The sequence below is a fragment of the Corvus moneduloides genome, chromosome 1 (assembly GCF_009650955.1).
Source record: "Corvus moneduloides isolate bCorMon1 chromosome 1, bCorMon1.pri, whole genome shotgun sequence".
NCBI classification, from domain to species: domain Eukaryota; kingdom Metazoa; phylum Chordata; class Aves; order Passeriformes; family Corvidae; genus Corvus; species Corvus moneduloides.
The window spans coordinates 159,239,741-159,383,919 of NC_045476.1; the positions used below are offsets into that span (position 1 = coordinate 159,239,741).

General features: G+C 42.2%; 1 long non-coding RNA gene across 2 annotated transcripts; it reads right to left on the reverse strand.

The window, feature by feature from the left end:
* Nucleotides 1-7,563: 7,563 nt before the first annotated feature.
* Nucleotides 7,564-67,879, reverse strand: LOC116455746. Of its 2 annotated transcripts, none has more exons than XR_004244464.1 (6): nt 67,380-67,879; nt 49,799-50,148; nt 49,359-49,528; nt 18,914-20,211; nt 13,783-17,518; nt 7,564-11,694 (listed from the first exon to the last, which is right to left on the reverse strand). It is a non-coding gene; the product is annotated as an uncharacterized LOC116455746 (long non-coding RNA). The 2 variants fall into 2 exon arrangements; XR_004244463.1 differs by having other exon boundaries at nt 18,682-20,211.
* Between the last annotated feature and the right edge of the window lie 76,300 nt (nt 67,880-144,179).

Here is a 144,179-nt window from a genome sequence, read left to right on the forward strand (position 1 = left end):
GGGAGCCCTTGAGCATATTCCAAATTGGGAAATTTTCAACTCTAATGATTTTTAAAAATTATTTTTAAAAGTCAGCATATCTATGTCTTAGCAAAAGAGCTCATAAACTTTCTGGGAATGCCTGCAAAGGATCAGGCAGTACAGAAAGGGGTCCTGAAGCTTGGAGGAGCCGGGGATGCTCATGCCAGGAATGTTCATAGAAACAATGTCCTGGAGGATTCAGAAGTTTGACCACCTGGCACACGGGTTTGGATGTGGTGCCCATCTTGCTGACAGGTGGTTTTCTTCCTGAGCATTAGCTCTGTCAGCAGAAACCCATTAATCAGTTTTAAATAAATGTCACTGTAAGTACAGAACCTGGCCTGACTCCGACAAAGTGCTGAGAACCTCCATCCCTTTTTCCATGAAGCTGGAGTAGCAGGTGGTCTGTCCTTTCAAGAATTTGCTGCTGTTTGTGAAGAAGTAGAAAGAAAGTGTAAAAGGTTGTAAAAAGGCCCATGTATTCCCTAAAGAATATCTGATCTCATGAAAGAAAAGGTACAGTTTCTCTTCTCTTTTTTATCAGTGTTATAAAAGTGGTATTTAAATAGTATTTCCCCCCTCACAATTTGGGGGAAATAGCAAAACTTAAATGGCGCATATAAAAGAACCCCCATTTTCTCATAACCTCTGCTTCTCTGAAAAATCCCCAAACAAACTAACTGGATGAAAAACACAAACTAAGAAAACCAGGGCTGGTGGCTCATTGAATTAACAGTAAAAAAAATCAGACATACCAAGAAATTTCTTGTTATTTTCAGTGCTGCTCCATATGTCATTTTTGTGGGGCACTATGTTCTGGTGATGCCCTGCTGATGTGGTAACAGGAATGATCTATAAGTCCTGCCATTATAAACCTCATTTTTATAACCTGGATGTGCACATTTGCTGTTACTTGGTATCTGTTATAAAAAAATTCAATTTTCTTTTTAATGACTTGATAATTTTTCAAGTAGAAAAATATGAAAGGTTCCAAAAAGCAAAAAAGAGGCAGTTTTAAAAAAGAGAGGAGAATCAACAAATGATAGGTTTATTAATTATTTTTAGTAGTAATAGCTGTAAGTTGTATTTGTATTGCAGTGGTGCCTGTATACTCTGTAGAATTAGGTGCTGTACAAACACTTGGGGTTTTTTTAATGGATCAAGTGGTGGCAGAAAACATTGTACTGAAAGCCTTATGAATTCTTATTTATTGTTTTTTTGTCTTTGATAGTGCCCTAGTATCAGTCTGAGATTTGTCGTTTATTGTGATAGATGCTGTACATGTACTCAATTATCTCTGTGGTGAGAAGCACTTTAATGCATGCTCACTTTTAAGAGGGAGCTGAAACACCCTCTGTGGAAAAGAGCATATCTGTGGGGCAGGGAACAAGCCTCGTCACATAAAGCACATAAAGCACATATTTCTTGCAAAGCTGCACTGTAGAGGTGCAAGAGAGGTATCTCAGCAGCCTCTGCTGAATGTGCTGCTCTGTTTACATGGTGCTGAAGACCTGGGCTGTTGGCTTGGGTGCTGGAATTAGGGAGGCTGTGTTGGTGCAAAGGTCTTTCCACGCTAATCCATAGGTATTCTATGGAACCACCTTGCTTGACCTCCAAACTGGTGAAACCACAGAGCTGCCAGGGCCCACCTCAGTGAGGCCCTGAATGTCTCTGTCTCTCACAGGGAGGATGTACTCCTCTCTGTAACTACTTGAGAGGAGGCTGTGGAGAGGTCGAGGGTTGCTCTCTTCTCCCAAGTCACAAGTGATAGGACGAGAGGAAGTGACCAGGGTGGTGTGAGGACTTAAAGAAGGCAGTTACATGTCTCAAAATACTGTGCCCATAAGATAAACCACCACAATGGAACCTGAGATGAGCACAGATGGCACAGAAGGAAGGAGCTAATTCTGAGCCTAACAGAGGTAGAGGTTTGGTTAGCATCCAGACAAAAATTCCCACCGTGGCAAACTGTGGGAAAGGAAGCAAGTGCTTATTCAGATGCCATCTCAAGTAATGGGAATGGCATCTACACCCTGTGAATACCCAGGAATTGGACGGTATAAAAGTGGTCTCTCCAGAAGAAGGACTCTGGGACCTCTACCACCAAAGATGAGGGTGAAGAAGGACCACTGGGATGCTGCGGGGATCCACATGGTGGTGATATCTTTTGCTTAACCTCTCTGTCTCTCTCTCTCTCTTGTCATCCCCTTCCTATTATTTCTATCTCTCTACCTTAAATTTACTGTTAAATAAAATCCGTGCTATTGACTTGGCATATGGTCTCATTTTCACCTTAACTCAGGCAGAGGCATCTCTTATAATTGAATCATAACAGGTGGTTTAGATTAAATATTAGGAAAAATTTTTTCACTGAAAGGGTGGTTCAGGCTCTGAAGCAGGCTACAGAGGGAAGTGATGGAATCACCATCCCTGGAAAGTGTCTGAAAGGCACGTGGATGTGGCACTTGGGGATATTTAGCCTTGAACACGGTGGTGCTGTGTTAAGGGATGGACTCAATGATCCTAGAGGTCTTTTCCAACCTTAATGATTTTATGAATTCCTAAGTATTGGGCTGCTACACCTGTGCAAAGCCCTCATGGAATTTACCATCTCTGTGCTGCCTAATGGAGGAGCAGGTGCCCAACTGATCACCCAAAAAAAGGCAGAAGGAAAAGGTAAAGAGCACTTTGCTCTCTATTTTTTGGAGACCATAATTTGGGTATTGGTACCCCGCTAAGTGAAATGCCCAGAATCACAGAGGGTTATGGGACACAGACACAGCTGGATCCCAGGATCATACAGACAACCATGTTTCTGACACAGTTAGCAGATGATCCCAGACTCCTTCCTTTGTAATCCAGTGTCTTGCACAGGATTTGATTTGCCCAGAATCCCCCTTGGATGGGTGGCTTAATGCAGTGTAATTGCTTTTTCCTGCTCTCAACTAGGCTTGTCAGAAGAGTCAGCCTAGGTTGTGGTTGAACACAAAAGCAAAGGAATTGAGGCACTTCTAATTTTGGTAATTACAGTTTATCCCCTTCTCACTATCTAGTCTTGAGCACCATGATCTCAACTTTGCTTTAGTTTTTACTTCAGTTTTCTTAGATTAACCATTATGTTTCAGACCACATTTAATCAGACACATACTAACTTTTTGGTTGGGTGCAGAATGCCCAGACATAGCATATTGCACTCCTTTCTCATGGCAAGTCACATACACTGCTCAGGAAGATTCACATTTAAGCCTCCCTGTCTCATGATGCATTGTGCTGCCTCCAAAGACTAAGTGAGCAGTAACTTTCATTAAAAAAAAATCATAAATATATTTTACTGCTTGGACTTAGTGCAAATGCACAACTGACTCATTGGCTCGATAGATGTAATTGCTCTCAAGGAGCCTTTATGGTCTATTGTTTCAATTATAAGTGAATTACATAGTCCCCAAGTACTTACTCACTCTGCTTTCAAGGAGAGTGAAAAGACCAAGTCAAAGCAGGAAATTAGACAAAAAGGACATAATTTTATGGAAACTTTTCACGTTCTGAGTGAGGAAGGCAAACGCATCAAGCACAGTCCAAGCCATTCCTGAATGACATATTTTATCTGCCTGAAACCATTACAAGCCCTAAATTGTATAAATTCAGATGCCGAGAGAGGAAGGCAAAAATCGAAGGTAATATACGCATGGAAAAGACAAAGTTCATGAGGGATGAGACAAGGACTAGAATGAAACAGTCTTCCTTCCAGTGATAAGTGATCAGGTAAAGGGAAAAGGAACAAAAAAAGAAGGATTGGAATTAGGTCTCTGAAAAGCTGAACTGTACTTTGAAGGACATCCTACCCTTTTTCCTGAGTAGAAAACACTTCTGGGATCTGCAACTTCCAGTATCGCATGCTCGCCATTGGAAATCACAACATTCTTCAAGAAACTATGGAAAATGCTAAAATCAGGCAGGAGAATCACAGAACTGATAGTACTTTGTAAAATAAGACCTTTAGGTAACAGTCCTCACAAAAAAAAGGGCAACATATGGCAATGCTTTAGTGACAACGTGGAATGAATTTATCATAAATAAGGGAATGGAAATAGACTACAGGACCAGAACAATGCATGAGGAATAAGCAAAGATATTCTGCATATTTTCTCTATGAAGACTCTGAGAAGGGACAGCATTATAGTTGTTCCACAGTATTTCTACACAAAAAAAATTATTGATGTTTTAACCTATATTTCATCAAGAACGTTTATAAGCAGGAATGCGAATGCTTAGGTGAATCCCTTAGGATTTTGGATGAAAAGATCTTCTCATGTTTCATTTTCTAGGAGAGTGTCATGTACAAAACCCTCTGAGAAACATTAGATTCAGCTGGGATTGAGAAGATAATGACAGTGGAACCAGTGTTCAAATATGGCAGAGCTGTGTAACAGTATCCGACAACCAATAAACAGAAAAAAATATCAGGGTGATTTGGGGTGTTAATGAAAGGACATCCATAACTCCTGGAAAGGGGAAGGAAGTATTGGTTTTCCTGTAATTTGGTTGTGATTTGTGTCTGGATGCTTGAGATGTGGACATGATTCTTGAGGAAGTTCCTGGCAGAGGTTTTCTTTGCCCAGAGAGAGGACTGAGAGAACTCATGAAAAACATGACTGAAAAGCAAGTGGAGAAAACACTAGGTCCAGAGATGGATTCAAGATTCTACAGACAACTCAGAGATTGCAGACTTCTGCTGAACAGTAGAGTCAGGAGTGCAGAGGTGCTCTGGATGACCAGCTACACAAGCTTGAAGTTCAGTCAGACACACCCAAGCAGGAAAACATGGATAGACAAACAGGCTTGGAACAGGCTTGGTGCCTGACATGTTGAAAAGAAGGAAATTGAACGGCAAGGAAGCACACCGTGCCCTGCAAAAAAAGAAATAATATAATCTTTAATCAGACACTGAGACCTAGATTGGGACAGAAGGAATTTGGAATTCGGAATTCGGAATTCGGAATTCGGAATTTGGAATTCGGAAGGAAGGAAGGAAGGGAGGGAGGGAGGGAGGGAGGAAGGAAGGAAGGGAGAAAGGAAGGAAGGAAGGGAGAAAGGAAGGAAGGAATTCGGAAGGAATTCGGAAGGAATTCGGAAGGAAGGAATTCGGAAGGAAGGAATTCGGAAGGAAGGAAGGAATTCGGAAGGAATTCGGAAGGAAGGAAGGAAGGAAGGAAGGAAGGAAGGAAGGAAGGAAGGAAGGAAGGAAGGAAGGAAGGAAGGAATTCGGAAGGAAGGAAGGAAGGAAGGAAGGAATTCGGAAGGAATTCGGAAGGAAGGAAGGAAGGAAGGAAGGAAGGAAGGAAGGAAGGAAGGAAGGAAGGAAGGGAGGGAGGGAGGGAGGAGGGAGGAAGGGAGGGAAGGAGGGAGGAAGGGAGGGAAGGAGAGAGGAAGGGAGGGAGGGAGGGAGAGCTACTGATCAGGCAACCATAAAATTATCCTACTGAGTTTGCTTTTGCTCACGACTGGTCAGCAGGAGAATGCTTAGGATAGGACAAGGCTTGCAAGGAAGCATCTTGATGGAGCTGGGTGCCACAGGGGTGGCCTTTCTCCTGTTTTTGAGGTCCCTTCTCTGTCACCCAGAGAATATGCAGGCAAGAGATCCTCTGGCAACACGTACTGGATTGCATCTGAGAGAAAATAGGTGAAAGAGGAATGTGTTCTTCTGGAAGGATGCTCTGCTAAACCATACTGGGTCTGCGGAAGTTTTTGGCAGTATGGTAGTGTCACTGCAGCCTCCTGAAGTTTGGTAAAGTCAAACGGCAACCCTACCCAGCAGATTTAGTCATATTTGGCACCTGGTTGTAACTCAGCAGGACTACTGGGAACCACACTATTCATTTCTCCAGCTGCTGGGTCACTGCCTGGGACTTTCTCATGCATAATGGCCAGCTGAGACTCTCTTTGCTAGCACCATACCGCAACCTAGAGGTGATACTTCCAGAGTTACAGTGCCATGGGGACTTCGGGCTACGTCTTGTGAAACCAACGCTGCTTGCAATCATCAGCACCTAGAACCCAGAGTGGTGCTGAGCTTTGCCTTTGCCTGTCTCTCTCCATGAATCCTTAAATCCCAAGGGACTTTGTTAGTGAGGTGCACCTTTGGTTTCTTGCTGGTCAAAACGCCTGCATATTACATTTATTTATCTCTGGGGCTGTACAGAAATTTAAAAGTACTAAATACAACTCTGAGTTTGAGTCTTCTTGTTTTCTTTATAGCTGTATTAGTAATTATTATTCAATCCCATTCTTTGCTACCCATGGGATTAACAACGATGGAAACTAGATTTGATATATTTAAACCACACACGGTGCTAAAATTCAGATTCAGAGACTTGTGGTGTGCAGGACTTGGCCATGTCAGTTATACCTTGTTTAACAAACTGACTCAGTGTGCAAGGTCACCTCTTATCTGTAACATCTTCTGGTAGAATTAATTTAGGGAATTATCTAGGACCATGGATTGTTTCCTCTAGTCAATAGAAATCTGTGTTGCTGGGGACCTATGCTTGCTGCAATACCAACACAGGCTCTTTGACCCGACTCTGCGGCAAGTGGCATCCCTCAAAGCCTTTGTTCATTGCTTTTCATTTGCCACTTCTGTGTCAGGTTTTTTTGTCTTCTTTGAGCACTACATGATCTTTTTTCCTTTCAAAAGTTTTCTCTGGCCATAGCAGTACCCATTCCTTCCCTCCCAGCTGGTGTATCCATAGTCCAGATCTGGACTCTATGCAGGTTTTATGACAAGCTGTGCTGCCTGTGGAGGGATGGGGTCATTACTTCATCCCAGGAGAAAGAGCAATACTTCCTAAATGAAGGTATTTCTGTTTAATTATGGGAGGCATACTAAGGCACAGCACTTTCTATTTTATTTCCTGGTGATTTGGACAGGTATTTGTCTTACCCATGTATTAACACGCTCGAGCTCCTTTCTCTGGTGTCCAACAGCCCCGTTTGGACCCTTCTCTCATGGCCCAGCCAGGCAACGATTATGAGGCACTAGAAAGCCTTTCCATGGCCTGTGTCTCAGGGCATCCTTAAACACATCCCATCTTCCTAATGGGATGAGAAACAGGCATACAACATCCTCCCAGCCCACCACCCCTCCTGCCTTGCCCAGATGAAAATGCTGCTACAAGGTCTCTCCCCAGCCCTGACACAACCCCAGTTTCAGCCCAGACCCTGGCTGGTGCCCATGCAGCCACAACATCCCACTCCTTTCCTCTAGTCCGAGGCTAATTTGGGGATTTTGGTGGTGGCGTATTTTTTGTCAGACACCAACTATTTTACTACAACAAATAGGTGCACGTAGGCCAGTGTCAGTAGATTTCAGATGACTGCTTGGATATATGCAAAATATACATGAAAATAAAAGCAGATCCAAGCAAGGACAAAGAATAATTCTTTGAAACAATACAATTATAATAATAACATAATTTAGAGCATGAATTATTCTAAACGAAATTATTATTCTAAATACAGTTTTCAATAAGTGTCTTAAAGAATTCTACATAAAATGACGAGTGAGACAATGTGCTTTGTAGCCAGCATAGCTGAAAGCACTTTTTCAGAATGATTTTGAATAAATAAAGGGGATTAGAATAAAGAATTCACTTCTATCTGACCCGAGAATAATTTCCCACTTTCACATTTCCCTGACTTTTTGATAAAATACATTAAATTGCCCAGATCAATAGATCCCTAAGTGGTGGTTTATTCCTTCACAAGCCACTGGGCTGTGCTATTACTCTACATTTTAAGGTTTCATCTCTCATAGAACAGCTTCCAACGCATTGTTCAGAAGAATGACTACTGCTTGTGGCAGACGTAAATTGTTCAGAAACTGAAGAATCTGGTCAATAATTAATGCCACAATAGCAAATAATGAGCTGAATTTTAGCTCAGTCACAATTTTTGTTTTCTTTGTGTACCTGTAAATGTGTACAATAAACCAATTGCTCTTGGATCAAAATAGTTTCCAGGCACATTAGAAGTATCTAGTGATGCAGATTAGTTGTAATTGAATGCTGCAGTCCAGCTACCAGCTTCTTTGCAACCAGATGCTCTGTTCTAGATTGGCAAATGGAAAATTTAATCCAAAGTAAGGAAAAAAAAAAAGAATAAAAGGGAAGGCTTAGCTTCAGTGCAGATTTTTGTCTATTTTTACAGTGCTGTCTCTTGCAGTTGATCTCAACCAGCCATCATCCAGCTTCATCTCTGTATTGCACAGCTTGGTTTTTAAAGGTGTTGCTCCAGAAAAGTAAGAAGGAGTCAATATACTAAAATATTAATAATATTTTAGCCAGAGCAAAGATATCAAGCAGGTGGAAGTATCCCACTCTTCTTTGGCAGCCTGCTTGGTCCTTTTGATGCTCAAGGTTGCACTGTGTATTGCTTTTTCCTTTTTTTTTTTTCCCATTTTTTAAAATTTTATTTTTAGCCATCAAACTGCAGCTCAAGGTGATAAAGATTCACTGTGTGCACTCACTGGGCTGTAACCTTTTTCAGCCACTCAGCCCTCAAATTCTGTCCCAGGATAAATTCCTGGAAATGCTATCTGTGATTTACATTAAAGTATGCTTTATTTATCAATATACTTTTTCTCTTTCTCAGGTTACCCACAATTTTAAAATACTCATGAAAACTTCTTATTAGACCTATGTAACACACCAAATCTGCTTGACTGTGGGAGCATTAAATCAGGAAACAAATTTCACACTCCTGAAATACAGCTTTGAGGACCAGAATGCCCATGCTGTTATTCTGTGTGTTTTATATTGTGGCAAGGCTAATCATGGACTGAGATCCCATCATGCACAAACTGTAAAACACAAAGCCAGACAGCAACGGCCAAAACCTGCCAATATCTAAGTAGCTTACCCAGGCAATTTGTGTTGTGGTTAGTACATCTTCTATATGGTCTTCAGGTCAAGGAATTCAAGGAATGACCCATCCTAGGCAGCATTTCTATCTAGTCCCTCCATGACATTCAAATAATGCTTGAAAACTTGTGTTTTGCACTGATCAAGCCGCTTGAGGTTCCAAGACTGTTCAATCTAACATCTCTTGGGAACATTACATTTGCTGTAATATCTTGCAAATGGCTTTAATTTTAATGCACAGCTTGATCTATAATTAGTTAAGAAGTCTCTCTTGAGCCAGCTATGACAATTGTTACTAATTTTTAGCAGCATATTTATAGAACTGGTCACTAAGATATATGCAGTCCCTCATCCTTTTACTGCTGTCCTGGAGCATGTAGTTATTTCATTGGCTCTAGGGACATAGCTGAAAATAACTCTCTAAATGCATTATTAATAACACAGTCACCACTTAAATAAATTTTAAAAATAACTCATTTACCTTTTTTCCATGAGGAACTTTTATTCAGTTTATATTACACAAGCTCTGAAGAGTGGAGTGTGATATTTGGAGCTTTCTTTATAGTTGCTTTCATATTTGGGTTCTCCAGGAATATTACATTCATGCTGCAAACACACTTTTTTAGAAGCAGACAAATGACTGCTCTCACTATGCTTTGGACTTTTCCCTGATATTGCTTAAGATTTTTACATAGGCCCGATTTTGATCCTTGGTGCCAAATGTGGCTGATAAAGTAATGATTTGATGTCTTTTAGACACACGTGTTTTGACACATCTTTGGAGTTCTGGAAGAGAGAAGTTGCCTCTGGGAGCAGGTGAGGGGGACACAGTGGAGCATCTTTCTCCTGAGGGTGGAAGAATCCTAGTGCAAGACAGTTTGTGAAACATCTCTCCCTGCAGGGCCAGCTCCCTGCCCTCTGAAGGAGGCTTTAGTATCCTTCACTCACAGACATTCGCTTTCACACTCTTAACAGGATTTTCAGAGGGTCAGCCACACTTGCCAAGGGTGTTGTCCCGAGGGACAGGGCTCTTGGAAGTACATCACCCCAAGCTGCCGACAGGAAAGCAGCTTATTATCAAACTGCCTCTCTCTCCCAGAAAAGCAAAAAGCCTGATTTCTTGCTTTTAATCCCTTTTTCACCCTTTCCTGAAAATAAATTAGATATTTCAGTTGCCACAGGGTCTTCCATCAAGCACTGATCCTGCCACCAGAAGGACACTATCTACTTCTAGTCTTTGTTCCCCTTCCTTTCTGAACCAGGACACACACCCAGATGTGGCCTTGTCCTCCAGAAGGCATCTGTTCCCTCTATGATACCACATGGTGACATCCCAAATATCTCAGGCAATTGACATTCCAGGTGATTACTAATTTCCTGGGAATAAATATCCTGGTCAATGGTGTAGCAGATGATCAAATAAACTTCTCTCGGATGCTGATTTCATGGATGACCTGAAAGATGTTGCAGTGAGAGGCAAGAAAGGAGTTTCCAGGAACTTTTTTATGCAACACAGTCAGAGGTGTGCTACTTGCCTGCAACTTTTATCTCCAGAAGTGCTTTCCAATGCCCTTGCCCAAGTGGAAACTTCTCCCCTCCTCATCTATCCACCTCCTCATAAAACATGAATTCTGACTTGGAAACAAGCTTGAGTAACTCTCATAAACAGAGCCTGTGACAGTGTATTTTGTGAAGAATACACAGTGTGAGTCAGACAAAGCTGGGAAAACAGGGGGTTTGCAGGAGGACCAAGTACGGGCATAGATGTTGGATGCTTGAAAGAGGACATCACTGTCAGAGATTCTCCACTTTAGAGTGCAGTTATCATCTGGAAAGTGTAAAAGTGACATCCTTGTATGCCACATTTATTCCTCCTCCGCAATTTCTATTCCAAATTCACTCAGTCTTCAAGTCAATACCATGTTTTTTGCTCTGACTGCCAGCACAGCTAGCTCAGCCTGTTACCTGAGAATCAAGCTGTGCTCTTTCTGCTTATTAAAACATTGCCAACTGCAAAGCTTCTGGAATCAGACATTAGCTGGCACTGCAGTGGGAGAGGCAGGACATCCAAGCACAAGATGATTAGCAAATCCCAGCTACAGGAATGAGAGAGGGAGAAAAAACCCAATCGATCCTTAAACTCGGGACACATGCCTCAGGAGGCCCACAGAAAACACCTACTTACAGCACCTAGGTGCCATTTTTATGCAATTACTCGTCTGACTATCACTACATTTCATGGTGGAGCAGCTAAACAGGGAGCCAAATAGCCCCTTACTCGAGTGCCAGCTGTGCCGGATTTCCAAAGGATTCACTATAGAGAAAAAAGGTGAAAAAAACATGTGGCCAGGATTTATTTACTATTGACTTGTCATCTCTAAACTGCCACACCTCCTGCAGCATGTAAACCTGGCCAAGGTGTGCTCACTCCTTTTTGTACATGGTTTAGTTGCCAAGAGATTTAAACAGTCTCTTAACAAAGGAATGAAGATTTATTTAAAAGGAGGAAATGAGAAATGACAAGTGAACAAAAGCCTTAAATAGCTCAGAACTTGTGCTGGATTCAGAAGTGCATCACTAAGTCCACGTGCTTATCTGGAGCTCAGCTGACATCTATGAAGTCCCAGGTCTGCAAAGCAGGCAGGAGCTCTCAGGAGGGCTCTCCAGCACCAGTGCTGCTCCTCCCATCTGGAAACACTGCAGGCTGGAGTCGTCACTGCTTTGCACCCTGTGCAACCACTTATCTCTGCAAAGACTGAAAGCAGAGAAGGTGCAAAATGCTGGAGGATTACAACATGTCAGCACCTTCTTTCACACACAGGCACAGAAATGGGTAATGAACTGTTGAGAGCTGCTCAGCCTGGTCCTCATCCCAGAAGCTTTACGGATGTCTAGAAAACACCTGCTTTCCTCAGGGGCAATATGGCTGCTGAAGGCAGCAGATGAGCTGCCTGAGAAAACTTCCTTGGGTTAAGCTTAAAATACATTGGACTAGTGAGTCTTTCGGGATCTTAATTTCTCCCAGCTGAAGACTGCTCAGTTAAAACAGGTCCAGTGCCTGAAAGATTGTAGTCTGATGATCCAATAGCTGTAAATTACCTGCTCTTCTGGTGGTCTCCAAGGGAAGGTCAGTTTGCACACAGAGGATGTGATCTCTGGCTGCTCATTGAGAGCCCATGAGCTGTGGCATCACACAGACTTTATCAGTCAGTTACTGGGGTGGCTGGTGCCTGAATCACAGACTCACAGAAGGGCTGAGCCTGCACAGGACCTCTGGAGGTTGTATGGTCCGACTCCTGAGCTCAAGCAGAGCCACTCAGAGCCACTTGCCCAAGACCATGACCAGGTGGCTTTTGAATATCTCCAAGGTTAGAGACTCCACAACCTCCCTGGGTAACCTGTGCCAGTTCTCAGTCTCAGTAAAAAGTGTTTCCTGATGTTCAGAGGGAGCCTGATGCATTTCATTTTGTGCCCAGTGCCTCTGGTCCTGTCAATTAAAGAGACTGCATGTAGCAGCCTGCAGTGAACCAAGCAGAAGGGAACTAATTCCTGAATTTCATTCTAGGGTCCAGCTGAATATGTAGCACAGGACAGTCTCTGGCTAAATTCTCTGGTATGTTTCAGGGAAAGAAAGATGTGAGCCTTGCAGTTCATGCTGATCTGTGCTCAGCACCATAAGCCACTTGTGGATGCATCATTTTGCACTGGACATGTCTTTAATTCTAAAAGTGTGAAATGTTGCCTTCAGTCAACTTGACAAGCATTTTTCAAGAATTTAGTCTTCAAACCCACAAATCTCAGCAGCAATTCTTTACACTTGGGCAGTGAGTAGGACTTGCTGCTTTTATTTTTTTTTTTTAACATTTTCCAAGGTCCTGTTTTTTAAATAGCTGCTGCAGCTACCTAATTTTCCACTGCAATATTGCCAGAGGTTGTTTATCTATTTTAATTAATTTATTTATGTATTTTTATTATTTAAGTGTTTCTTCTCAGCTGAATGGTGGATGATAATAGCCATGTCACAGTGATGCAGTGCTAATTCCAGACACCAGCCCTGGTGATGTGTCACAGCAGGCGGAACATTGTCAATGGCCATCTCCCAGGGTGTGTTGGTGATGGCCCCAGCCTATACCCTGTTTTGTTCTTACAGTTGCCTTCAATCTTACAGGGAGCTGGGAGCCCCCTCCAGCCATGGCAAACCCACACATGTTTTTTCTCCAGGTAGACAGCCCTGGTGATGTGTCAGAGCAGGCAGAACATTGGCAGTGGCCATCTCTGGTGGTGGCCTTCATTACAGTGGGGTTGGTGACATGGTTGGGCTCAGACATTTTCTGTCCATCAGGGAGACATGGGTTGGACAGCCTTGACCTGAGGCTGGGAGAGCCCCAGTCATGGAGGCAGGGGCTGCTGGGGGTTGCTGCATTCTTTGATGTTCCTGTCTTTGACAGCTAAATCCCTGGACAGGAGCATGGCTGGTGCAAGGCACACACCCACCCTTTCCTTCCTCTACCACCCAGAGAATATGAAACTTTCTACAAGGAACTTCCTACAAGAACACTGACCTAAAGATAAGGAAACACACTTGTCCCTGGTCTGTACCCCAGAATGGTCCTACAGGCTTCTGGAAGCTGTCTACAGCTGTGAACATAGGGAACTCCACGCCACCCACTGCCCCATCATGATCCTACAGGCAGCTGGAAGCTCTTCATAGCCATGGGCGAAGGGATCTCCACACTACCCACCATCCTTGTACCCCATCATGGTCCTACAGGCAGAGGGACACTCCCCATAGCCATGGAGAAAGGGAGCTCTGCACCACCCACCATCTCTGTGTTAGACTTACCTCAAAATAAATGATGAGATTGATGAACTCATTGGCTGGTTCTTCTGGTTTGTGCTGTCATTTTAGGGAAATATTTGGGGACCCTTCCTTTTGCACAAGTGAACTTCTTTTCCAGACAGACCACCTCTCTGACAGCAAGGACTCTGTTGTAGCTCTTGGCACATGTCCCCTTTCATTTTTTGGAAATACACTCCAATCTTTCACCCTTGTTCCAATCCTCCTTTTGGGTAGCAGCTTTTGTTACCTCATAGCAAAACTGCTTTTCCGCACATAAGGCCAGCGTCCCTGCCCTGCCTTTCCAACTAAACAAAATCATGACACAAAAGGGAATGGTAAAAGAGCATTACAGAAGCCCCATCTCTCCGTCTCCCCCAACTCCTTCCCCTTCAGCTGCAGAAGGACAACAGAGCATGTTGTTCTGCACCAGAAATGCTGGGAAAAAAGGCAGGCTGGTTTGCCTGTGATGAAAAGAGCAACCTTGAAATCCCAAATAGCCAGTGGGGATGAGATATGCTTTTGAGGACACTCTGGCAGCTCAGCATGGAGGCTTTGAGTGTGCTGTTCCATCCCAGGCACTCGGGGCATACAGCACACTCCTGTTTGCACAAATCTCTCACTACTGTAGTTTTCTCAAAAATTCATAAAAAATACAGAGAAAAAGCAACACAGCAGCAAGACCCTTTGGGAGAGCAGCCTCTTGGATTTGCTCTGTGTGGTTAGACCCAGGTATGAGGCAGTTTGGTGCAGGAGGGCCATCAGTAAGCAGGTAGGCTGAGGCACTCAGCAGTTTTGGGCTGCTTTGGACACAGCAGCCACCTGACTGTGGCAATGTGCTTGTTTGTCCCATGGTGTGCTGCATTCCTGGCCAGAAAGCCCCTAGGCCCATCCTCTTCCTATAATCTTTGAGAAGTCTGCCTGGAAACAGAAAGTGAGCAGGCTGTTTTGTTCTTCTTGCACAAATGCAGACCAGAAATTACTTTCTTGCATGAGCAAGCTCTGGAGTGGAACTGGAGCAACATATCCAGGGGACAACTGTTCACTGCTACCAGCTTGCAGAATTTCCAAAGGCAGCAAATTCCCACTTTCCACCACACTGGGCTAGATGGTGCATCTCAATGCACAGGAGGTCAAGAAGTATTTGTCTCCTAAACGAGTCAGGAAAGGAGAAAATGAATGGAAAAATAATTGCAGGGCTCAGTTACTCGTTGAATAGGTCAGGAGTAAAAGATGCAGAAGCAAACACGAGCAAACAGAAGGACAAGGCTCGAGACACGGATGTCCTGGTGTGGATCACAGCAGAATCAGCCTCTGGGGATGACTGGAAGTGGTGTGTGGAAATTTAAGTACTGCCTGTACTTCCCAGGCTCTTCACAGGATGGAATGCCACACAAGGAGGACTCTGAGCATCCAAGCAGCCCTTTCCAGAACCCAGCCTTTCCACTGAAGGCTTAACAAAAAGGACTCAAACAGACAGAATAACACAGCACAAAATGCTGGCACCATCCCAACTTCTGTTACACTCCCTTGCAATGTAGGTGACGGAGCACGATATTCACACCAAATCTGCATATCAGGGTCCTCTGTCCCCAAAGCCATGCCCCTGAGCACCTAACCCAAATCCAAGTGCTGCCCCGGAGAAGCAGAGTCACTAGGAGAAAGCAGGCCTTGATGGGCCTGCTGAGTAAGGAGGGCTTGAAGAGTAAGGCCCTTCTGACTCTCCACAAAATGGTAAATTATGCAAAGTTTGGTGTTGTGGTTATGCAGGTGTTGAGGACCCCAGTGGATCCTTCCCAGCCCTGGCACTGTTGGTGTTTGCAAAGGAGGACCAGTGAGATGGAAAGAGGTAGAGAAGTACATTTGATGATTGAAATGGTGTTGCTCTGGTACAGTTGAGGGTCTGGCCTAACCCTTGTAATGAACAGAGTTACTTGAAAATCAAATTCTTTACTTTGTGGTCTTTTTTTTATCCTCTGTTTCAGGCGCTCCATATATAAAGGTATCTGTCTTCCCATGAAAGAAAGTGAAAAGATTAATTTGTTAAGTCAAATATTCATGACTCCCAGAGATAGGAGAAGAAGTCACCTGAAGATCATTTATTATGGGTAAGTAGCTGAGGTTCCTCTGGAGGAAGGTATAACTGCAAATCTGTGACACAGAGGATTTTTGACAAGGGATGAGTCATCTCCCGTCCTCCCTGTCACACACCTGGAATTAAGATCATGGACAGGTGACAACCCTGTCACACAAAGGTTCATTTTCCATTGATTTCAATGGCTGCTGTCACAAATCTTGGAGTCAGATTATCCAGAGAAAATCCCAGAGCGTCCTTATAATGTCTGTGATAAGGCATTGTGATAAGATAGGTGATTAAATGACCTCATGTCCTTCTGGGGAAACCCAGGCAACTTTGCAAAGTCAAAAGGACTTTGCTGATCCACACTGGCCCAACAGCCACCTTAAGAGTGCTGTACAGGGGGATTTTCCATTTGGCTTAAACTGGAAAAGTAAACTAATTACGTGAATGAATGTTTCCGGCTGCGACGGTATCAACCATCGGAATGCGTGTGGCCAGTGAACTATTAAGTACAGTATATTTTAGCATCCCAGGGGACACTAACTTACCTTGCATGGCAGCTAATCATTGCTACCTCAGCTCTGCCCGCTCAGTCCCTTTGAGTGGAGCTCCAGACACTCATAATCAGGCCATTCATGCTCAGTCACGCATGCAGCCTTCTCCAAACAGACACAGTGCCTCTAATCACCACCTCTGCTCTCATTTAGGCTGCCATGTGGAGTATGATGCAATACTAAAATGGATCTCGGCAATACAAGGAGCCTGTCTCATACTGCCTCTCATTTAACGTGGCAGTCCCCTGCTCTGATCATTCATCTGGGGCAGAGTGACCCTGTCACTGCACGTGCTGTTCGCTGTGGCCTGGGCTGGCTGCTGTGCAGCTGCACAGGACCACTCTGGAAAAATACGAAGCACAGAGGGTGTAGGGTTTTGCAGGCATTGAAGTGTCTTGTGAAAGCAGGTTCCACATGTAGAAATAGACAGTTTTCAAAGATTCACCTTGAATTCTGATTTTCATAGGTGACACTTCGGGATTGTCTGGCAGATTGGCTCTTGGCTCAGAGCTGGTCCTGCAGAGCCAGGGCTGATGCCAAGGGAAGTCACCTGTATGCCTCCACATCCCAGATGTTTGAGCTTCAGCCTGCTGCATGGTATTCCCTGTACCAGTGCCTGAAACAGCTGTGATACTTCCAGGGCAAAGAAGACCAGGCCACCTTCAACAGCATTTTACCAATATCGTTTGTGCCTCCTGGCTCAGGAGGGAGGAACAATGCGGATATTGTCACCAGAGCTTTAAATAAAATTTCCTTCTTCTTTCACATATTCAGGAACCTCTCTTCTTCCCTCTCCACAGCCCATAGCCTGAGTCCTGTTTTTATTTTGAGGGCTAGGAGGCATTTTCTTAACTTTTCATCTTTTATTTTAGGCTGGAATAGAGTTTTTGTGCAGGACTGGCCATCCTGTCTCTAAAGAGCAACTGTAGCTCAGCACCAAGGATGTTTTTGTCAGTTCTTGGACCTTGATGGTGTTACCTGCAATTCCCAAATCTTGTTGGTGACAAGGATAGTAATGTCCCGGAGGGGCTAGCGCAATATTTTGATTTTTCTCAAAGTTTCTCTTAGGTGTTTCTATTTCAGTGGTCTTCATTTTCCTTGGGCATGTCTATATAGGGAAAATCAGGAAAGTTGATTTAAATTAACTAAAAGCAGGAGTTTAAAGTGAATTAAGTAAATTGCATTAAACGTCTCGTTTCACAAGTAAAGTGGCTTTAATATGACTTAGCCTTGGAAGAGAAGTAAACCAAATCAAATCAAAGACACTTTAATTCTGACAGTTCCCACAAAGGGCTTTAATTAATGCAGTTTTACTAATCCACTTAAAAATTCAGATCAACTTTTCTGAGCAGGTTCGTGTAAACAAGCTCTTACAACTGCTCTGCCTGAAATGATTTAGCTTGGTTGGATAATTTTCCCCTCAGAAAGTGAATCCATGCAAGACTGACTCTGGTGGAAGTCCCACTACAGGGGCTTGCACTTGGGTAACTCCATCAACTGGAAAAGTTGGATAAATATAAATCCAGGGTAGCTTAGCTCTTTGTAATGCCTAGAAAGTCCAAGGTACTGTGCTTCCCTATCATTACACACACACAGAAATGAGGCTGCCTCCTCAGTTTAGGAAAGAGAAGATGACGGCACACGGCTCCACGTCTCCTCCTTGGTTAGCATGGGGGTTGGAACATTGGCACAGATCACACTGAGCTCCAACAAATCCTTACACTGCAGCCAGGCAGGCTGCAACCCAGCTGGGATTTCTTTTTGGTGCATTGAGACCTACATTAGCACAAAACTCATTTCCTTTCATGGGCCTTAGAATGGTAGAAATTAGGGCATGTAGTGATTCTTTTTTTTTTTTTAAACTTTTTTAAGCACACCTTTTATTTGGCCAGGTTTGGTTCTGGCTGGGTCACAGCAAGAGGCATGACTTACAAACAACAAAAATCCCAGATAGCATTGGCCAAGGGGAAAAGAAAAAAGGGCTATTTCAGCCAAAACAGACATTTAGTCAATTTGAAGTATATCTCATCAGTGTGCACATCAATCTACCCCATTAAATACTGCATCCTTTAATTCCCTCCTTTAATTCCTTCTGCCTTTATGAACAATTCCCTTTGTAGCTGAAATGCCCGATGAAGGTAGTGCAGCCTCTTTTTCAGCAGGAATATGTATGTTTGACTTTCTCAATTAGCTGAAAGTCCTTCAGCAGGGGGTTCCCTGAGGCACATAGCATTCCTTGGCTGGTGACCCTCATTCCCTGTGCTGCTTTACCTTGGCAGGAAGAGCAAAGCGCAGACTTTCCACCAGGGTTTCTTCACTTTTCCCAAAACTTGCCAATCTGACAGCTTGAAACATCATCTGCTTTTTTTGGGGGGAATAATCTGGATATTCCAAAGTGCTGTTCTCACTGCACAGAGCCCCAGACCAGTCTGTGCTGTGCCCCCCCCCCACGACTCTCCTGGATTGTGTTTGATGGTCCCTGCATGCTGACAAGCTGCAATACCTTGGTCTGGACCAGGGCAGACACCCTGACTGCAGTTACCAGAGCTCTCACTTTTCATCATATTTATTAGGCTGCATCTTTATGAAAGAGTTCCTCCAAAATAACTCAGGCAACTGCGGTGCTCCAGCAGCACTGTACACAAAATATTCACTGTGAAAAAAGTGTCAGCATCACCTTCACTGGATCAAAAGTCATGTCAGAGAACATATCAAAGCATGAAAATCTGCTTGCATAAAAGAGCCAAAAGCCTGAAGCCATCCCAAGCACCTTCAAACGATCCGGGAGTTGCACACAGAGCTGCTGCGCAGTGCGGATGGATCAAGGGGGAGCACAGTTTCCAGCCAAACTCCTTCAGCTGCTGCCATCTTCTCCTGGAGTTATTTTCAAACTGTGCAAACTTTAACTTTTTTTTGGGAGAAAGCCATTGCACAGTATTGGAAATCCTGCTTGATTCAAAGTCTCAGTGCCTGTCAGGTGTACGTTCCTTTATAGCAGCAAATCAGGAGTCATTCATCCCATCTGAGTCAGAGATAAAATCTATGAGGAAACTTTTTTGCACAGATTTTACAGGTGTGGGAGCAGCTGGCTCTGGGGATGGGTAATGGGGACACAGGCCTCCAGCTCAACATTGTAGCTCAGCTGACACCTGGGCAGGAGGAACCTGCAAGTCACTCAGTCTGATGGGGCTCTCATTTATTCACAGAAACACCTGCCACACACTAAACCCTGAAAAAGCAGGGTTTTTCTCATTTTTCCCCCTAAAGAATATGTGGTCTAACAGACAAGTTGCACTTCAGGTTTCTTTAAAAAAACAACTTTCCCATGGAACCAATTTGATTCACTTCATGTGACATAGCACTGAAGGCCAGTGAGTCCAGCAGTGAGACAGCCTCTCTCACCCTTCCTCCTGGAGTCTCTGCCCTCATGGACTAGACCTGAAGGGCTGTGGATGAAGTGAGAACCAGTTTGCTACACAGTCCTGCACATAATGACCAGCTTGAAAAAAAAAAAGTCAATAAAACAAAATTCTGCTGTTTGCATTTTTGCAGTTGAATATTTGCATTCTGTCATTTTTCTTCCTTGGATATTAATGCAGGAGGATAATTTGTAGGAAAACTCAGGGGATCCTGATCACACAGTCACTCCAGATGTTTTGTGCACAGAGCACAGTGCCTGTGCAGAAGTCTTCCAGCAGCTGGAGCAAAAAGCATCTTCTGCTGCTCCATAATAAGGAGAACATCCTGTGTCTCCTCCTTGCTCTGTTTATCTGGTCCCTGTAGGACTGTGAAGTAGCAGCCCTGTGCAAACACAAAGACAGAGAGAGGGGAGACAACTAACTCGTGCCACTTATGAGGGAGACAGCTGTCACCAGTCCTGCCCATCTGTTATTCCCACTAAATCTTCTTCACCCACTAAGGCATTGAATGTGTTTCACTCCAAGAAAACCCCAGTGTTTCCAGTTCCGGAGATTAAGAACGAAAAAGCTAAATCTAATATTTCTACAAATTTGATTCTTCAATGCTGCTGGAAGGCGAATTCATCACTGATATTTCATATGATTCATGTTGGTGCATCATTTCTTGGGGATGTAGGTGCCTCCATCACTGTCATGCACTATTTCAGTCCCTTCCTATTGCCCTCTGCACCTCCACAAACCTTGACAGCTGCTTCTCTCACTTTTGCAAAGTACACAGATAAAGTAGCTTATGTGCTTCTGAAATGGGGACTCAGCGTGTTTTTTCACAGTTTATCTTGGAGCCTGAAGGGCTCTGTCTCTTTGCACTTGCTGTTGGTTTTCCTGCCCCACTCTGCCTTTGGTATCTCTCTGATACCTTTTGTATCTCTCCAAGCTTATCTGTCTGTGCTGAGATCTCCATTCTCTATTGTATCAGTTTATTTCCCTCTGTGTAAGCATTCATTATAGTCTAATTTCCTCTTATTACTTTAAATTGCCCATCTCTCTGTACCATGTTTTCAACATATTTTCTCTGCAGTATCAATCTACTACCATTCCTGTTGTCATACATGAAATCCCTATTTGTGCTTGGTCTTTGCATATTAAGTGCTTTAATTAATTAATTTTGAGTTAAATATTTTTAAATTGAATCTTAAAATTAAACCATCAGCCCAGGTACAAAAATCAAGTTCCATTATCAGTGTTTTCAATTGTTCAAAGTAGTTTATTAAGAGAGTTGCACCCTTCCCAGTTAAAAATTCCCCAGTTAAAAATCACCAACTTGCTCCCTTTTCAAACTTCAAACCACCTATACACCATAAGGGTTATCTTTCCTGTGTTTACTGTATACTTTTACAAGTGTTTTAAGATGTGTTGGATGTATTTTAATACTTTTTTTAGGTGTTTTTACTCTCTTTCTCTCTCTCTCTCTCTCTGCAAGCTAGCTGTGGTGGACGCCAGTGGTGGGCATTAAAAGCCTTACGGCTTTCAAGGAGCCTTTAGTAATTTTGTTTGCTTTTGGACCAGCCAAAAGCCAGCCCAGCACTGCAAGTTCTTTTTCTCTACCTGAGGTCCAGTGCTGTCTCAGCCAGAAGATCTCAGATCCCTGCGCTCCTGGGGCATACCATCTACTGAGCCATAGGATCCCAAATTTTGATATTTTTCTAATTTCTGTGATTTTTCAATTTTTCCGCTTTAATAAATTAATTTTTTTCAGAGTTGTCTCATTTCTCACACTGTTATACCTGAGACCCTCTGAAAATTTCTTCAAATTTGTAAACTGAGGTTTTGCTTAGCTCTGCCATCATTTTGCAATAGGGTTTTCTTAAAAAAGAAACCAAGCTGATAAGTCATAATGTTATATTTGATAAATCTCATCTAAAAGAATGTGGTTTTCTATGTGCCAATAATAGGAACAGTATGCCTGATAATCCCACTGCTGATATCCTATCTCCTATCCAGCATTGCTAGTCAACAGGCAAAGATGAACTGCTGAGAAGAGTCACACTGTTGGAAAGCCTAATTTTGGATTTCAGACCCTGAAGTCTAAATTCTATTTGATATTATTTATGAGATCTTATTATGTGCCTTACAAATATACAGATTATGGCTGGTCATTAAAGAAAACCAAACCTTTACTTAATCCATGGGTAGTTGGCTGAATGGTGATATCTGGATTTTGGGGCATTTAATATTTATTATTTTTCCATATGAATAAAGATGTTCCAGCAGGCCAATCTCAGACTGAGAACAGCATAAAATAACGCTGTCATGAATAAAGCAAATATAAGCAGTTCCCAAACAGCCTTGAATTTGGGCTTACTCACTGAAAATTTTTGATAAGTGTGATTATGTTCAGAAATTTTTATGTCTGAACATATGCACTTTCACAATTCATGCATACACATTTAACTTACTATTGTTTTTTAAAAGAACTTAATAAAAACATTTTCAGTGAGTAATCCTAAAAAAAACCCCCTCCTTATGGAAGTCTATGTAGAGAAAAAAAAAATGAATTGAATAAAAATTTGGGAAGATGGGGCGAAGTCATGTTTGCACAATCAGAAATCGTACTGTCTGGTTCCAGAGCGTAGGTATTGTGGGGAAAAATCTTGACAGGATCTTTGTATTGACCTGATTAGGCAGCGTATTTTGGGCCAACCTAAAATAAGCTGTTATCTTCTTTCTGTGTTTTCAAAAGCTTTCATTTAGATTTGAATGGGTGTTTTGTTCAACCTGAAACAGATCATTTTGCTTGGAGGCCTTTTTTTTTTAAAGAAAAAAGAAACCTAGAGCTATAAAAGCATGAAGGTAGGAACAGCCTACACTTGAGGTGATCTGAGACAGCTGCCTTCAGATCTCTGCTTGATCAGAGAAATTTAAAACCAGCTCCAAATGTGGATTATGGAGGACATAATGCGAGTCAACTCACTTTGGTGAGTGGCTTCCGCATTGGGTAAAGTTTCACCTGCTGGCTGTCTTGCAGTGGGTACTGAAGTCAGGACCTGAGATGCAGAGAGCTGCAGCCAGGTGTGAGGGAGTCCTCTGGGAGTGGGAAAATGGGGATGCAGAGCTCTGTTCTGGCTGAGGTCAGGAGGTCAGACAGATAGAGGGGAGAGCATCAATGATCCCACAGCAACTTGCACTGATTTTGCATAGTCTGTTGTGGGGAAAGTCAAAATACTCAGGAAATCTGAAATAAAATATCACTACTCCAGGTGAAACTCCCTCAGCTTTTGGCTTGCTGTTTTGGCTTGCTCACTGTATTAAACTAAAATTTCTAAATGCTTTTGCATCAAATCAGAACCTGCAGAATCTGAAAATGCACATCCACCTTCGAACTTGTCTTTGCCACTCCTGATCCCTCTCCCTCCATTCTGTGGTTATGTCTGGCTGTTTCCATGTTCTGTTTTGGCACTGTCCTATCGATATTTTTTTCAGCAACCTCAAAAGAAAAAGGAGATAAAGATGGAGCCCAGTGGAGACGCCCACTCTAATCCATGGCCAAGGCAGGGCTTCCTGTGTGTAGCCCAGCCAAATGGCTGAGTTACCATATCTTTGTGAGCCTCAATCAGACCCCATCCTCCCCTAGACGGCAGGATGTGAACAAAAGGCTTGGATGCTGCTCAAGCAAGTGGGAGAGGATATTTCCTTCCAATTCTCCAAACTGTGGGACAACTGGGAGCCAGGAGCCTGAGCCTTGTGCTCTAAAACACAAGCACCACAGGCATACTGGAACTCTATAACACAACACCTGGGGGTGGCAGCTGCTCCACGGGCAGCACCTGCTGTGCTTCAGAGAAGGAGGTGGGAGATCAGTACCAGCCACCTGCAAGGGCAGTGCCTATTTCTTCTTCCCTTGAGTCCAGTCAAATATTGTCCCCATGTCCCTTGGCTTTAGTCAGTCTAAAGGGAGAGCCCCGATCCTCCTGGTGGGTGATTTGCCACCGCCCCTTCCCACATCTATTTGAAGAATGATAGGAGGGGGATCACTCTGCACCTCAAGTTGAGTCTCTGCAGGCCGGTAGAGTGGGTGTGAAATTCTGTGAGGAGTTTTTTTTTTTCCCCTTCAGTTCCCTCAGATCTGGGTAACTCTGCATAATGAATGCAGCATTTACAAGCTGGTGGAATTAAGCAGCATTCAGCTTAATTAGGGGGTTGATTATTCAGGGAAGAAATCAGCATGTCAATCAGGTATGTGGTCCAAAGTGTTCTGTGGGAGAAGGTGGGCAAAGGCCTACCTGCAGACAGCAAGGCAAGTATCCATGTGCCTCTTTAGGCAGCCTGACCTGCCCACAGCCAGGCAGAGCTTTCCCCTGTGCTTTCATACACCTCTGAAGTGGCTTTTTACAGCAACGTTTATCAGCATTCAGGAGCTTCTTGCTTGGTCCCAAGTTAAGATTTACTATTCATATTACAAGATCACTTAAGCATCCTGCACTGGCTGAGCTGGGAGTCCGCTGGGCCATAAAATTATCCCGGAGTAAACTTAGTAAAGTAAACTGAAAAGGTTAGGGTGAGTTTATCTCTTTCTTGTGTGCATTAAGGAAACGAGGCTGTGGTATTTATCATCTTCCAGCTGAGCAGTTGTGACCTGGGAGGCATTTCAGGTTGACAGGAACAGGAAAATTCCATTTCCTGCATGAGTCTGAACGGCAAGAAAAGCCCCAAAAGCTTACTGCCAAACACATATAGATTTTTTCCATATTTATGGATATTCAGGTCTTATTTCCTAGTGATTGAGTGTGTGATAAGGCCTTAGGTAAGTTCTTTCTCTTTCCTGCACCTTACTTCTCTAGAAGGTAAATTGCTGATAATAATGGAATTCGTAGAATGATTAATCAGCTACAGACGAATGGAAATATTAAGTATGAAAATCTGAGGTGTAAGCTTTTGGGGAGGTAGAGGCTCAGCTTCTCTGTGTTAAACACCTGTATGATGGGATCCTGAGGCAGGACTAAATACTGGAGTATTTGAAATTAAGGTTCATATTCCCAGACTTCACCTCGCATTTTTCCTTTCAGGATTTTACTGTTTTTCTCAACATCACAAGTTCTCTTTTGTCCTCCTCAAGCTCTTGTGCCTTTTGATTTTCCTTAATGGTTTTCTATGAGCTTTCAGCTTGCTACCAATCTGTTGTTTTTAGCCTCAGCGGTCAGTTTTTAGTCACTGGCACATGCTTAAATTTTTGAATATTTAAACCTTATGAGAGCAGCACCAGTGCCACTGGTAGAAATACTCAAGTCCCCAAGTAAGGCATAAATTTAAGAGCCTTGTTGAATAGATTTAAATCTGGTATAATGCTACAAAAGTAGGACAAGTTGTCTGGATTGATACCAGGTATTTGGAAGCAGAATCATGACTTATTTTATTTCAGTAGAAGCACCTCTAACACCTTAATAGACAGATGCTCTATTGCATAAATGCGGTTAATGAGGATTATCTGAAATGTTCTATATACTGTATTTTTGAAGGTTTGCTGTCAGATATTGCAGTTGTAGCAGGAATAGCAGAAAACACCATGTCCCCATGGTACATTACATGCAGCACTTCCCAGTGGCAGTAAATGTTCTGGCTTAATCAAAAAGATCACATTTCTTTCTATTACTACCTGCCCAGAGAAGCTAGAATAACTTTTGGCCAAGGAATACATTAGTTTAAATCTTAGATTCCAAAATGAAATTACACGAAGTCTTGCAGATATGATTCATATGTCCCCCATTATTTCCAATCTTCTCCTTTTTCTCTTCTAACTTGAATTTGTGTGAGAACTGCAGTGCTGTCGGTAGTCGGTGGCACTGGCCGGGGGCTCGGCAGGGGCAGGCACGACATCCAGGCATCCCTCCTCCCGACCCACCCCTCTTCCCCTCACAGATCGTTTAGCTCAACCATTCCTGTGAATTGTCTGCTCGGCCAGAGCTACTCTCGCACTTCCTGCAAATCATCCTCAAGCAGCCACAACTTTCGATGTAAATCACAAGGCTCTGCTCTTTGCAAGGCTCGTGGAGAGAGTTCTGTGGGCAGTTCAGGCTCTCCCCAGCCCAGTGGCTGCAGGAGGATCTTTTGTCAGTTTTGCCTCTCCCTGCTGGGATGTGTGAGTGTCCCAGTTTGGAGAAGTGGGAAAACACTGGCACCCACCCACTGCACGTGCCTGTCATGAAGATTTATGAAGTGATATTTTCAAGGAGTAAAGCATTATTTAAGCCAGGTGCTGTGATCTATTGATAACAAATGGGATGAACATTGGGTAGTTAAATATTTAAAGCACAGTCTTTGGAATTGGGACATCTGTGACCTTTTCCAGCTCTGCTAACGGCTTCTTGCCTGTCCCTGGACAAGACACATCCCCACTGCTGCCACTCCTCTTCCCCCAGATTTTATATAATGCATCTATTTATCTGTGAACTCTTCTGGTGAACAGTGCTCTGACAGGTGCTGGCAGAAAGGCAGGTGCAGCAGGTTCTGGGTGCTCATGAGACCCTCAGGATCCTCTTTGGATGGAAGATTTTATACCAGTCTGAAGCTAGGGATGGGAAAGTTGCTCTTCCACCAGCCACCTTCAATTTTATTTCAACTTTAAGCTTTCTTGTTGTTATCTGCTCCCAGCATCACATCCTCTGTGTAGCTTGGGTGCCAGAGGGGTTTAGGGTGTCACTGTGTCACGGCTCTAGGAAACGTCTGACTACAGGCAGTGGAAGTTGTGTAAGTGCAGTGGCCTGAGACAGAAGATGGCTGGGAATAGATAATTTATGCATCCCTTCTGCTTTTAAACTCTGTTTTGATGATCAGAAACAAACACACATTCCTGTAGCTTTGTTGATAAAACTTTTCACTTTTTAAGAGAAACCTGATGTTCACTTTTCTTCCTGTTCGGCACATTTCACCTTATTTCAGAGCTGAAGCATACATATAAATATAGCAAGGTTCCTGACCCTTTTGTATCATAACAAAATATTCATAGAACAAAATTGCTGCAGATGTACCCCAGAATGGTTTATCCAACAGAGTAGTGTACATGGATCCAGTCAAACTGGGCAGTATCCCCAACATCAACTATGAGAGTTCACGACTGACTCTCATGGTTTATATGATTTCTGGTTATAGATCTTGGTATCTGTCACATCTTTAGTGCAACCTCCTATTTGTCCATGTAAAATGTCCTCTTTCAGTTATTTGCTCATGGAAGTATTTCCATTGTCCTGAGAGTACATCTTAGTCTGGTGTGCACTTATTTGGCTGTGATCCAGTGGAATACTCAGCACAGACATCTTTTATGAATCACATCCAATGTACTCCCATGTATTCTTTGAAGGACCACAACACTGAGTACACTTTGTCCCTGGATTCTTGGTACCAGCTTCTGACTCAACTGCAATGTGCATACTTTGTGACGGAGGACCTTTTTCTGCAGTACTTTATGTTCAGTGAAAGTTTAATCAAGAAACATGAGTAATTGGCATTAACATTCACTTCTGAGCAGGAGAACAGCTTTGATAGCATCTATACTCATTAGACATTTCGTTCCAAACACTGTTCATTACAGTCAGCTCTTTTTGTATTGGCTTCTACTTTGTAAATACAGCACAGATTCTGCTCAGCACAGAAGCAGGCCTTGAACAAACACTCTGTGGTTACACAGAAGGAAGAAGTTTTAACTGTCAAAAAGAAACAAGTGGAACAATACAGTTACTTTAAGAAAATTTCTAAGCAGTGTGCGACACAACAGAAAGATCTGCAATGACAGAACACAAGGTTTATTCACCGGCTGCCTAAATGGGATGAGTAGGATTGATTTTGCTCACATTCTAAAATGAACCCCTGGAAAAGCTCGAGCTTCAACTTGGGAGGCCTGGTGAAAGTTTGTTGGGTTGCACTTATGGGACCAGAACCGCTGTATGCAGTGAAGGGGCATGAGCCATGCCAGGAGTGAGATGGGAGGGAGCCACACAGGTCCCTGTGCTTTGCACTTCTGTCTGCTTATGTAAAAATCTTGAACAGAAAATGGATACTGATCCCAAAAATGGCTATACCAGCATGTCTGCACCACACCCCTTGTCCTGCTGCCACTAGAATTAGTACAGGTGAGAGACATTTAAGCACCTTACAGCCTCTGTTTCCTTTTTAAGTGCATCTTAAATACAGAAATATCAATAAGCATTCATGAGTAAGATTTCCTGTGTCCACTGTGGAAATGAAGAACACAGACTGTTACGGTTACAATGCCAGGGGGTGGAGTTTTGGTGTTGAATATTCTATACCATACACTTCCACGCTGGGGGATGTGGTTTCAGCAGGAAAGACTTGGGGTTGGAAGTGAGAAAGGGGCCATCCTGCCTGGCTCTCTTAGGAAATAAGACATTGGGAGCAGCCAAGCTCAGTTTCCCTGTTGGTTGTCAAAACCAGCACAACAGAGTAATGCTGACTTTCAGGTAGCTTATAAAATAACAATGTTGTGTTACCGCGGTATCTAAATGGCCCTAAGGCAGCAGTTAGGAAATGTGTTCTGTGTCGATTCACCCCTACACTCTGATTAAATTTGCACCCAAATCAAGTAGTACAAAGTCTCAAATTGTTTAATGAGTTGACTTGACAAATAGATGATCTTGGTTTTTAGCAGTTACCCTGAAAATGTGAGGCAGCAGGAGCCCTGACTTTTGTAGGTCAGTAGAAACAGTCTGGGGATCTTGTACTACTGTTCTATGATACTTTACACTTTCACAGCTTTAAAGCACTTCTGAGAGAATGTGCCACCTATTATTTCAAGTAATGCTAACTAAGCTCATGTTGAATGAAGCACAAAAACATCAATTTCTTTATGCCAGTGTTTGAGAATTATGTGCCAATGCAAGGACTCTTGGATCCCAGTTGCCTGCTGTGACCATCTGACCTGAATTTTTACTCAGTGCTGCATCCTGCAGGGTGATCTGCAGTAGCCAAATCATTTCATAGAGCTTTAGGCCCATGGGTATGGTATAGCCAAGAGCTAGAAAATACTAGCAACCACTGCCCATTTAAGGAACCTCCATTTGAGAACTGCCACCCTAGATATTATCTAACACTAACTAGTCCTATCATACTGCTCTGGTTAGGCTTGTTCATCTGGCACATAGCACTGCAATCCATGAAACTTGGCTTTGCTTGGTTTTCGCCAAAATCTTGTTGCTCTGGGCTAAACATAAAATTTGTCAGGATGAGGAATATAGTAGTTGAGTGCCCTGGGACAACAGATTCCCAGTCATCTTTCCCTAGATAGAATGTTTTTGTTCTAAAAGGCCTGACATTCTACATGCTTGTATCCCAGTAAAATCAATCCATCTTTCTCCTTGTGTGGGCTCAAGGCTGCTCTGGGAGCCTGGCTCAGCCTGAGAGAGCCCTTCCCTCTGCCACCTACAGATGAATGTGCTGGTAAATCTCACCTCTGACTCTTGTTTTCTGCCATCTCATACCACCTCGGGTGCCATAAGGCATTTGTGGGATAACACTGGCAGTACAGACCCTCTTGATGCTGTTTTCCTGTTGCCCAGTAGCAGCCCTGAAGGAATTACAGTCCATTGACAGGGACTTATAGATGTTGGTGGCCACCGTCTCCTTTCCTTTGACATGTTCCAAACATCACTTTTCTTCTTAAAAAGTAGTAAGAGCTTAGCACTGTTACTACTGTTGCTGTCACTTCCTAGTAGCAACAACAAAACATGGTTTGTTCCAGCCACTCAACTTCCATTTCTCATCTCCTCTTTCCTTCATTTTCTCTATTACTCCTGTGCTTGGTTTTCTTCTTTCTTAGAGTTCAGTGGGAACTTACGCTGGAGTAACAAGTGCTCCTCAGATGTACTCCAAGACTGTAGATCTGGTTCTTGCAGAACATGGAGGGAGAAGTCTGTCAAGGAGATAGAAAGTGAGGGAATTGAGCAATAACAGGAGGGTGATACAGCCCTGATGGACCAGAAGAAAGAATGAGCTCAAGGAAAGAGTGTGAAGGCAGAACAAGGGGGAAACAATAGAGATAAGAGCATAAATATGGGCAGGAAGAAGCAACACAAGGCCTTAAAGACAGAATAGAGATAAAATGAAAAGAGTTAAGGACTGTCAGTAAATAGATACACAATCTGAATGGTAATGGATCAGGAGCCTTAGCTGAAGCACTGGGAATGTTAAGGAGAGAAGGAAAACAGGCAGCAGAGAGTTTGCATCAATCCAGTTAGCCAGAAGGGACCTTGACTCAGCTTTTTTGACCTCAGAAGCTCACAGGAACAAGGTGGGATGATCATGAGAACAGGCTTTCTTGGGGAATTCATGAGATTTTCCAGATGGAAATAGCATAGACAAACCTTTGCACAGCAGATTTATGTCACTGCTGGCTTTGCTTCTAGCTGGAAATGCAAGGCAGAGTGAAAGCAAGTATTTATTTTCCTTCAGCAATCCTCAATCATTGAAATATTGAGTGAGTCTGTGAGTTTGGTTTAATCAATGCTGCTCTGGTCAAACTTGTCACTTATAGACAAAAATGCAAGTATGCCAAAGAGAAAACAAGACCACAAAAAAATAACATTATTGACAATGACCTTTGAGCAAAAGTGGATTTTGTTTCTGTTACACTTGTATCTCTTAAATCTCCTATACCCAAGTTCACAGCAGCAGAGTTCACAGTAAGGAGTTTGAATACATGACTTGATTTGTCAGAATTTCAGAGCACTGACTTCCAATGAAAGCAGTGGAAACATCAATAATCAAGTTTCTTCCAAGACAAGTTAATTAGCTGTAACACTTTTTCTGATCCCATGTCTTTGACATGTCTCCTGTGACATCTTGGACCTTTTGGCTTGGTTTCCTGGTAGAGAAACAGTCGGTGAACACAAGTCTGGTGTGCCCCAAGTGTTTTGTCATAGGATCTGGGAAAAAAATGGCTCAAAACCATGCAGGATTTTCTTCTTTTTATATGCTGAGGGGAATAACCTTAAGAAAAAATAAATCCTCTGTTTATTCATGGAGATTATTCTAAACAGAAAAAGCAGTGCAGAATATCTGGTGTAGCTGAAACTAATTACAATACAGTGCATCTTTCCAAGATTAAACAGTGGCTCATACTAAAAAAAAGATAGTCTTGAATATTTTGTGAAACCATACTGTCTGCTGATACTTTCCCTGAGTTCCATGGTGGATATTGAACTCTGGGCATGTGACTGTGACAAAGCCAGAACAGGCTTTTTTGTTGTTGCTGTTGATGGTGGTTTTTTTATGTTGAATAGCTCCATTTTGGCTAAAAGAACCAAATTTGAGATGGGGAAATACTGCTTACCAGCACGATAACCTTGTGTGGCAGCAGACTCATGATAAATACGCTATAGATCTAGAAGTTCAGTCTGATACATAGTCTGGACCAAAGGGTTCTCTCACAGTGTGATGATCTATTGTATTGCCCAGCCAACTGGAGTGGCATTAAAATGAATTATACCAAGTGCCTGGTTTGGGAATTGTCTAGTCCATTATGTTTTAAGTACAGGCTTCTTAAAGGGCAGGAGGAACCTTGGAGAGAAAAAATGAGTTGAAAACAAATTGTAACCATGACATTCTGCCTCCTCTCCTCTCCTCTCCTCTCCTCTCCTCTCCTCTCCTCTCCTCTCCTCTCCTCTCCTCTCCTCTCCTCTCCTCTCCTCTCCTCTCCTCTCCTCTCCTCTCCTCTCCTCTCCTCTCCTCTCCTCTCCTCTCCTCTCCTCTCCTCTCCTCTCCTCTCCTCTCCTCTCCTCTCCTCTCCTCTCCTCTCCTCTCCTCTCCTCTCCTCTCCTCTCCTCTCCTCTCCTCTCCTCTCCTTGCCATTTTTGGCAACTAGGGCATTATTTCCTCTTTCCTGTCACATACTGGTAGGGTTCAAAAAAGGCTTTTCAGTCATTTACCTTGTTGTGATTTGCAGAAAGAGAATAAAAGAGTTGTTTATCCTTTCATGCCTTCACAGCTGTGTCTGTGCTTCCTTTTTCCTGATACACGTCCTTTGCTTGTTTTCTGATGAGGTTTCATAAAGTCAGCATCAGAGATGCACCAGTGGGTTGCCTGGGCTCAATCCTTGGTATTTTACAACTCTTTCATGATGCCACCAACCACAACGTGCTGCATTGTTCAACCAGGCTCTATGTTCACACATTTCTCTTTATTCATAATGATCACATTTCTGCATGTTCTTGTTCTTCCAACTGACTCATGTGAGAAGGTCTCCAAGTTGTCAAATTCATTCTCAGGCTACTAGGCAAAGTAATTTTCTTTTATTTTCTCTTATTTTCTTTTAATCTATGCTAATTCTAAATACCCTATTGATTATCTTGTGCACTGTCAATTATGTAGCTACCACAGCTTCTGTATTTCTGCTGCAACTAGAAAAGTTTTCAGCCCCAGCATAAACATTCAAGGTGCATCTCTGGTAATAGCTCATGCTTTCATGATAGGATGACTCCTAGAAAGACAGACTGATTTTTGCTATCCAAGATAACCACTAAGACAAGGAAATTTTGATCCCTTGCAGCCTATATAACTCTGCAAACCCTGATCATTCAGACACAGAGCACACGTACAGGTCTGCATGGCACCGTGTGAGTTCAGCAATTCACAGCATTGTGTGGTTGCCATCAGTCTCCTCATCTGCCCCTCACCTTCATTTGGGAACTGAACTCTTACGAGCACTTACTTTGCATTTTGATCTCTCTGGCCTTCAGTAAAGTGTGCAATGCAGTCTGATACCCAGATAGATCATGTGCTAGTCAAGGGTGAGTCACCCTCAATCTTGGATGTGCAAAATTGCTTATTAAGTCTAAAGGTGGAGGAGAATCACATCTGTTTCACCTGAATTCCTATACAGCTGGCTTTGGATGCACTAATAAGATATCCAGGAAGGATGCTGAGGTCACCATGGCTATGATTTTGCACGAAGTCCTTAAAACTGCATTCCTAATTTTGGATTGTGATGGCTTAGTCACCTGCAAAAATTAGATTTTATATGATCATAGCTTGGTTGCTTATTTTGACAGATGCCAAAAATATTGGTACAAGTACCCTTTTCTAATAGCTCATATTGCAGTTTGCACCCTTGGCTCTGGTTCTCACATGCTTTATGTAAACTTTTCAGTGTGCAATCCCTATGAAGAGATGATCAATTTGTGTAATTTAATAATTACAAATAAAACCGTACTTCAGATTTTTCCAGTGTCATGAGCAGCTGCTGATGGATGTAAAAGCATAGAGTATCTGTCCATGCCCTCCCAAGGCTCTCTTGGAACTGCTCAGTGATGTTAAGCACTTAAACAGCAGGGATTTTTTGGGAACAGTCCAGCTTGCTCCGGTATTAGGGACCATTTAACAAATGGTGATAACTAATTTAATTAGGATCAGACGCTGATGCCATTTGCGGAGATGATGCCGTATGGACACAACCCACTGTTCTTTGGCTCTGAAGCATCCTTCTCTGATTTTTGGACTGCTATGAGATACAAACACTAACACGCTGACAGCAATGCACAGTAAATGGTTGGAGTATTGGGATATTTGTCATTCAACCAAGGTATTTTATCTACTCAGTTGTCAGATGCCATCAAGAGCAGCAGTTTTATATTTCTTGAAAGAATTCATTCCTCAAATGACTGTCTCAAAGTAATCAATGTTCTGAAATTCTTGTCACTTACTGTGCAATTTACACGTTGTGTCTAATTTACACACTGAGAGCTCAGAAGATTGGTCTTCAGTGATAGTATGTCTACTTCTTGTCAGTCAACAGAGGGGTTCTGACTAATTGCTGGTGTTTTTCTGCTGTTGTGGATTATGCCTACATGTTCTATGGAGCATGACTTCCATCTTCTGTCAGTTCAGGAAAAATATCCTCACTCAAAAAGTTGCTTTACAGGTCAAGAAAATCCTGTTTGTATTTCTTACCTCCTACAATTTGCACAGTTTCCAGCTAAGCTGTGGAACTCCCTGCCACGGGATAATGCAGACAGTAAATTTTCTGTGGTCTTTAGAAGACATTATACAAGTTCCTGGGATCTATTATATTACCTTGTCTCCATCTAGCAATGGTGCTGATGACAGAGGCCTGATACAGATTGTTGTACTTATTTTTGTCAGTCCTGGCTGAAGACATTTTGGATCACGGACTAAATCCAAAGTATGCATATGACCATATTTCTATCACTTCCACACATCATGGCTTGTGTTGAAGCACCAGTTGAATCAGTAGTTGTTAAGTTTACTGCCAGTGACTCACATTTGACCACAATCAAAACTGACCATTCTGTGTGGTGGCATATAGAGAGAAGTAACAGGAATGCTGCTGACACCTCTAGGTAGACTCCTAATGTCCCCTATTGATAATGACAACAGGATGAAGATTAACTATAACCCTACTATTTTTCTCACATGTTTTTTTCTCTGGTCAGATTCATTCTTAGTGACCTGGGTGTTTTTCCTCTTACATTTTGCTTGTGGACGTAGCACCTGTATTTACATTTATCACACAGCTGGATGATGATTTCTTGTTTGACAGCTGAGGGGCCTTCAGCATTTGCAGATATTATTGTCAGTGCTGGTCCTGATAAGAGGCCTTTTATAGATAACTAACAGCTTGCACATCTAGGCACATCTTTAGCTGTGATATTAGATATTTAGCAGGATTTGTGGATTCATAGAATCTGACAGGGATAACAATGCAAGCATTTCTGCTGGTGTCCTGTTATATATGAATATCTGTGAGGAATATTCCATTTTCTATTCTCTACATGGCTGCTACAGATAACTCTAGAGTGAGAAAAGGGGCAGAGTTCTAAATTTTGCCTTGTCGCTGCACCTCTGCTTTACAATATTCTTGTTGATATACTGTAAATTTGAAATCCCATGAAGTCTTGTCATCTCTGTTTGCAATGGAGGAAGAACTAAGAGAATCTGTGCATAAGACTGAAACAGATCTGACTCCCTGCAAATAGTTTTTTAACCAAGAATTCTTTCTTATTTTATTAACCAACTGAGAGTATATCTATTGTGTGACTGAGTCAATGCCCCGTTATTTCAAATTTGTAAATGCCTCACTCTGGTCCTCCACGGAATTCCCCAGCAAAGTTATGAGAGACAGTTTCACAAGCTCTACTTCCATGGCACATTTTTTCCAATGTTTTCCTCCTCAAGAAGCAAAAGAAAGAGAACAAAAATACCTTTAATCTGCTGATCTCTCAAACATTCCCCCACAGTTCTGTGAATACAGAGGGAGAAATCCTTCTAGAGGTGCAGGAGTTGAAGCAGTTCATCATGCTTCTCAGGACAGTTGCTTTTTTAATTGTTATGCACACACACACACAGAGCACTCATAGTCTCTAAGTCTTGGGCAGAGACTCCTCATTATTTTGTTTCTGAGATCCTTGAGAAGAGGGGACAGGTTTCTGCCATATGTCACTTGCTGCTGAAGAACTGATGGAAGCTGATGGCATTTAGCTCTGGCTCTGAGATTTTGCTAGATGGGTTTTACTCTCTGAACAGGAACTCTCCCTCCACATTTAAATGTTTATTTGAGGAAGGTATGCTATTATAAAATCGGTACACTGCAAGTATGATCAAGATCCAAAAAACAAAGCAGCTTAGACAAGAGCCATCAATGAGCAGAAATCCATCTTCATTCACAGAACATGTAAATACTGTGAGAGCATAACATGGCCCAAATGGATTGAGGAGAAACTGAGGCAATAAAGTATTAGATAAGAGTAGGGGTCTACAAAACATATTCCATAAAATCCCATATCCCCATTTCTAGAATCATTCTCCTTTTTCCAATCAAGAGTTTCCAGGCTCACTAATATTCTCAACATGTGGTTTAACAACAAAGCCCAGTGTTATCTGTATTTTGGGGTTTTTTTTTGCTTTTGTTTGGTTGGTTGGTTGTGGTTTTTTTTTGGTTTTTGTTTGTTTTATTTGTTTGTTTGTTTTTAATTCGGTTTGTTTTTTAATAAGCAACCTGCAAGGGTTTTTTTAATAATAAAACCAGTGCTTAGCCTCAGTCAGAGAGCAAAGCTCTCACTGTGTGGCAAGTTGCTCAAATCTACAGGAAAGTGAACTCCTGCCCGAAGCAGCAGAAGGGGGAAGGGTTGGTTGCAGGGCAGGAGCAAATGATGTGAAGACAGCAAAGGGATGCTTTGATTTTTAAAATAAATCTGGGATTAAGTTTTTTCAGGTGAATAGCACTACCCCAGTATAATGAAGCAGAAAAGTGCAGTGCTTAGCCCTGGAAGATGAGAGATGTACAAACCAAACCTGTAATGTCCACAGCAAGCAAGAAATGGCAATAAGTTCCTAGCTACGAGTCTAGGATGCTGCTGTCAAAAGCACTGATGACATTTGATGCAGCAAATGAGACTGGAAGGAAAATTCAGAGTCAACATTTGCCCTGGGGTTTCTGACAAGTAGATGTAAACGGATGGCCATCAGGATCCTCTGCCAGTGGAAGAACATGTCTTAGGACATGTTGAAATCGAGTTATCATTGGCTAAATTGAATTGCAAGAAATCTGTTTGTGTGCAGTCCTTTGAACTGAAAGAGCAGATACTCTGCAGCAGAGAGGAATGAAAACCTGTGGTGTGTTTCTGGGCAGGCAGTGCCTGGTGTTTGGGAACTGAGACCTATGATTTTCCTTACCAAACTGAAGAGCTAAAAAAAAAACCAAAACCATGATCTAGTGAAAAAAGCAAAACATGATCTAGTGAACACAGAGAGACATGAATACTCAAGTAAATTTCTGAGTGCTGTGAATAGAAGCCTTAGGAAGGAACTGCCTCAACTTGCCCAAGTATTTGTTCCTGCTCCAAAACAGAGTTCCTGTAAGAATTCCTGTGAATTAGAATAACAGGCAGCTGTGGCACTTCTCTTACAGAGCAGCCACTCAAAGTTCTTCGGACTCCAAACTGTACAAACTATTTTATTTCTATTTCTAAAAAAGCGTATTTAATCTTTGTTTTTATAAAGCTTTCAAATCTGGTTTTGGAGCTTTGTTAAACTGGGATTTCTTGGTGATACAACATCAGGAAACTTGCAAAGCTCATTTATTTTTCTGAGCAACTGTTTAAGGGTAAAAGGAAAGTATCATTATTTTTTACAAAAAAATATTTACTTGAAAAGGCAAGTATCATTATTTTTGTGTCACTGTCTGTACATGAAATAGAAATTCTGGTCAGATTTTGATCCCATATATATATATACACACGCATATATTTATATATTTATTTATTTAAAATTTATATTTATATCATGTGAAGACCTCTTCCTCTACCTGATGAATGTTGCATTTACAGAAATAGATTTGGAACTGAATGAAAAAATATTACCTTGATTTTTCTGTTCATTTAGAGGAACACAACTGATTTCAGTAGAGGTTGCCTCTGATTAAAGCTAGTGAGTGTACCAGAACAGCCTTTATATATTAGGGTATAGAACAGCAAGCTGAAATCACTCAAACAAGTTTACTGTTCAAGCTAGGATTTAAAAGTCCTGAAAATCCTGTTTATGTAATTTTTATTTCCCTTTAACCCCTTGGCAATATCTGGTAGGACTCCTGCCATAAGCACTAATGAATTTTGCATTGAATTCTGACTCTTGGCATTTAGGGCTTAATAAAATCTTCTTTTCCTTTATCTGGAAGATTCCTTTTCTGCTAATTGGTGTCAACATCAATCAAGATCAGAAGTGTAAAAACAATAGTTTAAAGGCCTTTTGCTCATCTGCTTTATACCCCAAGTAATATGGAGCTGTAGTCAGCTTACAAATAAAAGTGGCAATAAATGTTCTTTCACTGTAAAATGCACAAAATTCTTGGAAACTTTGAAAAATGGTCCTGTTGCTGTAAATTAAAAGCTTTTTTCAGAGCTCTGTCAGTTACTCAAATGGCATTTTGAGTGAGTGAGGCTGTGCTAAATGCTTTGTGTAGCCTTAGAAGAGCTTCCTCCAGACCTCCAAAACTGTGGATGACACTGTGGAGATTTCCTTTAGAGGAAGATCCTCTGGAAGATGAGGGCTGGGTCACAGATTCATGAATGTGCATGCCTAATATCATAAGCATCTTTCATTGTTTATGTGGGTTGAACACATCATTAAAACCTGTGGCCAGGGTAGGGATGGAAGTATGGTTGCTGATGGGCAGCACCTTGTTTCCATGAGAGGGGACTGCCCCTTGCTCTATGCAAGGCTGGAGACCTTGGGTCCTACTGAATTTGGGGTTTGCCCAGGTCAGAAGCAAGATCCAGGCAATCAAGGACTCAGTATAAGGCCCTGGAGAGGGTGTTTGGTGATGCACAAAATGTTGTGTATGCTGGTGAGACAGTGGCTGCTGGGACAGTCATCTCCCCCCATCCCTGCAGGAATGGTAGAAGGGTGCAGCAGCCCATCAAATTCAGTCCTAGGGTTGCAATGACTTCTCCTCCTGTCTGTTGAGAGATTTGGAATACTGTTATTTGTATAGACAAGCCATGAAAGGATGATGTCTGAGATAAAACCAGCACACGGCAGGGCTGCCCATTACACAGACTCCTCCCTGAGCTCTGATCCTGTCCTGTCTGTCCTGCAACAAGCAACACAGAATCTAATCCTTACAGTGGCAAGGGACCACAGCCTCTATCCCCAATAGTAACAAGGGGTAGATATGTGTGAGCACAAAGACCAAGCCAAGGACTGGAGGAATGCCTGGGGAAGGTGGTTTGTGAGGAATGGCCTTTAGTAATGACCAAAACTTGTCTGGCAATCCCAGCTCAGGGTTCCCCACCTCCATCACTCTTAGTGAGAATATGGAGTTGAGATGTCATGTGGACATCCCAGTGCCTCTGTAGGGCCAGCACAGAAAGCTCCATTGATGAGTCAGGTTCTGTCCTCTGAGAGACAATGTATTTATTAGTAAAATGTAAGTGAATAAAAAGATTTTTCTACACCGAGAATCAAAGCCACACAGTAAAAAGTGTAGTTATTTTCCTCAAAGCAAAGGTAAATGACATGCAGGATATTTCCTGCCTTTCCATGGCTGAGCTGGGGAAAAGTACTTTTACACACAGAAGCAGTATGAGACTGAAGTCATTGCTGACAGAGGATCAGGGACAACAAACAGCAATTTCCAATCCTCCCATGATACCTTGTGGCTCACACTGCTGCACAGCTCGTTGAGCTGCAACATTAGGGTAGCTTCATCTTGTTGCCCAGTGAAGCCTAAAATAAAACCTGGGGAGGTTCATGGTACTTTCTTTGTTAGGTGCTACAGTGCCCATAAAGGAAGAATACACAAGGGAAGGACAAGCATGTACATGGAATCATAGGATCATTTATGCTGGAAAAGATCCTTAAGGTCATTGAGTCCAGCTGTTAAGCCAGCACTGCCAAGTCCACCACTAAATCCTGCCCCCAAGTGCCACATCGATACATATTTTAAGTATCTCCAGGGATGGTGACTCCAGGCCTTCCCTGAGTAGCCTATTCAAGTGCTTGATGACCTATGGTGAAGAAATGTTTCCTAATATACAATCTAAACTACCCATGGCACAACTTGAGGCCATTTCCTTCTGGCCTGTCATTTCTTACTTGGTGAAAAAAGAGGCTGATCCCACCTGGCCACTCTCCTGTCAGGGAGTTGTAGAGAGTGATAAGGTCTCCCTGAAGCATCCTTTTCTTCAGGCTAAACAGCCCCAACTCCCTCCACTGACCCTCATAAGTCTTGTGCTCCAGACCCTTCCCCAGCTTCATTGTCCTTCTTTGGACCTGCTCCAGCCCCTCAATGTCCTTCCTGAGCTGAGGGTCCCAAAACTGGACATAGCACTTGAGGTGTGGCCTCACCAGTGCCCAGCACAGAGGGACAATCACTGCCTTGGTCCTGCTGGCCACACTATTGCTGGCCATGATGCCGTGGGGCTTCTTGGCCCTCTTGCCCCACCTGGGCACATGCTGGCTCATGTTCGGCGACAGTCTGCCAGCACCCCCAGGGCCTTTCCTGCTGGGCATCTTTCCAGCCACTCTGCCCCCAGCCTGGAGCACTGCAGGGCCTTGTTGGGACACAAGGGCAGGACCCAGCACTTGGCCTTATTGAACCTCATACAATTGGTCTCGTTCCATCAATTCAATGTCTCCAGAACCCTCTGCAGAGCCCTCAGCCTCTAGCAGATCGACATTCCCACCCAATTTGCTGTTGTCTGCAAATTTACAGAGAGTACACTTGTTTCCATCACCTAGATCATCAATGAAGATATTGAACAGGACTGGGCCCACTACTGATCCCTGGGGGACACCAATGACCAGCTGGATGCAGCACCATCACTCTCTGGGCCCAGCCATCCAGGCAGTTCTTGCCTCAGCAAAGAGTGCACCTGTCCAAGCTGTGGCTTTCTGACTTTTCCAGGAGAATGGCCTGGAATGCTATTTTGACACTACTTCATCACACAGTGCAGTACAAGGCTGTGTCTGGTCAATAGAGCAATGGCAAATCTCTTGGTGTCCCGCAGGCCATTGTGCATTTTGAGTAATAGCTGCCTGGGGAGCAGGTTAATGCCAGGCACAGGCTCTGTTTGCTGTAACTCACGTGAATAGCTATGAACAGAAAGGCTGAACGTTGCGATGACAACACATCAATAAGCAAAGCCACTTTCTGCACCTTTTGACATGAATTACCTGTCTTGGATACTGCACTATAATCAGCACTTGCATCACCAGGAGGAAAATAAAGGCCAGTATGACCTTCTGGAGCAATAGGACCTGTTTTCCTGGACTGATGAGAGAGTCATTAGTCTGAAAAGTTACTTGGACTGTCAGTAACCTTCTCACTGTGTGATGCAGTGCCTTAGCTGAGCCACACCTCCGTGTTTAATTTACCCTTCTGCACAGGGTGAGTTCTTTAGGGACTGTTAGAGTAAATGTTTCTGCAGGCATGATGGCTGGGCAGCCTGCAGCACTACAAGGACAGCACATGGACTTTGTGCAGAATCAAACATGAGCCCTTTGGGGTGGATCACTGGGGTACAGAAGGAGAGAATTGGGAGGAGTAGTTTTGCTGGGATTTCCAGCAACATTCCTGACCCACGTGGCTGTGTGTGCCCCTGGTACCGGGGAAGGAAGCAGCTACAAAAGCAGTGGGACTGATTGTGCATTAGAGGGGCTTTCCTATCAACAACAAAACAGACTGTTTTGTCTCCATTCACCTTCTAGGCAGATCAGGGCAGTCCTTAATGCTGGTCTTAGCTATTTCTCTCTTCGTTTCACACATATTTCAAGCAAACAGGGATGACAAAAGCATGCAATTTATTGCAACACACAGTGCTGGTAATTTTGCAGGCTCTGAGGCCAGCTGAACAATATGCTGCTGACCTTAAATTGCTCATTCTCCTCAGCTGTTAAGTAAAAGAATAAATCAATGGGTAATTCCTTTCTCTCACCATACCTCCTCTCCCTCCTCCATTTTTAAAGTCAGACATCAGTCCTTTTTATTTAGCCATGACAATGCAACCAGTGCAAAGAAAATCTTAGTACCCAACCGATATGTTTAGTTTATTTTATAGTGTTAATTAGGTGTGCTTAGTGCCTTTCCGAGGAAGACAGGATGCTAACCTTAGAAACTCAGATAATCCTATTGTCAAATACATTTGTTTATTAAAATAGGTTTGTTTCCTTTTTCTTAGGAGGACTTAGCTTAGAGGATTTTGCTTCTCCTCTAAAACCCAGACTAACCAGGGGATTGCTGGATGCTGGGGGATGTTGCAGGCCAATGACTGCAGAATTACCTGCTGCTGTATCTTGTCTGAGCAATGTGTGCAGCTGCAGCATAGCACAGCTGTTTGAGGAGCTGGGAGAGATGTAAAACTGTTTTAATCCTTTGTAGTTCTTACCTGAATTTATTGAATAGCATTTTATTAGCACAAAATGGGGAAGGCTCTTTTTTAACACTTGCAAAATATGAACAAGGTGCTCCTGCTGCTGTTGAACACGTTCTTTGGTAAGAGCAACTTAATTTAGATTTGGACGTAGCTCAGAGCAACTAGATCCTTGTTTCATTTATACACATATAGTTTCTGAATTGGAGAGTCTGGATTGAAGTACACCTTCAGTGCTTCAAAGAAGTGAAATGGCACACAGGGAGAGGGACTGGCTAACAGCAAAAGGCCGCATCATATAAGTCTGAAGTTTCCCATGAGCTAACGGATGCAATATTCTTTGTGACTATGTGTAGGCATGTCTATTTAGATATGCTTTTTTTTTACAGCATCATGACCACACTGAGCCTGGCAGCACCTGTGAAGTGGGAGCCTGAAGTGTGTTTGTTTCCTTCCCTCTCCTGCCCACGGTAGTGAGGCTGTTCTGTGTCCTGCCCGACTTGCTGTGCACAGGAAGGAGCATAGGCAGGCAGGAACTTTGTCTGAGCTGTCCATATGGGAGCAGAATTAGGATTTCCTACCAGCACAGAAAACCATTCTAATAGTAAGAAATAAGCCATGATATAAATCATAAATATATATGCTGCCCTTAGGGGATATCAGTTTGTATCACAGGGTATCAATAACCATTCCCTTTTGTGCTGTTGGGCAGGGGAGGCCAGTTAAGCTGCTCTGTGGCAAATGAACTGTTAATATCTGAAGCACCCTCTAAGAGAAAGAGGCATGAGGGCACTATGTCAATTTCTTGTACTGAGATGAAATATGAACTGCGGCAAAAATAGGAAAAAAAATCTGTTTCAATGAACAATCACATTTTGGAATTTTCTTTTCTCCATGGTAGAAATTTAATAAAACAACTGGAAGTAATCAGGAAATAAATTATTTTCTGACCAAGGAAAAAGTTTTTAGGCTTGTTCAGAAAAGGTGAGTATCATTCTCATCTCTGTTTCAGATGAGCCATGTCACAGAGGCCAGCCATGATTTGGTTTCTCAACAGGCTGTTTCCTTCAGGGCTTGTTAGGCCTTTGATTTCACTCGATATGGAAGTACCTGTGGTCTTCCGAGCCTGTTATCTTGCAAGATGAACAATCAACAATAAAAATGAATAAAAAACCAAATATGTGCCAACAGACCAGTTTTGTGAATCACAGAGCCACAAGGTCATTTGTCCTTGATAGACAGTTGGCTATGAATTACCACTGCTAATTAATGCAAAGCTGGGACAATGTTTTCTGTCCCAGAATCATAGAATGACTTGGGTTAGAAGGTACTTTAAAGATCAGCTGATTCCAATGCCTCTGCCATGGACAGGGACAACCTTTCATTTGGCCAGGTTACTCAAAGCCTCATCCAGCTTGGCCTTGAACTTCCAGGGGTAGGGAGTTCACAACTTCCTTGGGCAACCTGTGCCAGTGCCCCAGCCACCTTCACAGGAAAGAATTTCTGCCTAATATCTGTCACTTCATTCTCCTACATGATGTTCTGCAGAAATTAATTTTACAGAACCAACATCCAGCATTTTATTTGTTTTACATTTATCTGCCATGAAGTTCCCCTTCACTCCTCTCTTTAGCGGTTTCCCCCTCCTACTAAGAGACAGAGTGAGTAATAAAAAAACATTCAGCTTTTGCTGGTTTAAGATTTGTCATCCTGTGCTTTATGACTTAGAATTGGTCTTGCTAGGAAAAGAAGCCACTGGGAACAGAGACTTATTCTCTGTTCAGACTGACAGCAGGATAGACAGGTGTCATCTCATGATGACATTTAAAGGTGGACGAGCCCCGTGAGGGAGGGTGTTCAGTCTGGTGTAATCAGTGTCAACCCTTATGAAGACTATTTTTGTCAACTTTATTTATTCCTTTGAGACATTGCTTTATAATAACAGGAAGACTGTAATTTAAATGGTTATGTGGTGTGGGTGGTTGAATTATTCATTCTTTACGAAAGGCAGACTCTCCATCGAAATCCTAAAGTGGCTGACCTGCAATATCCTCTCTCTTCCCTTCCCACCTGCTGTGCCCTGAAACACGAAAAGAATACTATGGCTCCTTCAATTAATCTGCAGGGATGGAAAATTAGCATATTTCCCTTTTATTTAAGGAAGATGCTTCACCCCTGAGACTTTCGCAGAGACACCTTAATTGGTCATCTTTCCAAGCTTTCATTTTATTAAGAAACAATGAGCAGCATTTTGCAGCTAGCCTATGTAAAAAATGCTGAAGTTTATTGTAACGTGGATCTCTGAACCACTGAAATAAAGACTAGTGTGGGCAATTTGCAATAGCTTCCACTATTTAAATGCAAATGTGCATACAGAGCTTTGTTCTAGGTATCAGTCATTTGATATACCTTGGGTTTTGTCCCTGCCCTTAAATACCTGAGATTCTTTCTGAGATGCACATTCTTAAAAAAACCCAAACAAAAACAAAACAACAAAAAACCACCAAAAGCAACAAAAACCATGACTGAAAAACCCCAAGAACCAATCCACCAACCTGCTCCCCAGGTTGCAGGCTGTATATCTAATGTCAATATTCCCTGTGCAGCATCTGTAAAAATGTGTTTCATCCAGGCTTGTTGAGCTTTTGATGGGGTACCCTTCCTTCTCAGACGAGGGTAAGAGAGCAGAGGAGGCTGCTGTTCTGCTAAGTTCTTTATTTCATAGTCTCATAGCTTTCTTGAAGGCAGAGTTCGAAGGGGGTTCATGATAAAGGCAAGCAGCAACAGCAACAGCAACAGCAGGCAAAACCAGCTTCTTCTTCTTCTATATGCTCTATATGCTCCATAAACTTTTTCTTACAGAAGTGTGGATTATATTTGTTAATTGACCAATAAGATTAACACACGATTCTAGTTTTTCTTTTCTTAACCTATCCTGGTCTATTTCTAACAATCATAAATCTCACACAAGTGTTACATAGGTATTACACAGATTTACATGTACAGTTTCTATCAGCTCTTATTGTTTATGTGAACACTCTGTCTAAAAAATGTGAACAGTATAATTCTATCTATATTTTGTCTAAAGTAAAGAATTCTGTGAAAAGGTAACACTACTGTAGCAACAACTGTGTTTAAGGTCTCTGCTACAGCTTTTTAATGTTTAAGGCACTTAGCATATATTTCTACTAAAAGTTAAAAAATCTATATTTCTATTTCACTTTAGTGTGGCTTCATGTATCTCAGCTTGTACAAAGGTTTTAATTCAACCCCTGTGCTTTGGTTTCCCTCTGGGCCTGAGTCCAGAGGAGCTTTCACTCCAGCAGTCCCTCACCTTATCCAAATGGCCCTTAGGCCACCAGCTGCTGCTGGAGCAGAGAGGAACATATAGGAGGGTATACTGGCCATGGCATGCCAAATGCATTTGCCACAGCAGCAGCCCTCTTTATTTCTCTGTCTCTTCCTCTAGAAATCTTGAATATGTTTAAATATTAAAGCTGGACACATCTCAGTACATCTCCTGTGGAGTCTTTCATTGAAAATATCCAAAATCCAATAAAATCAGCTGGTCCTTTTGATGTTTGTAAAGTGGTTGCTCACTGAGGTGGCTGGGCTGGGAGTCTCATATCAGACTCCCACAAAGATATCTACAGAGTATTTCCAATAGTGCTCATAATTGTACTCTGCTTCCTGGGTATTCCATTCTGCTCACTAGCATATCCTTTATTAAAAAAAAAAAAAAAAAAGGATATTTAGGAGGATTTGTCTGCTTTATTTCTACCTCAATGTAGCATTGATTTTCTTTGTGTCTTAGAGAAATCCTTTAACCAAAAAATACCTTGAGGTTACAGAAATCTATTCATTTCCTAGGAAAAACTGTTGATAGTACTGTCTAAATCAGAATTGTTTCATCTGTACTAAGAAGGGAAAGTGGCTGCTGCGTCAACTGAGGGTGAAAACTCAGTAATTCTAGCATTTAGGGGGTTTTTGCCTTAATAATGATGCTCCACTTGTATCCCCCTATAAAAACAAATGGAAAAGGGCAACAGACTTCCAGGTACTTTTCATGATCACAGACCCAGCACAGCTGGGAATAACAGCAACTTCCAAGCCCTTTAGGATTAAGTTACCATGCAAAATAAGCTTATGTGCTTTCCTTTACAAAGCAAACCCTTTCCATGCTCTCAAATCAAGACTGGTGAAATACGAGGACAAACGCCCAGCTCCCGCAGAAGTATTTATACTTCCATTTAATTTTCACATCAGACACCAATACTATTCACGAAGATTAAAAATGGGAGTCTGAAGACAATAGAGGTTCTCAGCCAAATTAGTATTGTCTGTCAGAAAGAACAGACTCTTTCAGCAGCTGCCACATTAACCATTGGCCTCAGTCAGTTTTCCATTGAGTAGCAGGCGCTTATCCAATTTTCTAATACATACTATTGCCTTGGCAAGGGGTAAGTGGGATCTTGTGCCAGGACACTTGTATCTAGAGCATACTTTGACTCCTTGCTGTGTTTGCAGAAATTCCAGGTACACATCATTAATCACAAAGCCTGTCCGATTCTTGAATTATTTAATACAATATTGGAGAACTTTTGAATTATTTAAAGCAATATGCAAAAGGTTCTCTGTGATATACATGCAGAGATTATTAAGAACCTTGCTAAACAGACTTAAATTGCCAGAACCTAATATCAGCTCCCCATGTTCCATAGCCCTAACTCGAGGAGGGAAAGAAACAAAATACTGCTGCCCAATACCCTCCTGCTTTACCCTAAAATTTACTGCAACTGTTATAAATAAGTGCAATGGTTTTAATCTACCTCATTTGAAACTGCTCAAAACACGACAGGGAAAAATGGCCAGCACATTGTAATTTGGTATTAGTGGAGCATGGGAAAGCCAGGAAGTTTATCTGATCCTCCTGATCCTGTGAACAGGCAGATATAACAGGGAAACAGGTTGTCTTCCAAAGTGCCTTGATCTTTCTTTTTTTTTTTTCCTGGAGAGACCAGGAATGAAAGAGCAACTTCTATAATGAATCTGGTAGTTCTTCAAGATGCATTAAGAGTGAAAAACATTACTTGGGTCTACTTGAGAAGTTCATTCAGCTCCTTAGTCACACCCAGAACAAGTGGACCACAGCCAGATCAGTACAAAAGGTGCCCCAGGAACCAAACAGCAGAGCTGGACATCAAAATGCAACTTCAGCTTAGCCTCATAAGCAGTTTAGCCCACATTTAAACACAGGATTTGCAGCCATGAGCTTGTTTTGGAGTTATGGTTATGCTTTCCCACTGAAATGGTCCTCACACTCATTATAAAGATAGGCTGGGAGAAACATCCTGAACCCTAAAGAAGGGAGAAGTGGCAGCTGAGTAATTCTCATTGTCAAGAGAATCAGTTCCTGCATCCTTCCTCCTCCTCTTCTTCTCTTACATAGCCATTTGCTAGGGAAGATGGGGACCAGCTCCTTAAAGTCCCTTGAGGACAGATGGTGATAGAATTAGGACCCTACAGAAGTGAACATGCCAGGTGACCCTAATCTGAGCTGCTGTCTCAGTCTGACTATGCCTGCAGGCACATTAGCAGATACACTCTGGTTATTTCCTTGAAACTTTTCATCCCAGCCAAGCAGGTGAACTGAAATTTCCTACACAGTTTTTTCCCTTTAGCTTGACACAGAGAAGCTGAGATTCTCCTCCAGTCACACCACTGCAGAGCTGCAGCTCTTTGTGCAAGTGTGCCCATACATCCTTTAACTTGGCCCATGGACATTAGGGAGTCATTTTCAATAGAATATTATTTTCTCTCTGTTTCTAAGTAATTTATCTCTGAAAAAAAGCCCAGTCAGTTTTCCCTGAAAAGTACATAGCATTTTCCCATTTTTAACCTTAAAATACTGCAATTAAATGGTGAAGAAGGGCAGAAGAAGAATTACTGACATGTATTTTTTTAGCCAAGTAATCACAATGGAAGCATTCACTTTTCCACTTATTTTGAGATGGCCATGAACTTATTATATAGCCAACTCTAACACACCAGGATAATATATGACAGTGAATCATCCTGGTTTATCCATTCAGCTTGCCCTGTGAGTTTACAAGGGCTGAAAATCTATTTGCTTTTCACCTTGTTTAGCCTTGATTTAAAGGTATGACAGGAAATGAGTGGATGCCATACTTCAGTGTCTCTCTATGGGGAGTAAAGCCTGTCACACATTGTTGCTGATGCTTCTGCCGAGGTATGGACATGGGGGTATGACCCCCTGTGCATAAGGGACAAATACACAGCTCTGCCCTGACAACAAGCCAGGCACAAAACATCCAGGGTTTTTCCCACTCCTTATCCAGTGGTTTGATTATTGGAGAGAAGAAAGGCAGTCCCATTGCACCTCCACACCGAGCGCTCCTGGGACTGTGCAAGGCATCAGGAGGCCCTGACTCACCAGGAACTCGAATTTCCACATCTGTGAAAGGTATAGAATTATTCTGGGAGAGATCTGGGGGGCAGCTCTTCTGCCTGGTGTATCACGCTTCCACTGGTGTAAAGCATGCCTAGTTTTGTGATTTGTTTCATAATGTCATGTAGAGTAAGGTGCTCTCTTTCCCTTCCCTCCCCACAACTCCTGAGACTTTGCTGACACTGTACCAGGTGGATTTTGCCCTTTTTTGTACACTTTTTGGTCATTCATTCAGCACCACATTCTCTTTACTTCATGTACATCCAAAACTACAACATAAAAGTTGACCAACCAGTGCCTTGTCTATCCTGAAGGCAATATAATCACACCACAGGTACAGCTGGCTTCTATTTCTTTCTTTCCTTTTTCAGCTTTTCCCATAATCTTTAGTTTAAGCAATTTTAAAACCAGGTAGCAAGTCCAGTTGTTGTCACTCTATGTCATGACTGGTGAAAAAGGCCTTTATGAATACATTATTTTTGTTTCATGGACATCCATTCTCATCACTTGATTCCTTTGAAATCAATTTTGTGTTTGTAGAATTTAAGAGCTGTGTACTTAATCTCAACATCCTTACAAAGATTTTCAATCAGACATTTATGGTAATCCAGAGCCTACAATATACACCATAAAATTGTTTTAAGCGTAATGTAGACTTTCAAAGGCAAAATATTTTTAGTTCATATTTTCCTTAACTTCTGGATAATTTTAATTGTCTGCTTTGTTGAAAGAAAAGTGTTTGGTTTTTTATGCAACATTATTTTTCCCACTGAGCATTCTTTGATGTACACAAAACCAATAATACAGAGATAACCATCTTGTGCCATTATCGTGGCACTTCAAGACTTCTTTGAATTACTTGTGGTGCTGTAAGGATTAGAAGACTCTCAGATTGTATATGAGCATCTTTCATTTGATTCAGACAGAACTAGTTCTGTTTATTAAGCACTTTCAATAGGAGGGCACCATCACAAAGAAGCAAAAGGCTTCTCAGATTTTATTGTAACTGGAAATTTTACATCCTGCTGCAGCTCGGGGAGTGTTTTCTTCTGCAGCATGGCTTCCTTTGTAAAGTGAAATATTTAGGGTAAAATTCTGACATCTTATTCACATTCTGCAATAACAACTCCTCCCACTGAAATCAATAAGACTACTCAAAGGATGAAGACTTACATAATATGTTAAAGGTGGATAGAATCTGAACCCTCAGAATTTAGCTGCATTTCTTTTCCTTTTAGCCTGCTTGACCAAGCTGGATGAGAACAGCCATAAACCAGCGCTTCGGCCCATGTGAAAATGCTGCTGGTACCCAGAGAGCAGGACTCAAAACCAAACTACAGCTCCTGTAAAGTGAAAGATGGAGAAATAGAAAGGGAAATAATTACAGTAAAAAGCCAATTTAGTTATCAAAAATCTGCAAAATCCAAATGAAGCAATTATTTGTTGAAAAGCAAGGAAGCAAATTGCACTGCAATCAATTGCACAGTGTCATTGAAAATGGAAAAAAGTTAGGGTGAGAAGTCTGAAAAAGTTATGGTGACCTGCAGCTTTTACTTGATTGTTTATTAATAATAGAAGTATTTTAGGATAGATATGTTAACAGGCACACTTACCTGCCTCAACTGATGAGTTACTATTATGGTTTTGCCCAAAGCAAATGTGCTGAGAAAAGAGACTACACACTGAACTTGTAGAGATCCTGGCAGTGCTGATGTCCCTCAGGGATCTTTCTTTAACTTTTACAACTTTTTTCTCTGCTCTTATGCCTGAATGATTTTCTCAAAAAAATCACAGCACTTCCTCCACAAGGTATTGTATCCTGAATCCAGTCAGCCTCGCAGACCACGTCCCAGAGACCAGAAATCCACAGCAGAGTGGCAGATTTCCCACAGGCCACTTCCAGTGTATCAGTTCACAGACAATTGCAGGAATGTTTCATCCTCCTGTTCTTTTCTCAGATGAGCTGGAAGGATGAAAAAAGTGGTTAAGACACCTGAACAGAAAGGAGGTAGTGACAGACCAGCCTGGGGAGCCAGGGATTCTGTTCACTTGAAGATGTGCTGAAAGAAATAAGCCATGGCTCCCTTCATTTAAATTTATTTATTTATATTTTTATTATTATTTAATGGGGACATGTCACATTATTAATGCAGTGGGAGAGAAAATTTGCAAGCTCCAGCAGACAACTGGGTATAGGGTTGCATGGTATTGTTCTTGGTTTTGCAAGATGGATGTGACAGATGGAAGAGCCACTGTAGTCCTCGTGTGTATTCCTTTGGTAGAAAGAACAGGAATGCTTGAAACATTCGTAGGCACATAACATTTAGCCATCTCTCCTAACGTTAATCACGCTGGGTTTAGTCTGCAGGAGGGGATTGGAGGAGTTCTGATCCCTTTTGACCAGGCTGATTGCCCTGATAAACTCATACTTCCCACTTAACTGCCTGTTTATCTCAGTGGTCTCATCTTAACACCTGGATTTAGAAGTTTTGTTTTCTGGTAGTAAAGCCCCTGATACAGCTGTGGTTGATGACTTTGTCTGTTAAGCCAGGTTACAATATAAATAAATAATGCTGAGCTATAAAATTGTGGCTGACACCAAGAAAGCTGACAAAATGGGAATATTTTTGTCTTTAGGAATTAACATAAGAAAGTTGGGGATGTGCATCAAGCTGATGTTGCTAAACTTCCACAAACATCTTGAGTTCCATGTGGCAGGATCCTGAGGATTGTAATTAAGATCAATGACTTGTCATTTTAATGAATATGGATCCAAATCATACTGGGAAATTTAGCTTGTTGTGTGTCAGTGCTCCAGTTTCCTTTAAAGAAAGCAGGGAAGGTAAAACTTCCTTTTTCCTATTCTTTGTTTCTTCTTTTGCAGTGAGCATGTCAGGCAGGAGTGTGTTTGTTCAGGACCTACATCAGTAATGACCTGGACTCAGACCTGGATACAGAGTTTAGATGAAGTTGCAAAGAGAGTCTTGACAACAGACTTGCTTTTCAGTTTCTTGGTAAAGTATTGGTACAAATTTAATACAACCCAGCTGTGCTATAGAAGTGGGGCTTCTGGTTTAGATCAGAATCCAGAAACACAGAGTTGTGATAAGAAGTTAATAACAAAGGACAGATTAATTGTACTGTAGAAATGTTTTGACTAGCACTTGTTCAGATTCTGAGCAAGTGTTTTGTCAGTACTTTCTTAACCTGGACTAATTCATCCATCCCTTTCTGGAAAATTCAATGTATTGTGTCATTCAGCATAAGGTAACAGAAGTGTTTTCCATGATTCATGTAATAACCATCCACGTTTTCACCAGATTATTTTGCCTTTCACACAGCAAAAATGTGCATTCCCAAGGTGCCAGATGTTTACACCACCGAGTAGGTGAAATGTAGTAGAAAAGGATGTCATTTTGATGACTCTCTTTATAGCATATTCCTACCAGTGCTCATTTGAGAATCTGGGATGACAGAAGTAAATAATGCTTAGTACTCCTATAGCACAGAACATGTTCAAAATTAAATTTTAGTAGGAGTACGTTTAGAGATCTCTGAAAAAGTAAACATGTACCAAAGGGAGAAAGTTAAACCTTGAGTATGACAAAACCATGTCAAACCAAGAAGTGTTCCCTGGGGAGTGACTCTTTCTCATCTAGAAAAAAAACCAAAAAATGTTTCCGTGCGTAGGTAAAATTAGATGCCTAAATGGACTCCAGGGAAATTATTGTGAGGGAAAAGGTAATTGTTTAATTTCTCACTACAGATCAAACTTAACTTCTAACTTGGGTAAGTATTGAAATTCAAGAGAGACCTTGGAAAAATTTAATAGTTATTATACTTATCTGTGAAAACTAAGGTACTTGCAATCCAACCTGACATTACAGAGATGTTGAGATACTACAGAGATACTACTGTGGAAGTAGTTATTTCCTCCTGATATTTCAGAACAGACTGAGATTTCAGATTAGAGGTAGCTTGGTCTGAAGGCCAGATTCGTAAGAGCTCTAGCATTGTAGTTTTGAGGAAATACAGACAGTATTTGAGCCAAAGTTGTGTGTCACTTGAAGTAAAAATTCAAGAAAAAAACCCATGCCATCAATATTTTGGCTGTTTAAATGTGTTAATATTGTACCACAGTAAAGTTAATTTACTTGTGTTCCCCAACCTACTCTTCCTGGCATAAGATATTGGATGCCAGACACAAAGCTTTTGTCCCCACGCCATGCAGAGCAAAACTCCAGTGTATGACCTACCAACATAGAGAAAAATGAGTTGTAAACGAGTGGAATTAAACACAACCTGTTAAATATACATTTTGGAACATAAGGGATGAAAAGATAAATATTAGAAGTCATCCCAATAATAGCAATACATAAAATATCTGATGATTCTCTGAGTATTTTTAGAAAGCAGTGCATTGCTGCGGTATGCAACTGAAATATCACCCAGTGAGACTTCAGCATAATTAAGCAATGATTAATCAATACTTAACTAAAGAAATTAAGCTCAGGAGAAACAATTAATTGAAGTTAAGTGAACTCTGAGAGCTCATATTAAACTAAGGCTCTAATTAACAAAAGCATTGTGCATCCTCTAAATGGAGGGATGAGCAGGCTTCAGGTGCTAAGGATGGGGTGAGTGTTACTGTGCAGATTTCTCGATGATGAGGAGTCACTGATGGAGAGCTTCATTTCAAGGCTTTGAAAAGCGAAGGTGACTTTTCTTTGGGTGCCCACAATGCTGCTTGGTGACTTGACTCTGTTCTGGCAGTTCAGGTGGCTCTCTGGAGGAACAAATGTAGTCTCCTGCTAGGGTTTGCAGTGTAGCCCCATGTCCTTCTTATAATTTAAGACCAAGCTGCTGGACGAGGTGGGGGGGAACTGCTGTAATGTCTGTGACATTGCCAAACTCCACAGAGCCATGGGGCTTTGGCCCTTCACATCACTTGGAGCTCCACAGCACAATTTCCTGCAGGAGCTGTGGCTGTGGAAAACCGCAGCAGGAGCAGCTGTCCCCAAAGGGCTGCAGCCCAGGGAAGGGCTGGGACAGGGAGATGGGGGAGGAACAGTTTGGGGGACCTGGGAGAGCCCAACTGTGACAGAATTTTCTCCTTCTCATGTCTCTCTCCTCTCTGTCCTTGTGTTTTTATATTCCCCCCCAAAGTAACTTTCACTTCTAGTGTTGGTGAATGCCATCATCTACGGACACATTTTATAAACTCTTGTGCATGTGAGAGTGTCTCAGTATCTTTTCTGCAAAGCTTTCTCATGAAACCACAGAGTCAGGATATCTGATCTAATGCTTTTGAAAAGATTGATTTATTACCTGGAGAACAAGCCTGGTGGAGGGAAGGAGAAGAATACAGGGAAGAGGTCTAAATTACCATTGTTGGCTCTCAGGAAAGGAAATGGACACTGGTTCTATTTACAGTAGCCAAGCCATGTCCAATAAACCCAGACTGATGATGAGTAAGGGTCAAGAATGGGGGTTAGAGCCTAATCTCAGCCCCAGCCCACCTGAGGGAACTATCCCTCTAGAGAGCAGGGCCTTTCCTTGCTTGTTTTTAGAGGCACTGGAGAATGGCACAAGTATGAGATGAGGGGGGAAAAAAAGAGATATGATTGGATAGTGGCTTAATTGCTCTGTTAATTGCTTTTCCTCTGGTGCTCCCATCCCTGCAGAGAAAGTGCCTGAGGGTTATCTCAGCTGTGTGAGTTCCCCTCAGTGATGAGCAATTATCTCCCAGGCAGAGACTACCAAATGTGGCTGTCACAAGATAGCTCCATTCAAAATGATGGATGGGCACCAACGAAGACAAACTTCATTCCCAGAACTCAAATCAGGAGCTGGCATAGCCTCATCTGTGTGGGTTTGGCCTGACTTTGCAACAGCATGAATGTCAAGACACACCTCACCAAAGGTTCAGGTCCTGAGTCCAACTCCACAGCTGGAGCCCATCTGAAAACCCTTGTTGGACATTTACAGGTCTGATTTTCCTTTTGTTGAGGCCTCTAAAGGATTGGTGTGGCCATGGAAGTGTTCTGGGTGCTCTGTGTGGAGGAGGCAGCATTGACCAAACCTGAGCTAATCTGATCCAGTGAGTCCCATGCTCCAGGGGGATGAAGGAGCATTTGGAGTCAGGATACACAGGGCTGATGGAGGTAAGGTAGTGTTCTGCTGCTTTGAAGCCACAAAGGTGAAAGAGCAAGCTGAGAACTTGCACTGGTTCTTCTCTTTAAGCAGCTCTACAGCAATACCACAGAGCTCCAGGTGTGCCACAGTCCCCATTTGTGGGGGGACCTGTGCTGTGGAGGAAGGAAGAGATTTACTCTGCAGGAAATTCCAAATCCCAATGGGACAGAGAAAGAAAGCAAAGAAAAACAACACACATCCCCAAAAATGCAAAAGCAAAGTGACCTGCCTGTGGCCACTCAGTAAGGCAGTAGCAGTGTGAGGCAGTACAGCCTGTGCTGTTCCCATTAAAGCCTTTCCAGTAAGAGTGCCTGACCTGGCACTCGTGTGGGTGAGTGTTCCCAAGCAGCTCTATAAATGTGCATTATTGCTGTGTTCCTGCCTGCCATATTTCCTCTTCTTTATTCACCAAGTGGTGGGAGCTGTCTCTGGCTCATCAATTAAACCCAAGAGTGATGATTTCCAAAGGTATTGCTACTTAGCGAAAGAAATTCATCCTTAGGCTAAAGGACAAAGTGCAAGGCCTAAGTGTTATTTAAATGGCCCATAAAATACGTGCTGGCTCTTTAGCTGGAATGAAAATCACCCTTAGCTAACATAGGAAATATCCTGCTTTCCTCTGCCTTCCCCAGTCTTTTCATGATGATGAATCTCTTTCCTCTTGCTCCCCATTATTTCTGTAAATGAGAATATGCTGTAACATTGCTGAGGTTGGGCTAATTAAATCATCTCTTTCTTATCTCATTGATCTGCATTTTAAAGCTGAGCTGATTAAGGATGAGAGACTATATTTGATTAGAAATATGTTTTTGCCAGTTAGTTACATCAAAGGGTAGATTAGAGGAGAGCAGAGGAGCTGAACTCACATGGCTACTGTTTCTCCTGGATGTTGAAAGGAAAGAGAAATAACATGAAATAAAAAACAAACCCCAAGATGCATTTCTTACCCATATTTTTTTTCCACAGCAAATGATAATACCTTTGTTTTATTGTCTGGAAAAAAATTAATAATAGATAAGTGAAATTATGATACAGAGAAAATATTTCTATAAGCTGTGCAATGCTACGGATGGTGCCTTACCAAACATCCAGCAGAAATCTCGCTAAAACTGCAATCCCCTCCTGATTTTATGGTGGCATCAGCAGAGTCATTCAGCACCCAGGACCAAATGCTTACCTGGGCTGGCAGCCAGAGCAAAGGCTCAGAGCAGGGCCCCTGGTTGGTCCTCTGCCTGGGCAAACTGCACAGCTCCTGTGCAGTTTTTGTGGCATCCCCAACCACCCTGTCTGTATATATTATTAAAGAAAATATGTGTGGTGTGGCTACTAGACAAAGTCTGTTTTTAGGTCCTTCAGTAAGCAAAAATTTTTGATGGCTCCAAGGATGCCTCATCCTCAGAAAGGGCTTTCTCAGGGAAGGGGGAGTTAGGAAAAAGGATAGGAGGCAGAAGTTTAATTTTCCTTTCTCTTTGAATTTTCCAAGAAGACTCAGTGCCATATTTAGCACCACAAATTTGAAGATGGCAAGGAAACCAGCTCATGTGGCCTCCTCTATTGGGCCACCATGCAGCCATCAGAACAGCTTCTAATTTCCCCTCAGTCGGGTTGGGACTGACACAGTGACTTTATTCTTGTGTGCCACTGCTGAACCATACAAGGAAATGCAGCAGAGCCTCTTCGACCTCCCTCCTCCAGAGGACTCCAGATGGGGCTGTGCTGCTCTTCTCAGGGTGATTGCAGGGAGGATGCTCCTCTCTGTCACCTTGGTGCCTGTACAGAGTCACCCACACTGCTCAGCTGCTCCTCTTCACTCCTTCATCCCAGGCTTCCCCCATGGTCCCAGCCTGAACTGCAAAGGTAACCAGTGCAAGCACTTTGCTGCATTCATTGCCCACAGCCATCCTGCTGATGGCCCACGCTGTCAGGGGCTTAAACAGCTCCTGTGGAAGAGCCTGCTGTAAGTGGGTGTCAGGCCACAACATTCATCACTTGGCTCTGGGGTCAAGCAATCAGAACAGGAGTTAGAGACAGCAGAGAGAATCCCAGAGATCTGGCACGTTCACTTGGAAAGGCAGCACAGCTGCAACAAAGCATGGGCTAGGAGAAGGGAAACAGGAGTTTTACCCCTGGAGTGACACTGTGCAATATTATGCTTTATTAGTGACATGTAAGAGATAGGTAGGAAGGAGCAGAAGATGAAAGAAAATTTTAATTTCCTTTTCTTAAAGAAAGAGTGCATAGTTAGTAATAAGACACAGACAACAACCGTTACCATTGTCCCTATATCAGCCCAGTGGACTTTTCTGAATACCAGCACCACCAGAAATGAGTTCCTCTCTCTAGCTGCACTCCTTTCCTCTGCCTTTTTGCTTGAAATGCTCTTTTGAGGGGATTGCATGTAGGAACTCAAGCAAATTTCATACTTTCTACTCAAATGCAGTAATAGGTGAGGATGACAGGCTACTTGCAGGAAGATATTTATTAAAAAACACATCCCAGACATCAAGACCTGAATGTACAGAAACAGCTTTAGATCTCGTCCTTAAAATGTGATCAGAAGCCATCAAAAATTAATCTGTACATAAATTTAACAACCAAACAAAAATACAGAGTGAGAAGAATGGTCAGCTCATCTAGCATGGGATTTCTGAAATGTCTGAACTGTAGAGGAACAAAACTAACTGTTATCAATTCATGGCTTATTTTTAATTTGTGTCACAAGTGAGGTGGTGCAAAAGCTTATTTATTTATTATGAAGAAATACAGATATTTATCCTTAAATGAGAATTAAGGAAACTTCCTGCAAAAGATTAATCACAGCATGCCACAATGAGATTTAATAAACATGAGATGCATGTAGGAATTATTTTTCTATTTTTGTAGTGGCTGTATTTGCTTGTATTACTGCTCAGAGAGATAATAGCAGCTCTAGTGGCATTACTATTGAAATCCATGAAATTTCCCTTGAATTAAAAGAATCCTTTAAGGAACAGCAAGGATGAGGAAGGTGACTCCAAAGCTAGTGAGTCTTCTTCCAGAAGATTGATTACTGTAAATGGGAGTTTAAGTTAAAAGGGACTGAATATGCCTAGTCCTTCAAACAGTTGGACTTCATGCATTTCATTTTAGTTTTATGCGTTAGGCAATGGGATTTACAAGGAAAGTGGTCAGGATGCAGGTTTCAGAATTTACCCTTAAATGTGAATTTACCTGCTTCATGTGCAGTGACCAAGACTGCATTTCTGGAGAGCCATCCACCACTGGAGGTTCATCAGTTAAAGTATTTATTAAAATCCCAATTCATATTTGAATACAATTTCCGGTCACCTTGTTATGTGCCAATTCCCCACAAAATTTAATTGATAATTAAATAATTATTCACTCCCATTACTATGTGACAGCAGAATTGATCCCGTTTAATATCTCCATAAATTTCTCTTAAATAGATGAATGCAGAAGCCCAAAACAATGGCCTCCATTAAACCCAAATTAAAGGCTTATTTATGAGATTCAGTTTTTCTATTTTTCCAAACAGGAACTTAATTTCTAGTACCTTCTGAGCTAATGTTTCTTTTAAAAGATCTGTTTCAAGAACATTCATACTTCAATTCATTACTTTCCTCTATGAGGCAATAAGAAGATGCCTGTGTAAGAGACACTGCAATGATAAAAATAACAATGTCTGAGTAATACTGGGGGTGGTGTTGCCAGTGTGTATAGAGGAGGCATTTGAATAAAACTGTGTTGCCAAGTTTGCAGGTTTTTTATTACAGTGATTAATAGAAATAGTTGTTCTCCTGAATTCAATGTTGTTATTTTGTCTAGGTTTACAAAGCCTGTTCAACAGGAGCTGTGTACACATATTTGTGTGTAAGTGAGGAGGCTACTGGCTGATTCCTGTTCTTAAATGTGACTGAACAAAGTGTAGAATTTCTAAGGAACTTTTGTTTTTTTCTATCTCATCTATAAGAAAGCTCAAAAGTATCCATTGTTTTAAAAATATCAAGCAATTGTATTAGAGAGGCCAATACTGTCCTTCTGTGTGTAATATGGGATTCCTGTCCCAAGTCTCCCCTCTAGCTAGATGACAGGCAGAAACAGTATGGGAAACTCGCAACAGATTGAGCCCTTTTCAGCCCAAAACTGTCTACAGAATAGTGCTCAGCAGCAGCAATTTGTTTATTTGAAGGCAGGTCCCTTGCAGAAGCATGGGCTCGAGCAGAGTGGAATTTTTTCTCTTAGAGCCTTTCCTTGGGTCTTGGTTTCACCACATCATGCAATCCAGAGGGGTGATTGTGTCTTTGACAAGGTCTGTGCAGAGACAAGTATTTCACAGAGAAGCTGAGACTTCATACCATCCCTGGCTGCTGGGCAGACACGTCCATGTGCCCACACGTCTGTGTTTGCAGCAAATTTCACCTGGATGAATGCAATCATCTTCAGGATGGAGATGTCAGTCAAAAGCTTGGGAAATGGAGGCAACGCTGCCCTGGCTCCAAAAGTCTCACTGATCAATGTGAAAGGGATCTAACTTGAGGAACTTGTAATCTTTGCCTTGAATAAGGCTCTTGTTAGAAGAATTGCTCATACTTGGGTGAGCTGATTGAGCTGGTCTGAGACAGAAAGTAAAGAGTGATATCTCAGAGCCTCCCTCAAGGCTACAGAATGAACGAGCTGTGGTAGCCAGCAAAGAAGAAACTGTCACGCATGTTCCCCTAATCTGAAACCCCTCCTGAATGTTCACCTCAGGGAAAACATCTGTAAGGAACAGCTGGTAGTGGCAAAGGGTTATGGGAAGCTGGAACTTGCAGTTCAATCCTTTAGCATATCTAACTGTTAAATTGATTTCAAAAGAGAAGGAATGTTTAATATGTCTAATTGAAGCAGGAGAAGGTGTTTTCAGTTTAGAAGAGCTTTCTTAAAGGGTTCATGAAGTCTAAAATTAATACTCATCTTTTTAAATGTATGGTCTCATTACTACCAACTCTTCCATAGCTGAAAAATCATACATTTTATGTTTTCTGGGATAACATACAGCACAACATTTTGTGGCTGCTTTAACTAGCTTAGAAACTCATATTGCAAAAAAAACCCCAAAACAAACCTTGTCTGCAGACCGGATAAAATAAGCCATAAATCCAGAGTGAAAACATTTAAATGGCAGGCAAAGCCCACTGTAAAAAACCTCCATGGGAATAAAAGAAAAGTCTTTGAACTCCTGTGAGTGATAACAGGTTTAAAATCTTAATGCCAATACCCTGCCTAGTAGAGCAACAGACTTTGAAAGCATAGGTCAGTGTTCCAGCTGTCTGACATTGTGTGTCCAGCCAATTCTTGTCCTTTATTTCCCTGGTGCTGTAAAGATGATGAGGGACAGAAGCTGATTGAAGACTGTAGCGCCCAATTTTTCAAAGACCAAGTGTTATTTAATGTTTAGCTGGAAATCTGTATGTGGATTTAAGTCTGGGCCAACACTTTAATTATTACTCTGGCTGTTATGTTTCTCCAGAAAGAAGTCAATCCAAGGGTTGTGTTAGACTCTGAAGGCACTTAGGGTAGCTTCAGAACAGATTTAGTTTATCATTGTAGTTATAACAAGTGGTTTTGGGTTTTTTCCCCCACTCTGTTGGGCTATCTAAAGTGTGACAAGGGATATTACTTAACAACAGCTGGAGGCCTTTGAGGAAGCAAAGACTGACTGATTAGGCTTAACTTGTCATTTTCTGATGAATTCTTTTGAACAAAAAGTAACTCAGGCATGTGGTTAATGATAGTTTTGAAGGACACAAAGAGAAACTATGAGTAAAGTTAGAAATTTATTAGCATTATAGATTAAAAAAATAGGAGATTGGAAATCAGCTGGAAAAGTAAGTAGAGGGTGCTTTAAAAATAATGCAAATGCCATAAAATAAACCATAGTTGCTTTGCTTTTTATAAGGCATCTTTAGATGTACTGTTGTGAAAAAACCTGCTTCAGCTTGTTTAGAAAGTAGTAAAATCAGGTGTGAAATGAGTTTTGTAGTCTATGAAAATCTGAGGTTCCAACAATTGACCTTTGCTAAGACAAAATTAGCAAAGTGTAAAATTTCAAACAAAAAATACAGGGGAAAAAACCAGACCAAAATAGAATTTCCATCTGACTTAGGAAGTCTAGGTTACAAATACCAGCTTTATTTTTAGGAGAAGGACTGGGACTCCCCAGATCAGAGCAATTACTTCTACTATATTCTTGAATGAAACCTGAATGTTGCCATCACAGGCTTTTGTTTTTGACTAATTGTCATTTTCCAGTGAAACACAGTTTTGGCTGTTGCCTGTGTTGAGTCTGAGGGTGGCAGGGGGTGTGAGTGATGGTGACACTCCATGCCCACAGTAACCCCCATGAGGATGCTGCCAGAGGGTTGTACTGTCGTGGTTTGAACCTACTACATGTACAAACTAACTAACATCTGGTCACACAGGGGTGGCAGGTGTGATCAGTTCAAAGGAGGTGGAAATACCACACAGAGAAATCTAAATGACCGTAAGTGTTGGAGAAGCAGCAGTGGGATGAAGTTCAACCATTCAAAATGTAAACTCACCTAATAAGGAATTCTGCAATGGCTGGGGACATGACTTGATGGGAGAAAGAGGACATAGACAGGGCAGCTGATGACAGAAAAATCATGAATCAAACATAAGCCTGTATTGTGTCAGGGAAGACATTGTCATTAGGGGAGAGTGAAGAATTTAATAGCCCAATACTAGACACTTTGAAAACTCACCTGGAATACTGACTGCCATGCTAGTTAAAGTTCTGCAAGAGTAATGCACTCAGACTGGGGGAGATTCAGTAAAAATCTATTAGTTATGATAAGGAAAGCCATAAAGAATCAGACTAAAGGCATTTGCAGTGCAATAGAGTGTTTCTGATGGTGACCAAGAGTTAAAGTTAACAAAGAGTGCAAGATAGTATAAGCATGTGTAATAGTTCCTCAAGACACTGTCAGTCTTCAGCAAATTTCAATTTAAAAGCTTCCTGAGCAAGAGGCATTATCTTTGCTTTTACTTTCTTCCAACAACTCTTTCCTCTGCTGCATTTCCTCCCATACCTTCTTCTACCCACTTTGCTTTCAGCTTGCTTTCAGCATGTCTGCAGCAGCAGGGGATTTCTGCAGACACAAGATGTAAGAGAAACATCAGCTTTTGCTTCTTTGGAAACAGATCCTTTTTAATTCCTCTAACATTGCTAATTCTTATTTTTAAGAAGACAATAAGCAATCATTTCTTGTTCACTGCTTTCTCCCTAAAAGTGATCTGGGAAATGGAAGTGCCTGTCTTACACCAAGACAGCTTGGCTTATTAATTTTAACACAATTAAGGATGAGGGAGCACGACTGAGATCCATAAACGGGCACTGGGCTACACAGCAGTGAAGAGCAAGAGCAGTTTCAGCTTAAGAAAAATTTTGTCCAAAGAACAAAAGAATATTGGGAATGAATAAATTCAAGTTGAAAAGTAGAAGAAAGGTTTTAGCCATGAAGATAGTGAGACTCTGGGATAGTCTACTGGTCATGGGTTGGCTTTGACTGAGCTATATTTGTACAAATAGATCTATTAATTTAAAAGAAAACACCTTCATTTTTTCCTTGAAGCTTAGGAGATCAGTTGCATCAGGCATGTTGAATTTTCACAAATGGAAATGGTTTGGTTAGCATCACTTCAGGTTGCCTTTGAGTCTCTTGTCTGAATAGTCGTGACCCATTTAGAGAAGGATGAAGCATGGCCTTCTAGTCATGTTTGCAGAGGTACTTGCATGAATGACCCAGATGCTTTAATCACTCAGACATCTCCCTTCTTGGAGGGGATGGAGAGAATCCTGAGTGATTTAAAGATAGAGCATACATTTAATTAATGAAAAATGTCATATAGCACGATGGCAGAGGAGCCCACCTGATGAGTTGGGAAGGCTTTTCCCATTTTCTGCCCTAATTTTGGGAATGAATAGTTTTAAGAACCTGCTCAACTCTTGTCACTGCAGGACCATAACACTACACCTCCCTTCATAATGTTTTATCCCCTCCAAAACCTCCTCTGATAGAGCTTTGTTCCAACACTTCCCCCAGAGGACTTTGCTCTCCTGTCTAATGAATTTCACAGTTAGGAAGCTTTCTCTGATGCTTTGTCCCTCACAGCCAGATAAGAATGGATAAAGAGCTGCCTTCAGACGTCAGAGATGAAGAGTTCTTATGTGCACGGGAACAGTCCCAAAAGGAGTGAGACGAAGGACTACTGCAAATATCAGCAGTGTGGTTACCTTTGCTCACCTTATATAGCAGGGATCTAGCAGGAAATGCAAAGGTGTGAATTTCAGCACTTGTGAAAATGCCAGATTTACAGCCTTAAATAGCAAAGTCTTCTGCCTCTCCACAAAACAAATATAGCAGGATGTCCACTGTGAGAGTTTTCTCACAAGTAGGCATCAGCCCAAGGGTGAGAAATGGTAAATAGGCACCCAAGGTGGGGAAGAAGTGGTCTTTCGTCCTCTGAGTGACAGAAATTGAAGCAGGGCCACCGGTTTTTGCACTGTTGACGTTTGACACGGATCAAATGAAAACACTTGCTTGTTATGAATATGGGTTCATTTTAACTTGGCAACGGAAGATTTCTTTTCCAACAACCAGCCACTGAAATCGCCCTGTGACCTGCCAGTGGATTTAAAAACAATGTCATGGAAGGTGATTTGGGCTGAGATGTCATCTATAAAATATTTATTATAATGAGATATATGGGTTTCAGTCACCTAGTACATCCTGCAGTAGCTGCTAGATGGGTTAAAGACCAAATTACTCAATCTTAATGTCATACACAGCTCTTGCACAGTATTTTTATTGCTAATTACTTGGTGGCATTATATTCACATAAAATAAGACCAATACGGACATGGCTGTTTGGGCAGCCAGGTTGGACCTTTCCTGTGTAGCTCTTTACCTTGTCAGTGGAGGTGAATCACTAGTTGAAGCAAGATCCAAAATGAAGCTGGAGTGCTTAATTACCCTTGAAAAATAGAAAGGTCAAAATAGGACAGGAACGACAAAGCCAATTGAGCATCTGGACAGCGTCCAAGCTTCAGTCCTCACTGTCATCTCCTTGTTCCTTTTTTTTGGAGGAGTCTACATTTAAGTGAAGTTGTAAAAAGATATTTATGCTGTATTCTCTATCTCTTTCTCTCTTTGTCTCCTTTTTCCCCTTTCTTTTCCTTCTCCCCCTCTTCCTGCTTTCTTCTGCCTTCTCCCTCTTCTCCTTCCTCCCCTCTCTTGCTGTCTTCTTTCTTACATGGGGGATAAGGATCAGGCCCAGTGAGGGGATCCAGGATGACACACAGCCTGAGATATCCACGGGCTAGCACTGAGCTGGTCCCTGGACCCGGCAGCCAGACCCCCAGTGTGTTGGGGCTCTTGTGGCCCTGGCACATATTCCTCACACAGATTTTATCTATGGACACACACACGTAGGATCTGTACATCAAAACACTTTGCATATGCGCATCTGGTGCATAAATATGCAGACAGAGGCACACTGATAGAATCAATTAAAAGCTCTCTCTGCAGCACTCAAGTTTTGCTGATCGTTAATCACAGATGTCTGCTATCTTTTTATCTCAAGTCAAAGATTCTCTGTCTCCTTTACAGCGATCAATACACTGGGGTCGCCTCACAAAGTCCACGGATTTTTGTTTGAAAGACCTGACAGGACAATAACCATATGATCCTGACCCATGTAAGAGGCTTTGGGTGACGCACATGTAAGACTGCTTGTATTATATCTATAATTCATTTGCAGCTCGGTCTCTTGGGGGAGCGGGGGAATCATGGCAGCTGTTTAACAACCCACAGTCACAACTGAAAGTCAGAGAAGCCACAATTCAGCCGAAACATTATGTAAAGATTGTGCTCACTGGGCCAGGGAACCTGAACTAACATGTCTATTTGTGTGAGGAGTTTTGGGGGATTTCTTAATGACTGTAAGATCCTTGATTTTATGGCTCAGTCAGAAGTACAGTAGCCATAATTACATATTGTAGTGATAGTATTCTTACAACTACAAAGTTTTAAGGATGTGTGAAATGAAAAGTTACTGTAAAGAAGTAATACCATTTATTAGACCAACAGAGAGTGAGTGTCCATGCACATAGTCCTTTCTACATTTCTCAAGCAGAAAAAATAGATGAGAAACTAGGTAGGGCAAGGTGTAACTGCTCTCAGTTTAGCAGCATCACATTAATTGTTTCAGACAAAATGGCTGATGAAAATGAGGCCCCATGGGACAGAGACGGATGGATTATTACTGCCCCAGTAATCATGTGGGAAGCAGGATAAAGTACACATGGAAAATGACCAGTGCTGGACCAAGTCTAGCACGTCACAGCATCACGGAATGGTTTGTGTTGGAAGGGACCTTAAAGATTGTTCCAAGCCCTCTGATATGGGCAGGGACACCTTCCACTAGACCAGGTTGTTTCGACCCCATCCAACCTGGCCTTGAGCAATTCAAGGGATGTGGCAGCCACAGCTTCTCTGGGCAGTCAATGGGCATAGCTGACCGTGCCTGGACTGCAAAGTAAACTGCTTTGGCAGTGGTATAAACTTCTGCATTTCACCTTTTTGTTGGTCTGGTTCTGCACTTAGCTGATGCACCAAAACCCACTGAAAACCTGCAAAACAGATTAAATGCCTCTATTCAAAGAGAGAGAAAATGAAACACTAAAGCTCAGCCCCCTGTAGCAGCCATGAAGATGTGGGAAAGAACAGAGAGCAACACAGAGCACATTTCTAAGTAGCTGCAGAAGTACCACAAGCTCGCAGATCTCAGATGCTGTATTTGGATTTTTTTATTCTCACAGAGGAAGTAGTAAACCTAAAAAATATAACACATGTGAATTAAGTTGTGAAAGAGCTTTCATAGGGGAAGAGATGACCCAGGCCATCAATCACCATCTTGGGAAAGAGGTGTTTGCAGGGGTGGTGAGAGAGAAGATGAATGGGGATGGGTGGGCTAGATGGACCTCTGACCTTGGGCACCAGGGCTGTTTGGATGGTCTTACTGACCACACTGAACACTGCTCTACTCTGGTTCTTTCTGGTTCATAGCCATGAACCCCAGAGCAGAATCAGGGCAACTTTGCTTCCTGGTACTTGTCTGAGCTCTGCCTTGAGTCCTTTATGAGTTTTCCACCTGCCTTTGCTCGACTCCAGGGAAACCAATTGCTCTCTGCCAGCTTTTGTCAACAGCATGTGCAAGGACAATGGTTGCAAGACAAAATAACTGGTGTTAAGATTTCTCTGTAAAGAAGAAGAGGTTGCTTTATTAAAAGGTCAGTTCTGCATCTAAGAGGTTAATAAGTATTTGCTGAGACTCATCAATGTCAAGACTAAAACCAAACAGGAAAATGGCAATCTCTTTCTCTTTTGTAAAGGAACTTGTTGAAATAACTGCCTAAGTCTGCCCTCTGTTTACTAAAACAGCTTTGGAAATCTCTAAATCCATCTATCCTGAGGATTATCATCATCTGGTTTCCAGACAACATTCTTATTTCCTCCAGTGAGGTTTTCTGATACCTTAGGCCATTAGCTGTGGTATTGATCTTTCCTTAATACGTGAGAATTCCTACAGCAAAGGCAGCTCTGCATCTAAAAAACCCCAAGCCAAACCTGTTTTTATCTGAATAGCCAGAACAACATTTTGTGAGAGACAAAATTTAACATTCTGTAGCTTTTGTTTATAATAAATGTATCAGGGCAGGCACTAACTACATCCTTCACAGAATAGACTGAGCCTGTTATCAGCCACTTGGGGAAATTCAGTTCCAGAAACAAAAGCCTGTTACATGCCAGTCCTTCAGCTCCTAGTCCTATGGCTCAGCCCTGGGGAAAGAGGTAACAGGCAGTGCTTGGGAGTGCAGCCTCTGAGATTTTGCCTGGCTCTTCCTACCCCCAAATCCACCCCCCCCCCCGACAAATCCTATGCATCATTCCATAGAAAAGTAGTAACCAAGACCCTTATTACTCATCCTAAATCATCTGACAGGGATTGTCAGGATGGTGCCTCTGTAATAGAAATGGAGGGAAGAAACCTTAAGCAAAAGTCTGATAAAAGAAATCACCACACCTTTACTTATTTTTTTCCTGCTTTAGAGGCCTGTTTCCCTCTTTGTCTCCCACTTACTAGGCAATGTTGGAATCTGACAGTTACTCCTCTATTTAAGGAAGACAATCCAGTAACCTTGGGAAGAGGGAGATGAAGGCAGCTGGGAAAGGAGGTGAGAGCATTTGGACCATTTGGACAGGAGGGAATCTATTGCTACTTCTAAACAAATGGGAGCTTGTTGAAAAGCTTAAGTTACTCAGAAAAAGTTTTATCTGTAGCTGTAATCCATAAGGCAGAGAACATAAATTCATTCACCTTAACTATTAGGACAAACTTGTTTTTCCCAATAGTTCAGCCAGAATCTGCGTATAGACAACTCTTGTGCCCCCCACCTCCAGCACCATGACTTCCAGCAAGTCTCTCTCTCTGTTAAACACAGGAGTCATGCAGCCCTATACAGAGTTCATGGGAGGAGAGAGGTTCCCCCAAACACTACAAAAAAAGATTGACTAAAAATGCCTGACATGGAATAGGAAAAAGATTGCTAGAATTTGCTTCTTGCCACTTTGGACTTCTTTTGGTGCTTGAAGCATAATTTTCAACAGTTACAGAGAAGTGTGATTTAAAATTTCTTCTTCAGAAGAGCCCTTCAATGTATGAAAGTCTTCATTAACACCTAGGAGCAGTCATTATGGTCAAAAAATTCAAATTTGGGTGCCTTAACTAAGAATAAGTATATACTTTATCAATTTTTCAGTATGTCTGAGCACCTGCAGATAACATTCAAGACGAGTTAATTACAGGATCCTAAATATGGATTAAAGGATTAGTTTTAGACATCAAATTGTGAAAAGTTTAGCTTATGTAACTTACCAGGGCCACTTGGAAAGTTGTTGGATTTAGATGTAGAATCACAAATCTTCTTAAACAGGAGGAAGGATGCAGCAAAGGATCCAGGTTTGTCTTCCTTGTTTGCCACAAACTGCTTCTTCCCCAAACCCAACAGGGAATTAAAAACCATAGGACTTAGGGTTCTTTTTCTGAAGTTTCTTTCTTAATTGTATTAGCAGATAGGAGTGATCCTGCAGTATAACAAAACAAACCAAAACTCTGACAAACCAACAAACAAATCCTCAAACAAAACTGTCATTTTAGGCCATAGACAGATGCTCAGTGTGCAGCCACCTCTGCCAGCTGAGGATATTATCATGTTCAGATGCTATTTTGCAGCTCTGAATTTGTATCTCTTTCCCTTTTCCCTTTCCGCAAGCATTTCAGCTCTTCTGGCAAAATGAGTCCTGTGAACACTCCCTAACTCAAACAGTAAAAATAGGTGATTAGAGTTATTTCAGCTAGTTGTGGTTGAAGAGGATAGATGTAACAGTGCTGAAATGGGGGTGGAGAACAAGTAATTTTTGGCTACAAACAGTAACAGCTTCAACATAAAGAAGAGAAAATTTGGAAAAGGACACTAGTTTTACAAGCTGAACATACTGAGTTCAACCTCACAGCCCTCAAATTAATTACCCTGAGATAAAACAAGTGGATTTTAGCTTTTCTTTAAATAGTGAGGATAATCTGGTAGTGATATAACAGTAAATGTCACAGCAAACGGATTCAGGACTAGAGCTCAGCAAAACAAGCAGTGTTCTTTTCCATGCAGTGTTTTTAAACAAATACCTGTGCTTTTCTTTATTAAAAGTTTCTTTTTGTCTTGCCTCTTCTTCTCCCAAATCCTGCCAGTAAAAACTCTGCATTTTCAGAAGTGTATCTAGTTATATGCAATATCAGTCAGGGTCAAAGATCTTCCTTTGCTGTTATTTCGAGCCCGGTTGCCAAACAGGAGCTGCACAAAATGTCAGCCCGCTCGTGGCCTGTGAGGGCTGTGCTCAAGCAGCACTTCAAAGAGGCAGCTCAGGGGGAAATTCGTTCTCAGCTCACTGTGGGGGCCCGTGTGATTCACAGAGCTCCCGCTGGCGCTGGCGACAGCGGCGTGGCCAGAGCTGTGCATGGCTCTGTGTGGGGAATAAGGCTCTAGGATTTCACACAAATTAAGACTTCCTACTTCAAGCAAAGTTTGGATACCTGTTTGAAATCAAAGCGGCTTGTATCCCCCCTGTTATACAAATAACATAATGAGGACGCTGGAGCGGCAAATGTGGTCAGTAACGCATTCCCCATCGTACTTACCTGCAGCTGGCATTAAGTGGTCCATGAAAATGTCACAGCAAAACCCCACAAAGTTCTTATAGCAGCCCGGAACAAACATCTTTACACTAGTGCAGTGAAAATCAGAAGACATGGGGTAGAACCATGTTCCTTTTGAAATATATGATTCCATTAAGATAAAATATTTCTAGAAATTAGGTCAGCTAATGAGGATTTCATTTTGGAGAAAACTCATAAAATGCTGGTCATATCAGGGCACATTTTTCTCTCTTTTTGGAACAAAAAATTCTGAAAGGGAAAGTTTATGAAACAAAGAAAAGTGAATTAAAATCATTCATGGCACATAATAAAGATGTTGAAAACAAAATGTTGATCTTCTGTCTCAAATGGAGTTTTTGGATCACCCCATATCAAGGTATTTTGGGGGTGAAAGGAAAATTTACTTTCAGTGAGAGTATCTACATTATATTGTATCAATCTGAAATAAATTTTATAATTGAATTCCCTCAAAGAGGAGAAATATTCCCATAACACAGACCTCTGGTACATGGACATGTGCAGCAGTGCTGTGTCAGCTGCAAAGGAAGAGTTATTTCTGCTGAAGAAATTCTGCATTTCCTTTGGTGCTCCGCTGTGTTTAGGGACCCTGAGCAATGAGAGAAGGTGACTTATCTTGAGAAGCTGGTGAGGTTATCACTGCCAGTTCCCTTGCCTCCCAGTCTGCCCTACTTTACCCTCATCCCACTCACCAATACCTAAACTACTTTTCAAACAGCACCAGGACCACAGGGCAGAATTTTAAGGAAAGCAGAGTTGGCAGTGAGTTTCCATAAAATGTAATGCTGATGGCTGCAGTGATGAGGAGCCTAATGGATGAGCAGCTCAGATATCTTGCTGTGAAGGGCAAAGTGGCTGCCAGAGGCAGGACTTTGTTGGCATCTTAATTGCCAGACTTCAGAACCTCACATAAAAATGCAAACCCTGATGCTGTCCCTGGCAGTGTCTTGGAGTTGGTCTGATTCACACCAGCCCAGGACACAGTGAAGAAAAGCTTTGAAGAGCAGGGAATGATGGTCTTGTAGGGAACAGGATCAAAATTAGGAACAAGATCTATGAATTAACTGTAATTTTCAATAGCTACAGTAAAAAAGATGAAGCAATAAAAGCAAGTGCCAGCCAAGGAGTTGACTGTGGATCCCATACAACTTCATTAAGAGCAGACTAGGGCTGAAGTTTGCTCAGATGGCAAGAGAGGCAATGTAGAGAAATGGCACTGAGGGCAGTGAATGGAAATTCCCATCTTTTTTAGTAACTTTACACTGCCAACACGTACATCACAAACTTCTCCACACATGGGTTTTCCTGACTATGAAATGGGCAGCAAATCTGAGCCAAGAGTGGCTGCAGGCAGGACCTTGCACACATCAGGGAGTAGGGGCTGCCCAAGGTTTGGAGTAGCACAGCTTTTGGAAACCCAGCGTTGGAAGGCAAGGCCAGCTTGTAGACTGCAACTTGCTTAAGGTCATCAACTAGAAAATGTTTCTTGACTATTTCTGTAGCTTCCAGGAGCTGAAAAAAAAAACAAAACCAAAAGGATTTCTGCAGCTATACCAGATGCAAGACTAGGTGAGCTTTTGGAAGCAGAAGTTGTCCAGAGAGTGTGTGCATTCTGCATCCCTGGAGGTTTTTAACATTTGACTCAATAAAGCCCCAAACAACCTCTCCTGATTCCAGAGCTGACCCTGCTTTGAGTAGGAATCTGGGTTACGGAACTCCTTAGGTTTTTTCTAGGCTGAATTATCTTATGATCCTCTTTTTATTTTCTAGTACCAATGAAAGCAAAAAAGTACCAAATTATGAGCAAGAGAATTTATGCAGTTACTTACTCCCTTGGTATTGCTAATGAGTGCAGAAACATAAAAGATCCCTCACCCCCCAGAGGATCTTGGAGATGGATCTAAGGAGAGGATGGCTGATATGCAGGGCATGATTCTTCAGGGGTTTAGCAGCACCAGTCCCCACTCAGTGCACCAAAGACCCAAGGCTTTCTGCTGTGCTTTTCACACCCACCCTACACACTCCCTTCTGCCATTGTAACTTTTGCTGTGAGATGCAGTAAGGTCGTCCTTTCACCTCCCTGTCAATATTTATTGTGCATGTGTAATTTGAATATTTTAAGATAATGAAATAAAATTCCTGTCTGCATTCATCAAGCCCAATATATCTGCAGCATAAAATCTGAATAGAGAACAACTTAAAACTACCAGAGGAGACAGTGAAATAGATGAACCTCTGTGTAATTGAATGAATGACTTCTTAGTCATAGCAGTGATGCCAGTGGGGAAAAGGGATTGTGACCTCCCAGGTGCCTCAGAAATACCCTTTTCTGGCAATCACACAGCTTTAGGGTTGGCAAACGCCAAAGACTGATCAGCAAGCATCTTTGTTTTCATACTACTACATCGAACATCTGGAAACACACTTGTGAAAAGTGTCCTTTTAAAGGAACGGTTTTATAAGTGAAGATCATTTTAGGTTCAAGGATTAGAAATGGTCTGCTAGGCTTGAGCTCCAGGAAGTGACTTATGGTTACTGCCTGGAAAATGCAGTTCACCTGAAAATGATTATCTTAAGATTGCTTAAGTATCACTGGCTAATGTGAACAGTCTTGATTAAGGCAGTTTTTAAGAGGTGCATTGCAGGATATAGAGATTTTAAAGACAACTGTTTTCCCAGAGCTGTCCACATATCTTGCACGATCAGTCAGGCCCTCCTTCTCCCTCCAATATTATTTTGATACTGATGAATTCATTTACATAAATTATTAGATATTGAGTGGGGAGACAGAGCGTGAGAAAGAAAGGAAGGGAAGTGTCTCAGGAAATTCCTCTGGGATCACTGGGGGATGCTACCAGGAGGGGGTTGAAAATTGGGACAATTTAAATTAGTCATTGGCAACTGAGACAGTAGAACAATACTCGAGATACACAGAGAAATGTGGAGGGAAAGGAAAAGAAATCTCTGGCTGCAGATACAAAGATGTTCCTGGGCCCACATTAGCAGAGAATTCTCAAGTCCATAAAAGCTCAAAGCACGTAGCAAAATTAAAGAGAAACAAGAGTGAAAGTTTTATTATTATTTTCTTGTAATAGACAAAACAGGGAAAGGTATCTCACCCACTACAGATCAGAATAAATGAACTCCTATGGGGACGAAGGGAACCATTTTAAACCATTCAATTTGATTGCAGATGTCAACATCTCAAGCGAATTTGTAGTCTAGAGGCTGGAATCTTACTCATGTTCTACAGAAGTGGGAGAGAAGCCAAACACATCAGTGTCACATTGAAACCAGGGCCCTGGGGAAGCAATCCCTCCCAAGAAACTCCCACTGGGTGCTGTACTGTGAATCATGTGTGATTTATACTTGTGCTTTGATTACAGCTAGTTGGGAATTATTTTTAGCTTTCCATTCAGAAATTAAAATTCATCAGAAATGCCTTTTTGTTTGTTTGGTTGGGTTTTTTTCTGCTCCCCTAGAACTTAGATGCTTGAATGGAGCAGATCCTCAGGTAATATTTCTGAGCAAAACCAGAGAAACACAGAAAGGTCCAGAAAAACAGACAGTAATGACACCAACTGGAAACTAAGTTTAGAGGTAGATCTCAGTTCAGCACTGTAAGCAAGCAAGTGAAAATCTGAACCAAGATCCCTTCTACACCCAGTTTGGCCTGTTGGTTACTCTGGTTAATGCAATATTCTTTTGTGAGGATCTCTGTGGGCAGCTGGCTGATTCTCATGAGGTCATGAAGGGCTCTGAAGGACTTGCAGTGTTGCACACCATCACTTATCCGGAGAGTCTCTTCTAGCCATTTCTCAGCTGGAATCTCTTGTTTTGCTTATATCTGTTTTTGTTCAGTGTTTGACTTCAAACAATGACACATATCCTTCCAAAAATAAAAATAATAAAAATAAAATTTAAAAAAAAAAGGAAAAAAAAGAAAGAAGGAGATACTTGGGTAATCTAAGTCAACACAGACTCAGTAATTCATGGATTTATAGTTTCTCCCTCCAGCAATTCTTTTCTGAACACCCAAGAGGACATGAGAATTACAAAGTGCCTACAGTCCCTTCCTTGTATTTAGAATCCCTCTAGCAAGGCTCTACATTTGCATTTTTTATCCCCTTCTGTCTGTTGTCTGATTGTGGTTGTAAAAGCGAAGACTGAGGGCTTGTGTTTGACTTCTAACTTCACCTCTGCAGTGTGCAATCAGAAGTGTTTTTCAGGCAGAAAGAACACAGGTGAAGTCTCATGTTTGCCTTTTGTTCCACATGAAAGAACAGCACATATCCTGTTGTTCATCAGCCCTCGTGGCTGTCTGCTTGCTTCTCCCATTACTTGTGCCTCAAACTCTACCTTATTCACTTTCCTGGACTTTAATGTGCCCCTGGTTTCTTTCCTGCTTAACCCAGGATTGCCAAGGTGGCGATGAGGAGAGTTAGTGGTGGGCATGGTGCTTTCCAGTGATCCTGACTTCTGACCACCTCTATCCTACCTGATTTTGGCGTAACAGAAATGTCACATCTGTACACACATACTCTTAGTTTAGCCCATGAAATATTAAGGGGTTATACAAGAATTAAAATTTATTCTCTGACACAGAAGGTGAGACCAAGACATAAAAGTGGAGTCAGCAACTGTGATCTTGGCAGTGCCATTCTCCTGTGCCCACGCTGGTTTGGCACTGCAGGAGGGCACCACGAGAACTTTGTTTCAGGAAAGAATATGGTTTTGAAGTACAGGTTTGTTCCAAGTCAGAATGAAACCCAACAAAAATATTGATAAGTTCCATGAATGAAAAGTTCAGTGAGAAATTAAATATTTTTTTCAGAACACATCTTAGTTCAGACTTTCTGTTTTTAATACACTGCAATTTTTTTTCTTTTGGTCAGGACTAAGCACAGAATAGGAAATGAAAATCCCTTGTTTTCAAATGTCAGAAATGGGACAGACTGACACTGCTGTCACACCTCTCCCCTTCTACACCTCCTCATCCCTTCGCAGATCATCCACATGAAATTTTGGCAAAAATAGATGAGATTTTCCATATGTGAAGTAAGTGACAAAAGCACCCACGCCAGGTTCTGATGAAATCCACTGTCATCCCAATCTGACATGACATTGCCAAGCAAGGTGATTGATCTGTAGGGTCTATCTTACAGTGACAACTACAAAGTTGTGAGATCTGGCTACCAACCAGAAAATGTACTGGTAGACTTAAAGCAGTGTGTCAGCAAGTCCTAAAGTTCTGCTTAGACCTGACAGCCTGTTATCAACTAAATCTTTGTATCATTGCTGCTTTGCTTCACGGGGATGGTGTCAGGGTGTGTCTATGCTGGAGTTTGATGCTTTAGAAAGTTCATGGGCAGAACCACCAGAGTAGCAATTGTGCTGATGGAATGGGTTGCTGTTCCACAGCCAAGCGTCATTTGGGAAAACTGCCACGGTTCTGCACTGCAGAGGTCTGAGTTTGAATATCTGAAGACTCAAAGCCTTTATTTTCTATTACTTTATATGTCCACAAGCACTTTTTAACGCAAAGCATTATCAAAACAACTCTCTATGTGCTTGGTCTTGACACAGGACTGCCATTTTCCCACCAGGGGTTGTCAGAAGTGAGCGTACACAGGCTGTGGAGTGTACGGGCAGCCAGCCCATCTGCTGCATCCTGGAAGTGTCAGCCTGTTGTGCAAATGCCCAAGACTGCCACACTTACTCTTGGGATTTCCTGGATGGAAATCTGTGCAAACACAGTTTGGGTGCCCTGCAAACACATATGGAGCGAAAGCTGGCCCCTGTAGGAGGCATTTGTCATGCTAGGCACACTCTGTAGGGGTGTTCAGCACATACCCTGAGTTTATACTCACTCTGCTCTGTGTCTACCCAGACAAGCAGCACCTTTCCTGATAGAGTGACCAGATACAGAGCCTTGCAGATGTCCTTCAGTTAGTGCCTGGCGAGCTGGGCTGCTGGGTGACTTTCATCAGCCAAGGTGAAGGAAACACAAACAGGGATGGAACACGAAGAGCAGTGCAGAGACACATGAGTGCAGGAGGGCTGAAGCTCATGAACTATGGTACAACAAACCAGTGGGTTCCCTTTTGTTAAATTCTCCTCTGAGATCTCCAGTATTGCACCTCTGCCATTATCTGCTATTCCTGCGATTGCTTGCCTACCCCATCCTCTTCTCCTGGATTTTTTCTCCCTCCCATCATACTGTCCCTTCATGTGTGCCTTTGTTTGTCCCTTCTTACATCTTTTGTGCCTGCTGTCTCTTTCTTTCCTGTGCTGGAAACCAGGCAGCGCATCTGATTTCTGCCAGATAACCCCATCCAGAACAGCTTTGGGCACTCAAGATCCAGGGATACGTTGCAAGGCCACCTTGGAGGTCCGTGTCTCATTGAGCTTTCTCTCAGTAAGAAGTACCTTGCTTGTTAGAAAACACTGTTCTGCAGCATTATATTTGAGTTAGATTATCCGTGAGGGGCAGTCTCTGTCCCTCTCTGTTGGGGGAATCATTTTGAGAATGGACTGTCTCCCTGTCCAATGCAAGCTCATCTTGCTGTCCCCTGAGTCCTTGCTGAGGTCAGCAGCTGTTTGCCGGTGGGAACAGTTTCTTCATGGACATTTTGGGAGACAGTGGTTGAGAAAAAAGGTCTGCTGATCTGTTCCACTGGACACTTGCGAAGGTCCTGGAAGACGAACTTGTCTTTCAAAGGAGAAAGTCTCATCTTACACAAAGCTGTTCTCAAAGCCTTTCAGAATGGGTTTTTCCCATTGAATTATAGCAGGAACCAGGGGCAGATCTGCCACTGAACTGCCACTTGCTCAGCACTGTACTAACAATCCATGGAGTTTCTCCACACTTGTGTCCATGAAACACTTGCTTTTCTCCCTTGCTTTCATGGCTGTGTGCACTGACACCTCTTTGAATTACGTGTTTCAAGGGGCATTGCTTAACAATTGCAAGGACATCTATTTTCCAGGGGAAAAAGTAGAACTGCCCTAAATGTTTGTTGTGACCTTTTGGCTTCTGACAAATGTGTCAGTCATCTGTCTAGAGGGTAAATTGCTTCAGCATCCTTTTCATCTTTTGTTCAGAAGTAACTTTTTGAAAGCATTGCTGCGTAGTTTGTGAACATTTACATCCTCAGTGCCAGATGATGGAATTTCCAGAACTTCCTCTATTACTTCCATAATAAGAAAAAAAAAATACACAGTGGAAAATGTGACTTTTAAAATTTTTTTAAGAATATTGGTCTCTCCCAAGGAGTTTGGGTTGGGTTCTCTGATGGTGGATGGCAAATCTCAGTTTCTACACCTACAGTCAGAAAAAATTAGGATAAATCAGTTTACCAAAGGGTGGTTGGTATGAACTTGAGGAAAGAAAAAAACCACACATGAAGGCCATGGAGACAAACCACAATAGTTCATTGGACAACTTCGGTAAAGGTTTTTCATGTGGTGGGGCACAGGAAAAGAAAATGGGATTCTGGAATTCTGACTTCCAGAAAATCACAGTGAGATGCTAGGAGAAAAATTTCAACTCAATTGCAAAAGAGCTGTGTCTCATATAGTTTATTTTTTCCTGTGTTTTTCTTCCAAGCAACTGTTACTGTGATGTACTAACATGATTGCTGCATTCAGTGTGACTCCAGCTCCAACAGCTTCTCTTGTGAGTAAGCATGAGTAAGAGCAATGTTTAATTTCTCTGTGACCATGCAACATTTAACAACCTTCTAGCACACTGAGCAGGAAGAGTGAGCTGTACTTGGTGTTCTGAAGTATTTTGGCGCAGGCTGCTGCTCTACACAGGTAGGTTGAGAGTATGCAACCTTTCTAAGAATTTAGCTGTTGAATTAAAAAAAAAACCCACCCATTACAAATAGCAGGGAGGCACTGTAATGTCAGATTCTCATAATTTCTAGTACCTGTCACTGTTAATTGAATGGTAAAAGTTACTTCAAGAGTCCTAGCAGCCAGTGGAGCCTATCCCTCCTTCTCTATCCATCCATTCCTCTCACCCCCTCCTCCTCCATTTGCAATGCAAAGAAGAAAGTAGAAGAGCTGGTATGAAGGTAGGGTGGGACTGGCAGCTCTCAGTAGTGAAGTACCTCCATCAGTAGGGAATATGGGAGAGTGGGGACAGCAGGAAAGGGAAAGATGAAGTGATCCTATTTATAAATGTATTCCCCCACTCCCTGTCTGTACTATGCAGATATCTCAGCAGCGCAGATGGATCTGCATACTGATGAAGACATGGGGCATCTATGAAAAATGCTGGATCTGGCTGAGCTCCCTGCAGGCACAGGGTCTGCCTTCTCTTCTATTAGAGCCCAACACACTTGTATTTTTCACAGCTTGGAGATGCATGCCAGGATTTGGTGCTGCTTTGTGACTTTGCCTAAGAGCAAGGCCCAGTTTCCACTTCAGCAATCAGACAAAAGAGTGCAAAGCAACTGAACAAGAGACTGAACCTACGAGCAAAACGTAACTTCAAATCAGCTCATCAGCAGGCAATGTGAATAGTGAAAAATGAGTACCACTACAAAAAGGCCATGTAAATCACCAGCCAGGATGCCTGGAGAAAGCCAGCTCTGTCAAATAGAAGAGATCAGCTTGCTGAGGTGCCTGGAGAGTTGTAGAGAAAAATCTGGGCAATTCCTCAAAGCCAAGGCTTTGTGCTACACCAGCACTGAGAGGAACATAGTGGGGTTACTGTGGTTTCTTTCACAGTGTCTACATCTGACATATGAATACCAGTGAAGTGGCACAATACCCCAGAGGTAGGTGTGAGAAATCATATTTTCATTACAGACATCAAAGAATCCAGACGGTCAAGAATTTTTGGTTCCAAGGTACCAAATAATACTTTCTCCAGAGCCAGCAGGAGATGTGGGTGTCCAGCTTCCCCTAATACCAGGCACTCAGTAACTGGCCCGAGATCACACCACAAACCAGTGACAGATCTGTTCAGAGCTCAGGACTTGTGACTCTCAGACCACCTGCTCTTCCTGTAAGATAATCCTACCCTGTAGTCTTGTGCCAAAGTATTTGGAGAAGGAAAATGACCTGGAAGGGTAAGGTCTGTGCCACTTGAAGTTTTGAGGGACTGGGATGATAAATATTAGCATCTGCAAACGCGTCAAGGGTCCCTCTTCAATATGCTAGCACAGACGGAGTGATCTCCTAGAGGCCAGGGCAACTGTGATCCTTGATGAGCTCCTTGGACATTTAAGCTTCCCTTAATTCTTTCTTATCCATGACAGACTTAGCACCCTTTCCAAAATGGATCTTATGCCAACCTCTGGTAAACAAATTGCTGTGCTGCAAGAAACATTGTCACAGCTGACTGCAGAGAGCCAAAGACCTGAAGACCCAGAAACCTCTTAGGAGATCTTGCTGGAAAGGAGGAAAATTTGCACCACAGTAAGCCCAAGCAGAAGCACTGGGTCAGCCTGGCTTTGCAGCTGTCAGGGCTGCAAAGCAGTTTTCAGCTCCCCACGTGAGGGAGGACCCCTGCCAGAGCAGGGGTGCACCACGAACCCAGGGTCCCTCCTTTCCACCCCTGATGCTAGCTTGCTCCAAGTCACCCTCTCAGAGCAGACACATGGCTAACACAGCAGCATTCCTGCCTCAAGCAGTGCCCAAGAACCACAAGAGCAAATCTACCTTTGTTTGCAGAGCAAGCCACTTGAAATAACATCCAGGGAGATCTCGAGAAAGGTTTTGATCTTTCCTTCCTGGCATGGACTATCATTGCTGCCAGTACAGACTGTTCAGCCCTATCAGCATGATAGATGCTCCTACAAGGAACACAGTTTTAGCTGTTTTAGTACATATCTGCCATCACCATCTGCTATTTGTTGGCATGAATGTGTACTATAAGGAAACTAGGTTCAAGGATGAAAAAAAAAAGGCCACACCGACCTTTCAGAGTTTTAAGTTCATTCAAAGGTTTGGATTTTGGGTTTTTTCAAACATCGGATAGGCTCACACAAAGCACAGTATGTCTTCTGTTCTTGTGTTTTTATGATCTCTTCTTTCTTTTTTTGTTGAGCATTGTTATTGCTAGAGATCTTCAGACAAGGGTTCTGTCCTTACAATAATAACTAGGAACTCAGTTAACTTGGTAGGATAGTCCTTGCAAGATGTAGGAGACCTTCTGAAGATGAGCACGAGATTTTTCAGATGATGTGCTTGAAAGAGTCTCACTGTATTCTTGACCAGAACTTTAGTCTTTCTTTTTCTCTCACTGGGGTTTTCTGTCCCAGTTAACCCGAGGCAGCTAAAGCGGGCCCTGAACAGAAAACCATCCACAGGAGTATGAGAGACATCAAATAGACTCATCCCTCCCTGGAAGTAATAACACAGAAGTTTTGTGGGCAGCATTAGTGAGCAATATTTGTAGAGTGCTTTGAAGTTAGAAAGCACTATATAAATGCTAAGTATTATTAACTACATGAATCAGTCATCTTCAGAGAAATATAACACTGCTAAAGATGGGAGAGACATCTCTTCCTTTCTTAATGATAACCAACCCCCAAAGTTATTCATAAAAATTACATTTAAAAATAGATCAAATGATTTCCCCATCCCGTGATAATCCCTCTGATTGCCCCCATGTTTCAGTTCACTGTATCATCTCAGAGATCAAAGGATGTGTCTGAGGCTGGCAAACCAATCCCACAAAGAAGAAAACATTCTGCTGTAGATAAACAAAATACAATTTCCAGATAACATCATGGTGCTGATCAAAATAGCTGCTTTCCCAATTAGATTTCAAAGAATTCTTAATTGTTATTGATTTAATCTGGAGATGTGCAGATTTTTCCACTTAGGAACCTGTTTCACAGGGAGCTTATTACCCTGGGGAATTTCAGTTACAGACAGGTTTTAGTAAGCAGCAACAGCCTGGCTGTCAGGCAGGAGACAATAAAAAGGGAATCTGTCCAGATCCAGGAGACAGTGCTATTTGTGCTTCTGTTTCCTGCAGTAATTTAGAGCACATAGCCTTATCCATTCTGAAATGGCAGCAGACCTCACATCTGCATAAAGGCACTTGCCTTTAAGCTGTGATAGGCAGAGCTCTTAAATAAAAACTACCTTATCTATCTACCTAGTCATCACCTCAGTGTTTCCTTCTTCTTTTATACTTATTAATTGAAACCATGGAGGTCTGCCCTGAAACATCTTCTTTCTATTCCCACATCAGATGCTCATTTTCAGTATATATGTACATATATATATATTTGTATATTTTTACATTTTGCTGTGCAGAAAAGTAAATAAATAAATACAGGATTCTATAATGTCTGCTGGGCTGCCATTTTAAAGGCAGGCAAAACAGCAGGGTGTGGGAAGAAGGGAGGCAAATTAGGACAGGTGACATTTTGGAGCAGAATAACAGGACATGGCTTCCTGTCAAGCAGCAATAAGAGGCAGAAGAATGAAAATAGCCCCCCAAAGAAAATTGTTCTGTCCCGGGCAAATGACGGTGGAAGGATCTGGTAAAGTGACAATGGGGGACTTAATGCTGTCAGGTAGGTACCACAGCGTCAGGAAGACTGACTCAGGAAAGGTGAGTCAGAGCCAGCTGCCATCGGGAAAATACGTTCCTGAGCCATGAGCAAGATCTGTCACTTGGTGCCTTCTTGCAAGGTAGCTGTGCCACAGTTTGACTGCAAAGCCCAGCTCCCTGTGCACACCACGTCCTGCACGGACTGTGACGGGATGTGCTACCAGGTGGGGACGCTGCTCTCAAGAGGAACGGAGACGGCTTGGGTGAGAATCACCAGTAGACCAGGATAAAAGGTTAAGACTGGTGCCATCAGGAGAAAAAATGAAGAAGGCCTTGCAAAAGTCTGGAAAGCAATGAATGTTGTGGAGAGCGATGAGAAATGCACCTTTGTCCAGTTCCACTATAAAAGGGGAAGCCGGGAAGGATTCTTTTGACAGATTTTTCCGACGAAAAATCAAGCACTAACATGGCAATATTATATTTGAAAACCATTTATTGAAACAAAACAAACAAAAAACCTTAAGTGTCCTTATTTTAAAAAAAAAAGAGCCGGGGGGGGGGAACAGGAAAAGGGAGTGGAGAGAGAGGGGGAAGGAAACAGAAGGCAGGGGACAGTGTTACCACTGTTTGGTAGGCCTGGCTGTTTGTCAGCATCGGTTTGGCAGACGGAGCGTGCGTGTTGCGATCCGCGGAGCGTTCGCGAAGCTGCAGTGGCAGGCTGGGCGCGATTTTTAAAGAGCAGCGGGCTGCGCGTCCCTGCCGCCGGCGGGGAGCAGCTGCTGTGGCTGCAGGAGCGCTCCCGGAGCAGCTGCGGCCTCTCAGCGTCGGGGCGCGGCGGCTGCAGGCGGGGTGCCGCGGGGCTGTGCTCCGGGATAGCTGCCGCGGGCAGCACGGGGAGCACGGCGGCGGTCACGGCGAGATGCAGGCGGCGGCGGCTGCAGGTTGGGTGCGGGCAGCGGCGGCCCCGAGCTGGGTGCGAGCGGCGGCTGCGGGCACGAGGCCCTCACGGCGACAAGCTAGCTCCCGGAATGGGCACAGCAGGGCGAAGCGGGCACAGGCAAGGAGACAGGGCCACAAGGGAGAGGGCGCGAAGGCGGGAGCAGAAGGGGCCAAGCAGACCCTCCAATCGACCCAAAGCAAAAAGACGAGACAGACCTCGTGGTGTGGCGGCTGGCTGCTTGGATGTGCCCCCAGACTCCTCCCCCAACTCGGCTGCGCGGGCCCGTTTTTGGCGGGCATTTTTGGCGGGCATTTTTGGCGGGCATCCGGGTACTCGCTGTCACCAAGTACAGCCAGCGTGTGGGGGCGGGAGGCCGGCGGGGTCTGCCCGCAGTCTGCCTTCCTTCTCTGCCCTGACTGCCGGGTGAAGCTTCTCTGGGCACAGGGAAACACAGGGGGTTTTTAATAGGAATTTTCTTCACCTCATTTGTGACGTATGTTGAGGCATATATATTGGTCCCTCTCAACCTTCCAGTTGTTTTAAAGCCCTGCACTGGGCTCAGCACACCAGGGTTGCTCTCTGACACCATGGGGGCAAGGAGCTGATCAGTTCATCCTAAACCAAAAGATTGAAAGGAATAAAAGATCTTCTCCATCGGGGCAAAAGCCAAACTTTAACTTTATTAGTTATTTCCTATGATTTCTAGGACCCACGCAGGAAAACGTGCCTGGATATCTATACTCTAAAATAGCATGAAAGGTGAGTTTATGTATGGACTGATATGAAAATCTTGGAGGAAGGGAGAGTCTCATTCTTCTAAGAGGCTGAAGGCACCAGAAACACCCAGGAGATCCTTTCCATTTTGGAATTCGATTTCCCAGAGGCTCTGAGAAGCACCAGAACATTTGGATGCCTGTGAGCAGGATCTATTTGTTCCAGATGCTGGACATTCAGGCTGATTTTGCTCACAAAAAAAGAGATGGTTATGAACTAATTCCGAGCTCTGATCTCCAAGGAACTTCATCTAACCACAGCAAGCTTTTTCTCAAAAAAAAAAAAAAAAAAAAAAAAAAAAAAAAAAAAAAAAAAAGTTTCCTAAAAGTCTTGGTAAACATCAGCTATTTGATGATGTAGAAAATAACTGCCTTTTGTAGGCAGCCAAGCCAAAAACACATCTGTTAATGTCAGTATTACATTTAGGTTAAATTTAGCCTAATCTCAAAACAATGGTTTTTTTCCTCCATTGTCCTACATAGTAATGGTGTTTTATTAATAAAAGACATTAAAGGACATTTCCATTAGATGATACCATTAGGGGGCAGTCCTCAGCTAGCAGCCAGTCCTATGAGTTCATTGAACAGCTGTGTTTGTATGGGGTTGTTTGCAAAATTTATGTTTGAGTTTGTTTTAACCTTACTTTATTGCTACTGGAGAAACAATAGATCTTTTCCATTACAAGTCATTGAGTGCCACATTAAAATACAGCAGGAGGGGTGAAACTTTCTGTGCCCCTTCTCCCATAAATCTCTAGCTATATATATATATGTATATTTTTCTTATAAACAGAAAAGTCCTGCACGGTCTGAGACGCCGCCTTCTCAATGAGGTGCCAGAACGGTATTGCATCCATACAGGTTCTTATTTTGCTTTTTCCCTGGGACTGCATGCCTGAACTTTTCACAGAAGATGCGATGTCCTGTTTCTCAGTTCTCTCGGCAGGTCAGGCACATCATGACCCATTTGTAGCAGGCAAACAAAATCCATACAAGTGTCTGTAGGGTGGGCCCCTTGGGCCCCCCCTGTATCCTTTCAGTGGGTAGGTAGGCCAAAGACATTATTTCAAGCACCTCCTTCCTCATCTGGTTTTTGTCTCACCCCAATCCACCCTTGTATGAATTCTTATTTCTGACTTCCTGCAAGGGAACATCACCTCCTCCTCTACCTTTTGTTTATCTGCCTCACTCCTGAGTCCACTGCAGAAACCAAATCTGTAGTTTAGGAGGAGAGCCTTTTGTGACTATTCCCAGTCTGTTTTGGAAGCTTAACATCTTTTCCTTCTGAGACTCTACTCCAGCTCTTCCAAATTCTCCCAGTTATCCAAGCCTTTCTTTCCTTGATCATCTTATTCTTGCCAGAGATATCTGTTGCAGCAACCAGGTTGCTGGGTATGGTACTGAGGGAGTGGCGCCCTGTCCTTCACATGAACTCAGTGCTCTGAGTTCCCCTGGAGCCCAGGTCATCAACAGCCATCACAGCTGTGCCTCAGCATCCCCAGCATTACCCCCCTGGTATGCCTAGATTTCATGCTGTGGTGTTCCATGTGCATCCTACCATGAGAATCAGGAGTCCCAGCACAATTCAGATGCCCTGGACTGCTGTCAGCAGCTTCACGGGTACCACATCATCTCCTGAATCGATACCCTCCTAAGAAATACAGCCATTCTTGGCATCGTCTCCTACAGGCTGAATGCCAATGTATAAATAACACTTTCAGTCCTGCCACTGTGTCATTCTTGCTTCTCCCTGGCCCTGTCCTGCAGCTCTGGAGAACAGTCATCTTCGTGGATGCACTCCATGTGCCCTTTCTTTGGATCCTGCTGGTTTCCCTCTGAATACCACCATCCCAAATTGAGATTCCTTAGTTCTACTTGCCTCTTTGTTATTCCTTGAGCCAGTTCACAAAGTATTGCTGATGAAAAAGGGGAGAAAAAGCCCACAGAAATGGCCTGTTCTCCCTTGCCTCGTGGTAAGATGATATGTTGTATCCATGGTCCAATTTGTATCTGTTTATATTTGCTAGTCCATTTACACATGGGCAGGAATTTTCATTTACAAACAGAGAAACAGAGGCCAAAAATCTGACTTGATTTACCAAATGTCCAAAGCAGGTGTGGAAATAGGAACAGTTCTCCAAATACCCTGTCTGGTCCATCTACACTCTATCTTGGAGCTGGCCACTTTAATGAGTAGCTGCGCAGATTTGCAGCCACTGATGCCAGCTATTTCCACACACAGAGTGCAATCAGCCTGCATCTGCCATGAGAGGTCAGAGAGTCAGGCGCCAGAGATGGATTTTAAATACAATTCTGAATAAAGCTGCTGGCCCCAAACCAGCTGTGGTTATGCTAAAGTTGCCTCAAGCCTCTGGATGTGAATGCAGCAGCAATGGGCTGAGGAAAAGCCATCCTGTCCCTCCTCAGCATTGATTCCTGCAGCTATTTAGTGCCGTGGGAAGGACACCAGGCATGATGGACTGAAGCTGGAAGCCTTTACAGCAAATTCTGTCTCCCAAATGCTTCCTCAGCTCGTTGCATCTCTGTGACCATGGCAGGTACATTGATCTAGCTGACAGACTAAGGTCCTATAGCTCAGTTTTATATAGATAAACTGTAATTTTAGTAATAGGATGTTTAAATAATATTGTGTCACTTTTACATTTCACCTCCCTTTCCCTCAAATGAAAGTGCCTGTCTGCTTTTGACAGGTGGACATTTTTTTTCACTTCCTTTTCCCCACAAAGACTTTGCCTGAAGGACAGCAGGAGTCATAATAATGGTTGATGCTTTCATGAGATCCTTACAGATTATGGCTAAATGGAATGGTACTGTAATGTGATTGCCTCCCCACTCTTACTCCTGCTGTGCCACGTAATGGCATGGTGGGGCTCTCTGCCGGGACTAAAGCCAGTCAGACTGAAAATTGACTTGCCTTGGGGGCCATCAAGCAAATTTAAATGGCTGCTTCAAGATTCTGCCTGCCAGTGAGCCACTTCTCCAGCAGATTAGCAAAATGAATGAAATGTGGAGACAGTAGGGCAGTAGAAACAGTGCCATTAGGCCTACATGCTCTCTTTCTCCTTCTTCCTGATTTTATTCTAAATACTTATTCTAGTTCCTTGTAATTTCTCTCTGTGTTCTGCCTCATCCATGAAACGGGAAGAGAGCTCAAAACAGAAAGAAAAGCTGTGACTTACCCTTGCCTGGGCTTTAGGTAGGATGAGGACAGGGAGGAGGGGAAGAGGACTTGTCCTTCTCTTTCATGCTTTTTTCCTGAGGATAGAGGCCCTTCCAGAGAGAATTCAGAATATATAAACTTGTTTTCTGCTTAGAATAACCCTCAAAGGTAATTCCTCCTGCAAGGCTAAAGCAGAGTGGTAGAAAGGAAAGAGTGTCCCCCATTGCTCTCGCGATCAGTCCTCTCTCTGCTGTCACAGCCACAGGCAACATCTGCTCCCTCCCTCCTGTCCTTACATTGTGCTGGGATGGGGGCTGTGTTCCCTTTGCTCTGTTACCTCCTGCTGATCATGAGAAAGTCTCAACTGTATGGTCACAGCCTGGGTAGGAACAGGTAGTCTGGCTCTACAAGCATACATTTGAGGTGAAGGCTCATTGTAGCAGATACTCACCAGTCCTACTGTATTGGGAAAAATATTGGTGCCTGAGGATAATTCACATCTACTCCCTTGTCATCCAATGCCTTTCAATAGCTCCAGCTCTACTTAAATTCTTTGGCTTTTCAGATTATGTGAATGGGATTTAAGCATGTTTAGCTATGCCTGTGAATAGAAATGTTTTTCCATCTCAGCCCCCAAGAATGCTGAGTTAGGAATAGTGTGTTCTTAGCCTCTTTAGAGAAAGGCATTCATGAAATGTGACTTTGAATACCACAGTGACACTGCCACTTTCCTTGGCAGCACAGTCATGTCTTTTTTTTCAGCTGTTTTCTCTAATATTCTGTCTGAAATTTTCCCTGATGCATCTGAAGTTTAATTACTTCTTTCTCTATCATTGCTGACTAATGATAATAATTGCTTCCTGTCCTCTGGTGCAACATTCTTTTCTCTTTCTGCAGATAGTTATTGTACCTCCCCTTGCTATTATTTCCTCTACTTTGAAATTGCCCTCAAGCACACTCCCATTTTGTGTCTAGCTGCTAAATAAAACCCAGAAATATAGCAGTGAGAGTGGAACCTGGGTGGTGGCAGCGGACAGGCAGGTGGGATGACCCAGGAAACTGGCACTGGCAGAGAGTTTTGCTCTGCAGTAGGTCGCCTTGACAGCTTTTTGACAGCTTACAAAAAAGGAACTGATGGTCTCAGCTCAGGTACTAATGGTCTAAATTCTACTTTACAGGTACTGGAAGTTATTACAGGTGGTTTTATAACAGAAGTTCAGGCCTGAGTGGCCATGGAGATTGATATACCATTTTTCCTCTAGAAAGCTTCTTTCCAGAGAAGGAAGGAGGGACACACTGGTTCCATTTTCAGAGGTGCAAAACCAAGAGATGCAGTGATTTGCCTGAGGTCATGGAGTCAGGAGGAAGAAATACATCTTATTCCCAAGTCCCAGGCAGCATTCCTAAATCATGTTGCTTAAGTATTCTCAATTTCCTCAGCATAATAAAACTCTAATTATCTTCAGAAGCGCAGGATGACGACTCCAAGGCTTAGAGAAGACTGTTCACATGATTAAAGCTCCAAATGTGGTTTTAAGCATTTTACTGGCTTCAGGTAAATCTTTTCTTCAGGTAAATGTGCAGTCAAAACCGGCACCCACAGAGAAACTCAGCCAATGTGTTACACTTCAGTCACTGAAAAAACTACACATTCTATTTTCCCCATGTCATTATTATGAACCAACTTTTTCTCAAGTTTAAAGGGTTTTTTCCTGCTTCAGAGAGAAAAAAAAAAAATACATCTCCATGGGAAGAAAGAGACAAGATTTGTTACCTGCTAGTAGAGTTCATGGGACTTCTTGAAAATATTTGTAAATAGGTCTTCATTTAGCTGGCAAGACTGACTATAAATAGAACTCTTCAAAAATTCTTTCTTATTTTCATGTAGGAGAAACACCTGACATTTCAATGCCTCTCAAGCAGAGTTCTCCATTCTGGTGACTTCTGTAGAAACAGCTTCCAAATCCTATCTCCAGACAACAAAGACCTTTATAAAAGAAGTGTGAAAACTGGCATCTTTTGGGAAGGCAGAGGTTACCTCATGGCTCAAAGCAGAGGCAGCATGGATCAGTGAGTAAGGCAGTGAACTGAGACTGCAGAGCTTCTGCAGGGTGACTTGCTGTGTTCACCTTTCTCCTGTTGTGTACTTAGATTAAAATTGCATTGAGGCACAGGCTTTTCCTTAGTAAGCATTTCTATATTACCTAATACAACATTGTTCCCCATCTTAACAGACACTTCTGCATGCACTAAAAATAAAATACAATAAAACAAATAAATAAAAGAGAGCAAGTCATGGCTCCCCTAACTACCTTTTTTTTGTAATTTTTCTGCCATTGTCAGCTCTTTGTACTGTGTACCTTGTCTGCAGGTAAATATCAGATAAAGACAGACCTTGTCCAAAACAGCTGAGATACAAACTTGAAATGAAACAGGCAGAAAGAAAACAGGAAAGGAAACAGATACAAACATGGTTGTTTTACTGGGTCTGGCTGGGATGGCAACCTGTGCTTCGATTTGTGACCAAAACAGTGTTGGCAACACAGGGATGTTTTCATTACTGCTCAACAGAGCTCACACAGAGCCAAGGCTTTTTCTGCTCCCCACCCCACCCCACCAACGAGAAGGCTAGGGGGGAGCAAGGAGTTGGGAAGAGACACAGCCAGGACAGCTGACCCTGACTGATCCAAGGGATATTCCAGACGATATAGCATCATGATCAGCATTAAAGCTGGCGGAAACAAGAAGGAAGATGGGAACATTCATGGTTATGACATTTGTCTTCCCAAGTATCCATCACGTGATAAAGCCCTGCTTTCTAGTAAGTAGTTGGACATCTGCCACTCCATGGGAAGTAATGAATGCTTTGCTTGTTTTGCTTTGCTTGAGCACAGCTCTGTTTAACTTATCAAACTGTCTGATTCCTTAAGTTTTCAGCTTTTGTACTTCAGATCCTCTCCCTTATGGCCTGATGGAGGCAAAGGAAGTGAGTGAGTGACTAGATTGCTTGCTAAGTTCAGCTCACCACAGTAGCAAACACCAGACATCGAACCAGTTAACAACTATCAAATGTTTTAAAGACCTCATGGCAAATGATTTCCACCACCACTTAATCACCAGCTCAAGATGATGCAGCTCCTGTGGATTTTTGCAAGGCTAAAAGCAGAAAACAGCAAGAATAGCAGGGCTACCCTTGTGATTTTGTTCACCAACCATGAAGGGCAATCAGTTGGTGAGCCAGAGTGCAGTTTTGTCTGCATAGGATGGGGTAGGGGAAAGAAACACAAAAAAGGAAAATCAGTTTCTGCTCAATGCACAAATCCAAGTTGTTTCATCACCGAACAGCAGGCAAGTTGCAGCTCATTATTGCTGTGAGGATAGAGGTGGTTGCACAAATGAATGGGATGAGACAGCAGCAGCTTACTCAGGCTAAAATTACGAAGTCACAGCCTTTGGGAAGAGAAAGTCTATCTAGCAGGTGTCCTTGTCTGAATTGTGGATAAAAGAAAAACAGCCCAACAAATCCATCACCACCAAATATAAGGTGGAGGGTTTTTGTTTGGGGGTTTTTTTTGGTTGTTTTTTTTTTTTGTGTGTGAATGATTGCAGTGAATTTCAGCCAAGGTTAACTCACCTCCATCTTTTGTATTATATAAAAATGACACGTATTTTGATTTTTCCGGTTTTTGTCCTTTATCTCTCCTTCGGAAGTTTATCTCCCCTACTTCTCTAAAGACAAACCAAAGGATCAACCACCTTAGAAGAGTGGAGACACTGACCTTGGAAATACTGAGATGGCTTGGCTAAGCACATAGGTGCAATGAGGCAGCACTAATTCTTGTCCAGGTGTCTGGGAGACAAAATAGAATATAATTCAATAGAACGAATCCGTGGGAGGTGTGGTGGGGGGAGAAAGGAGAGCATTTTCACAATGCTTTGTGTTTAGCTGAATGATGATGGGGACACCACCACTTCCACAGCACTCTACTGTCCTGTGTGTCTGTGCTGTTCTTCTGTGTGTCTGTTCTGTCACCTGGCTCTAGTCCATGAGGGGTGCTCAAGTGCAGTTTTGCTTCAGCTAGGTTTGGTGTTTATAATAATTTTGGAGATAAGGGGTAATTTAAAAAAAAACCACATAGACAAATTTCCTTCCAGGGAATCAGACCCACTGCTTTAAGTAGCCTTTTAATAAGCACTGTGCCTCTTCATGTTTCAGGTGGTATCATTTTATGCTGCTGTTGTTAGATCAATACAGTATGGATGCTGGGAGCACATGAGACTGTACCCATGTACAGCTCTTTTTAATTATGTCTGTATGAACCCCAGTGTAGGTGTCTATTCTGATTTAACAATGTCTTACTTCAATAAAGTTTGAATCTGTTCCATGCTGATTTAACCTAAACCAAAATAAACCCTTTCCTAAGCCACAAAAAGACTGCTCATTATTTTATAATTAACTTCACTAAAGATACCTTGTTGTAAATTAAAAATGATTAAGGGGGTTTGGGAAAAAATCTTTACAACCAAGCAGTTAATGGAAAGCATATTGAACTGTAGCCAGGGCTGAGCTGAAAGCATTTCCGTATGTTTATATTTAACGTGTTTCTGAAATCTAAGACAGATCCAGAGCTAGCTGTTAAAATTTGTCTTTCACATACTGCCTTCTACCCTATTACTGTCTTCACGTGCACAAACCCAGTGTTTATGCTTGACTCTATAGGAGCCGTCTTTTCCCTGTGCCTGTTTAGGATCCAGCAAAGGAGCAGATGCAATCTCATCTGTTATTGAGATTACAGTAGAAAGGCTTGTTACTCCAATTGCTCCCTCATCCATCCTCTTTCCTTTTTCTCCTCCTGGGCTTGATTGATATTCAGAGGGCAAAATAACCCTGGAAATTTTTTTTAGGAGCAAATTGCAAGCAATGCTGTAGTAGAAGTTCATCTATCACTCTGCATATACTGTATTCTGACTTTTAAAATTACGAGTTTATCTCAGCATTGCAGGGAACACAAGTTTTGATCACATGCATCCACAAAAATGAAACTCAGATTAATTTTCCATTGTTTGGAGATACTGAGGTAAATCAAAATAAAAATGTTTTTACTTTACATAGTCTGTGTTTACACAACAGTCTTGGGTTATAACCTTCACTGCTGTGGCATTTGAGGGACAGTTCTGGATGGTTTCCCAAACTAAACTCAGAAAAGGAATGCCAAGGAATGGCACTTCAGTCTACAGCTGGCAGGGAGGAGTTTCTGCATCATCTCTGCATGTTATTTACAAGAGGCTGGCATGGAGCCCCATCAGCCTCTGACTGCATTGGGTGGAGGTGGGGTATTCAGCTGTCCTTGTGTGGGGAAGGAGGTTGTTCTGATCCAGAGTAAGAGGCATTGGAGAGATCAAATACCGGGCAAACTTGTTCACAAGGATCACCTCTGGGCTCACAGTCCCCTTTACTTCCTTTAATGCTAGATACAGTGTGTGGAAACATCTGTGTGTGTCTTTCTTAGGCAAGGATTGATGCATTCCCCAACTTGGCCATTAGTTTGATAAGCACCTGTACTAAAACACTGGCCATGCCATGAGATGTGTAGAGAGTCACTGACACATCAGTCATAACACTCTGAATGTGGGAGTTCTCATTTTTTTGGTGGTATTGTGTCCAGAGACAGATTATTTCTTGGAGGTCTTCCTGGCAGACGTTTTCCTGACTTTCGATCACGAGTGAGTATAAGCTGCAAGACAAATGGGCAAATTGCTAGGGATGCCACTGGAGCAGAATGAGCAAAATGAAGCTTGTTGATGGTGACTTACAGAGGTGGAACACCTGGGGTGTTTGCAAATGAGCTGTTGGGAAAAAGTGCTGCAATTAGGACCTATTAAAAGGAGATGCTTCCAATTCATTACACACAGTTAACACAGTTGTGGGTGCTGAATCCCTTCACCACTGTCAGTGTGCAATACATCCTTCCTTTAGAGGAACTTGAATTACTTCCCAAATGGTTTGTCCAATTTCAGGTGAAAATTGTGTTTCAGACAACAGCACAGCAGTGTCTCTGGGATGAGAGTTGTTCTCTTCTGTGTAGAAAATTAATGGCTTGTTTTGTTCAAACACTCTCTGTCTTCTCCCTGTGATGATAATCTATTTTGAATTACATTTAATGGTAAAAACCTGCAGCAGCTGAAGCCAAGATCAAGGTGAACTATCTTCCCATTTAGAAAATGGAACAGCTGTCTTTCAATTGAGATACAAAATGAGAGGTCCTGACCAGTTGTGGTTGTTTGAAGACTGGCTTGCAGATCTACCTAGAAAACAATGGTCCATTTCTTGCCTTTGGCCTGAAATTCCTGTTGCAGTTGCAAACTGGTAAAGCTCTTTTCTTCTTTTCCAGAGCTTTTGTGTACTGTTTGTAGCCTTATTAAAACAGCTGCTGAATGCTGCAAAGACAACTGCATTTTGATGGTGGATGGAAATGAACCCAGAATGAGAAGATGCAGAAAGACAGTGTGGTCAGGAAGGGACCCTGTGTCATTGTTTTACCATATGTCAGAAACATTAAACATTAAACCAGTAACATGGTACCAAAATCTTCCAGCTGGAGAAATAGGGAGACATTTGAATTGTTCAAGGAACAAGACAAATCTCCAGGAGAGGACACCTTTTCTAGCTACAGAGGAAAACTAGGTTTTATAGCTTTGGAGATCTCATACATGCTATTACCCTGATCATTTGGAAAGCTGAGTGTAGCGGGTTCAGTTCATAAACCGGGCGGAAACACCAATTAAGTGTAGTGGTTTGGTTCAAAATATGTATTACTTACTCATTTCCCCTCTGGGAGATAAGAATTAGGAGAAAGCAAAGCAGGCACAAAACTTAAACAGTTGCAGTACAAATAAAATAGTTTTATTACTAATAGAATTAAAAGTAAAGAAAAATAACAAGAAATTAAAGCAAACCCCCTCCCCTTTTCCAGCACTTTCCTCATTTTACCCAACTCACACAAAGGATAACAGAACATGGGATTTTAGTCAGTGTTGCAGTTCTTCATAAGTCTCTTTCATATGCTTAAGAGAAAAAAGGGTTTTCTTCAGCTGCACATGGTTCCCAAACTGCCACCAACAGCAGACCCGCCCGGAAAGAAACAATCTGCTCTGGTGTAAAACATCTCTTCCATGAAAATCTCACAGTTCCTTCACACTGCCAACATAGGCTATCACACGGGGTTATTAATCTTTTTAAGGATGAGTTATTTTGGCCCAAACACAAAGGCTTTCTTTGCCACAAGTCTCTAAAAAGCCTCTCAATGCTTCTACATAGCCTGACATAGGCACTCTTCACAATTTTCACAGACTACATGTGAATTCTCCATCCCCCAATGTACTCCAAATGGATTAAAGAGACAAACAGTTTGTGATATTACAGTTTCTTACCACGGCATGCAAGGAAGTTTTTTAAGCTACACACGAGAATCACGGCACTGCCCTCTTTTCTCCCATCGTCGTGTTCAGCTCCGTCTCACATGGCTCACTTTCTCTCTGACTCTGAAGCCACCATGAAGAGTGTTCTTGTTCAGGCTTTACGGTGGAGAAAGCCTCGCTCCCTCTGTGCTGCTGGCTGCGTGGTGTCCTCCTCAGCTCAGCGTGGAGTGTGCTGGCTGCAGACAGGAGGCCACGCCGGCTCCCGCTGGCTCCGCCGGCTCTGGGTGTGGAGAGGAGAGGGACCCGCCGGTCCCAGGAGGCCGCGCCAGATAGATTTATCTGTGTGGCAGTCCATGCCTGGTTTTAGCTGCCTGCGGCTCTGGGATAGTTCTCCCCCCAGAAGCCCAGGGGCTGTGCCACGGTGTTGGGAAAAGGGGATGGGGGTAGGGGTGTTGCTGCCTGTTCTGAGCTTCCCCTCCCCCTCCCAAAGACACGTGCTCTGCCCATGTGCTCCAAGCTCCTTTGTTCCAAGCGCGGGCAAAGCCAAATGTAACTCAGACTCTTCAGCAGTGTCTGATTGGCCGCTCACCCTGGGTCCGCCCCCAGTCCTCCCCTTTCCCCTTCTCCTAATAAAAGATGGTCGAGGGGAGGCTCCGCCTCTCTCTCAGCTCAGCTACTTTCCTGTGAACATCTCTGGTTGTCTGTCTCATTTGAAAGCTTCTAACTGCAGGGAATTGTGCGAGCAGGGAGCTATATTTCTCCCTCTTTGCTTCTGCTGATGGTATTTGCTCTGCAGCTGATTCAGGTACCGATTTTAGAGCTACTAAAGTGCTAGATCGCCCTTGCTACCTCTCAAGGCTGCTCGAGGCTTTCTAAGGCATTGAAATACAAGCGCTAGCCGGTATAAAGCTGAAAAGATACCTTCCACATAGGGGCCCCGGCCCGGCCCGGAGGCTCCGAGGCCCCTCCCCCCCCCCACCTTCCGGCAGGCACGTCAGGACAAAAGGCAATTCCTGCCTTTCCATGCAGTTTAAATATGTAAATTGTGAGAAGCGTCATTAGTCTAAAAGACTGTCCATCAACTCAGGTTCAACCCACTACACTGAGGAAGGCACAAATCATTATATGGACTTCTGAAGCATCCCATCTTCAAAACAACACCTATCAAAATCAGATTTGCAGAACTCCTCCTTTTTAGCTATTTTTAAAAGTGGGTAGATTTCCAGGGACACTGGAACTCTACATGAGCTGAACACTCTTGAACATGTATGCTAAGCACCTTTGAAAACTAGTCCAAAATACAAACTATGTCTTTTAAAAATACTGTATTACTGGGGGAGACAAATAACTGGGCAAATAAAGAGCTCAAGGTATTTCGATTCTCTTTGTGCATGAGGCTATCCATTCCTCCCTGAGGAATGGCAGGGAGGGACTAAGCGTGAACTCAACCATCTCTGAGGTACTTGAGATAATTGTGGTACAACTGGTTTGATTTGGTAATGGAATTAGAGTGTTCTTTTTTGCTCTTCTAATTAATCAGGGTTGAATGTCTGTATTTGCAGCTCCTTCAATTAGTTCTCTACAGATCGACCCCCACCCAATGTATTAAATACTGAGATTTGTGTTTGGAGTGAAAGAGCTCTACAAAAGCTCTCAGCTAAATTACTTCTCTCAGAAGTTACATTTCAGGAGTTGAGGAAAGCAAAACACAAAACTTTCCAGAGTTTCATAATTGCAGTCCAACCGTTCCCTTCCCCTCTTCAAACCAAACCATGCAAGGAGTCAAGCAAGCCATACACTGCCTGCATTGTTTTCTGGTTGACATTCAAGTTCTCTTTTTTGTTGGCAACAAGGATGACCAAAGGCAGTTTACAGCAGAATTTTAAATAGGCAAAGCCTAAGGAGTATACAATGATAAATAAAACCAACAGCAAAACTAAACTGAAAAAGCTCCAAACCTTTCTCCCAGTTGTTCAAGTAGTAAGATATGCACTTCTGAGGCAGTGTAAACTAAGACCAAGTCCAGTCCAGAAAAGTTTGAAAGAAGTCTGTGGAAAGAAACTTTTTTTAAAGAAGCAAGAAAAGCAGGTGCTGAAGACAGAGCCCTTGGTAAGATGGTGTGGAATGAAACATGCTCAGTCCAGTCAGAGCTATGGGCACACAGCTGGATGCAAGGATAGCGGTGTCTCCACTTGCCCCTGTGCATCAGCAATTTCTATTCCATGCAGCCCAGCTCTCGATGGCCAGGATCCTCACAGACAGCTCACAAAGTGTAGCAGGTTGACCTACTCATGCTTTTTGGTGGCAATATTATTCTCAAAGTCTGTCCTTTCTTCCTCCTTTTCTCTTAATGAAAAATTTTGGATCATTTAAGTGAAGAATTTGAAAATGATTATACATCTGACAAACCAGCTATGAAGCCTGGGCTAGGGAAACCAGTTGTTAAAGCTATTACTGCTCATTTTGACCAGCTTTTTCTGATGCAGGACTATTGTTTAAAGTACCCACGAGCATTTATCTATTTATGTACATCCTTAGTACTGGCAGTAAGAGGAGATATTTATAGGAATGGATGAGTCTTTCCAGTCTCCAGGCAATATTTCACAGTGGAGACCTTGGAACAAAAGTTTATGAACTTTCTGACTCACACTGCTCTCTTTCAGCTTTAGGATGCCAACTTTTCGTATATTTTGAAACTTGTAACTCAAGTTTTGAAGTTGTTTCATTGGAAGAACTTCCTCTTATGCTTTCAGAAAGCCTCTGGTAACTCAGAGAGACTTGAAGACAAAAGGATGTATTCTTGTTAAACCTGAGAGTTAAGAAAGAACAAGGTTTGACCAGTGAGAGGGTTCTGGAGACTCCACTTTTTAACATGACCTGATTGCCAAAATCCATGTTCCTTATGCATCACAATGCTGTATTTTCCTGAGGATATCATGACAGAAAGCTGTTCTAGCACTGGCACCCCAGGCAAATTGCAAGGCTTGTAAAGGACTGAGGAAGATTTCTGCTTGTCACTGCACATATGATAATGCTTCCCTTTCAATGATACTCAAAGTGAGTACACTCGGATGAGTGTGTATCACATCCTTTCCCCTTGGCTAAGCGAAAAACTTCAATAGCCCATATGCATGAAACTGCTGTAGAAAGTGACACAGCTCTGAGAAACTCAGTGCTGGTCCTGTTTGGAGTCAGGGAGTTGTGATATGAGTTGTTGAAAGGCACGAGAGAAGAGAGGAAGCAAAATGGAAATGCCTTTTTCTTTTATCATCCTTCAAAACTAATCTGAAGTGTAAAACTGAACAACTTGCCCAACACAAACACAAAAAGTTCTGTCTTATCAGAGATACTTCTCAGTCATCATTTACTTGAGTCTTCTGGCTGCTTTGAGGTGCAGTTTGTAGTTTTCTAAGTTTAGTTACCATGGAAGAGTCTATAAACTTGAAAGCTTCCTGGGATTTTTAATTTAGGGTGTTTATTTTCCAAGGAGGTGTTCTTCGTGATCAGCAGGAAATGTACTGCGCAAACAGCTTTTCATTAAGGATGCTTGACCGCAGCCCTGAGCCACAATGGATGTTCAAAGAATTGAATGGAATGAGTTTCCCAGCACATCTGTGAGCTTTAAGGGCGGCGTACGTCGGCTTTCATGCTGAACTTTCTGATTAAAGCAAACTACGCAAAGATGAAACGCAGCCTCCTTTTGTGGAGAGCAATTCCAGGCACTGTTGGGTAAATTGCTGGGTCTGTGCTTACTACAGGGACAGAAGTGGCAAGAGAAGAGACACACGAGGACCGCAGCAAAAATGAAGAAGCTTCTTGAAGGTTACCAGTGAATAAAGAAACATTACAAATACCAGATATGTTTGTGAAGTTCCCGTTGATCATCAGGAGCCTTAATCAAGGTGGTATCTGATGTGTTCCTGCCCCTCTTTGCCATGCTTAGTGAACAGAAGTGAGGTGAAGGGAATTGATAGATCACGGTTGAGAGTAGAGGAAACTTTAATTGCAAAAATACAGCCGGACGTAGTCATAAGGGTGATCTTTCCAAGGGTCCAAGGTTTTTATGTCCAGGTCAGAAAATGTTCTGGGAAAACAAAGGGTCTTTGCTATCACATCAGATTTATCTAACACCCATAGATACAGCTTAAATACTCTTCTCTGGTGTTCCAGGAACTGCTCTGCCCCTCTCAGGAAGGTGAAGTGTGTTCAGTGAATGCCTTGAAGCTCTTGCCAGGAGAAACCTCCACCTTTTTCAAATCAGACAAAGGAGATGGCAGATGCAGGCCTAATTGTGATAAAACAGGGGAGGAAAGACTGAGGGAGACATATGGGACCTTTGATAATTTTCTTATTTTAAATCAGTAATTTCATGGCCCTTATCCCATCATCCTGCCTCAGAAGAGATTGCTAGGGAGGCATCAGTCTGGGGAAAGTAGCAGGCTCTCAACAGAAGGATAATAATAAGTGAGAGAAGGACAAAAATATATGCATATGTTTGGCTTGATTCCCTGGTCTTCATCAGCTTCTGAAGGAACCCTTTAGCAAGTAGAATCTCTGTGACCCACAGTGCAGGCAGAGGGTATAAGCCTCACCCAGAGCTTTGCCTCTCCCAACATCCAGTGGGAATTAACTGGCACTGAGGTCAATGTCTGAGCTTAGTTTTGATCATGTAGATTGTTATTCCCTGTTTCAGAGACTTGCAACATTACAGCTATTTAGATAATTGCCATTAAGGCAATGAAAAAGGGCTTCTGGTGAAACTAAATGGCTCACAAAGTTGACATGAGTAAAAAGTGCTTCTATAAATGCCATTTTTACATCAGTTTCACAGGCCTTGTATGGGGAACAAAGACAACAGACCCCCTTGTATGTCCAAAGAAGATCACTTTACTGACAAAACATCGCCCCCTCTTTATACCCTTAACTGAACACAACTGAAACCGGACTGAACAGCGAAGGGCCCCCATTGGCTGGCACAGCTGCAGTGCTGCCGTCCACACTTCCTATCATCCAATCAGCTTCCCGCTCACGTGCTGGCCGTGCATTCCTCCAGCCAATCACAATCTCACTGCCGGCTGTCACTCCACCGACTCTCTCCTCGCTGGCGGCTGCCCCTCACCCCTCACCCGCCTTCCGACCGTCCCGCCCGCAGCGGGGCCTTTCACACGGGGCCTTCTCGGGAGTGTGAGCCTCAACCATTTTAACAAATATAGCCCCATATTCCACACTTGTACACTCCCTTCTCCTGAGAGGCACCAGGGCACTTCGCTGCACATTGCAAAACAATTTCTTCAGTGAGAGTACATTTTCCTCTTTCCTTTGTGTGTGGAACCCACAGTAAAAAACAAGACTGGCGCTTACTGGCAAATTAGTTTTGCTGCCCTACTACTGCATTTTCACACACGTAACAATCACTTTCATAAATAAGATCTATGTGATTCTGTTCCTTTGGGCAGAAGAAGGGGTTTTCTGCTCAAGAAGGGATTTTCCCCTCAAAAAATGCCCCACTGGCTTCTCTGCTTTTCTGATTAGTGAGAGGAATGGTTTTCTTTTGAAACTGACACGGTGAACTTCAAGAAGGTTTATGATCACCAGATGGAGGCAGAAATGATGAAGAAATAGGGGTGAGGAAAAAATAATAATTTGAATTATTGCCTTAGGAATGGTGAGAGAATGGCTTCCAAGTGTCCTCAAAGTATTGAGGCAGCTCATGGTCCTCAGCACATGAGAAAATTCCTGCCCCACAGGGTTAACTAGATGCATGTGTGTGTGGAAGATTTGATGTGCCAGATTTGGTGCATTTTCCACGTTCTTCTCCGTGAAGAGCTCTATCTTGCCGACATAAACAAGCAGACACTATATGTATACGAAAGCAGGATGTTAAAAAGAATCATGTCATAATGAGACTTTTCTGCTTTACAGTAGTATTAAGAGTGTGGTCCTCATTCTGACTTTTAAGCAGGACTGAAGGGTTTTATTTTGAATTGGTGAATGTTGTTTCCAAGGGTGGTGTGATATTTTTGTTCTTTGAAATTTCATACTTGCTATATCTGAGAGTAGAACATGTGAATGGGATGAATATTCCTTACTCTTAGAAAATGCTAAAATAGGTTTTGCCTGTTCTGACCAATAATTATCAGACAGATGAAAGATATTTGCTTTATCTCTTCCTCCTCCATCTTCCTTCAAAAAACTCCTAAACAAAAATTAAGTTTGTTTGAAGAAATCAGTTAATCCCTGGTGCGATTAGAAAAAAATAAGCAATTCCATTTACAGCTTTTCTATAGTTCAGAAAATTTTTAAACATGAAATGTTGTCATTTTACCCATGGCACCTTCCCAGATTTCACTTTCTCATAAATGAGACCAGATATGGGAAAAAATACTCCCAACTACAGCCTTAATTTTCCCAAACTTCAGGTGGACTCTGCGTGGGAAGGTTTCACTGTGCCATGTTCATACACAGGCAGGTGGGAATAAGTTCTGGCAGAATTTCAAACAGCTTGGGCTGAAGCTCACTCTGGGATGGAGGCTGTGAGTTGTGTTGGTGGCAGAAACTTAGCAAAGATGGTTACCTTGGGTACAACGCTGAGCTAACATACTTTGTGGGCTGGATTTATATCACATATGATTCTTCTTTCTGCTCTCACACAGGGTAATTGTCCATACCTAAACAGAAAAAGAAGAGGTCCTCTGATGTGTTCCCTGCTAATATGAGTCACAACATCTTACTGTCTTTCCAGAAGAGAAATGTGTGCTGCAAGGGAGACTTGAAGGTTGTGAGGCACCTCCTCTGTTGGTTTTTTCCAAAGCTTGTCTGACACTGGAAGTGCTGTATATCCAAACGGGGGTACACTGGAAAACATGAACTCTTTGGGCTGTGGTAAGAGGGGCAAGTGGCAGTGAGCTTGCCTCAAGTGTGTCAGGCTCTGGAAGACCACTTTGTCATGTGCTGTGGAGAAGTCACTGGGCGTCACTGGAATTGCCTCCCTCTGGCATAGACACTTGCTGGAGAATTTTTTTCAGGTATATAAATTGATTTGATTTAATTTATAGCCCACAAAGATGCCTTGTGTCTTCCTTGGGTGGTAGAGCCTTTTATTTCTGGTACCATTGCTTCCTGAGCCTCTGAGCAATGCTGCCTTCCTCCTTTAAGGAAGGGAAGTAGGGGAAACACTCCCTCTCAGTTCCTGGGACAACAGCCTTAATGAGAGAGTATTTTCAGGTCAGGAATCACATCTCATTCTGGTTTTTTATTGCCCTTTGTGACTTCTTTGCACTCTTTTAGAGGTAGAGGCCACCAGCATTTCTAGACTTTGTTCTGTTCCTCATCAAAATTATCCCCACTGTAACTGTTACATAAGCCTGTCACTCCAAACCCCCATTCCCCCACCCTGGTAAATGGTTCTAGCTTTTCTATAGGTCTTGCCATACTCAGAGGCTCATCAAGCACATTTCCAAACTTACACCCACCTCCTGAGCTGCATGCCAGAGTTCTACAGCTCATTTATCTTCCTTGCCTGGCTTTGCTATTGCCTGCAGTCAGGTGTACTCTCTGGGAAAAAAAGGATGAGATGAGGAGTGGGCTGGGGCTTTCTGTAAAATCTTGTTTTCTCTTGCTGTTTCAGGTATTTGGCAGCACCTTTTTTCTAACCTGAGCATTGATGGTAAGAGCAGTCACCTCTTTTGCCAGCGCCTGGTCTCAAACCTGGTTTAATACCAGTTCGTGGGACTCTTGGGCTTTGATTTAAGAAGTAATTGGAAGTGTACACTCACTGTGCCACATAGGAGGGGACAGAGCTGTCAACTCCTTGTTACTTCCAGGAACTGAGGTGCAATCCAGCAACACTAAGATCACCACTCTCTTTTCCTGGAATTGAAGTAACATCCCTCCCATGCAGCAGAAGCCACTTCTCATCTTTCTTAGAGCCAGGAGATGGAGTGATGAAATCACAGGCACAACGGTATTGGATTGGCATGTTACACAGGAATCCATGTTCCCTGGGATCTGCACCACCATATCAAAAAACAAAGTGTCAATCAATACCTGAATTTTATAGCAAAACACTGTGAACTGCATTTCTCAGTCTTTACCTTGCACACTGTTGATCAAGGCCACCTTGCCAGGAACAGGGCTCCAGCCAGGCAGGCTGGCAGGACTGGCACTGCAGCAGCTGGATTTCAGATCTCATTCTTATGCATCCTATGTACTGCAGTCGCTTTCATCCTTGCCCTTAACTTCTGTTTGCTCAATGAAAGCAGCACGTAGGCAAATAACATTTTGCATTTTAAAAGAGTTTAATTTGTATCTGTTTTCAAAGTACACACCAAGGCTAATGAATTGTCACTCCATTCTCTAGGATACACAGGAACAACTGACTAAAATTAGCATTAATTAGCTGAATTACTGTGCTATCAAGAAGCTTCAGTTGAGCTTGGGGTCTTGCTGCAATAGGTTTAGGATGAGCAAGTTGTGTGAAGCTGGTATGGGTTGGTGTAGTTGCCATTATCACTTTGAGGAGAGGTGATCAAAGAGTGACTTCCTTCTCAAGGTGCCACAGCTAAAGCTTCAGACCCAATGGAGAGCCATAGTGAGCAGTGGAACCTCATTGTTCTTGAGTTCACTTTGCTTCCTATTTGGATGTTGCTACAATTCCACGTCTCACTTACTAATTTGATTTTACTCATTTCACTGCTCCCACTTAGTGCATGGTCCCATGAATGCTTGCAAAAGCTGACCAGAGGAGCTGGAATACCACACTGAAAAAGGGAAGGACTGGAAGTAATTGAGAGCCAGTGGGAACCTCTTTATCAGGAGATGCGTTTAAATACGATCCCTTTCTTAAGAAGAGCAGCCTATTCTGTCAAGGGCAAGGGTGATTTGGTTCAGTTAGATAATTCAAGGGATCAACTAGAGAGAAGGGATGGACAATCTTGCTCTAGGGCACTCTCATCTCTGAAAGTGGAAGGTATTTCAAATCTCTTGTATTCTGCCCTCCAACATTATGGCAGTGACCTGATAAGGTCCTATCCGAGGGCCAGGTCCTACGTGATGGCAGGAAGTCTAGAAAATGGGTACTTGCAGCCCTATCTCTGTTCCAGGCAGTCTTTAACACTCCTCTGTGAAGAGGAATTACCATGAGAAATTTGCAATAGGCAGCACAAAAATTTTGGTGAAAGCTCCTCACTGTCCACAAGGTTCCCTTTCTGTTTCCACTGGCATCACATACATGTTGATAAACATTTAATGTGTCTTGAGCATGAACGAAATGTACCAGATATGTAGTTCTGAAGTTGTGCCCTGATCTCCTTGACCTGAAGTTCACTGAGACTATTCTCCATGTAGGCTTGTTTTTCAAACCTGTTACAGAAAACAGGGGAAAAAAAGACCCACCTAATTTTCCTTCTGGCCTATCTGCTATACCTTTTACTCAGGGACAGTTTCTCCTGGATTAGATGGTTGCTTTCATACCTTGGCAGCAGTCTACTTAAAATTTGATGGATAAAACCAACTAATTTCACCCAGTCCCTCTCACTATTGATGGATGATTATTAAAGTGGTGGCAAAATCAGGCTGGGATTGTGCTGCAGAAACCACATTGTCTTTTTGGCTTAGTTTAATGATGCAGGAATATTGAACATTGCTTCTTTCCAACTTCCCTGTGCTTCCTGTCCTTCCCAAAATGAAGCAATGGTGCCTTTGACCTGAGACAGACCATTGGCGACCTCGCAAAATTGGATTAAAGAGTAAGAGAACCAGAGTTTCAGAAGCAGGTGCAAAGCTACAATTAAAAAAGCTGCACAAGATGACAACTGCTAAAACAGATGGAAACTACTGATTTTTGGAAGGTGGAAGTTTAAACCAGTTCAAATTAGTGGCTGTTTTAAGAAATTCCACTCTTTACTGTCCTCCAGTACTGTCCTCTAGCAGGTACATTGCTGTCTGTATTGACATCCCTGGAGATTAATCTATTATGAGATGTTTCTCCATACCACATTACAAGCAAAGGCCAGGACACTCTGTGCTGGGACATCAGTGAGCTGTGTGCCCTGACAACCGGACACTGGCCCTGAATCAGTGCATCCAGCCTTCACAAGCTTTCTGGCCTCTCAGCAAAGCAGAATAAACTTATTTTGCCATTACACATCTTCTGCAGTGGAACTGATTCATCTTTTCCATGCATCTGCCCACAATATACCACACAGTCAACTTCTGACATCTTAAGGGCATCTCAGTGTCCCACACTTTCAGAGCAACCACACAGTAAATTTAATCTCTCCTCCACTCTGTCTGGAAGAATTAGGAGGGAGGAGGCGTATCCAGCCCACTTCACTTCTCCTAGGCCATGAGGGGATTCTCAAGATTTTCTTCTGAAAGAACAGTGCTCACAGTCTTACCCCCCACCTTCTTTGCAATGAATGCTGCGTTTCAAGTTTCCCTCAAGTAAGGAGACTCATTTCTCCTTAAATCCCCTATAAAAGGCCAAGAAATCCCTACAAAAGGCAAAGCCAAGGGATAACCTCTTTTCCCCCTTTGCCCTGTGTTTGTTCATGAATGTTTCTTGGGAAGATTTGGCAGATGAGCCTTTGATGTGTCGGCTCTGGCAGCCCAGCCTGGCCCAGCCCCTCTCAGATCCTCAGTAACCCCTTCCCACGCATGGCATGGGTTGTGCCAGCTGCTGAAGCCTGGTCTGCGAGACACAGAAACACAGGAATTAACTGAGATTAATAAAATATGAGTAGATGGAGAGGGCATAAATTTTAGTCCTCTAAGTGGGTTAAACCTGCAGGGCTGCTTCAGATTCAGGTTTTATTTCTTCGGTTGCTTCTAAACTCTGGGGGGAGGATCTTGTAGGGAAAGGGCTGTTTTGGATATGTTAAAGGTGTAAGTGGTAGAAGCATTAAGAAGAAGCAGTAGAAAGAAGGGGAGGATGGAGATACTTCCTTCTCCTTTGGAGATGTTGTTGCTGCTGTCTTGCATTCCCTGTAGGGATTCAGGGAAATGTTGGGAGTTCCTTACTTGTTTTCTGGAAGCAGACAGGAATTTATATGGTGGAACACTCAGTATTTGATTTAATCCATGCTCCATTATACTTGAAATGGGCTGTCTTAGTATTTCCTGCATTAGAAAGTATTATTATGTCAGTCAGCAGAAGAGGAAAAAAAAGCTCTGATTGCATGGATAGCCTCTAGCAAATAACATTGCTTTGCTAAGTGTAGGAAGAGGTGTCCTCTTTTTCTCCTTAGGTGAACATTTCTTTTTTGGAAAGATGAAACACCTGACTCCTAAGCTAGCAGAAATGTCCAGCTACAGATCAGAACCTTATGATACTTCTGTGGACTAAAAGACCTTGTGGTCTGGTAGAAAGTGCTGCCTTTCTCTGTGGCCTGAGGTCAGCTAATTCATAATCATCAGAGAGTAATGACTTGCTCAGGGCTTGTAATTTCCTATTATATTGAAAAAAGGTAAGCAAGTGGATGGTATTCAGGGAGTCAGGCTGTAACATTAATTTCATAATCACATAAAACACACACCTTTGTGCATTCATACTCTTATAGATTAGGATTTTGAGCAGGAAATTAAGAGAATGGAAGAACTGTTAGCTTGCTGATCAACCTTTTCCCAACACAAGACAGTGTGTTCCTGTTTTTAAATATTTCCATGTAAAAGGGAGGAAAAGGTTCATCTCTTCTACTGGGATAGTCTTCATCTTTTCAATGACCTCAGGCATCTTTAAGAATGTCACCCTTAGGTTATAAAGTTAATTTATTTTTGTTCCCTAATTACATATGAGATGTGTTCAGTTTACAAGTTAAAACCTGAGGTGTTTTTTTTTGTTGTTGATTTTAATTTTTTTTACGATACTGGCTTTGCAAACTCTTCCTGGATCTAGACAATAAACAGATTTTCTGCTTCCAATGCTACTTCTAGCTATATCAGTTACCCAGGGTGTGAGATGAAGGTTTGTGAGAGGAAGGTTATATCATTGGCAAAATGGGAAGTGGGATAAACTCCTGTTTATGTCTGTTCAGTTGCGGTGCATTTGTACAGTGAGCTAGAGAAAAACTACATCATAAGACAGATCCTATGAAGGTTGAAACTACTATAATTTATGCCAGCTGTCCAGAGACACTTGCTGTTATCATGTTATACTAACAAACATTAAAGTCCTGAAATACAGAACAGCATAACTCTGTCATTCGGAGAGACCTTACTTTGCTGTAGCTGAGCATCTGGCCCTGTGAGCTGATTTCATGTTTCCAGTTGGAGTCATTATCTCTTTGGCTGTGGGAACACACATCCCATGCTTATGCTTGAATCCAGAGTGTTGGACTCAGTGGTAATATATATAAACCCTGAGAACTACTGAACATCTTTGTGCTTCATAAATATTCTGATAGACCTGAGCAAACTCCCAAAGTCCTGGCCTAGTATTCACTGCAATTTAATTTATGGCATGTATTTCCCCCACTATTTCCAGCAGCTTAGCTGAGGAATCTGGAGGAAGCATTGCCAGGATATATGAATTTTCAGAAATTCACATCTGGGGATGGACATGCCAGATTAACATTAATAAATGGCATGGAACACTGACTGGTGAGTGTGACAAAGCCAGCTATTTTCCTCACCTTTCTAAAAGTTCGCGTTAGTCAGTATGCTCAGTCTGCCAGGTGAGATGAGAAAACAAAAAATTTAAATCTAATTGGAATTGAGGCTTGATTCTGACATCTGTGGACATACAAAATACCTGTTTCTCTGTCAATACTGATTTTGTCAGCAGAGCTGGGTCATGAATGGAAGAGTCGCAGGGTTGCTTTTAGGAGCTGAGCCATTGTCTGCCATCTAAAAAAAATTGGTAAATCCTTGTACTAGTTTGAAAGCAAACCAGTGAGAGACTCAAACTCAGAACTACAATTTAATAGGAAAATTAAAAATAAATGCAGAAGTGCAGAAACACTGACAGAGTCAGGATACAACCTGACACTTTGTCAGGCATGGAGGCATGGCTGCAGTCCTTCTGAAGTGATAGATGTGGTTCTGTTGAAGCAGTGATCCTGTAGAAGGGTCTGATCTTCCTCTGAAGGTCCAGTAGTGGTTATGTAGCTCTTGTCCTCTGGAAACCCAGTAGGTAAGGAGTGAGTGTGGTATTCCAAACCTCAGATTATATCCAGATAGGAATGCTTGGTTCCTCCTCTTGGGCAGAGCATCTCACAATGGGATGATGTAATTTTATGAGTCATGCAGTGAGGTTAGATGGCCTATTAATAGAAGATATCCCTCTGGAGAGAGTTATCAGGTGTGTGTCACAGAAGATATACAGAACATTGCCCCAACTGGTTTCAACAGATGGTGATAGAATACATACTTTTGGTTACATCTTACATTGTAACCTAAGACAATCCTTTACAAAGAAAATGTTGTAATTAAGGGTGTTTTATTTGCCCCACCTGAAATTCATAGTCCAGACTGATCTCAGGAAATCCAAATAGTCTCTTTGAAGTTTAGAGCTTTAGGAGAGACGGGGGCATCAGGTACACAGTGGTATTTTCACAAAGCTCCTCCCTTTATATCCGAAAAAAGGAATTTACTGCTTTGCTTGCATTTATGGCTGCTTGATGGCTGTTTTACAAACTGAATTGATATGCCTGCAGAAAGCTTGTGACAGAGGGGCCGCTGCATGGCTCCTACATTGCTACTCCATCCCAGGCACGGTGCTTTTATTTGGAATAAATATATGTCTGTTTAAACTAATGACTTGCAAAGACATGTGGCCAGGTGCCCTGTTTTTGGATGGGATAGACTTAATTTTGTTCATAGTAGCTGGGATGGGCTATGTTTTAGATTTGTGACCAAAACATTGCTGGGATGTTTTTGTTATTGCTGAGTGAAGCCAAAGGCTTTCCTGCTCCTCACCCCACCCCAGCAGAGAGGAGGCTGGGAGTGCACTAGGAGCTGGGAGGGGACACAGCTGGGACAGCTGACCCTGACTGACCCAAGGGACATCCCACACCATATGGTGTCATGCTCAGCATACAAACCTGTGACCAAATGTCCTTAATTTTGCCCGTGACTCATTTGCTTTGGCAGCATCTGGAGCAGCAAACTGGTCCATGGACACTTGAAGTGATCGATCTGAATTGCAGAAGAGGCATGGCAGGGAGGTAGAAGGAGTCAAGCCCTGAGCCCGTCCTGATTTACAGCTGTGAAGCCAGTGCCCTCTGCAGCAGAAAGTGGAAAGATGGAGATCTACAAGCACCTTGTTATCACCCAGGAGTGAGGAGAGGCGGATCACATTTTATTATAGCTGGCAGAGGTACAGAAAAAGTCTCCTCCCTCTCATCCTGCCTTGCTTTGCCTTTTGACTGCAGTGAGGGACCGGAGAATGCAGATGATGAGGTCTGGTGGTCTTATCCCCAAGGGTGCAGATTCTGCATGATGTAGGTGCCCCATTTTAAAAAAAGATTGCAGTGCATAGCATAAAGAGAAATAATAACCTATATAAAGACAAAACTGAGCATATTGTGAATGTTGTCACAGCAATCTCCATCTTCCTCATACCTGGGGAATTAATGTCTGACCTGTCCTGGCTTCTGTGAAAGCAGAGTGGATCATTTTTACCTTAGGGTAATATTTTGCAGCAAAGACTGAGATGTCTGCATTTTTTTTTTTTTTTTTCAATCTTACATCTAATGCATTTAGGGGTTTTGAGACCCAAAGAAGGCTATTTCTGAGGAAAGGAATTTACCTCCTTTCACATGCAGGTAAGTGGTTTTATTACTAGAAGAAAAACCTCATGAAATGTGAAGCTTACAGTTCAGCTTTTTTGATTTTATTTTTACATCTATCAATATTTGTGTGAAATCTGTAAAACCTTAAAAATGCTGCAACTGTGATCACAGTTACAAGCTAGATTGCAACTGCTCCACTCACAGCTCATCAAGGAACTGAGTGCTGCAAGAATGGCTCAGAAGTGACCAGCAAGAGCTGGAACAGGGAAATCATCTGCTGGCATGAAATCCTAATTGTACCATTACTAAGGCAGTGGCCTGTCCAAACAGGGAGGGTGGCTAAGGAGTGTCATGAAAGAAAAAAAAAAAAAGAAAAAAAAAAGAAAAAAAAAAAAAATCAGTCTTCATTTGCAAATTCCTGCAGAAGATGGGCAGAAGCCTGTGTGCAGTGGCAGCTGGTGGGAAGAGAGCAGTGTATGCACATGCATTGATTGTGTATGTGTGCAAGTGTAGGGGCTCAGATGGAACCACAGATGGATCCATAGAATATCCTGAATTAGAGTGGTCCTACAGGGACCATCAAACACAACCATTCTCCTCGCTCTGCACAGGACAACCCCAAAAATCACACCATGTGTGTGAGAGCATAGTGCAAAACTTCTTGAACTCTGTCAGGCAGCTGGTATGGAGCATCCTTGTGCTTGTTGCCTTTGGGAAGAGACCTTGTCACAGGTCTCCTGTGAGTCTGGAGCTATTATACAAGTGACATACTATCCTTATGGAGGGGTCTATGCAAAAAGAACCTCTTTTCATTAACCACAGTAGTGGTTATGCATGGTAGTAGGGCAATGAGCTTCATAAAATCTGCACAGGTAATTATCCCATGAGACTGAAACCAGTCAGGGTAATTTTAGGGAGATGAGAGAATAAAGCCAGGAGGAAATACATTTATTTAGTTTTAATGGAGTAGTTTTCCAATCACTTATATCTCGTCAGGCTGTAAAGGAGAAAAACAATAGTATTAAGGCACTGCATGGATCTGCTGTATTAAATTGACCCAAATTCTATATCATTATAAAGCTGCAACAAATGGGAGCTCCAACAAGGAATACATTCCTTCATGTCTTCTTTTCTTTTTTTCTTGTGTCTGTAAGTGTGGCTCATTCAACAGCCAGTGAGGTAGTTATTATTAACACAGAGGAGAGCTGGAGTAGTTTACTGAAAATGCTGTCTTACAGCAAATGCAAAGCAAAGGTTTAGGTGAATCAATTTGCTGTTATTATGGTGTCCTCACATGGTCTCCAATAGAAAGCTCTGTTGAATTTACAGCTACATTTTATCATTTTGAAGTATTAACTACTTAATTCTACTGGTTCTGCTGCTGCTCATAAACCAGATGTTTTATCACGGGCAGCGGTGTGGATTCTTACAGGTACTTATGTGCCAGCTCCTATTCATTCTGCAGGAGCTGGGTTTATCTCTTCAGCTGTATCCGGAAAATGTGTATGCAGCACTCTGAGCTCAAACTGCTGCCAATTTTTTGTTCATTTTAACCTGCATCTTGCATGAGGGGATGTTTTCCCTTTAAAAGATTTACACCTTCAACTCCTGGGATTATTAAAAAAATCAAAATACATCATTCATTGCTTCCCTCACTTTTTAAAGTTTTCTTTAAATAACAAGAGCCAAAGGTAGAACTACCTTCACAGAATCATCATCATGCTTTTTTCCACCGACTTCTGTGGAACATAAAACTAGCTGAGGACCTAAAAATCTAAAAACATGACCTGAGGATACATTAAGAGACAAAATTCCCAAAGATTGCATTCTAGACTGGCGCCACACCTTGGGTCTTGCTTTCATTATGAAACTTGTTAATGGACATTATTAATTAGAAATTAAGGTTTTATTTAACTTAAAACATTGGTATTGAGCTCTTTTCAATGTTTGGCTTTCATTAAAGAATTTTCATTAGAAAAGTCACAACAATACTATAAATTAAACTTTCTATCTTTTCCATTTTTGAAATATTTTTTGCATAAAACATTCCTGTTGTATTCAAAATAGTCCTCTATTGGCCTTTCAGCCAGATTTAGTAGATTTATTTTCAAATATTATACTAGATATCAGCAATGGTCCCTTAGCTCAAGTTTTAAAAAAGAACTGTGAGAACTCATTGGCTTGGGGAAAGGGGATTTTTTTTAACATGTCTTATGGTGAATGTATATAAATTTGGGGCTGGGATACAGAGTAGATGGCAAAACCTTTTCCTGCTTGCTTTCCTCAGAATGAACATTCCCACAGACTCTGCACAGACAGGAGAAAAAAGTCAGTATGTCAAAAGGAGAAAGAACCTATGGGACTTAGGAGATTTGTAATGGACAATGCTCATGTGATTTATAACCCTTTTAAACTTCTGGTGCTTCTGGTTTCCAGGTCAGATCCTGCTTCAAAACTGGCCACACTTTGCACAAGAGTTTGGAACAGATGGACCTGGTGAATTCAGGGGTAGGAACTAGATGATCTTGAACATCCCTTCCAACCAGAGCAATTCTATGAATTCTAAATGTCCCTTTACACCTAAATTATTCTTGTGGTTCTACAGTTTTGTATCAAAGGCAGTGAGCAAGTCTTTTTCCAGGAGGAAAAGTATGTGAAACTTACAGTGTACTTGTGAGACATCATAGAAGGTTGGAGGAAAGAAAAATGCTGCTTTAAAATCAACTTTTCCCCCATCTCATGGGTCCAAAAGCACTGACAGTTTTGATTTTGGGGCTTAAATTATATCACAGTGGCTGTTGGAAACTGCAGACTGAAATGTCAGTGTCGCTGGAATATAATAGTACAGCGCCAGTAAATATCCCTGGATTTAGCTCTCACTTATTCTTTTTTTTATTTAGTATTCCATCAATAACTTTGTTGTACATGCTTTCACACAGATAGTTAATTTCTTTCAAGGTGGTTTAACTGCCTAGCAACCTTATAAAAATAAATTTTGGTGTTCTGTAGTAGTGGCTGAAAACAGTGGAGCTTACATTAATGCAACTGTGGTGTTTTGAGAGGTAGTGACTGAAATGCCCTGGCCTTTTTTTTTTTGGTAAGAATTAATTCTTAAAGGAAAAATGTTTTTAAGGATTTAATGAAGCTGATTGGTAAAGAATCAAGTAAAATATGGCTATTAAGTAAATCATCGTACTTAAATGGTGACTTTCAAAGATGTCAATGAGAGATGTGCGTCCACACATTTTTTATGCCTTTGAAAATGCTCTTTTCTTCCCAGGAGAAATAGTAAATTGAAGCCTTCTGGAAAAAGAACAAAACCAACCATAAACTGCTTTGCATTTATATCACTCAGCCCCCAGAGACGTAGATGTCTGTTCTAGTGTGAATGACATATTCAATCTTACAAAGATTTAAGTGTGAAACTGCAAACACTTATTACCAATTTCAGAGCTTACTTCTCTGAGTAGTTCCACCCAGTAGTATTGTATTTATTATTTACAAGCAGAAATTATGTGCGAAGTAGTTTCTAGAAGATCATGCTTGGGCGAACATTTTGTCTTGCAGAGGTGACTGCAGAGTGTATAGGAAGATAACTCTTAAATGATAGATTAACAGAAGTGTCTAAGCATTTGTCAGCATGAAACAAGGTCAAATGAACTTCACATTCAACATACAATTTTCAGAATTTTATTCTAAACTTTCTGATACTGAAGGCCTCCCCAGTGCCCAGCACAGAGGGACAATCACCGCCCTGGTCCTGCTGGCCACACTATTGCTGACACAGAAGGCCAGGATGCCACTGGCCTTCTTGCCCACCTGGGCGCATGGTGGCTCCTATTTGCTTTCCAGCCACTCTGTCCCCAGCCTGGAGCACTACAGGGGCTTGTCATGACCCAAGGCAGGACCAAGTCCTTGATCTTCTTGAACCTCATCCCACTGGCCTCACACCATCGATCCAGTCTGTCCACATCCCCCGGCAGAGCCTTCCTACCCTCCAGCATGTTGGTACTCCCACCCACCTTGGTGCCATCTGTGAACTCTCTGAGAGTGCGCCAAATCACCTCATCTGAATAAACAATGATATTAATCACGACTGGACCCCATACTGAGCCCTGGGCCCCAGTAGTGGTTGTCTGTCTTCTGGATTTAATTCCATTCACCACCACTCTCTGGCTCAGCCATCCAGCAATTTTTTAACCCGATAAAGAGTGCATCCATTGAAGCCATCAGAAGCCAGCTTCTCTAGGAAAACTCTTTGGGAAATGGTGTCAAAGGCTTTACTAAACTCCAGGCAGACACTTCCACAACCTTTGCCTCATCCACCTAAGCAGGTCACCTTGTAATAGGAGGAGATCATGTTTGTTCAGGCAGGACTTGCCTTTCATGAACTGATGCTTGCTGATCCCCTTGTTGTCCTGTATGTGCTGCAGGATCACACTGAGGATGATCTGCTCCATGACCTTCCCTGACACTGAGGTCTGGCTGGCAGGCCTGGAGTTCCCCAGAGCCTCCTTCCAGCCAAGGCAGTCTGTGACACACAAACCTATGTGCACCAGGAATTGAGTACTTGGGACTATGTCTATGCCAGCGAATTAAACGGAACCAGGAACTGTCCTTCAGTGCTGAAACTCAATTGCATACCTTTTTAAATTGTTGGCATTGTTCCTGGTGTTCTTTTAGCCAACCAGCGCTGTCCCAAACTGTTCCTTTCACAGCTCAGTAATTAGCACAGGCAAGTAACCATTCCCAATAAGCAGTTTCTATGCAGCTACACTTTACTGGAGGGTGAGAGAGTGAGGTGGTTTGGACATTTTAGAGTAGTCCTTTCCATGCCAAGGTGTTCCAGTGACAGTGAAGAGCTCTAAACAAGCATAATTTGTTCGTATAAATTGAGTTTATGCATCCTGAGTCTTAGATGTTTACCCTAAGCAAAATATCATCTGAATTTTCTGTTCGAAGATTGGCTGCTGCTGTCCAAAAACACCCCAGGAAGCATAGATCTAAGACCGAAAGGACTTAATTGATGAGATGAACCCTGATTTTAAAAGCAGGAGCTTTGCCTGCAAAAACAAAGTGCAAACTCATGAGTGGGAAGAACATACTGATGACTTACTGGGTGTTCTTTCATCAATGCAGCTTTTATTTTCAAATTACTTTTTGCATTGTTTCCAAAGGAAGGTGCTGCTCATGTTAGAGCTCTGCCCTGGTATTAGCAGCTGGCTACCATCAGTTCATTAAACTGCACCACTTCAAAATACCAGTAAAGCAGCAATGACTGAAGCCACTGCAGCTGTAAACTTTGTACCAGCAGGAGTTGTGCCACCAGCCTGTGCTGGTGGTTTGTATTGGGGCAGCTGTGCCAGGGTTTGTAATGTGGGAAAACCAGCAGCAGAATGGAACCTCAGATATGTCGTTCTTACCTGACTGTTGTTCATTCTGCCCTGATGCCAGAACTGGCTCAGAGCTCAATATTCATCTCTCAGTCTTGATGTGAGCTCATAATATCAGTTTGCCATGTAGATATGCAGCATGTATGGAAGAACTAGAAAAATGAACTGTTAACTTTATCCTGGTCCAGGCATCAATGGGATCCTTTGGAAACCCTTACACTTCAAGGGCATTTTTGCTAGGTGGTACCTCCAGTTATGTTTCCAGTGCAGAATTATTTTCTTCAGTTTTTCACAAAACCTGAAGCACTAAGATGAAGGACATCAAGCCTCTGATCCTTTCAAGTCTTCTTCAGAATTATGTATTTCCTCCTTTACAGAGCTTATGTGTTATCCCAGCAGTTCTATTTCCTAGTGAGGTCTTTTCTTAGATGTCTGATATCCATAGAAGTATTTGAAATCATTAATCTCAGAGACTGGATTCCTTGTATGAGTAGAGTATTCAGAAACTGCAGATCTCCCTTCTGAATTAACTTAGGTGGTGACAAATTTTACTGTTTCCTTTCTCCACCTGCTCTTTCTAAGTGCAGTAAGTCCACACTCACAGACTTGCTTGGAACATGTCCTGCTTAAATGCCACAGCCAATAATAAATCAAAATGAAAATGCTACATAAATAGGCCAGAATAAAGCTGGCTTTGCATGCTGCCAGCCTACCTGAGGGAGGTCTGTTTGTCCTTAACAATAACATTAATTTTAACTTATAATAATTTAACAAGCTTACATATTAAGAAGAGAGATATACAAGTATGCAAACATCAAAAGAGATCAGTAAAAGCTTGATGATAACTTTTTCTGTCAGAACACACTGTGACTTGAAATGCTTTGCAGATCAGGTTTTTCAGGTTCTTTTTCAGGAATTCTCTTTTAGAAGAAAACCCAGGAGGAAATTTCTGACCTTTTGACTTTTTTCAGAATCAAATATTTAAATTTACTATCAATGCATCATTTTGATATATGTTCTCAGCAGAGTGGATGCTGTGGTGCTAAGCATCATAGCCTTACTCTCCTGCCATTGCACCTTCTGACCACAGCGTCTCTTTGAAAGACAGGCTGCAAAACAAAACTGGTGCTCCTCCAGAGAGCGAAGAAGTGCTTCACAGAGGTGAAGGGTAAGTCACAGACTTCTGTGATGATTACCAAAGTTCAGTGTGCAGGATCTTTCCTTTCATCAATGTAGAGGTCTGGCAGCAGGTGGCTTCTCCAGCCATAAAACCCACAGCAAGGTCAGCTGAGCGCCTTCACAGTCCTCCACATTTCCTGCACCTGGTCAAAGACACAACTCCATTATCTCTTTTACCTCCTGTTTCTGGTGGATCAGTGTGGACATACCTTCATCTCTGCTGATGGACTAAGGGTCCTTAATGTTTCTAGTGGAGCATTAAGGGGAACTCAAATAATGCCCCAGGAAGGTTAGGCTGAAAGCCTGCTAGTTAGATGATTCATCTGACCTAACATTAGGTGTCTGCCACTTGCCTGGGCTTTTATTACATTCAGTGGTGACCTGATCAGTATAGTCCATGGAGATTAGTGCATGATTCATCCTAACAAATGCAGCTCTTTCACTGAGGGTGAGATGAATCATGCCACAAACTACAGTAACTCTACAGACTAACTCTTTGCTGACTGCAAAGACAGCCTAGAGTGACTTGCTTAGAAATAAAAGTCTAACTCTATAAATATTCACATTTAGCTAAAAAAATTCCACTTCATATGTCTTAGGGGCTCTCAACACTTCTGAAATTACTTTTGACACCTGCATTTGAACACCTGAATTAGAAACGTCCGTGTTTGAGTAATCATACTTGAGAATCCTGCTAAAATTGTGGTGTCCCTACTGATGCTTAATTACATTGTTAGGAGGACATAAACAGTGGCTCTTCCTGATGCACTGCACTGAGGTGTGTTGTAATACTTTCCAAGGGATGTGAGAGATTTTTGTCTTAAGGAAGCATCAGAGGTATTATGGAAAGAATTCAAACGATTCAGCTTGAATACACACAGCAGATAAGTAGATCTAGGTGATTCACTTCCTCTCTGGTGTGTTCTAAGCACCTGGGAGTGAAAAACTTACTTGGTTGAGATATTTTTCACAGAGGAGAACAAAGGAGTTCAGGCAACTTCATCTTGTCTCCTGCTGCACTGTTCTGTGGATTGACACTGTCTTTCTGACAAACTCAGAGGGAGTTGACTTCAGTTAAGCCCAGATTTTATCCCAGAAAGATAAAGCTGAAAAACTTACACAGCTTTGAGCTGTGATTACAAAATCCATTATATTAGTACTTGGAGTTTTCAGTTGGGATCTAACTTTTGGGATCAAATTAAACTACATATAATAGATATATGACAAATGAAGAATAATCTGTCCAGCTAAATAATAATACTTCCCACATATTCCCTTTTTTAAACTGTAGTAAGGAGAGTCAACATAGTTTCTCACAGAGTTAATCATGCCTTGGGCATGATATCATCAGAAGACTGTGGATGGAATAAAATTTTACTAAAGCTAATTATTTATTTGAAGCATAACAGCACCAGTAGAAGTAATCAGGACATTATGAATAAAGGAATAATGAGAGTTTGAAAACAAAATAAAATTGAAATAAATAAAAATTCTATCTTGAATAAGAAAGACTCTGGAAAATCATAGAATTGTATAATGATTTGGGTTGGAAGGGACTTTCAAGACCATCTAGTTCCTAGCCCTCTGCCATGGGCAGAGACACCTTCACTAGACTCAGAGCCCCATTCAATCCAGGGCTGGGGACTTTTTAATAATGCCTGAAATCTTTAACAATGCCTCAGAGTAAGGAAAACCATCTCCCTTGTTTATATTCTGGATGTGGCCTCTAGATGTTACTGAACTCAAAACACTAAGAAATTTTGAGAAGGTGCTTATGTCAGGGCTTGAAAGAGTACCCTGGAGATGCAGGTTGCATTGTGTCAGAGTTCTCCTTTCTGGTACGTCTTAAAGAAACATCTTCAATGTCCCCCTGGCACTGCAGATTTAATGCTAACACAGTACAATTGAATCATATGCTGTAGCAGGTGTTTAGCAGACTACTCAGGATATTAGCAGAGAATAAGACCAGAGCTGTTGTCTGGGGGAATGAGCAATGTGATGTGAGAAGCTGTTCAGTAGTTCTCAGCAATGGTATCAGTTCTTTGATACCCTCCACACATGCACATAGTGCTGCAAGAATATAATGAGGCATTCTGGAAGGACACATCTGGGAGTCCCTGAAGAAATCTAAAAGTGTTTCTTTGGCCTTTGTAATGTCCTGTCCTCTCACAGTGACCTAGAAAAAGTCTTCTAGGACACGAGTCACCACTATCACTGTTACCTTACCTTTCCTTATTTTCCTTTTTGGAAAGTAACCTATTATCTTGCACATAAAAATATTCCAGAAAGGTTTTATGAGAAATTAACCCTAATTATACTTTTCATTCTCTTTTAGGGAATAACCCAGAAGCTTGAAAGCCATTTCATTATATAGCTGTAAATGAGCGACTCTAGGCTGTACAGAGGTCATGCATATATTATATTTATCTATCTATCTATCTACTTATCTATCTATACTTGAATTGGTTTTGTTTATTAAATATTCCTACTGTCATGAAAAGAAGTGTATAAACTTTTTTTTTTTTTCCATAGTGTGGATTTGTCAGGGAAAGAATGCTACCAAAGTATGGTACAGTACATATATGCCAGAGTACATCCATCATAGAAATCAGCACTAGCAAAGAGTAATCCAAAAGGGAAGTGATTTCATGTTTATAATTGAAAGAGACTGAGCATTTTTTAATCCCTTCCTTATATTAGTTACCATCTTTGAAAATAAGGGTAGAGATTTTGTTTCCTGTATTTCACCATCTTTATTTCACCTAGATGGAGCCATCTGTGGAGCTATTAACTGCACATGGAGACAGCCAAATCCTTTATTTCTGTTTAGACCTTCCCTAATGGATGTATTTTCTGCTACAGATGCCTGGAAGACTCAATGAGGTGACTACAATTAGGTGAACTGAGCCTTATTCACAGTTCTTTGCTGGTGAATATCTAATTTCTACAGCACAGGATGGGTCACTTCTGTAACACATCAGAAGTGAAGTTGCTCCACTGAGAGGAGCAAAGAAGTTGTTCTACTGATTAGCCTAAAGTCAGCTGATTAGAGATGGAGATATGGATTCAGAACACTGGGCTTAATTTGCCAGACCATGATTTTGCATTTGGGCTTAGTTTAATAAACCTATTTTGTGGGGGAAAATACTTTCTGAAATATAAATAACTCTGGGTACCTCAGGAACACCTCATATTAAACCATCTCTCAAGAACATGCAAGGAATGGAGGTCAGGTTTAAAATGTGAGCAAAACTGCTCTCTGAAGCAACATACACCCACAACATAGAGGAACCTGAAAGGAATTGTCACAGGATGCTTATTGTCCTAAAAGATAAGGGACTGCTGTGCAGCATTGGAATGTTTCATTTCAGGAAAGCTTTTCCCCATTCCTTTAGACCCCATTTCTTTAGAACCCATTCCTTTAGTCCCCATTCCTTTAAAACTAAAACTCATGATTTTGTTGCACCTGGACCTTGAAAGATACGCTTTTTCCCTTATCAAATAACAAAGCAGCACTTTTTTTTGCTTATCCAGAAGTTTTGAAGAACTACCTTCTTATAATGAAAAATACATGTTTTAGAGTAAAGGATTGGTGATTTCTCTCAGCTCTACCTAGGAATTGCTATTAAGGTGCATTGGCAGTGCTGGGAAGGAGGAACTTAAGCAGCTCCAGTCCAGCCTTTGTGTGACAGGTAACTGAAGCTGCTCTGTGATTTATAGACTTAGTAAGGATTTTCTTAGCAGTCCCAGAATTAGGCTGAGACAGATTGCTTCATCTGAAAATGTAATGTATGATGTTGCATTAAAGCTGTTACCTACTGAATCTTAAACTTGGTATAATTTCTATAGATGTGTAGCTGCTTACTGAAGGCAAATAAGTTATTAACAAGCAAAATAATTTCTTTAGAGAATATTTGCTTCTGAACACAATATGGAGCACAGAACCTTTGGATTAACTCCAAGTTGTCAGTAGTAGAGTTGAGCGAATGATTCAGAACAAGCAATGTGACTGTTGAATTTTTCTTTCTGCTTAAAAAGTATCTTCAGACACGTCAGTATTTCCTGAGACTAATTTGTCTCCAATCAAATTTTGGAAAGGGAAAAAAACCACCACAGAACAAAAAAAATCCTTAAGTCTATGGCTTGATCTTGAGAAATCCCCTTGAGAATACACATTACTCCACCCCCATAGCCCAGTGCAAGAGGAGAATTTTTTTAATTGAAGGAAACAAAAACTAGATGTTTCATCTAAACAGGAAGCTGCTGTGAGGAGGATTGGTGGTGTTTATCAGGGTGTATGGCAGAAAAAATTCTGTTTGGTCTGTACTTATTAAGAGACATTGGGTTAAAATCTGTGTAGGAAGGTGATGTGAGTACTACTGATGAAAAATTGCATTTGTAGATTATTTTTGAGGGTTTTTTACTCTGTCTGCAGTGATGGAGCAGTTATCACTCTGAAGGAGATCTTTAAGACTGGTGAAACAGGAAGGTTCTGTGGAGATCCACACTGAGGGACCTCTAAGTATTTGGATCCTTTGATCTTTAGTCATTGGCACTTGGGGACATGGTTCAGTGTGGCCATGGTGGTGCTGAGTTAATGTTCGTACTCAATGGCCTTAGAGGTCTTTTCCAACCTATACAATTCTATGGTTCTGTCCATAAAATACCAGATCAGGAAGACAAAATCAAGGAGTTTTGCAAAGGACACTCTGAGACGGTTGAGTTTGGCTACAACTCCTCTGGAAAACCAGAGATGTTCAGATGAACATCTCAAGTTTCAGATCATATTTCCTGATATGATCTTCTTAGATATGGGACATTTATCACCATTCCTCACTAGCTGTGGTGAGGACAGAACTAGTTCCCATACAGAGATAACCCCCTGCACTCAGGATTTTCCTGTCTGTGGATTGATGGAAAAAGACATAATAGATGACCTTGGTGATGGGCAGTAATGCAGTGGGATATACCAGCAAGCCCCTAGAAGATTTGCTGTCTCTCTTATGCTTTTCTGATCTACTTTTCCCTTTCTCCTCTCACACCTTGTCAGTTCAGAGTGCAAACTGGCTGAAGGATGGCTTAGCTCTGTGCATGCAAGATTCCCATTGAAATGGATATTCTAGCTTCCCACAAGGCCTCCAAGTATCTGCACCCCAGCAGTAATACAGGCATAAATTCTGATGAGCTATCTCCATACTACTGTCCATGGATTTCTGCCAGATTTGTGGCTCATTATTCAATGCTTCATGTACTGGCTCAAAAATAGAAGGAATGTTTTGGGTTATAGGAGTGATCTATAGTGGTTTGGGAAATCCCTTTTCCTTAAGAGCCCAAGAAGAAAACAACTGTGGAGACACAAAATGGATTTTTCTTTAATGGTAGAAGCACTGCTGTCAGTATGCTGAAGGAAGAACTAACCTCTTACTAAGCTGATTTTTTTTCCCCATCAATTTGTGTTTAGTTAACAGTGTTTAAACTGCATCATTATAATCCTTTCCTCTAATAAATGCTTTAGCCTTTCAACTAAGGCAAGGTGGTTTATGTTTGTGTACACTGCAGAGCCAATCTGCAGTGCCTTGTGGCAGTGTTTGCAGAGGATGTAACAGGAGTTTAGTGCCATCTCTGGGGAATTGGACCACTATTATTTACAGTCATGTGAGTATAAGTGCTTGCATTTCATTTCTGAAATGTCACCCTGATGCAGTACATATCAAAGTGTGAAATTCTGTGCATGTTTGTGCCACCAGATATTGGCATGGATTTGGAATTTGAAGAGTAGAAACTGGTTCCACTAAATAATACGAACCTTGTGGAATCATGCCAGCTGCTTCTTGCTAATGTGACCTTTTCTTCCATGTTTCTCTTTCCCTGTCTGGCTGATGGATAGGATGATTTTAAGAGACTTTAGTACATGATAGGGCTGCCAGGTTTGGATCCACATCCAATTATTTCCAAAGGTCAGAGATACTTGCACTGGGCATTCATGTTTGCATTCCTTCTCTTAATTTCCAGGAATACTGGTGACAAAAAAAAAGGCAGAGGATAATTCTACTGATTATATGAACCCTTGCTAGATATCACTGCTATCTTTCTTATTATAACTTATATTTTAAAAGAAACCAACTTATTCCTTACCTGCCTGCTTGTAGGTCTTTTTGTACCTTCCTATTCCAACACCGGGCTTCCCTGGAGACAGAACTGAATTAGAGAGATTGCTGGATTGATTCAGTCTGGCAGCCCCTGTGTTAATATTGGTCTTAACTTCAGGAGTTGTCAAACAATAAATAAATGAATGACAAACCAAAACATGCTGGGTTTTTTATTTTCAACACTGTCTTGGCAGAAGAAAGAAAAATGAACTGAAACAGCTTAGGTCTCCTACTTTGTTCTATCTGTCCTGAGATAGAAAGAAACCCACTTAAATTTTTCAAGATCAATATCCATGAAAAACTTACGACTAAATAAATCAAAATGAGAAAATCATTGACTAAAGTCATATTCTGGATATCTAGACATTGAAATCTAGGTTTACATTTTGTCAGCCACTATTTTTTTGAGCCCTATATGCTTCAAATTTAAAGATTCTTTAGCTTCTTTGAATTACTTTTGCATTTATCTTTCTGTGGATCCAGATCTTTGTTTTTGGTTAGAAGGAAGAAAATTCCAATGTTTCAGATTCTGTGCAAGCTGTAAAGTTCCCCTGAAACCACTTTCATTAATTTTGCAGAAGTGCAGCCTTTAGGCTTTAAAAAGTGCTAAGCAATCAGCAGCCACTCATTTGGGAGCCTAATTATGGAGTTGGGAAACAAATATGTCTTGGTCTATCACTTGCCTTGCATAATATGTGTTCTGGGACTTAACCCCACACCTACTCATACAGATGTGTAAATACTTGAGACTGCTGGGTACCAACACAGAGACCTCTTTCCAAGTATGCCACTGAGTGACATGGGAAAGCATCTGCATCCTTCAGCCCATGAAGAGGAGTCTCCTGGTGGCTGAAATTGATATTTTATGATTTCAGATATCATCTGAAGTATGTGAAGTGTCTCTGAGTAGCAGAATAATGACCTCTAGTCATATCTAATGACTTGATACATATTCTCACATACATTGTGCTGGAAAAGTGCAAACCTTGTCCTTTCAGATGTGGAATAAACAGAATTAAGCAAATATATGCTATTTTCTGAACGGTTTCTTTTTAAGGAACATTTTTAACATCTATGCCAAACCAACTCATCTCAATTTTAGCAAATTTTTTTTTCTTCCGTATTTTATTGACAATGGCAATAGACACTGGCTTTTGAAGGTAAAGCAGAATTACCTGGAATGGACCGGCACTGTTTGTCTGACAGAGGGTTTGGAAGAGGAGCTGAGCTCTCCTAGGTGGACCAGGCAAGCCTTTGAACTCATTTGCTTCTCCTTCCATTTGCACATCCCTAAACTGAATCCCTGCCCCCTCAATTCTTCTTTTCCCTGTTTTAATAGCCTGAGGTGATGCTTACTGCATAGTTTGAGACTTTGAGGCTTTTGGAGGAATGTAAATCAACCTTTTTCTTTTAAGTACAGATGACACTGGTGGGAAAGTGCTGCCCAAGGGCCAAGCTCCTGTCCAGTTGCTGTCTCACTCCCTCCTGCTCAAGTGGAAATAATAGGATGGAAAATCGCTTTGTTTAAGACAAAGATAGGGAAATCACTTTCCAGTTGCCACCATGGGCAAAACAGACTTGTCTTGGGGAAAAGTGGCTCAATATATTATCAGTTATATTAAATTCAGGTAATCAGAAACAAAGACAAAAGTTAAAACACCTCCCTTCCACCCCCTTTCCCAAACCCAGCTTTCCCCCTTCACTCCCAATTCCTCTCCCCTGAGGGTGCAGGGATGGGGCTGTGGTTGGTCCCTCACAGCCCCAGCATGGTCTGAGCTGTTTCCCTGCCTACAGTCCTTCAGAGACAGCTGTTCCCAGTGGAGGTCTCCCCATCTGTCTCCACATTCTGTGGCTCCAAGGGTTTGCTGCCTCCAGCCTCCTCCTTTCCCACTGGAGTGTAACTGCTCCTCTCCAGGACAGTCATTGAGGTACATGACAGAGCTCTTCTTCCATATTCCTTTTAGATACTGAGTTCCTCTTTGCTTTCATGCCTCATAACTCCATCCAGTGTGAAAAACCCCCCAAATGCCTCCTGCCAGTCTCTCTTCCTACACATATCCATCTTCAACCCTTTCCTCTCAATGGGACTGAAGAGTCAACTGTGAATGCCGTATTTCCCAAAAATGGTGCAACGCTTTCTGAGTGACTCAAGCAGTGGCTTCCTCTGAGGCTGCTGGACACATGTCCCTTGGAATTCTTGCTAAGAATTGTAAAGAAGGACAAAGACCAAGGGTGTGAGTTTAGGTAAACTGTCCTTTACAGTTGTGGAGCAAATGGCATTGGTCCCCATTTTATATGGTCAGAAACTGGGAATAAAGGCACTGGAATAAAATCACCAGGTGGTGTTAAAAGGGTAGGAATCATGGATTCCAGAGTGGTCAAGCAAATAATACAATGAACTTGATGGAATAGGAACATGGAAAGAGAAACAATCAAATTATGTTGACAAAAATGTTAAATCTGATCTGGGTGCATTGAGAGAAAACTCATCCCAAATATCCTCTCGTTGACAGAAAGGAAAAGACTGAGAAAAATCTAAGCTGAACCTAAAAAAATCTACAAAAAGCTCCACAGGCAAGGAGATTTTCCTGGTACTCCCAACCTTGCTAATCTGGGAATTTGAGAGGGGATGTGTTTGCCTGGGAGGTGACAAGGAAGGATGGGGTAAATGGAGAATGCCTCTGCCTCCAGCATCTTCAAGTGCTGTGTGCACACACTCATCTTCCACTCAATGCAATTTCATTGAGATTGTTGTCCCACCTCTCCATGACACAGGAGTTGTGTTTCCTCTGGAGAGACTTTCCCAAGTGACTCCCTGCTATATTTCCCATATTATAAGGGTCAAGCAATAATTATAAAGACATATCAGGAGAGGCACTGACTTAGAGAAACTGCAAGGAAAAGCTGTGATTCTTCCAGCAATGAAATTGTGAAGAACAGCTCAAAGAGGAAGATGAAAAAATAGATACCAAAACAGGAAATGTCAGCTTTGAAAAAGGAGTCAGAGCTGCTAAAGCTGTTTTTAGAAGAAAAGAGTTTATAGAACAGATTCTTCTCTGAACACAACTGATACTTGCAATTAGAGCTGGTCAGAAGATAAGGCCGTTTAGCTTTTTAAAAAACAAAAACCTTACAAAGAATTGATCTGAAATGTTATTCAGGGTCAGATCCATCATCCCCCTTCTCTGCTGCTTTATATCTGGGGCTTCCAGGCCTCTAGGCACCAAGGAAGATAACTTCACCTCAGCCAGAATCACATCACATAGTTGGTTTTTCTCCTGATATCTGACATGAACTAACATCCCCACTAGAAATTGCCAGTTTAAATCATCAATTGCTAATGATTAAATTAGCCTAGGCCTAGTTGTCTATCTAAACATTCAATCCCTTTTGGAATTATGTTTGTGATCTGTCTGCTTATGAAAGCATAGGAAAATGCCCTGCATCATTTCATGATGATGAGAAAAACTAAGTGTTTGAGAAAAACAAAAAAGCTTTTCACTTTGCAGAGATGAAACAAAAAAGTCCGTGTTGAGGAGAGGTTTCTTTTATTTTTGTTTGAGAGAGCATGATGAAATAAAACCCAAACAAATCAAAACATCAACAGGGCTAGAATATTTGGGGGGAAAAAATGAAAGGCTATTTTTTTAATTGACAAGCAATGTGAATGAAAAATGGTCATACTATTCAAACTGTTCAAAACCAGTTCTATTTATAACTGGGCAGAGGCAAAAAAGATGCATTTAAATGTGGATGCAGGAAGTGTTCTTATTTCTGCAGTTTGTGAAGGCTCTGCCTGATTTCTCTAAAATGAAACATTAGGCAAGCAGGTAGGGTCTAATTCTTTACTAACATAACCATTTTAGCAACACTGAAGTCACTGGACCTATGACAATTTATGCCAGTGGAGATTTGCTTCACAATACTCCAAAGCTCCTAACCTTTGGTGTGTAGCAGGAAGTACTTGAGCAAGTTTATTGCAAACAGCCCAGCTGCTGTGTTGGGCAGTCCTTTTGTTATGTCCATTCTTTAGCATTGTTGAGTGTACACAAGTCAATTATAAAGTCCCCTCTCCTTGCTTGTAGCTCAGTTCCATTCAGCTTTCATCCAGAAATGCAGTTTCTTTTATTCTTTACTCTCAGGATATGCAGTCATTTTAATGTCAGAGAAGCTTACAGATAAGTATACCTATTCATATGTTTGGCTGGATTAAGCATTATTCTGGCACTAAATACAAGATGCTAAGTTACAGGATTTGAGCCTGCTGTGGTTTGTATTGTTTTTTCTTGAGGGTAATTTCACAGCTCCATGCATGTAAGAGGAGGTAGGCGTAGATAAACAATATTTGACTGCAGAAAAATGTGAAGTTGAGCTTTCAACTGAATTATTCTTTTAAATTAGATTTCAGTGACAGCTTCCATGGAATACTCCAGGTACTTTACCTTGTTTTCAATTTCAATGTGCAATCCATTCCCTAACAGATGATACTGTATCCACACTGGAAAACTGTGTCAGACATCCACCAAAGACACAGGAGCACGTGCCACTTCGTATGGCCTCATTTTGTGGTGTGACATCATCTGATAATTCTTAATCTCCCCTGTTAACAAGGCCTACATCAGGTGCTAAGCTCCTGTATTTCACTTAGAATCAATCATTCACTCCACAGAACAACTTTTACTGACAAGTAATTGATTACTTTGTTGGATCAGCCACTAATCTGTCTGACAACATTTGGGCCAGAACCATACCTTGAAGTAACTAAGCACAGCTAAAACTGCTTCCAACTTGGTTTTGACTTAACCTTTCCCCTAGTCTAGTCTGCCTTCCCCAGCTATGATTCTTGAAACACCCAAAGCTGCTACTGAAGTGAGTAGATGAAATCCTGGCTTCCAGCTGCCAAGCTCTTACTGACCTCAGTTACAAAAGAAAGGATTTTACCTACTGGCAGTCATTCAGCACCTTTGAAAATCAGTGACTTAATGACTGGCCAAAGGTCAGACCAGAAATCAATGCCAGAGAAAGGACTAGACCTCTGTAGGGTCTAACTCCCAGTGTGGCCCTGGAAGCACAAGGTGCTTTCTTGCCATGTACCATGCCACAGATTTTTCTGTCATTTCTAAGCCTTTTTTCCCTAGTACATGTTGGACTGGGGAAGAAGCCTGACAATATCCTGATTAAGTTTCAAACATGCATCAGCTCCTTTACCCTGCAGTACAAGGGAATTTAAACATTCTGAGAAGAAAAATGTCTCCAGGCAGGAGGCAGAAAAAAAAGAATAAGTTTTCAGAAACTCCAGCTGTAAAAGAAAAGTGAAAAACACAAGATCTTACAAGTATGAAAGGTTCAAGAGGGTAGGAGCACCGATGCCTTGAGATTTAAAGAAGGGCTGTGTTGGCTTAATAGAAACTTACCGCAGCTTTTTTCCTACTTTGAGAGAGGGGAGCATTACCTACAAAAGGAAAGAAAGGAGAAGTCTGGGTGCTTTGAAGGCTGTTAAGTGTGCTTACCTACTGGGGAAAGAGGGAAAAGGGAGAGCCAGCTCATGAGAGCAGTCAGTGCATCCAAAAGTGAACTGCTGTTGGCTCTGGGAGGCCAGCAAGATTTTCTTGATCTAGTTTAACAAGTCATTTAGCTAATCCAAGGGTTATATCCTTGTTTTTTTGGCAAATATTAGGCTGCAGAAACTGTTCCTTGGGTTTTGGGGGGAAGGTTGTTAATGCGGCAGCACAGAGAAGTAATCTTTGATTAGCAGGATGAAAAAGATGGAAAGCTGTAGAGAAAACATGCCTAATCCAGATCCTGTTCCTATCAGTATAAACACTGGTTTAGTTCAGATTAACACTGGCATGAACAGCTTCACTCTTGATATTATTCACTACCTTCTGTCCATCAAGTGTTTGTGTTCTCTCTCTCCTCACTGAGCACCCAAACAAAAGTGCAGTTCATACTTGCATTTGAGCACTCAGTGTCCAAAGCCATCTTGAAGAATTGTGGTGCCTTATAGGACTTTTGTCCTCTGAGGAACTGTTGGGTCATGAAATTCCCCACTACTTTCCATGAAAAAAGTATATGGTAAGAGTATAGCAGGTTGGTATCCAAGGTGCTCCAACATAAGGACTACTGGAAGGATTACAGGAAGATTTAATTTACTATGCAATCCGTCCTTCATCACTTCAAACCCTACAGTAGTGAAATATGATAAAAAGTGAACTCCTAAAAACTGAGCTCCTATAAATTTTATGCTTTGAATACAAGTCCTCTCAGATAAGCATCATGTTCTGCAGCCCCAACTCGTGCTGTGGGGTTTCTCCTGTGGACACCTGAGGCACATGTGGAATCAGACAAATGTGACTGTGATTAGGACTTGAGCTACCAGCACTATACAGGTATGAACTGGCCCATCAGAGAGACATCATGATGCCTTCACCATTTCCATGACCCTGAAGAGTGGTGTTACCTTAGCATAAATAGAAAATAATGAATTCTGTAAGGTCTACTTATAAATTTGTAACTCCTGAAACAGAAATCAGGTCTTGTTCTCTCCTGACAGGCTGAATATGTGCCGGTTACCTGTGTTTGAGTCTATACTTAGTCATGATTTAATTCACACATGGTGAGAAGGAGTTTTTGGCATTTTCTCTGTGGGTTGGCAGACTGTCAAGTAACTCTAGAATTCACTGAGTCTAGAAGACGCTCAGGGCTGGCCTGCCACAAGTAAATGATGTTGTTTTCCTTAATCAGTCCACCAGAGCTGGCATCTTGAGTATCCTTCATCTAATTTTCTTGAATGCTGGAATCTGACAAATATAATAATGGTGTTTTTCACTCATTTGCAATAGTGTTTTTCTTTCAATGGTATTAAAATTCCCCTCAAATGCCAAACTTCTTTGTGAAAATATTCACATATCAGTTTTAGTAATAAAACTAAATATTTAGTTATAGCTGTCTATCTCCCAGGGGTTTTGTGAAGCTTGTTTAATTGAGGTTTGAACTGTCATTATTTGTGAGATCAGATTATCTATCATTCATGAGCTTTCAACTGAATACCAGTTTGTTTGGAAGAGAGAACACTGGCAAATCCTAAAAGTTTCATGATTTTCAGCACAAATAATTATTACTCCAAATATTCACTCTGTATATTTTGTTGTTTATTACTTGCTGTTCATTCTCCATAGTTTGTCATTTTTTATATTCCTGTCTAAAAAACTCAGTCACCCAGTCAGGTACCAGAAGTAACAGTATGTGACTTCTATGACCATTCACCCACCATAAGTAACATACACAGGAACTTGCACAATCGAAGCAAACAGAGCATGAATAATGTGCAGACAAAATTTGCTTACATGAGCTATTCCATGAGTATTTATGAACTAGAAACACATTTGTAGAAATTAGGATCAGAGTGCAAAGAGAAAAGCAGAGCCAAATTTGCTGGAATTCAATTTCTACACAATTTATTACTATGCTGGAGTTACAGATGGGTAAACTCTTAAGTTCAGGTGAGTCACACAGAGTCCTGCAGGAAATCAGTGGGACCAGGAGGGAAATGGCAATGTGGCAACATCAACCCTGCGTGGCAATGCTTTCCCTGCCTCCCAGCAGCCTGCTGTGCTGTGACCCCTGCTAGGATGAATTGCAGATGTGCAGCCATCACCAACCTGCCATTAGATTCACCTACATTCTGCACTAGCAGTTTCCTCCGAGTTTCCCATCACAGCGTGGGAGATGCTCCTCATGCACCAAAGGCAGGAGGACTGTGAGAGGAATCCATGCTATAGACTGCAGGAACTCCAAATCTGTCTCAGGATCAAGAAAGCCTTGTGGCTCAAATACCATCTGTGTTTCCAGCTAGCAGAGGTCCAGTCTGTTGTAAAATATCCACTGATTCATCCAACATGTCTGTTATAATTTCCCAGAGAATGCAAATGGATGCAAGTGAAAGTGGAGTTTCCCTCATTGCCTTTTTTTTTTTTTTATGTTGTCAGGGTTTAACCCCAGCTGGCGACTAAGTACTATGAAGCACCTTGCTCACTCCCCTCCACCTGCAGTGGGATTGGGAGGAAAATTAGAAAAAAAAAAAAGATAAAACTCGTGGGTTGAGATAAGAACAGTTTAATAATTGAAATAAAGGAAGAAGAAAGAAGAAAGAAGAAAGAAAGAAGAAGAAAGAAGAAAAGAAGGAGAAGGAGAAGGAGAAGGAGAAGGAGAAGGAGAAGAAGGAGAGAGAGAGGAATAAAACCCAAGAGAAACAAGTGATGCACAATAAAAATTGTTCAGCAGACATTGACTGCTGCCTAGCCTGTCCACCAGCAGCAATTGTCCCCTCATGGCCAGTTCATATACTGGGCATGACATTCTATGGTGTGGAATATCCCTTTGACCAGTTCAGGTCACTTGTCCTGGCCTTGCTCCCTCTGGGCTTCTGGTGCAGCTGCTCCCTGGCAGAGCATGAGACAGTGCAAAGTCCTTAATTTAGAGTGGAACTACTGAGCAACAACCAAAACATCGGTTTATTATCAACATTATTCTTATATTAAATCCAAAACATGGCACTGTACCACATAATAACAGTATTACTAACTCTAGCCCAGTGAAATGAGAACAGTTGACACAAAGTGGGGTTTTTTTTGAAACATATACAAAAGTACAGCTTTGGACTTACAGATTTCCTATGCATTTTTACAAAGCCAGAGGATCACAGGGGAATAAAGTTGGTCTTTATTATTTCCTAGTAGAAAAGGCATATTCTTACCCACAAAATTGAGCAGGGACTTAGACTAAAGGCAGACAAGAGTCTGAGAGCATAAGCAATGAATTAAAATCCCCTTTTGTCTTTCATCTGGCAATAAAATCCTGCCTCCTGTTTAAAAATGCAAATGTTGCATATTTAAAAGCAAAGATTGTATGTGTTACACCGACCAGCTGCATAAATCCTAGTGGCCTTGGAAAATTAATGTTTTGTTTTAAGCAAAGCTGAAGTTACTCGTGTTATTTCACTCTATCAATAGTGAGTACGTTAACATTATCTAGTGTCTGCAAGCACACTTAGTTTACCTTGTACTGTCCCAATAGAGGAAAAAGAATTGTTCAAGGCAATGAGGCGTATCCACTTCCACTCCTTGGGACTCCTTACCTCCAAATAATCAATATTAATGTGGTGAAGTGAGGGCAGAGAGGAAAAGGATTCTTTGACTGATTTATTAGCTAAAGCCACATCACAGTGGAATGAGAGTCTGAAGATTCTTTACTAGAATGAATAGACACTAAATGGTTTATCAAGGGTGGAGTCACTGTCACAGTGTCCACCTGAAGTCAGGATTAATATGACATTTGCTAGCCAGAAGGCTGACAGATGTAACTTTCCATTTCTAAAATGATACTTTCTTGATTGTAGAAAAAAATCCAATATGTTCTTGAAAATACTTGTTTGCTCCAGTATCACCTTTTTTTTTCCCATTAAGGAAAATGTTTTCTTACAGAAAAGCAGGTTGTTTTCTCTGATGAGAACTTCTTTTCACCTACAGGTCAGATGAACAGTACAACACACAGTTCTTAACAATATCTGAGGCAACTCCCTGGCAAAGTACAATTGGCAAGAAGTGAAAAAAAGAAATATTGGGGGTGGGAATTTTTAAGTAACATGATCTGAATATTTCTTTTTAAATGATGAGAAAAGTAACTGCCATAGAAAGACCTTTTCTCCTTTTGACCTTCAGCAAGCAGTAAGTTACTTTTAAAATTCCATTATGGTAGCAAATGCTGTAATCTATACATAGGCTGAAGTCAGAGAGGGATGGCAAACACACTACAGCAATACTGAAACATTTGGTTCTGGCTGTCCACAATAACACATGCTTCCACTTGAAGATATAGATAACAGTCACAAAAAAAGCTCAGCTAGAGGGAAAAAATATGACTCAAACAGTGTCAGAAAAAACAGTTTATTTTCTCCATTTTGCTAACAAGAGTACAATACAGGTCTGAGTACTTAACTCCCCACTGTAAGATATGAAACATGGGTGCTTAACTTTCTTCCTTTCTTTACTAATTATTGTATCAAATTAAGATGAAAGAATGCCTAAACTCATGCCTGTACACATACACTTATATGGGAAAGCACCACTGAGTGTTCATCAAACCTGCAGTTGGGGCTTTATAAAGAAGGGTGCCCCAAAGATAGACCAGGCAAGTTGTTCATATTGTCCCTTTAATACTGTGGCCCAGGGGATACATGGAGTTCACAGGAAAAGTAACAGGGGGACACTTTCAGGCTGGAATTAGAACACAAAGCAACTGGTAGAATGATGACACAACTATGAAATGATGGGGGTGACAATCCAGGCTATGCAGTGGTGACAATGGGGAGGGATGAGGTGCGGTTGACCTTTTCTCTGTGCTCTGCTTTTCTCAGTGCTGGAGAGGATTCAACCCCTGAGACAGCTGACATTTATTTGTATGATTTGTTGCAGTGACCTGAAGTGAAATACGTATCACAGAATCATAGAAGGGTTTGTGTTGGAAGGAACCTTAAACATCATCTTGTTCCAACACCCCTGCCATGGGCAGGGACATCTTCTACTAGACCAGGTTGCTCCATGCCCCATCCAGCCTGCCATGAACACATTCATAGCATCCATAGCTTCTCCGGGCAAACTGTGCCAGGCCTCACCACCCTCACTGTAAAAAAATTTCTTCCTAATATCTAATCTAAACCTGGCTTCTTTCAGTTAAACTGAAACTTCCTCCTTGTCCTGTATCACCTTGGTTTAAGTATCTGTAGTGTGGACTTTTACATAACTTACCAACTTTCTTCAGATGTGTATTTTGAGATCAGAGGAACTGCACCCAAGGCTCAGTTCATTACACCACCTGTAGCCAATCTGTTAAGGTTTATCCTTTACTTCTTTTCACAACCTGAAATGAGGACACTGTCCACTGCAAAGTGTGTACTGTGCTTTTTGTGTGTTGGTTAACACAACATGAATCTGCCTCTAAATGTATGGCAGGTTTATGCAGCCAAAATGTGAGGATTTAAAAAAGTGAATCAAGGAGCCATAACTAAGAGTAATGGGATGATATTAAGTGAGACAAGTGGTACAGTGAGTGTCGAGAAATGCTCCTGGGCAGTGCAGGCACTTGGACTGTGGAGGATGCTCTTGGGGGATGGACACTACATAATGTGCACTTAATGATATCTAAAAGGAACAACACTGCACTCACTGGTGCCCAGACTAAATGATTTTGCAGGGGTTTACTGCCCTTTATTCTAGGCACTAGGCTCTAAATCATTGTTTAAAACCTACATAACCTAATTCTTCTCTGGGGTAACTTATCTGAAGTTCTCAAGGGTAAAAATGAGCCCTCACAAGTAGGAGAGAGTACTGCAACACCTGGAGGCAACACTAAGAAACAACTGAGATTTTCGTACCAGATAAATTCAGTTTAGTTTGAGACAGGAAATAATTCCATTTCTCCCTAGTTTCATGGAAATTACACCCTAGAAAACTCCCCTGAAGGATATCCAGTTGCAAATACTCTGTAAACAGAAAAGAATATCATGTGCTGAGGGCTTATATCAAACTTTTCCCACCTGAGTCTAAGGATAAAGAAAACAGGAAAGGCAGAAATCTCAATTAATATATCTTAAATTAAACATATATTAAAAATATGTGAGTTTAGTATGTTTGTTTGGAAAAGAATATCTGTTTACAACAGCTGCTGGAATCAACTTTTTATTTCTTTATATATTCCTATCACTTCTAATTGTTTTAGTCTTTAGGAAGATTGATTATATTTTCAGATCCCGCTTTCTTGATGTGCCTTGCACTTATACTGAGGAGAACTCAGCCTTAATTGTCAAAGACTGTCTGAGACCGATGGGTACACCCAGTCTATGTTTAAGAACTTACATCGTCAGCACTCACCAGGTGAATGACCCTGAGATGTGCTCATAACACCCAGGTTTGTGGATTTAATCCTCCTATGGGCCATTCACTTAAGAGCTGGACTTGATGATCCTTGTGTGTCCCTTTGTATTCAGAATATCCTGTGATCTGGGGTGGGGGAGAAGGGTCAGTGTTGCTTGGAAAAAAGCAGGAAAAAGCAAAAGAGTTAGTTAAATAGCAGTGACTCACTAAAGTGTTAGAACAATTTCTCCTAATATACCAATATTCTGGTTTTCAGTCCTGCTTTCTGGGGAGTTCTGAAGAAGACATCAGCCAATATGTAATTTTGTTTTCACGTTCCTGTTTGGAAACACAAAACCAAGACAAGAATAGCAACCTACTCATTACCTTACCATCCTGAGAGGAGATTGTGAAATCCTTAGTGAAAATCATGTGAGATTTCCAGGGACATTTACTACAGTGGGGATTACTGTAACATGCATATCAAACAACAAGGCCCGTGGAAAAGAAATATATATGGACTGATTCTTGATGTTTCAGAGATGTTTATTTCCCCAGCCGCATGGCCGGGGCTCTGCCGAGGAACTGAGGCAATCACAGGACCCGAGGGTCCTTGCCCGCGCAGGGGAACACAAAACAACCAGTGGGGAATGAGGCTGACCAGGGGCAGGGAAACCCCGTGTCTCCCCCCCAGGGCCCCTTTCCCAGGGCCACATGGCAGGGGGGAGACGACCCTGACAGACATTTTTTATCTTTGGAACACTCAGGAATTCCAGAGATGCTCCTAAAAGATGTGTGATACTTGATGAAGTGCACTGAGATGACGTGTGAAGATAACTATGGGCACTGGTTCCTCAGCTCTGCAAGAGCCAACAGCAACAGGATCAAGTTCTATCTGACTAGATAGAACAATTTCTTGTCAGTATAGTATTGTGAATCTTAGTTGGCCAGTACTGAGAATAATCTTCTTTTACCTTTGCATGAACAATAATTTGAGATGTACTAGAATGTACTTAGCATAAACATGGAAGACAGGACAAAAAAAGAGATGGTTTGGTTGCCCTGCTTGAAGGAAACATCCAAACGTTGCCTTCTGGTTAAGATGGATGTGCATGCTTTGGACCTAACCAAGAACCATCCTACGCTCCTCTCCTGAACATGAACTGCAGCACTTCCCTACAGAGCTGGTGCTGTGACTGCATCTCCAGATCTACAATTTGACTTTTCTCTTCCACCTTCTGCTCTTGGAGACTTTAACATTGCCTTTGCTCTAAAAGAGCTGGTACTAAATTAATTACTTGACCACAGTTCAGCAGAGAACAAGAGAGATTTCTTCAGCAGGAGCACAAGAAAGGAAGATCCCATAATCTTCCCACTTCCTTCCTGCATTTGCAAGGCCAAAAGAGAAGATGAAGCAAGTAGCCCCCTGCCCTTAGTGCAGCAGCCACTGTCTCATTAGCCCAAGTATGTTCCATCCCTCTTCTTTAAGTACAGATCTGCACTCTCAACCTCCTCACTGTTTCTTACCTCCTATTCACATTTATTATTGATATCACCTATCAATAATGCTTTCTGCTGTTTCAAGAGTTTGGCCTGTCTGCCAGATCCCAACTTTCAAGTGCTCTTTGTTTCACCTCATTATATTTTTAATGACGTATGCTTTTCTTCTCTTTTTCCCATCCTGTGCCTGTCCCCTTCCTTGCAGAGTGAGAGAGAGAAAGGTGTTGGCTGAGTAAGTGGCAAAGGGAACAATGTTGGTGCTTTAAGCAGTTGCTCCCACACTGCCCCTCAGCTTACTAACCAGTTTAACAGCCTCTGAAAAGGTAGCAAATGCACTTGCTTAAAACCCTATTCAAGCATGGATGCTTGCTCCGAACCACCACACAAGTGAGAGTAAAACCTACTTATTTCCTGCAATTTTGCTGCAAATAGCTGTACTTGATCTTTGAAAAGACAGTTGTCTTCATCAGGTTTCCCAGCTTTATAAATTGCAATCTTCAGCTTATTTTATCTTCTTTTTGTTTTCAAAACCAGCTCATTTTATAATGGCTAAGGTAACATCCTGTTACTCAGAAGACACAGCACCAGAACAGGACTACAGCATTGAACCAGACAGACAATGCCAAACAGAGACAGGATTAGTAAATTAGTCTAATATTTAATTTGACAGCCTTGTATCACTGAGGAACCTGATCACAAAGGATTTGCCAATGATATCAGAATAACACCAGCATACATATTTTGAGGCCATAGAGGAAGTTACTTGGCCCTTAAACTTTTAACAACTCTGTCCTGACTCCAGTCTAATACAGCATGCTGTCTCTTGTTGCCATTTCCGCTGTCTGCTGGCTCTGTTAGTCTGTTTGGGTCAAAAGACACATGTGTTATGTTTCCAGAAACCAAATCAACCAATTATGTCATTTCCCATTATTATAGTTATTTAATTGGAAAAGAGTAACAACAGAAGAAATGCAACAGGCAGACAAGATCCAACTTTCTTGCTGAGTGGAGTGAGCCTGCCATGCTGCTTCTGCCGATCTCAGCCTGTTCAGGATCTTGGTGTGATGGTCAAACTTTCCGAGCTTTGCCAGCCCATGGAAGGTAGAAATATTACAGCCACCTGTAGTCACTGGTCCTCCAAGCTCTACAAACCATATTGTGACTTCATCCACAAATTTAATTTTCAAAGTATTTATAGAAGGGTCATAATGGGATTTTAAGTGGGTGCAAGAATTAATTAGACAGGGCAAAAGTCAGAAGGAACAGGAAGGTGTTGTGAAGACACTGTAAGTATCTGAACAGAGGAGACAGAGTGTCAAGTGTTCTTATGCTGCCTGAAAGACATGCACACGTAATACAATTAAGCAGACATGCCTCAGCTGGGAAACAGTGCAGTTTGCTGGCAGGGTATCAGCAATGTGTTTATCTTTCCACTGCACATCAAGGAGCATTCCAGTTGCAATTAGAGATGTGCAGGACGCTCAGGAACAGCTGAGCTCTCTGTGAGATCCATCTTGTTCATAGTCCCTTCAGCACAGTCTATACCCGGATCTGGAAAGGAAATACTGCAGTGCACACCATTTAATGGCTGCAGTACTGCAAAAGGATGGCTCTGCATGCTGTCTACACACTGGCTTGCCACCAGAAGCATCTGTAGGATTCAGGAAGGATAAGGTGTCCATTTTGCCATGGGAGAGCTGCAACACAGCTGACCCTTTGTTAACCTCCAATAAAGGGGCAGATAATTTATAGTCTGGTCTTGGTATCATAATTCCATGGCTTCAGGACACAGAATTATCCTGATCTCTTACTCACATGGGTAAGGCACAGCATGAGTGTGACTCGAATTGGTACCTCTGGGTGTATTATAGAATTTATAGATATGGGAACACAACATACAAGGATTTCTGTCTTATCAGATTGATGTCCTCTATGCTCATACCTTTGGAAGAGCTGTGATAATTGAGATAATCCTCATCCCTTAAAGCAGCTTTTTAAGCTGTGATTATTTTGGCAGCACAGCTCAAGTTTTATCACTCACAGAATGCAGAGGAGGAAAAAGAAAAAACACTTCTTTTTGTTCAGCTTTAACCCAAATAAGCCCAGACCACTGAAAAGAAGAAGAAACACCGCTCTGTACTCATCTCTCCTCTGATTACTGTCCAGGCATTCACATTTGCCAGAAAGTACCTCTAGAATTATTTTATCACTTTGACATACTCTGAATATTCTTACTAACAAAAGGATTTCTAAAATGCAGAGTCTTTTGCTCTGCATAAGCAGCTGTCTCTAATTGTGAAGATCTAAGTCCAGAGCAAGAGCAGAACATGAGAACTTCAAAACCAAATCCAGGACATGAGTAAGTTTTCAGAACAAGAAATTTTTCCCTAGCCTTCTTTTAGATAAATCATAATAACTGAGCTTCATCTTCCTGCATTAAGTCACCTTGCTAACAAAAATATATGTGGTATCTAAGACTTGCTACTTTCTTTGAATTTCCTATTTGCTATTTTAAAATCTTTTCTGTCTGTATTTGCTGCTTTTGAGATGTATTCTCTGCCTGACAATGTGTGGGAATTCTGAGGGTCTGACTCAAGGCTGCAAATTTTCTTAGGCACACTTATGTCAGATCTTCCCGACTCCAGCCTCAAACTACTCCTGTCGTCATTAAAATAAATGTTCATGTCATGTTCAAGTCTGCCTACTCTGTGAGAAGAAGCACGCAGTGGATTTCCAAAGTATCAATGTGGGGCATAAATGTGGGACACAAACCCTAAAGTAAAGGACTAAAGTGACAAATTTAGGCACTATAATAACCAGACATATTAGAGAACTTAACAGCCTTAATGTCAATGCCAGTGCACAGTGAATTCAAGATCCAAAGCCAGTATTCACAAAAATCAATGATCCAGGCAAGGGGGTGTTGTAAATTATACCTTTTTTCTTGTAGCTCTTGAACTGTGGAGTACAGAACTCCTTGAGAAACTGTAAGTCAAACTGCAGCTTGTCATGCAGCTTGCCCCTTCTTGGTATTCCACTTCATATGACACTCTTAGTGGATGAAAACCCTGGCCATGAAAGTGAGATTAGAACTAGATGGTCCTTTAAGGTTCTTTCCAACCCAAACACTTCTATTATTCTTATCTCTACTGTGGTGAAGAGTGTGAAATCTTCTTTGTGGAGCATATAGATCAGCGCTGGACCCCAGAGGCTTCTTCTTTAGGTACTTTCCATGGATTCTTGATAAAAGAGTATTATTGTCACAACCATTTCCAGGCACATGAGGGACAAGGTAATTGGGAAGAGAGTCTGAATAAATCATGTGTAATAAATCGGGGTAAATTTTCCCTGACCAAAATGATTTTTTTCCAAGTTGAAACAGCAGTGTCTGTGAGCATGGGTAGGGTGGGATTTAAATAATTTACATCAGCTTTAGGAAAGCTTGCAGTTTCTTTAGTATCCTTGCAGCCATAATGAGGATATATGTACTGGATGAGTGCACTGTTTGGCGAGTATTAAATTTACTGGATTGTCATGCTCAAAGGTGCGGCTGTGATTCTGGATCCCATTATCAACAAAGAATGGCTTAGGAAATGAGGTTTCTTTAGCCTGAAAAAGAGAAGGCTAGGAGGAGACCCGTTTGCTGTGTTCAACTGCCTGAAGGGTAGCTATAAGGAAAACAAAATTAGGCTTTTCTCAAAGATGCAGAGCAAGGAAAAAGAGCCAACAAGAGAGATTTCAGCTAGCTACAGGGAAAAATTATTCACACAGACCCATTCTTCACAGGTTAACCCCAGAGACTGTGAACTCTCCATCCATGAAGACTGCCCAGGCCAGCTGGACAAGGACCTGATCTAACAGACAGCTGGAGGTAACTTTAAAGCTAGTCTTGCTATGACAGGGGTGGTGGGTAGATGACCTCCAGAGATTCTCCACTCTACATTAGTCTATGCTTGTAAATATTTTGTGAAGCAAGAATGTAACCCAAAGAGTGCTCCTGCCCCAAAATGAAAGGTCCCAAAGCTTCTGCTCAGATAAAAGAGGGAGGCTGAGACCTGTGGGACCTGCTGAGGTGCATCCCAGAGTCCTGAGGGAATTGGCTAATATTATTGCCAAGCCATTCTTCATGATATTTGAGAAATCATGGCACTCAGGTGAAGTCCCTGGTGGCTGGAAAAAGGGAAATATTGCACCTATTTTTAAAAGGTGTAGAAAGAAGGATCCTGGGAACTACCACCCTGTCAGACTCCCCTCCGTGCCTGGGAAGATCAGTGAACAGATCCTCCTAGAAGCTGTGCTAAGGTATATGGAGAACTGGGAGGTGATTCGGGACAGCCAGCATGGCTTCATCAAGGGAAGGTCCTGCCTGACCAACCCAGTGGCCTTCTATGATGGAGTGACAAGGGAAGAGCTACAAGTGGACAAGGGAAGAGCTACAGATGTCATTTATCTGGACTTCTGAACAGACTTTCACATAGTCCCCCACAACATTCTTCCTTCTAAGTCAGAGAGAGATGGATTTGATGGGTAGACTGTGGTGAATGAGGAATTGGTTGGATGGTTGCATCCAGAGGGTGGTGGTCAATGTCAAAGTGTCTGGATGGAGACAAGTGATGTCACTCAGGGGTCTCTACGGGGACCAGGGCTAATTAATTTCTTCCTCAATGTCATGGACAGTAAGGTCAAGTGCACCTTTAGAAATTTTGCAAATGACACCAAGCTGAGTGGTGAGGTTCTCACACCTGAAGGACCAGAGGGACCTGGACAAGCTTGGAAAGTGGGTCCATGGGAATCTCATGTGATTTAACAAGGCCAGGTGCAGCGTCCTGGTATAAATACAAGTTTGGGGATGAATAGATTCAGAAGAGCCCTGAGAAGAAGGATTTGGTGGTACTGGTAGATGAAAAGCTGGACATGACGTGGCAAAGCACACTCACAGACCAAAATGCCAAATGTATCCTGGGCTGCATCCAAAGGAGTGTGGGCAGCGGGTGAGGGATGGGATTCTGCCTCTCATTTCACTCTGTTGAGACCCCACCTACAGTTCTGCATCCAGCTCTGGGGTCCCCAGCACAGAAAAGACGTGGACCTGTTGGAGTGAGTCCAGAACAGGGACATAAAATGATCAGAGGGCTGGAACACCTCTGCTGTGAAGACAGTCTGAAAGAGCTGGGGTTGTTCAGAGAAGAGAAGGATCCAGGGAGACTTCACTGCAGTCTTTCAATACTTAGGCTTCTAAGAAAGATGGGGACACACTAATTAGAAGGGACTGTTGTGACAGGACAAAGGCTATTAGTTTTAAACTAAGAGAGGGTAGATTCAGACTAGATATAAGGAATAAATCCTTTACTATGAGAGTGGTAAAACAGTGGACCAGGTTGCCCAGGAAGGTAATAGTTGTCCCATCCCTGGAAACATTCAAAGTCAGGTTGTACTGAACAACCTGATCTAGTTGAAGATGCCCCTTCTCATTGCAGAGGATTTGGCTTGATGACCTTTAAAGGTACCTTCCAACCCAAATTCTTCTATGATCCTATGAGAGACCTCTAATGAAATGGAGACTCAGCAGGTCAGACAATGCAGTTTTCCTGGAACTGTCACTGCAGGGAGTTATTACTTTTCTCAGAGAAACATGAAGGAAGGCACACGAGTATTACTGGGTTCCCTGCCGGCTCTGTGGCTCACATGCCTGAGCACACAGAAGCAGAGATGGCTTCAGTAATATTAAGCCGACAGCAAGGAGTTGAGAAGGGTCCTTGCATAGAGTTCCACAGAAAGCAGTTTATTGCTACAACTTGTGAAGGTTTCTAGAGGCAAATGACTCTGAACATGTGACAGCTCGAGCTAAAGTACAGGGGTGTGACTAACACCAGGAGCCAACCGGGGAAGCTGAACTGGGGTACATTACCATAACCAAACACAGCATCCTGGGAGAGGCTTCTTTCCCTCACCATAACCGCTAAGCCTGTGGCACCACAGACTGTCTTACCAAGAGCTCTCTCTGTCTCTTGTACCACAGGTCAATTGGCCACAACACACGAGAGCCAGAAATACTGCTTCTTTGAAGTGATCCTCATCTCTGCTTTCTCCTCATCTCTGCCCTTATCTGTTGGGGTTCCCCCCCCGCCATGTGGTCCCGGGGGAGGGGAACCCTGGAGTAGAGGCATGACCCATGGTGTTTCCCTACTCCCTGGCCAGTCTTGTTCCCCATTGGTTGTTTTGTGTTCCCCTGCCTGGGAAGGACCCTGGTGGTCCCGTTATTGCTACAGTTCTTCTGCTGTTCCCCAACCATGCGGCTGGAAAATAAACAGCTCTGAAAACTTCTATCAAGAATCAGTCCCTATTTCTTTCCATGGTCCTCGCTGTCCTATACATGTTGCAGAAATCCCTGCTGCAACAATGGTGGGGAATGCGGGCAGAACAATTCCCTGGAGTCCACGACTTCAAATCAAGATTTTGAAGATCCCCAAAGATTTGTGAGTAAGGAAACTTTCTGGATCTCTCTTCTTGCTTTTGTTTTGCTGTGGAGGAACCGTGGAAAGACTCCTGGCTCTCCGAGCTGCAAAGGGACATTTATCTTAACTTGAGAAGATTCTTGAACAATGATATGTAAATTTTAGCTTAATTCAAGCTCAAAAAGAACTGAAACACTTCCTGGCATGGTTGTTTAAAAATGTTTTCTACGTTTCTTGGGACTTGATTCTTACCAAAGACTTTTGGAAGAATGTTTGGACACAGTTAATTTCTGAGTCAAAATATATGCCGATGGAAGAATATATTTGTGAATATTATCTAATTACGGAGACTGTTGACCAATATCAGCTGTGTCCTTGCGAAGGGAAACGTGCCTCAGAGACCGTGCGACCGCGGCCACGTGCGCCAAGTGCTCTGCAGGCGGTGGTGAGGCAGTTCCCGCGCGCGGGCGGAGCAGCGCGATCCGTGGTATGGCAGTGGAGCGAGGCACAGCGGGAGCGGCACAACCCGGCGGTGCCCACCGGGCTCCGTGTGGCGCATGGTGGAGCAAGCCCCGTGAACGCCCGACCGAGAGGGGCGGCGTGCGGGCGGCAGCTGGCGGCAATGGTGGCAGAGCGGAGCCGCGTGAAGCCCAGGCACGCACCGGGAGAGAGCCGTTTGCAGGGCGCTGTGGGACCGCCGCTCGGAGGCCTGACCAAGACATGGGTGCGGCTCCAGGCAGCGTCAACGCAGCTGTGACCAGAGGTGGCAGCGCGCGGGGAGCTGAGCGGCGCGGCGCGGCCCGGCCCGGCCCGTGCAGCCCCAAATGCAACCCCGAGAAGTTGAGATCCCACGGCGAGAGCACACAGGCACGAGCAGCCCCGACGGCCCCGGCAGCCCTGCAGCTCTGGCAGCTACAATGTGGGAGTGATCAAAAACAAAAATGAAAGCAAAAACACAGCAAAACAAAAAACAGCAGCGACACAGAAAAAAGAAAAAATCATTGTAGCTAAGGTTTTAGGCATAGCAAAATGGTATAACGTCAAACAAAATTATGGTTTTATAATGAGATGTGACAACAAAGAAGACGTATTTGTTCATCGCATTGCCATTATGAAGAATAACCCCAAAAAATATATCCCAAGCTTAGGAGACGGAGAAGTGGTAGAGTTCAAGATTATTAAAGGAAGGAAAGGCTTGCAAGCAGCAAATGTTACTGGGCCTATTGGTATTTCTGTGAAAGGCAGTATGTATGCTGCAAATCGTAGTCATGTCAAACAATATCCCCATTGTAAGCAGCCCATACAGTCTCCCTCTCCCAATCCTACCTTTTTCCCTTTTATCCTATATCCTTTTAACCCCAGCGTATTCCCAGTCCGTTTTTTCACCCATGATTTCCCTCACAAGACCATGCCTTTACCAATTGTTTCCCCAAAAATCCCTTTCCAATGCCAAGTGGGGGATGACAAGGGGGGGAGAAAGAATTAACTATTGTTGTTTAGAGTTCCAACAGGTACAAATAGAAGAAACCCTCTCCTGCCTCAGTTTCCTCACAAAGCATGCTCAGAAAGTCCTTTCTCCCTTCTGCCAGCCCTAAGATGTTCCAGAAAAATTCTTTTTGGACATTTAGAGACTCAGGAGGGTGGCTGGTTTTCTTTTGAAATTGTTATCTTATGTTTGTCCAGTTGTTTCCAATGTTAAGTTTTAAATCTCTTTTAGTTAAAACAAAAGGGTGAAGTGTTGGGGTTCCCCCCTGCTGCCATGTGGTCCCGGGGGAGGGGGACCTTGGAGTAGAGGCAAGGCCTACGGGGTTTCCCTACTCCCTGGCCAACCTCGTTCCCCATTGGTTGTTTTGTGTTCCCCTGCCCGGGAACGACCCTGGTTGTCCCGTGATTGCTCAGTTCTTCGGCAGTTCCCCGGCCATGCGGCTGGAAAAGAAACATCTCTGAAAACTTCTATCAAGAATCAGTCCCTATTTATTTCCACGGGCCTTGCTGTCCTATACATATTGCAGAAATCCCCACTGCAACACTTATGTTAAAGCACTAGTCAGCTGAGTGAGAAAGACATTGATATATAAACCTGAGGAGCAGGAAAAGGAGTTTATGGCACGCTGGTTATTCTCACTAAATGTTCTCACCTTCCAGCTGCTGTTAGTGGCCTCCCTCCCACTAATTTGCTCTTCTTACATGTGCTGTTTTGAGGCTATGACTTATAGCTCTGCCCATGTATGTGCCAGAAAGTGTCACCTGGAAGAAACTGCATTTTATGAGGATTTTATTTTCAGGAATACACAAAGTATTCCTGATATTTCTTTGGGATTGTAAGATGAGAAAAGGCATAATTTCTGGATCCCAGAAAGGCATAGCATTAATTAGGTGCCAGTTCACTCAGCTCTTGCAAGATACTTATGTGAGACATCACGTTTCAAGAAAGTTTCATAAATAAAAACTCAAGAATTTAGGTTCAGGACAGCAAAATCTTTTTTAGGCCTGGACCACCTTGTCCATTCTCTTCCTAACACAGCTCTAATATATTCCTTTCTCCAGAGAGCTTTGTTTCTCCATATTAAGGTGTAGTGAAGATAAACACTATGCAGCTGGTTGGTGAGATACGAGGTGAGGTTCTGCTCTGAGAATATCTCCAGCTTGAGATAACCAGCAAGCAAATAAGAGAAACCAGAATCACTGTCATATTGTAACACTTAATCTGTGTGTACACTTATAAGAAAAGTCTAAATCAGTTTAATCAGTATTTTCACCCCTCTATCCTATTGTCCTTTTATTTTATATGAGATTTTTCTTCCCTTGTTCCTGTCTAGTGGTCAGGTTTATTGTTTTGGGGTTTTTTGTTTTGTTTTTTTTCACTATATCTTATCACTTCAGTACTCGGCTCACCACATGAATTATTAACACTGGTTTTACACTAAATGTCCCTGCCTTGCACATAATTTGACCTTACTTACTGAAGGAGTAATTGTGAAAACATTTCAAAACACTTTACCCTCACTGCGTCTATGAAAAATATTTCTTCCTTGTGTTCGACTTACTTAAGCAAGATTCAAAACACTTTGAACAGTCATGTGACCATTTTTATTAGCCTTTTTTTCATTACAGAATAAGAAAGAAAAAATAAAACTCTAACCTTTCTCAAACCTAATTACATTTTTGGTTGCTAGTAATTGTCCCTGTATTTTCATACTGGCATCTATCCTTGAACACACTGGGAAACTGAAAAAATTAAAACTTGCCTTCCACTACGCTTAAAAAATGACTTGATCATCAAGAAATATTCAGTGCAGCTTTCAAATGTGGTTTAGGAAGGAGCTATAGCTTGTATTCACCTCAGGATAATTGGAAAATGTCTCAGTTTATCATATTGGTTCTCTATTCAGCAAAATGTTTTCTTATACCTCTCCCAACCTAGTAAAATTTTAATCCTCTACTGAGCTCAGCAGGAACAATTTTAAACACCTGCTGTCTCAGTCATAATGTCCACCATCTTTCCCTTAGGGAGTGTAGTTTCATTTCCATGGGCAACTTGAAAGGTAATTCCAAAGTCTTTACTGAAAAGGTGTATGTTTACCAATAGTCTGGTTCACTTCCAGCAAAAGTAACAGGAGATGTCAGACATTTTGAAAAGCAAATGTTTGCTAACAAGAATCCATTACAGAATAAATAGTTATCAAGCAGCATAAAATATTAATCAAGTTAACAATTAGCATTACGATTATTCTGATGACCATTGAAATGTCATTTTGCTTTCTCAACACTGATATACTCTTGCTTCCATAGTATTCTATGGCAAGGATTTTCACAGTCCAGTTAGGAATTCATGTCCTTTTTTGAGTACCATTATTTTGTTGTCGTCGCTGCATTTTGCTTAGCAGGCTGTAGCTTCCTGAGAACTCAGCGGGGTGGCTTAGGGCAATGTGACCCGGTCACATCCCATAGTCCAGTTCAGATGATCCCACGATCTTGCTCCGGCCAGCTATCAGCGTTACAACCAGTGATGGCAAAGGAGGCGAGAAGGGTCTCTCATAGGAGTTTGAGAGGACTTTAATCACATCTTGTCCCCGCAATCCCAAGAGGCAGAGAGACCTTGTGGTCCGGGTGCAGGGGGGTTTTGTCAGGGGTGCAGGAGCGGTTCCTGGGCAGGGTTGGGGTACAGGAACCAATAGGGAGAGCCCGAGGGAGTGGCCAAGGCTAAGGGCAGGGGAGAGCAGGAGGGGGAACAAAAGCAGTGGGTTAACACACTACCACATTATTTCCTCCAGTTTCAGTTCTCCTATTAGTTTT